Here is a 116,827-nt window from a genome sequence, read left to right on the forward strand (position 1 = left end):
CGCTGCACGTCCCTGGATAGTGGAGGGACCAAGCAAAGACATTTATCCCTTACAGCAATCTGGACAATGGGTTACCCAAAATCTCCTTGGAAGGTGAGTAGTGACTCAGAGTGGGCTCTCTACTAAAACATTCTGGGTATTAACCTGCAGTCTTGGAGGAGAGGGTCTGATTTAACTTCTTCCATTTAACTATAAACCAAACTCATTCTACTCCAATATTAAGCTGGAGCCAGGTACCATCACCATCTACTGGCCTTAGCTCTCTGTCCTACTATAATATTTTATTATTCATGTTTACTGTCTTGATGATGCAATCTTGTCACAGGGTTGCAGGTGAACCTCCTAATTGGCTGACCACCCAGAACCTTCTAGAAGGCAACTCCAAAGGTAATAGGTCTAGTCTCAGTCTTTCTCAGTGTGGTGTAGCAGAGTGGAAAATTTTGATTATTTAAGACAACGAGAAACATCCTATAGACCTTCGCTTCAGTGTGGACATATAGGGGGTCATTTACTAAGGGGCCGATTCACGTTTTCCCGACGTGTTACCCGAATATTTCCGATTTGCGCCGATTTCCCCTGAATTGCCCCGGGATTTTGGCGCACGCGATCGGATTGTGGAGCATCGGCACCGGCATGCATGCAACGGAAATCACGGAAATCGGGGGGTGTGGCCGATAGGAAAACCCGACGGATTCGGAAAAACCGCAGCATTTTAGAAAAATAGTGTTGCGGAACTTGCACTTACCTTCACTAGGAATAGGCCGATGAAGTTCAGTGCATTCCGGGGAACTTCAGCGCAGCAGCGCCACCTGGTGGACGGCGGAGGAACTGCCTTAATGAATCCCGGCCGGACCCGAATCCGCCAGAGAACGCGCCGCTGGATTGCGAATGGACCGGGTAAGTAAATCTGCCCCATAGACCTCTGTGGCCTCTGTAATGGTCTAGAGTTTTAAAATCTTCTGACATTTTGAGCATAAAAAACATTAATAACAATATTCGGCGCTGTATGACAATTGTGATGTAGTATAAGTCCCACGTAGCTTCCACCTATAGGAGTGTCATGGCACAGATGTTGCAGAATTGTGAGCTCATGGGTAATGGAGGCACTTAATGTAAATCTAATGACCAACATATGACATCTTCTACCTGGCCACTCATCCAGCAAAGACTTGTCTCTGCAGATTTAGCACATTCTTAACACAAGCATAATACAGTTCTAATGCTCCTGTAGAGATCACAGTTATAACCCCACAGTAGCCAATAAAGTCACAGCACACCCACAGTAGCCAATATAGTAACAGTGCCCCCACAGTAGCCAATATATAAACAATTCCCCCTCTGTAGCCAATGTAGTCCCCATAGTAGCCAATATAGTAACAGTGCCCCCACAGTAAACAAGAATCAAATAGTTCAATTATTTTCCACAGAAGCCAAATCATAGACCACTCCCACAGTAACCAAATGGCCCTACACACAAACCAAATCACAGTGCCCCAACAATAGCCTAAGTCACAGTGTCCCCCACAGTAGCCACTAAAGTAGCCAAATCGCAGTGTCTCCCACAGTAGCCAACAGTTACATTGCCCGACACATTAGCCACAGCAGCCAATAGTTACGTTGCTCTCCCCAGTCGCAAAATCACAGTGTCCCTCACAGTCGCAAAGTCCCAGTGTCAGCCCCCACTGTAGCCAAATCATAGTTTCCCTCACAGTATCCAAGTGACAATGCCCCCACAGTAGCCACTGTACCTCCTTGTCCCCCAGAGTAGCCAAGTAGAAGTACCCTTATAAACCCTGCTCCTCAGATAGTAGCGGTGCCCCCATATTTTATCAAAATAAACTAAATAAATTCTCACCTTACTCCTTTTCTTAGCCACCTGTGCCACCTGAAAGGGCCCATTCTCCACTGCAAATCAATACTAACTTGCAGGGAGGAGGCCCTGGCCAGACCCATGGCTGGAGTCCCACTATTCACCCCCTGATGGCGGCCCTGCTATGTCAGAGGGAGTAATCCTGAGCCATTGGCTGCCTACAACCAGTTCTACCTCTTACAGCTGTTCTGCCCCACTTCTTACAGCCTCCCTGTCAGCCCTGAGGGGTATTGTAATCAGCCAGGAGATGACCACGCAGCTAGGCCATAGAACCAAGGCTACTCCTGCGCTGTAAGTACACATTGCAGGTGCATGCGCGATCAGTGCTCTAGTCTCATGGCAGGAGGAGAGCAGCACACATGGTTTGCCCTTTTGGCAGTTCTGTCCCGGAATTTGCACAATACCTCCCAACCATCCTGGATTCAATGGGACAGACCCAGATTTTAAATTGGTGGCGGTAGGTGTGTCCCATCTACTCCATCTACATCCTTTTCCAGACCCAAATAGAACATAATCATCCTGCCTGCCAGCTTCAGAGGAGAGTGCTGCGGTGAAGGAATGGGGAAATGTATCAGATTTTTTCAAACTTACAGCAAAAAGGAAAGGGTTAAGGGGGGTCACTACAATGGGGGGGGGGGTTAAAAAAGGGATGCAGACAACAAAAAAGTAGTAATTAGTGAGGGAGCAACTTGAAGGGAGGTTAATAAGTGTGGGCAGGGTTGGCTCCAGGTTTCAGTGGGCCCCTGGGCGACAGAGCCTCAGTGGGCCCCTTTGCAGTGAACTTACGTGGCGGCATTAAAAATTCGGAAACTAAAACAGTCTCCTGTTCCCTTAAATATTCCCTAGTTTATCATTACAAACATCTCTGTCATGGTTATATTATATAAATCCCTCTCACTCTCATGGATTCCTAATGTACAGCCTTATGTACAGCAGCTCTGGGCCCTGGAACTCAGGTATGCGCAGTGCTGGCGTCGGCCCTGAGTGTGGGTTGTATTAAAGTCAACTATAGTTGGGTGGCATTATAAAAAGGGAGGCATTATAAATGGGGGACTACTAAATTGGGTATTATTAGTTGTGGGGTCTTGTCACAGGCGCTCCTGCGGCCCATGTTCTGGGTTGCAGACGCACCAGTGTGCCTCCATGTGACCCCTCAAGCCAGCAGCCACCTCACTTACCTACCCACGCTCCAGCGACGGTCTCCCCACTTCAGCGTACTGCTAATTGACGCTGGCCACATGACTACCTGTAAATGCTCAGCCTCTTCCTGTGACCCCTGCTGGATCTTTGTGCTTCTATGCCTGAGAGAAAGCTGCGTTCCATGCCCTTTGGGATTATCCCGATTTCCTGTTGTGACCTCCGTTCCTGACTTCACTCCTGTGCCGCCCGCCCTGACCTACCGCTACGTCCCCGACTCCGATCTTGTGCTGCCTGTCCTGACCTCCTGCCTGTCCCTGATCACGCTTCTGCCTCACGACTTTGCACTACGCCTTGGGCGCCACCATGGACAAAGTCGCCTCTGTGGAACGACCTGGTGGTACCACGCCACAACAAGTCCAACCTGCTTTGCGTCGGGCTCTGGTGAAAATCGTGTGCCACTTAAGACTGGTGTCGGCTTACGTCATTGTCCGTAGTGGTCCAATGGGTCCACTACCCCTGATCCTGACAGGTTTATTGGGACATTATATTTGGGGGGCATTGTACAGTGCGGATGAGGACTATCCTATGTAGGGGCCACTTTTATAATTATGCTTATAAGCCTGAAGGGCTCTGGGGGTGTTACCTCTGTGCTGTAGTTTCACAGACTTGCACCAAATAAAGGGAAACTAAAACTAGAGTAAATTACGCATGAAATAACAATTTTATTTCATCCTTTTAATACAAATCCATTAAAAAGAAAACAAAAAAAGCCAATTTATAAGCATTTTGTATGTGTCCTTACACCCTTCAGGTGAAATAGTGCAACAGCCTTTGAATCTGCAGCACTGAGGGGCTCTGGTAACATCCCCAGAGCCATTCAGGCTCTTTAGCATTATTAAAAATGTTAATTTTAGAAGGAAGGAGGCCATGGATAACAAATATAAGAAGATTCCCGCAGTCCTGGTGCCTGGATCTGTGAGTAATGTCCCTGGTTTATCAGGATGGATGTTCCCTTTAAGAATCCATTGTGATACTTTTTGGTTTAGGAGTGAACCATGGGGTTACTTAGGTTCGTTACCAGCTGGAGTGACATAACGCTGTGTGATGTAAGCACATAATAGAGAGAAGTGGGTGGCTGTAACTCGGGAGATAGCTGCGCTCACAGCGAACGCTATACAATCACGTATATAGTGGAAATACTAAAAAAAAAAATGTAATAAAACGTCTTTTCAACCCACACCGGAACACGGATCCCTTCCTGCTCCTCCAGCGCCCCACATTGTGCTCTCCCTTTCATACATAACAAAACCGAATTTTACCTAAAACAAAACCTTTTTCCTTAAACAAAAACCTTGTACGTTCCCCCGGCGCACGGCGACATCGGAGGCAGAAAGTGCGCAAACGGAGGCTGCGACATCTGTCCGGTGGCGGGAGGCTGGATGTGTGGTGTGAACGCGGCCATTGAATGTGTCTCCCGCTCCTCTCTTCATGTGGCAGCTGTAATGTATTCTTTTGTCGAGAGCCCCATCCGCGTCTTTTCTTCGTGGCGCTCGCCGCGCGTCCTGCCTTGTGTTGCAGTCACGCAGCTGTCTTTGTGGGTGGTAATTTACCTTAATGGCTCCTCTTTAAAACACAATGCAGGCTGCAGGAATATGATTGATCCAATAGAGTCGGACTTCACAACAAAAGCTATTGTCATCGGCTCCGAGCGGGCGACAGGTGACATCTACCCCCCTCCAGTCCTGGGCACCCGGGCGGATGGGTAACTAGTAAATATGTGAGGAGTATAGTCGCGTCATGTTCTGGTCCAACTAGTTACAAAGTCAAATCATCACAGATTTGTTACATTTTCAAACAATTTTTTATTGGAATAATTCCACCCCGAAATCAAAATCTGACCCCCTAAGGCTGGTTGTGCTGAAAGGAATCTGTCAGCAGGACTTACCATACAAAGCTCAAAGTAGTGTTAAGTATTGTTCCTGGGTGATGTGTAATAATGCCTTTGTGTATGTTTTTAGTAGCAGCAGGACTGTGAACACTTATAATCCAGGATTGTAGCACTGGGAAAGTGTCCTCACACTGCTGTGCTCTGTACTCTTCACCACAAGCTGTTCCAGAGCCCCTTCCCTTCTGATATGATTAAGAGCAGGTTCGTGATAGGATACCATAGCATTAATCTGATCAGGAGGGAGGAAGTGTGGGGTATATAATGGAGAAAACTAACAGTAGCGCCGTGTGAGAACAGGTCCCCCCCTTCACTTAAGCTACAATCCTGGAATATAAATTCACAAAGGAATGATCCCACGTCTCTCTAGGGACAATACCTCTTACAACATCTGCAGAGATCAAGAGCACAGCAGTGTGAGGACAATCTCCCCCCCCCCCCCCCAGTGCTTTAGGAGAATCTCTCTAGGACAATACCTTACATTGGCCGAGGAGACACAGAGCACAGCAGTGTTAGGATATGCCCCAGTGCTTTAGGAGTAGCTGCAATCCTGGAATATTAATCACTATTTCGCAGTTCTGTTGCTACTAACAGGATACACAAAGGTATGATTACACATCTCTCCAGGGACAATACCTGACACTGGCTGCAGAGAGCACAGCAGTGTGAGGAAACACACCCAGTGCTCATGGAGAAGCTACAATCCTGGAATATAAATCCATATATTACAGTCCTGCTGCTACTAACAACATACTTCACCATACACTGCCAAAGAAGAGCATATGATAGCAGAAGCTATGCCATATTTCGCCTTGATGGTAAAGTATTGACAATAAGCACAGTCCACACTATATGCCAAGCTCTTCATCAGGAAAGATTCTGGGGTCCCGTCATCTTGTCTTAAGCACCCCAAAATATTTAGGCTGTACATATTTAGGGCAGGGAAGTATTGACCATATGTTACACTTTTAAGGGTTCTATACAGTAGGAAAAACAAAAGTTGGATGGTAAAGAAGGTCAAGAAGGAAAATCTCATACATCTTCAGTCTTTGCACCACTGGGTCATACTTTGGAAATTCATATACTTGCAAAGGAGACATGTAGGCAGGGGCGTAACTACAGTGGTAGCGGCCATAGCAACCGCTATGGGGCCCACAGTGTCAGGGGGCCCCAGCATCCAACCTGACACACTAAAGGGAGGATGTGCATCATTATATCCATATTATGCTGCACTTTGTACATCATAATATGTATATAACATATATGTGATGTATATATGTTGCATTTGTGATGTGTATATGCTGTATGTGTATACGGTGTATGGCGTATGCATATAATGTATGTGTGTATATATGCTGTGTGTATATGTCACTGTATGTGTGTATATATGCTCTATATGAGTGTATAAATGTGTGATTGTAACTTGCATGTGTGAGTATACAAATATGTGTAATTTTCAAGTGGGAAGGGGGGCCCCATGCCAAAGCCTGCTATGGGGCTCTGCCACTCCTAGTTACGCCACTGCATACTTAAAGAACATCTTCCACCAGGATGAAGGATTGTAAACCAAGCACACTGACATACAGGTGCGCCCCCTCTGGCAGGATCTGATCTACTTTTTGCATCTTATGCTCTTGTTTTCATGAAAAAAAGGCTTTAAAAATGATACAAAAATTATGCAAATGAGTCTGAGGGGCAAAAGACATAATAAAACTAAAAGAAAAGTAGATCCTGACAGAGGGAGTACACATTAGCATGCATGTGTGCCTGCTTTATAATCCTTGACCCTGGTGGTAGATGTCCTTTAAATGACATCTTTAAGAGGTTGTCCAAGGTAAATGATTGTTATACTACTTGCAGGGGCTGCTTCAGGGAAAAAAGAACCTTATTTCTGTCCTAGACAGAATCTTTTGTTAGATTTTTGGTAGCTACGGACAATTTTGGACTGAGCTTACCAAATAAAATTCTACGTGCCCACCTTTCATTATCTTCCAGGAAATAGACCCTACTAGTCTCCAAATTAGGTTGTCTTCTGCTTTATCTCTGGGGTCCAGTATGGGATAGAACCTGGCCCAACGTGGGATCCTCTGATTCTACGGTGGGCCAGTCCGACACTAGGTACAGACAGCAACAAGCTGGAGTACTCTGTCTCCACAAAAATAAAATTATTACTGGGATCCACCATTCACCAGTCACATGGAAATAGGCCACAATATTTCTCAAGTCGTATAGTCTTATTTTGGTAATCTGGAGTCCATTATTGGGTTATAACCTGGGAACAGCATATGATCCTCTGATTCCCCGGTGGGCCAGTCTGACACTAGGTAAAGACGGCATCAGGCTGGAGTACTCTGTCTCCACAAAATAAAATTATTCTGAGGATCCACTATTCAACAATCACCAGAAAATAGACCATAGCAGTTCAGTATAGGGTTAGAATTGTGGTCCACCAGAGGATCCTCTGATTCCCCGGTGGGCCAGTCTGACACTAGGTAAAGAGAGCATCAGGCTGGAGTACTCTGTCTCCACAAAATAAAATTATTCTGAGGATCCACTATTCAACAATCACTAGAAAATAGACCATAGCAGTCCAGTATAGGGTTAGAATTGTGGTCCACCAGAGGATCCTCTGATTCTCCGGTGGGCAGTCCAACAGTAGGTAAAGACGGCATCAGTCTGGAGTACTCTGTCTCCACAAAATAAAATTATTCTGAGGATTCACTATTCAGCAATCACCGGAAAATAGACCATAGCGGTCCAGTATAGGGTTAGAATTGTGGTCCACCAGAGGATCCTCTGATTCTCCGGTGGGCAGTCCAACAGTAGGTAAAGACGGCATCAGTCTGGAGTACTCTGTCTCCACAAAATAAAATTATTCTGAGGATTCACTATTCAACAATCACCAGAAAATAGACCATAGCGGTCCAGTATAGGGTTAGAATTGTGGTCCACCAGAGGATCCTCTGATTCCCCGGTGGGCCAGTCTGACACTAGGTAAAGACGGCATCAGGCTGGAGTACTCTGTCTCCACAAAATAAAATTATTCTGAGGATCCACTATTCAACAATCACCAGAAAATAGACCATAGCAGTCCAGTATAGGGTTAGAATTGTGGTCCACCAGAGGATCCTCTGATTCTCCGGTGGGCAGTCCAACAGTAGGTAAAGACGGCATCAGTCTGGAGTACTCTGTCTCCACAAAATAAAATTATTCTGAGGATCCACTATTCAACAATCACCAGAAAATAGACCATAGCGGTCCAGTATAGGGTTAGAATTGTGGTCCACCAGAGGATCCTCTGATTCCCCGGTGGGGCAGTCTGACGCTGGATACAGATAACTGAGTCTCTGTAACAGGGGGAAACTTAGCCTTACTTAGACTCTGTTGGTTTAAGTAAGACTATAATTTCTGGAAAGTGTAAGAAGATCCAAAAAGATCCAGGTTTGGGGATTGGTATGTGGAACTAGTAGATATGGACCCATGGAGAAGCTCCAGAACAAATACAGGACGTGTTCTTCCCGCACAGTCGCTATGAACAGACGCGTTTCATGGCCACGGCTGCTCACAATAGATGTTCCTAACAGCGAGTCTTGTCGCACGGTAACTACTGGCATTTCAGTAATTTTCCATCTTTTTAATCCGACAACCACAATCAACATCTCACTCTCTGGCTCTTCTTCAAGGACACGCGTTCTGTAAAAGCAGTTCTGCAGGGTCACACGTATTCATCATGTAACCATCAAAGAATAAAAGATCTATATATAGATGACCGGACGGACACTATCGTCCATGAGGGGGGTTTTTCTGTGGGACTGTCATGGGTCTCAGTTTTGTTAAAGGGGAAGTCGTACTTATGTACATAATAGAGACTTAATAGAGACAATGGGGGATGTGGTCCTTACTGCAATGGTCCAGCTCAATATACAAAGATCAACTAACAATAAATAGTAACAATATCCTCCTGGAACCTGATAGTGTGTATTTCATTTTCCTATAGCTCCCCTACAGGAATACTGAAGTATTGCACTATTTACATTGAAATCAATGTGATATTGAGTCATCCAGGGTGAGGAAGTGACATTCCCTACAGCAATTGTCTACTATAACTTATAGATGACAGGGTACAGGGTACTAAAGGATATAAGAGAGTACTTGGAAATGGGTTTTCAAGACACTTCCCAAAATCCCCATTACCTTATAATAGGTTGTTACACTTGGTTGACACTACGGCATATGGAAAGCACTTTATGGGACACAAGTTATATACACTCACCGGCCACATTATTAGGTACACCTGTCCAACTGCTCGTTAACACTTAATTTCTAATCAGCCAATCACATGGCGGCAACTCAGTGCATTTAGGCATGTAGACATGGTCAAGACAATCTCCTGCAGTTCAAACCGAGCATCAGTATGGGGAAGAAAGGTGATTTGTGGCCTTTGAACGTGGCATGGTTGTTGGTGCCAGAAGGGCTGGTCTGAGTATTTCAGAAACTGCTGATCTACTGGGATTTTCTCGCACAACCATCTCTAGGGTTTACAGAGAATGGTCCGAAAAAGAAAAAACATCCAGTGAGCGGCAGTTCTGTGGGCGGAAATGCCTTGTTGATGCCAGAGGTCAGAGGAGAATGGGCAGACTGGTTCGAGCTGATAGAAAGGCAACAGTGACTCAAATCGCCACCCGTTACAACCAAGGTAGGCAGAAGAGCATCTCTGAACGCACAGTACGTCAAACATTGAGGCAGATGGGCTACAGCAGCAGAAGACCACGCTGGGTGCCACTCCTTTCAGCTAAGAACAGGAAACTGAGGCTACAATTTGCACAAGCTCATCGAAATTGGACAGTTGCCTGGTCTGATGAGTCTCGATTTCTGCTGCGACATTCGGATGGTAGGGTCAGAATTTGGCGTCAACAACATGAAAGCATGGATCCATCCTGCCTTGTATCAGCGGCTCAGGCTGGTGGTGGTGGTGTCGTGGTGTCTTTGGGCCCCTTGGTACAACGCCACAGCCTACCTGAGTATTGTTGCTGACCATGTCCATCCCTTTATGACCACAATGTACCCTGTAACATCTGATGGCTACTTTCAGCAGGATAATGCGCCATGTCATAAAGCTGGAATCATCTCAGACTGGTTTCTTGAACATGACAATGAGGTCACTGGACACAAATGGCCTCCACAGTCACCAGATCCCAATCCAATAGAGCATCTTTGGGATGTGGTGGAACGGGAGATTCGCATCATGGATGTGCAGCCGACAAATCTGCGGCAACTGTGTGATGCCATCATGTCAATATGGACCAAAATCTCTGAGGAGCTTCCAGCACCTTGTTGTATCTATGCCATGAAGAATTGAGGCAGTTCTGAAGGCAAAAGGGGGTCCAACCCGTTACTAGCATGGTGTACCTAATAAAGTGGCAGGTGAGTGTATATGGTGTAACAATAGGGTATGTTCAGTATCACACTATAGTACTAGAGGCGATGATGCTACATGTCCATGAAATAGATGGAGGGTGGGGAAGGCTCTGTATGTCCATGTAACATGTATTATCAGTTACAGCTGACAATCTACGGAATCTACAAATAACCAAATAAGAAACATCCTGTTGTGTGACTACAACCCCCCCCCCCCCATACACAGCGAACTGCCATGTCCTGTGTGTCCTGACACCTTTCTATCATAGCCAGCAGTGGTCAGGGGTCAGCATGGGCGCTCTGACCCCTCTGTGACTACACCCCCCATACACAGCGACCTGCCATGTCCTGTGTGTTGACACCTTTCTATCATAGCCAGCAGTGGTCAGGGGTCAGCATAGGCGCTCTGACCCCTCTGTGACTACACCCCCCATACACAGCGAGCTGCCATGTCCTGTGTGTCCTGACACCTTTCTATCATAGCCAGCAGTGGTCAGTGGTCAGCATGGACGTTCTGACCCCTCTGTGACTACACCCCCCCCATACACAGCGAGCTGCCATGTCCTGTGTCCTGACACCTTTCTATCATAGCCAGCAGTGGTCAGAGGTCAGCATGGGCGCTCTGACCCCTCTGTGACTACACCCCCCATACACAGCGAGCTGCCATGTCCTGTGTGTCCTGACACCTTTCTATCATATCCAGCAGTGGTCAGGGGTCAGCATGGGCGCTCTGACCTCTCTGTGACTACACCCCCCATACACAGCGAGCTGCCATGTCCTATGTGTCCTGACACCTTTCTATCATAGCCAGCAGTGGTCAGGGGTCAGCATGGGTGCTCTGACCCCTCTGTGACTACACCCCCCATACACAGGGAGCTGCCATGTCCTGTGTGTCCTGACACCTTTCTATCATAGCCAGCCATGGTCAGGGGTCAGCATGGGCGCTCTGACCCTTCTGTGACTACACCCCCATACACAGTGAGCTGCCATGTCCTGTGTGTCCTGACACCTTTCTATCATAGCCAGCAGTGGTCAGGGGTCAGCATGGGCGCTCTGACCCCTCTATGACTACACCCCCCATACACAGCGAGCTGCCATGTCCTGTGTGTCCTGACACCTTTCTATCATAGCCAGTAGTGGTCAGGGGTCAGCATGGGCGCTCTGACCTCTCTGTGACTACACCCCCATACACAGCGAGCTGCCATGTCCTGTGTGTCCTGACACCTTTCTATCATAGCCAGCAGTGGTCAGGGGTCAGCATGGGCGCTCTGACCCCTCTGTGACTACACCCCCCATACACAGCGAGCTGACATGTCCTGTGTGTCCTGACACCTTTCTATCATAGCCAGCAGTGGTCAGGGGTCAGCATGGGCACTGTGACCTCTCTGTGACTACACCCCTCATACACAGCGAGCTGCCATGTCCTGTGTGTTCTGACACCTCTCTATCATAGCCAGCAGTGGTCAGGGGTCAGCATGGGTGCTCTGACCCCTCTGTGACTACACCCCCCATACACAGGGTGCTGCCATGTCCTGTGTGTCCTGACATCTTTCTATCATTACCAGCAGTGGTCAGGGGTCAGCATGGGTGCTCTGACCCCTCTGTGACTACACCCCCCATACACAGCGAGCTGCCATGTCCTGTGTGTCCTGACACCTTTCTATCATTACCAGCAGTGGTCAGGGGTCAGCATGGGCGCTCTGACCCCTCTGTGACTACACCCCCATACACAGCGAGCTGCCATGTCCTGTGTGTCCTGACACCTTTCTATCATTACCAGCAGTGGTCAGGGGTCAGCATGGGCGCTCGGACCCCTCTATGACTACACCCCCCATACACAGCGAGCTGCCATGTCCTGTGTGTCCTGACACCTTTCTATCATTACCAGCAGTGGTCAGGGGTCAGCATGGGCGCTCTGACCCCTCTGTGACTACACCCCCATACACAGCGAGCTGCCATGTCCTGTGTGTCCTGACACCTTTCTATCATAGCCAGCAGTGGTCAGAGGTCAGCATGGGCGCTCTGACCCCTCTGTGACTACACCCCCCCATACACAGCGAGCTGCCATGTCCTGTGTGTCCTGACACCTTTCTATCATAGCCAGCAGTGGTCAGGGGTCAGCATGGGCGCTCTGACCTCTCTGTGACTACACCCCCCATACACAGCGAGCTGCCATGTCCTGTGTGTCCTGACACCTTTCTATCATAGCCAGCAGTGGTCAGGGGTCAGCATGGGCGCTCTGACCCCTCTGTGACTACACCCCCCATACACAGCGAGCTGCCATGTCCTGTGTGTCCTGACACCTTTCTATCATATCCAGCAGTGGTCAGGGGTCAGCATGGGCGCTCTGACCCCTCTGTGACTACACCCCCATACACAGCGAGCTGCCATGTCCTGTGTGTCCTGACACCTTTCTATCATAGCCAGCAGTGGTCAGCATGGGCGCTCTGACCTATCTGTGACTACACCCCCATACACAGCGAGCTGCCATGTCCTGTGTGTCCTGACACCTTTCTATCATATCCAGCAGTGGTCAGGGGTCAGCATGGGCGCTCTGACCCCTCTGTGACTACACCCCCCATACACAGCGAGCTGCCATGTACTGTGTGTCCTGACACCTTTCTATCATAGCCAGCAGTGGTCAGGGGTCAGCATGGGCGCTCTGACCTCTCTGTGACTACACCCCTCATACACAGTGAGCTGCCATGTCCTGTGTGTCCTGACACCTTTCTATCATAGCCAGCAGTGGTCAGGGGTCAGCATGGGTGCTCTGACCCCTCTGTGACTACACCCCCCATACACAGCGAGCTGCCATGTCCTGTGTGTCCTGACACCTTTCTATCATAGCCAGCAGTGGTCAGGGGTCAGTATGGGCGCTCTGACCCCTCTGTGACTACACCCCCCATACACAGCGAGCTGCCATGTCCTGTGTGTCCTGACACCTTTCTATCATAGCCAGCAGTGGTCAGGGGTCAGCATGGGCGCTCTGACCCCTCTGTGACTACACCCCCATACACAGCGAACTGCCATGTCCTGTGTGTCCTGACACCTTTCTATCATAGCCAGCAGTGGTCAGGGGTCAGCATGGGCGCTCTGACCCCTCTGTGACTACACCCCCCATACACAGCGACCTGCCATGTCCTGTGTGTTGACACCTTTCTATCATAGCCAGCAGTGTTCAGGGGTCAGCATAGGCGCTCTGACCCCTCTGTGACTACACCCCCCATACACAGCGAGCTGCCATGTCCTGTGTGTCCTGACACCTTTCTATCATAGCCAGCAGTGGTCAGTGGTCAGCATGGACGTTCTGACCCCTCTGTGACTACACCCCCCCCATACACAGCGAGCTGCCATGTCCTGTGTCCTGACACCTTTCTATCATAGCCAGCAGTGGTCAGAGGTCAGCATGGGCGCTCTGACCCCTCTGTGACTACACCCCCCATACACAGCGAGCTGCCATGTCCTGTGTGTCCTGACACCTTTCTATCATAGCCAGCAGTGGTCAGGGGTCAGCATGGGCGCTCTGACCTCTCTGTGACTACAACCCCTATACACAGCGAGCTGCCATGTCCTATGTGTCCTGACACCTTTCTATCATAGCCAGCAGTGGTCAGGGGTCAGCATGGGCGCTCTGACCCCTCTGTGACTACACCCCCATACACAGCGAGCTGCCATGTCCTGTGTCCTGACACCTTTCTATCATTACCAGCAGTGGTCAGGGGTCAGCATGGGTGCTCTGACCCCTCTGTGACTACACCCCCCATACACAGGGAGCTGCCATGTCCTGTGTGTCCTGACACCTTTCTATCATAGCCAGCCATGGTCAGGGGTCAGCATGGGCGCTCTGACCCTTCTGTGACTACACCCCCATACACAGTGAGCTGCCATGTCCTGTGTGTCCTGACACCTTTCTATCATAGCCAGCAGTGGTCAGGGGTCAGCATGGGCGCTCTGACCCCTCTATGACTACACCCCCCATACACAGCGAGCTGCCATGTCCTGTGTGTCCTGACACCTTTCTATCATAGCCAGTAGTGGTCAGGGGTCAGCATGGGCGCTCTGACCTCTCTGTGACTACACCCCCATACACAGCGAGCTGCCATGTCCTGTGTGTCCTGACACCTTTCTATCATAGCCAGCAGTGGTCAGGGGTCAGCATGGGCGCTCTGACCCCTCTGTGACTACACCCCCCATACACAGCGAGCTGACATGTCCTGTGTGTCCTGACACCTTTCTATCATAGCCAGCAGTGGTCAGGGGTCAGCATGGGCACTGTGACCTCTCTGTGACTACACCCCTCATACACAGCGAGCTGCCATGTCCTGTGTGTCCTGACACCTCTCTATCATAGCCAGCAGTGGTCAGGGGTCAGCATGGGCGCTCTGACCCCTCTGTGACTACACCCCCCATACACAGGGTGCTGCCATGTCCTGTGTGTCCTGACATCTTTCTATCATTACCAGCAGTGGTCAGGGGTCAGCATGGGTGCTCTGACCCCTCTGTGACTACACCCCCCATACACAGCGAGCTGCCATGTCCTGTGTGTCCTGACACCTTTCTATCATTACCAGCAGTGGTCAGGGGTCAGCATGGGCGCTCTGACCCCTCTGTGACTACACCCCCATACACAGCGAGCTGCCATGTGCTGGGTGTCCTGACACCTTTCTATCATTACCAGCAGTGGTCAGGGGTCAGCATGGGCGCTCTGACCCCTCTATGACTACACCCCCCATACACAGCGAGCTGCCATGTCCTGTGTGTCCTGACACCTTTCTATCATTACCAGCAGTGGTCAGGGGTCAGCATGGGTGCTCTGACCCCTCTGTGACTACACCCCCATACACAGCGAGCTGCCATGTCCTGTGTGTCCTGACACCTTTCTATCATAGCCAGCAGTGGTCAGAGGTCAGCATGGGCGCTCTGACCCCTCTGTGACTACACCCCCCCATACACAGCGAGCTGCCATGTCCTGTGTGTCCTGACACCTTTCTATCATAGCCAGCAGTGGTCAGGGGTCAGCATGGGCGCTCTGACCCCTCTGTGACTACACCCCCCATACACAGCGAGCTGCCATGTCCTGTGTGTCCTGACACCTTTCTATCATATCCAGCAGTGGTCAGGGGTCAGCATGGGCGCTCTGACCCCTCTGTGACTACACCCCCATACACAGCGAGCTGCCATGTCCTGTGTGTCCTGACACCTTTCTATCATAGCCAGCAGTGGTCAGCATGGGCGCTCTGACCTATCTGTGACTACACCCCCATACACAGCGAGCTGCCATGTCCTGTGTGTCCTGACACCTTTCTATCATAGCCAGCAGTGGTCAGGGGTCAGCATGGGCGCTCTGACCCCTCTGTGACTACACTCCCCATACACAGCGAGCTGCCATGTCCTGTGTGTCCTGACACCTTTCTATCATATCCAGCAGTGGTCAGGGGTCAGCATGGGCGCTCTGACCCCTCTGTGACTACACCCCCCATACACAGCGAGCTGCCATGTACTGTGTGTCCTGACACCTTTCTATCATAGCCAGCAGTGGTCAGGGGTCAGCATGGGCGCTCTGACCTCTCTGTGACTACACCCCTCATACACAGTGAGCTGCCATGTCCTGTGTGTCCTGACACCTTTCTATCATAGCCAGCAGTGGTCAGGGGTCAGCATGGGTGCTCTGACCCCTCTGTGACTACACCCCCCATACACAGCGAGCTGCCATGTCCTGTGTGTCCTGACACCTTTCTATCATAGCCAGCAGTGGTCAGGGGTCAGTATGGGCGCTCTGACCCCTCTGTGACTACACCCCCCATACACAGCGAGCTGCCATGTCCTGTGTGTCCTGACACCTTTCTATCATAGCCAGCAGTGGTCAGGGGTCAGCATGGGCGCTCTGACCCCTCTGTGACTACACCCCCATACACAGCGAACTGCCATGTCCTGTGTGTCCTGACACCTTTCTATCATAGCCAGCAGTGGTCAGGGGTCAGCATGGGCGCTCTGACCCCTCTGTGACTACACCCCCCATACACAGCGACCTGCCATGTCCTGTGTGTCCTGACACCTTTCTATCATAGCCAGCAGTGGTCAGGGGTCAGTATGGGCGCTCTGACCCCTCTGTGACTACACCCCCCATACACAGCGAGCTGCCATGTCCTGTGTGTCCTGACACCTTTCTATCATAGCCAGCAGTGGTCAGTGGTCAGCATGGACGTTCTGACCCCTCTGTGACTACACCCGCCCCATACACAGCGAGCTGCCATGTCCTGTGTCCTGACACCTTTCTATCATAGCCAGCAGTGGTCAGAGGTCAGCATGGGCGCTCTGACCCCTCTGTGACTACACCCCCCATACACAGCGAGCTGCCATGTCCTGTGTGTCCTGACACCTTTCTATCATAGCCAGCAGTGGTCAGGGGTCAGCATGGGCGCTCTGACCTCTCTGTGACTACAACCCCTATACACAGCGAGCTGCCATGTCCTATGTGTCCTGACACCTTTCTATCATAGCCAGCAGTGGTCAGGGGTCAGCATGGGCGCTCTGACCCCTCTGTGACTACACCCCCATACACAGCGAGCTGCCATGTCCTGTGTCCTGACACCTTTCTATCATTACCAGCAGTGGTCAGGGGTCAGCATGGGTGCTCTGACCCCTCTGTGACTACACCCCCCATACACAGGGAGCTGCCATGTCCTGTGTGTCCTGACACCTTTCTATCATAGCCAGCCATGGTCAGGGGTCAGCATGGGCGCTCTGACCCTTCTGTGACTACACCCCCATACACAGTGAGCTGCCATGTCCTGTGTGTCCTGACACCTTTCTATCATAGCCAGCAGTGGTCAGGGGTCAGCATGGGCGCTCTGACCCCTCTATGACTACACCCCCCATACACAGCGAGCTGCCATGTCCTGTGTGTCCTGACACCTTTCTATCATAGCCAGTAGTGGTCAGGGGTCAGCATGGGCGCTCTGACCTCTCTGTGACTACACCCCCATACACAGCGAGCTGCCATGTCCTGTGTGTCCTGACACCTTTCTATCATAGCCAGCAGTGGTCAGGGGTCAGCATGGGCGCTCTGACCCCTCTGTGACTACACCCCCCATACACAGCGAGCTGACATGTCCTGTGTGTCCTGACACCTTTCTATCATAGCCAGCAGTGGTCAGGGGTCAGCATGGGCACTGTGACCTCTCTGTGACTACACCCCTCATACACAGCGAGCTGCCATGTCCTGTGTGTCCTGACACCTCTCTATCATAGCCAGCAGTGGTCAGGGGTCAGCATGGGCGCTCTGACCCCTCTGTGACTACACCCCCCATACACAGGGTGCTGCCATGTCCTGTGTGTCCTGACATCTTTCTATCATTACCAGCAGTGGTCAGGGGTCAGCATGGGTGCTCTGACCCCTCTGTGACTACACCCCCCATACACAGCGAGCTGCCATGTCCTGTGTGTCCTGACACCTTTCTATCATTACCAGCAGTGGTCAGGGGTCAGCATGGGCGCTCTGACCCCTCTGTGACTACACCCCCATACACAGCGAGCTGCCATGTCCTGTGTGTCCTGACACCTTTCTATCATTACCAGCAGTGGTCAGGGGTCAGCATGGGCGCTCTGACCCCTCTATGACTACACCCCCCATACACAGCGAGCTGCCATGTCCTGTGTGTCCTGACACCTTTCTATCATTACCAGCAGTGGTCAGGGGTCAGCATGGGTGCTCTGACCCCTCTGTGACTACACCCCCATACACAGCGAGCTGCCATGTCCTGTGTGTCCTGACACCTTTCTATCATAGCCAGCAGTGGTCAGAGGTCAGCATGGGCGCTCTGACCCCTCTGTGACTACACCCCCCCATACACAGCGAGCTGCCATGTCCTGTGTGTCCTGACACCTTTCTATCATAGCCAGCAGTGGTCAGGGGTCAGCATGGGCGCTCTGACCTCTCTGTGACTACACCCCCCATACACAGCGAGCTGCCATGTCCTGTGTGTCCTGACACCTTTCTATCATAGCCAGCAGTGGTCAGGGGTCAGCATGGGCGCTCTGACCCCTCTGTGACTACACCCCCCATACACAGCGAGCTGCCATGTCCTGTGTGTCCTGACACCTTTCTATCATATCCAGCAGTGGTCAGGGGTCAGCATGGGCGCTCTGACCCCTCTGTGACTACACCCCCATACACAGCGAGCTGCCATGTCCTGTGTGTCCTGACACCTTTCTATCATAGCCAGCAGTGGTCAGCATGGGCGCTCTGACCTATCTGTGACTACAACCCCCTATACACAGCGAGCTGCCATGTCCTGTGTGTCCTGACACCTTTCTATCATAGCCAGCAGTGGTCAGGGGTCAGCATGGGCGCTCTGACCCCTCTGTGACTACACCCCCCATACACAGCGAGCTGCCATGTCCTGTGTGTCCCAACACCTTTCTATCATAGCCAGCAGTGGTCAGGGGTCAGCATGGGCGCTCTGACCCCTCTGTGACTACACCCCCCATACACAGCGAGCTGCCATGTACTGTGTGTCCTGACACCTTTCTATCATAGCCAGCAGTGGTCAGGGGTCAGCATGGGCGCTCTGACCTCTCTGTGACTACACCCCTCATACACAGCGAGCTGCCATGTCCTGTGTGTCCTGACACCTTTCTATCATAGCCAGCAGTGGTCAGGGGTCAGTATGGGCGCTCTGACCCCTCTGTGACTACACCCCCCATACACAGCGAGCTGCCATGTCCTGTGTGTCCTGACACCTTTCTATCATAGCCAGCAGTGGTCAGGGGTCAGTATGGGCGCTCTGACCACTCTGTGACTACACCCCCCATACACAGCGAGCTGCCATGTCCTGTGTGTCCTGACACCTTTCTATCATAGCCAGCAGGGGTCAGGGGTCAGCATGGGCGCTCTGACCCCTCTGTGACTACACCCCCCATACACAGCGAGCTGCCATGTCCTGTGTGTCCTGACACCTTTCTATCATAGCCAGCAGTGGTCAGGGGTCAGCATGGGCGCTCTGACCCCTCTGTGACTACACCCCCCATACACAGGGAGCTGCCATGTCCTGTGTGTCCTGACACCTTTCTATCATAGCCAGCAGTGGTCAGGGGTCAGCATGGGCGCTCTGACCCCTCTGTGACTACACCCCCCATACACAGCGAGCTGCCATGTACTGTGTGTCCTGACACCTTTCTATCATAGCCAGCAGTGGTCAGGGGTCAGCATGGGCGCTCTGACCTCTCTGTGACTACACCCCTCATACACAGCGAGCTGCCATGTCCTGTGTGTCCTGACACCTTTCTATCATAGCCAGCAGTGGTCAGGGGTCAGCATGGGCGCTCTGACCTCTCTGTGACTACACCCTCCATACACAGCGAGCTGCCATGTCCTGTGTGTCCTGACATCTTTCTATCATAGCCAGCAGTGGTCAGGGGTCAGTATGGGCTCTCTGACCCCTCTGTGACTACACCCCCCCATACACAACGAGCTGCCATGTCCTGTGTGTCCTGACACCTTTCTATCATAGCCAGCAGTGGTCAGGGGTCAGTATGGGCGCTCTGACCACTCTGTGACTACACCCCCCATACACAGCGAGCTGCCATGTCCTGTGTGTCCTGACACCTTTCTATCATAGCCAGCAGGGGTCAGGGGTCAGCATGGGCGCTCTGACCCCTCTGTGACTACACCCCCCATACACAGCGAGCTGCCATGTCCTGTGTGTCCTGACACCTTTCTATCATAGCCAGCAGTGGTCAGGGGTCAGCATGGGCGCTCTGACCCCTCTGTGACTACACCCCCCATACACAGGGAGCTGCCATGTCCTGTGTGTCCTGACACCTTTCTATCATAGCCAGCAGTGGTCAGGGGTCAGCATGGGCGCTCTGACCCCTCTGTGACTACACCCCCCATACACAGCGAGCTGCCATGTCCTGTGTGTCCTGACACCTTTCTATCATAGCCAGCAGTGGTCAGGGGTCACCATGGGCGCTCTGACCCCTCTGTGACTACACCCCCCATACACAGCGAGCTGCCATGTCCTGTGTCCTGATACCTTTTTATCATAGCCAGCAGTGGTCAGGGGTCACCATGGGCGCTCTGATCTCTCTGTGACTACACCCCCCATACACAGCGAGCTGCCATGTCCTGTGTGTCCTGACACCTTTCTATCATAGCCAGCAGTGGTCAGGGGTCAGCATGGGTGCTCTGACCCCTCTGTGACTACACCCCCCATACACAGCGAGCTGCCATGTCCTGTGTGTCCTGACACCTTTCTATCATAGCCAGCAGTGGTCAGGGGTCAGTATGGGCGCTCTGACCCCTCTGTGACTACACCCCCCATACACAGCGAGCTGCCATGTCCTGTGTGTCCTGACACCTTTCTATCATAGCCAGCAGTGGTCAGGGGTCAGCATGGGCGCTCTGACCCCTCTGTGACTACACCCCCATACACAGCGAACTGCCATGTCCTGTGTGTCCTGACACCTTTCTATCATAGCCAGCAGTGGTCAGGGGTCAGCATGGGCGCTCTGACCCCTCTGTGACTACACCCCCCATACACAGCGACCTGCCATGTCCTGTGTGTTGACACCTTTCTATCATAGCCAGCAGTGTTCAGGGGTCAGCATAGGCATTCTGACCCCTCTGTGACTACACCCCCCATACACAGCGAGCTGCCATGTCCTGTGTGTACTGACACCTTTCTATCATAGCCAGCAGTGGTCAGTGGTCAGCATGGACGTTCTGACCCCTCTGTGACTACACCCCCCCCATACACAGCGAGCTGCCATTTCCTGTGTCCTGACACCTTTCTATCATAGCCAGCAGTGGTCAGAGGTCAGCATGGGCGCTCTGACCCCTCTGTGACTACACCCCCCATACACAGTGAGCTGCCATGTCCTGTGTGTCCTGACACCTTTCTATCATAGCCAGCAGTGGTCAGGGGTCAGCATGGGCGCTCTGACCTCTCTGTGACTACAACCCCTATACACAGCGAGCTGCCATGTCCTATGTGTCCTGACACCTTTCTATCATAGCCAGCAGTGGTCAGGGGTCAGCATGGGCGCTCTGACCCCTCTGTGACTACACCCCCATACACAGCGAGCTGCCATGTCCTGTGTCCTGACACCTTTCTATCATTACCAGCAGTGGTCAGGGGTCAGCATGGGTGCTCTGACCCCTCTGTGACTACACCCCCCATACACAGGGAGCTGCCATGTCCTGTGTGTCCTGACACCTTTCTATCATAGCCAGCCATGGTCAGGGGTCAGCATGGGCGCTCTGACCCTTCTGTGACTACACCCCCATACACAGTGAGCTGCCATGTCCTGTGTGTCCTGACACCTTTCTATCATAGCCAGTAGTGGTCAGGGGTCAGCATGGGCGCTCTGACCTCTCTGTGACTACACCCCCATACACAGCGAGCTGCCATGTCCTGTGTGTCCTGACACCTTTCTATCATAGCCAGCAGTGGTCAGGGGTCAGCATGGGCGCTCTGACCCCTCTGTGACTACACCCCCCATACACAGCGAGCTGACATGTCCTGTGTGTCCTGACACCTTTCTATCATAGCCAGCAGTGGTCAGGGGTCAGCATGGGCACTGTGACCTCTCTGTGACTACACCCCTCATACACCGCGAGCTGCCATGTCCTGTGTGTCCTGACACCTCTCTATCATAGCCAGCAGTGGTCAGGGGTCAGCATGGGCGCTCTGACCCCTCTGTGACTACACCCCCCATACACAGGGTGCTGCCATGTCCTGTGTGTCCTGACATCTTTCTATCATTACCAGCAGTGGTCAGGGGTCAGCATGGGTGCTCTGACCCCTCTGTGACTACACCCCCCATACACAGCGAGCTGCCATGTCCTGTGTGTCCTGACACCTTTCTATCATTACCAGCAGTGGTCAGGGGTCAGCATGGGCGCTCTGACCCCTCTGTGACTACACCCCCATACACAGCGAGCTGCCATGTCCTGTGTGTCCTGACACCTTTCTATCATTACCAGCAGTGGTCAGGGGTCAGCATGGGCGCTCTGACCCCTCTATGACTACACCCCCCATACACAGCGAGCTGCCATGTCCTGTGTGTCCTGACACCTTTCTATCATTACCAGCAGTGGTCAGGGGTCAGCATGGGCGCTCTGACCCCTCTGTGACTACACCCCCATACACAGCGAGCTGCCATGTCCTGTGTGTCCTGACACCTTTCTATCATAGCCAGCAGTGGTCAGAGGTCAGCATGGGCGCTCTGACCCCTCTGTGACTACACCCCCCCATACACAGCGAGCTGCCATGTCCTGTGTGTCCTGACACCTTTCTATCATAGCCAGCAGTGGTCAGGGGTCAGCATGGGCGCTCTGACCTCTCTGTGACTACACCCCCCATACACAGCGAGCTGCCATGTCCTGTGTGTCCTGACACCTTTCTATCATAGCCAGCAGTGGTCAGGGGTCAGCATGGGCGCTCTGACCCCTCTGTGACTACACCCCCCATACACAGCGAGCTGCCATGTCCTGTGTGTCCTGACACCTTTCTATCATATCCAGCAGTGGTCAGGGGTCAGCATGGGCGCTCTGACCCCTCTGTGACTACACCCCCATACACAGCGAGCTGCCATGTCCTGTGTGTCCTGACACCTTTCTATCATAGCCAGCAGTGGTCAGCATGGGCGCTCTGACCTATCTGTGACTACAACCCCCTATACACAGCGAGCTGCCATGTCCTGTGTGTCCTGACACCTTTCTATCATAGCCAGCAGTGGTCAGGGGTCAGCATGGGCGCTCTGACCCCTCTGTGACTACACCCCCCATACACAGCGAGCTGCCATGTCCTGTGTGTCCCAACACCTTTCTATCATAGCCAGCAGTGGTCAGGGGTCAGCATGGGCGCTCTGACCCCTCTGTGACTACACCCCCCATACACAGCGAGCTGCCATGTACTGTGTGTCCTGACACCTTTCTATCATAGCCAGCAGTGGTCAGGGGTCAGCATGGGCGCTCTGACCTCTCTGTGACTACACCCCTCATACACAGCGAGCTGCCATGTCCTGTGTGTCCTGACACCTTTCTATCATAGCCAGCAGTGGTCAGGGGTCAGTATGGGCGCTCTGACCCCTCTGTGACTACACCCCCCATACACAGCGAGCTGCCATGTCCTGTGTGTCCTGACACCTTTCTATCATAGCCAGCAGTGGTCAGGGGTCAGTATGGGCGCTCTGACCACTCTGTGACTACACCCCCCATACACAGCGAGCTGCCATGTCCTGTGTGTCCTGACACCTTTCTATCATAGCCAGCAGGGGTCAGGGGTCAGCATGGGCGCTCTGACCCCTCTGTGACTACACCCCCCATACACAGCGAGCTGCCATGTCCTGTGTGTCCTGACACCTTTCTATCATAGCCAGCAGTGGTCAGGGGTCAGCATGGGCGCTCTGACCCCTCTGTGACTACACCCCCCATACACAGGGAGCTGCCATGTCCTGTGTGTCCTGACACCTTTCTATCATAGCCAGCAGTGGTCAGGGGTCAGCATGGGCGCTCTGACCCCTCTGTGACTACACCCCCCATACACAACGAGCTGCCATGTACTGTGTGTCCTGACACCTTTCTATCATAGCCAGCAGTGGTCAGGGGTCAGCATGGGCGCTCTGACCTCTCTGACTACACCCCTCATACACAGCGAGCTGCCATGTCCTGTGTGTCCTGACACCTTTCTATCATAGCCAGCAGTGGTCAGGGGTCAGCATGGGCGCTCTGACCTCTCTGTGACTACACCCTCCATACACAGCGAGCTGCCATGTCCTGTGTGTCCTGACATCTTTCTATCATAGCCAGCAGTGGTCAGGGGTCAGCATGGGCTCTCTGACCCCTCTGTGACTACACCCCCCCATACACAACGAGCTGCCATGTCCTGTGTGTCCTGACACCTTTCTATCATAGCCAGCAGTGGTCAGGGGTCAGTATGGGCGCTCTGACCACTCTGTGACTACACCCCCCATACACAGCGAGCTGCCATGTCCTGTGTGTCCTGACACCTTTCTATCATAGCCAGCAGGGGTCAGGGGTCAGCATGGGCGCTCTGACCCCTCTGTGACTACACCCCCCATACACAGCGAGCTGCCATGTCCTGTGTGTCCTGACACCTTTCTATCATAGCCAGCAGTGGTCAGGGGTCAGCATGGGCGCTCTGACCCCTCTGTGACTACACCCCCCATACACAGGGAGCTGCCATGTCCTGTGTGTCCTGACACCTTTCTATCATAGCCAGCAGTGGTCAGGGGTCAGCATGGGCGCTCTGACCCCTCTGTGACTACACCCCCCATACACAGCGAGCTGCCATGTCCTGTGTGTCCTGACACCTTTCTATCATAGCCAGCAGTGGTCAGGGGTCACCATGGGCGCTCTGACCCCTCTGTGACTACACCCCCCCATACACAGCGAGCTGCCATGTCCTGTGTGTCCTGACACCTTTCTATCATAGCCAGCAGTGGTCAGGGGTCAGCATGGGTGCTCTGACCTCTCTGTGACTACACCTCCCATACACAGCGAGCTGCCATGTCCTGTGTGTCCTGACACCTTTCTATCATAGCCCGCAGTGGTCAGGGGTCAGCATGGGCGCTCTGACCCCTCTGTGACTACACCCCCCATACACAGCGAGCTGCCATGTCCTGTGTGTCCTGACACCTTTCTATCATAGCCAGCAGTGGTCAGGGGTCAGCATGGGCGCTCTGACCCCTCTGTGACTACACCCCCCATACACAGCGAGCTGCCATGTCCTGTGTGTCCTGACACCTTTCTATCATAGCCAGCAGTGGTCAGGGGTCAGCATGGGCGCTCTGACCCCTCTGTGACTACACCCCCCATACACAGCGAGCTGCCATGTCCTGTGTGTCCTGACACCTTTCTATCATAGCCAGCAGTGGTCAGGGGTCAGCATGGGTGCTCTGATCTCTCTGTGACTACACCCCCCATACACAGCGAGCTGCCATGTCCTGTGTGTCCTGACACCTTTCTATCATAGCCAGCAGTGGTCAGGGGTCAGCATGGGCGCTCTGACCCCTCTGTGACTACACCCCCCATACACAGTGAGCTGCCATGTCCTGTGTGTCCTGACACCTTTCTATCATAGCCAGGACCTGCCACTATGGAGTCCTATATTACAGTTGGACAGATCCTCATCCTTTCTCATTTTTCCTGCTTCCACATCAACTTTCACTTACTGCTCATCTATCCCGTGACTTTACAAGGCACAGCGTCACCAGATAATCTCTGAGTATCCTGATCATTGTATGTACTGATGCAGCAAAGCCAGATTTGTTGTCCTGCCGTCTCCTTTGTGATTATTTGCTATTACTATACGTATAATACATCGGGATCTCATGGCAATGATGGCCATACAACCCCCTCAGCTCTGCTACACCTGATGCTGTCAGGATCACACATCTGCCGCCTATGCATTAGGTCTGGGGATCACACATCCCAGCGGTGGATAAACTGTGCGGTAAATGGCCAATCATCCTAATTTGCCCATTAGCTGCCATTCTGCTGCCTCTTCCCTACACCCGTTGTGATGTGGCGGAGGCCTCCGTTGTATGTCACAGTCTCCATTGATAAAAAAAAAATAATGACCGTCCGGGGGTCCCCCAGCGTCCCCGGAGCCGGATGTGATTGACGGCTACCTGCGAATAATCCATGCATCAAACATGCACTCGCATCATGGCTGCAAAAGAGCGTCGCACCTCGAGATCCCCGGCCCCCTCCATGGCAGCGGGCAGAGAGGTGGCACCTACTTACTGCCAGGATATGATAGGGATTAGAGCGGGGAATAGCATGAAGCCCTGTCTGCAGTGCTGGCTACAGTTTTCATTCATGCTTCTCCATCTCTCGCCCCCTCCCATCCGTTCCCTTATGGCTCCTATTCAGTAAAAAAAAAACATGTGTGGGTGGGCTCTGCGAGCCGTTCCTATCAATCAAGTCACTGATCTGAGAAGAAGCAGGGGGAATAGAAGGGAAGAAACGGAGGGGGAAGATAGCAGAGAGGTGGGTGTGTAATGGTGGGGGGGACGATGATGATGATGGTGGTGGTGGTGGGGAGGGCAGGCAGTAGGATCTCGGAGGGTGTAGTATAGGATAGAGCATCCTTTTTTCTAGCAGAGACTGCAGTCCTGATTCCTAAAGGATGAATCCCATTCCTGACATATGAGGATCGCACGGCGGATCCAGCAGAAACTTCCCATAAGGTAACGCTGATTCCTATAGGCTATTATTGTATAGAATGTATAGGAAGGGGGGGGTCGCTGGACTTAATGCATCCACTACAACCGTGTACAGATGACCCTATAATCCTCAGCTTATACCTGTGGCTTGTATCAGGCTATGAGGTTATTGCTTCCCCTATAGCGGAGGGATTATTGATCTATAGGTGACGGTTGTTTATCTCCGCTGTATATATCCACAGGCAGCTCATTGAGTATTCCCTCCACAGAGGCTCCTCCGCAGTCTTGTCTTCTGCTGCTTCATGGCTCTTCTTGCCTTCGTAGAGGTGAGATTGTGCTGCAGTTAATCCTGCGCCGTTATATTTGCTCTATGTCGCTGCCTATGGATGTGACAGCTGTATATATCATATAGGACGTTCCGTATTCTGCTACCCGGCTTTCCACAAACCCTGAAAAACGTACACATCTGCAGTGCAACATAGTTGCATTACAGGATTTACTTGTTACTTCTCTTATACTGTTGCATGTCAGTGTTTACTGTTGTTGTGGCATTTTATTAAGGAACCAGGAAGATCAGGATGGACGGGGTTATTGAAGAGGGATGAAGCGATGGAATAGACGGAGGATGCATATACACGGGGATCTATAGGTTGTGTTGACTGCTGTGACTGATTTAGGGCCTCTTGGAATATATATGCTTTGTATTCTGCATATGATGTCAGGTTAGGGTTAGTTACTTATGAAATAATGTGTCAGTGCTGCAGTATATGTGACGGGGGGATCCTAATACACAGGCAATAGCAGCGTTACTGATCCCCATATTATAATCACACATTGCTGATTCCCTCCGGGGGAAACTTTCTCCTCCATCCTCCAGATGTGCAGCTCACAAGTGCTCACTACAACCACCATCCTCCACATGTGCAGCTCACAAGTGCTCAGTATAACCTCCATCCTCCACATGTTCAGCTCACAAGTGCTCACTACAACCACCATCCTCCACATGTGCAGCTCACAAGTGCTCACTACAACCACCATCCTCCACATGTGCAGCTCACAAGTGCTCACTACAACCACCATCCTCCACATGTGCAGCTCACAAGTGCTCACTACAACCACCATCCTCCACATGTGCAGCTCACAAGTGCTCACTACAACCTCCATCCTCCACATGTGCAGCTCACAAGTGCTCACTACAACCACCATCCTCCACATGTGCAGCTCACAAGTGCTCACTACAACCACCATCCTCCACATGTGCAGCTCACAAGTGCTCACTACAACCACCATCCTCCACAGGTGCAGCTCACAAGTGCTCACTACAACCACCATCCTCCACATGTGCAGCTCGCAAGTGCTCACTACAACCACCATCCTCCACATGTGCAGCTCACAAGTGCTTACTACAACCACCATCCTCCACATGTGTAGCTTACAAGTGCTCACTACAACCTCCATCCTCCACATGTGCAGCTCACAAGTGCTCACTACAACCTCCATCCTCCACATGTGCAGCTCACAAGTGCTCAGTACAACCTCCATCATCCACATGTGCAGCTCACAAGTGCTCACTACAACCACCATCCTCCACATGTGTAGCTTACAAGTGCTCACTACAACCTCCATCCTCCACATGTGCAGCTCACAAGTGCTCACTACAACCTCCATCCTCCACATGTTCAGCTCACAAGTGTTCAGTGCAACCTCCATCCTCCACATGTGCAGCTCACAAGTGCTCAGTACAACCTCCATCCTCCACATGTTCAGCTCGCAAGTGCTCAGTACAACCTCCATCCTCCACATGTGCAGCTCACAAGTGCTCAGTACAACCTCCATCCTCCACATGTTCAGCTCTCAAGTGCTCAGTACAACCTCCATCCTCCACATGTGCAGCTCGCAAGTGCTCACTACAACCTCCATCCTCCATATGTGCAGCTCACAAGTGCTCAGTACAACCTCCATCATCCACATGTGCAGCTCACAAGTGCTCACTACAACCACCATCCTCCACATGTGTAGCTTACAAGTGCTCACTACAACCTCCATCCTCCACATGTGCAGCTCACAAGTGCTCACTACAACCTCCATCCTCCACATGTTCAGCTCACAAGTGCTCAGTACAACCTCCATCCTCCACATGTGCAGCTCACAAGTGCTCAGTACAACCTCCATCATCCTCATGTTCAGCTCACAAGTGTTCAGTACAACCTCCATCCTCCACATGTGCAGCTCACAAGTGTTCAGTACAACCTCCATCCTCCACATGTGCAGCTCACAAGTGTTCACTACAACCACCATCCTCCACATGTGCAGCTCACAAGTGCTCAGTACAACCTCCATCCTCCACATGTGCAGCTCACAAGTGTTCAGTACAACCTCCATCCTCCACATGTGCAGCTCACAAGTGTTCAGTACAACCTCCATCATCCTCATGTGCAGCTCACAAGTGCTCACTACAACCTCCATCCTCCACATGTTCAGCTCACAAGTACTCAGTACAACCTCCATCATCCTCATGTGCAGCTCACAAGTGCTCACTATAACCTCCATCCTCCACATATGCAGCTCACAAGTGCTCACTACAACCTCCATCCTCCACATGTTCAGCTCACAAGTGTTCAGTACAACCTCCATCCTCCACATGTTCAGCTCACAAGTGCTCAGTACAACCTCCATCCTCCACATGTTCAGCTCACAAGTGTTCAGTACAACCTCCATCCTCCACATGTTCAGCTCACAAGTGCTCAGTACAACCTCCATCCTCCACATGTTCAGCTCACAAGTGTTCAGTACAACCTCCATCCTCCACATGTTCAGCTCACAAGTGCTCACTATAACCTCCATCCTCCACATATGCAGCTCACAAGTGCTCACTACAACCTCCATCCTCCACATGTTCAGCTCACAAGTGTTCAGTACAACCTCCATCCTCCACATGTTCAGCTCACAAGTGCTCAGTACAACCTCCATCCTCCACATGTTCAGCTCACAAGTGCTCACTACAACCTCCATCCTCCACATGTTCAGCTCACAAGTGCTCAGTACAACCTCCATCCTCCACATGTTCAGCTCACAAGTGCTCACTACAACCACCATCATCCACATGTGCAGCTCACAAGTGCTCAGTACAACCTCCATCCTCCACATGTTCAGCTCACAAGTGCTCAGTACAACCTCCATCATCCACATGTGCAGCTCACAAGTGCTCAGTACAACCTCCATCCTCCACATGTTCAGCTCACAAGTGCTCAGTACAACCTCTATCCTCCACATGTGCAGCTCACAAGTGCTCAGTACAACCTCCATCCTCCACATGTGCAGCTCACAAGTGCTCAGTACAACCTCCATCCTCCACATGTTCAGCTCACAAGTGCTCAGTACAACCTCCATCCTCCACATGTTCAGCTCACAAGTACTCAGCACAACCACCATCCTCCACATGTGCAGCTCACAAGTGCTCAGTACAACCACCATCCTCCACATGTGCAGCTCACAAGTGCTCACTACAACCACCATCCTCCACATGTGCAGCTCACAAGTGCTCACTACAACCTCCATCCTCCACATGTGCAGCTCACAAGTGCTCAGCACATCATGCACATGTGAATACATTGGACAGCTCCTCACTCCCGCAGTCTCTACAATCCATTGTATATGTATATAGTATCAGTATCACTTCCACAGTCTCTTTGTGTAGATGGAACGGCTCAATATCAATTCAAAAGTCTCTGTACACTATCATAGTTTGGTAATTGTTCAGTATAACCTCTACAGTCTCTATACCGAATTTTACACAGGAAACTGCTGAATATCACATCTGTATTCTATTGCATTATTGTTTAAAGGAAACCTCCCAGCATCATAAACCGGGGACCCTTACTCATAGATCCAGGCACCGGGACTGTTGTATTCTACTTATATTTGTTATCCTCCTTCGTTCTAAAATCAACTTTTAAAATTACGCTAATGAGCCTGAAAGGCTCTGTGGGCATAACCTGAGCCCCTCCCTGCTGTAGCTTCACAGTCTGTTACACTGTCTCACCTATGCCCTCTGCACGTCCCCCACTGTCTACCTTATGTAATCTCCCTGCAGCAGAGGAAGTTTCAGCACACGGTAGGAGGCAGAAGTGCTCCTTGCACACAGTCACACCTGTGAGAACAACCCCAGGCTCATTAACATAAATATAAAAGTTGATTTTAGAAGGAAGGAGGCCATGGATAACAAATATAAGAAGATACCACAGTCCCGGTGCCTGGATCTATGAGTAATGTCCCTGGTTTATCAGGCTGGATTTTGATGGTAGATTTACAGATTTACTGATCACTTCCAGTCTCTATCATTCAGTGAATCCAAGTAACTGATCAGTTGTGATTGATCAAAACCTCATCCCCCTCATCTCATGTAGTGTGAATAGGTGACTGCTGAGTATCACTTCCATGACAGTGACACTTACCTGCTGTTATATCTTACTGTAAGTACGGTCCATTGTACTCTACCATTTCCTTGGTTCTATGAGAAATGAATAAGTAGAGATTTAGATACAGATTTTACTTCCAATGTTCTATATCACTAAGTAACTGACCATTGTACAGTACAACTTCCCTATGTACAACAGTAAGTATAAAGGACCACACAGAACTTCTTCCCTAAAACTATATTCTGGACAGTATCTCTAGGGTCGGATTTAGACAAAGTGGGGCCCCGGGCAAAACTAAAAGTGGGGTCACAGCCAGTAAGAGGCTCCCTTTATCCCTGCACCATATAATAACACTTTGTAGTCAGGGGCGTAACATGAGGGGGTGCAGAGGGTGCGGTTGCAACCGGGCCCAAGAGGCTTAGGGGGCCCATAAGGTCTCCCTTTCCCATATGAGAAGACAAGTACTATAAAACATGCATTATAATCAGGGACCTGGTTCAGACTTTGCATTGGGGCCCATCAGCTTCAAGTTACCCCACTGTTTGTAGTTATATACATTACTAGGTAAGTATCTGTAATATGGGAGTGTAGGAGAATCTTATAGGAGACAGATGATAGAAGATAAATATGAAAGATGATAAAGATTTATATGTAGATGATTTATAGATGCAGAAATATAAAGTTGCCAGTTTACCGCAGAGAACTGAATAATCACAAGTTTGATAAGTTGGTCCTTGTACTCTAATCCTCCCATAACGCTAAATATGTTGGTCGCCCTCTTCTGTCCTTTCTCCGTTGGTTTTTGCCTCCGGGATTATGTTTTGTGGCTTTGGGGCAGATTTACTTACCCGGTCCATTCGCGATCCAGCGGCGCGTTCTCTGCGGTGGATTCGGCTCCGGCCGGGATTCACTAAGGTAGTTCCTCCAACGTCCACCAGGTGGCGCTGCTGCGCTGAAGTCCGCTGAAATGCACTCAAGTACACCGGCCTATTCCTAGTGAAGGTAAGTGCAAGCTCTGCGACACTTTTTGTTTTTTAAATGCGGCGGTTTTTCCAAATCCGTCGGGTTTTCGTTCGGCCACACCCCCAGATTTCCGTCGCGTGCATGCCAGCGCTGATGCGCCAAAATCCGATCGCGTGCGCCAAAATCCCGGGGCAATTCAGGGGAAATTGGCGCAAATCGGAAATATTCGGGTAACACGTCGGGAAAACGCGAATCGGGCCCTGAGTAAATGACCCCCTTTGTGTCTAGTCCGGACCATAGAACTGGTTGTATGTTACAATGTATCAGTTCAAAGTATCCTGAGCCTTAAGGTTTTGTTGCAATAATAATCTAACAGGGGGAATGTCTCTCTGTATAGTGAATGATGTCATGTGACATGATAAAGACCCCTGTATTAGGTGATGGTTGGGGTCTCCTGGTCTTCTATACTGTGGCCACAGTTTCCCTTCTACGTGTCTCTGGTTCTGACCTGCTGCTTGTTGTTCCCTTCATGTTGTCACATCGGGGTCCGGGATAGCCGCTCTCCCTGTGGGGGGCAGCTCTGCGCCCGTCTAAACCGTTCTGTTTATCTCCTGTCTCAAGCAGTTTGGTTTCTTTCATGATAAACCAATCTCCAGACGTCCCAAGGGCCGAGCTCCGGGAGACGTCTCACAAACTGTGACATTTCATCCCTGATGAGGACACAAACAATTTTCGACGTGTTCATCCCGACGGCGCTGAGAGGGAGACAATTTTTTTTTTTTTAAGTATTTTATAAAGGGCCCCAATTATTGTCCCTCCAATCCCTCCAGGAAAACATCCGCAGCTTCATATGTGGAAGATTATCACAAATAATGGGAAATGTGAGGCATTGTTATGTCCAGGTCATTGCTCTTTTCACATGGGAATAATATATTTATAATCGTCACATTCTTATATCTCCTGGAATTTATTATCTGGAGTTTGCCGATGTTTCTGGGTGGATTTTAGTTGTAGGTCAACCAGGCCCCCTTTGAATGTAGTCCAGACAGGGAACAGCAATAGCTATATACTGCTCTCCAGCAATAACTATATACAGCCTCCCCAGTAATCACTGTGTACAGCGCCCAGTATTCACTATAAAGAGCCCCCCAGCAATAACTATATACAGCTCCCAGTAATCACTATATACAGCCCCCCAGCAATCACTGTATACAGCTCCCCCAGTAATCACTATATACAGTTCTCCCAGCCATCACTATATACAGCCCCCCAGTAATCACTGTGTACAGCGCCCAGTATTCACTATAAAGAGCCCCCCAGCAATAACTATATACAGCTCCCAGTAATCACTATATACAGCCCCCCAGCAATCACTATATACAGCTCCCAGTAATCACTATATACAGCCCCCCAGCAATCACTATATACAGCCCCCAGTAATCACTATATACAGTTCTCCCAGCCATCACTATATACAGCTCCCCCAGCAATCACTATATACAGCTCCCCCAACAACCACTGTATACAGCTCCTCCAGCAATCACTATATACAGCTCCCCCAGCAACCACTGTATACAGCTCCCCCAGCAATCACTATATACAGCCCCCAGTAATCACTATATACAGTTCCCCCAGCCATCACTATATACAGCTCCCCCAACAATCACTATATACAGACCCCCAGCAATCACTATATACAGCCCCCAGTAATCACTATATACAGCTCCCCCATCAATCACTATATACAGCTCCCAGCAATCACCGTATACAGCCCCCCAGCAATCACCGTACACAGCTTCCCCAGCAATCACTATATACAGCCCCCCAGTAATCACTATATACAGCTCCCCCAGCCATCACTATATACAGCTCCCCCAGCAATCACTATATACAGCCCCCCAGTAATCACTATATACAGCTCCCCCAACAACCACTGTATACAGCTCCTCCAGCAATCACTATATACAGCTCCCCCAGCAACCACTGTATACAGCTCCCCCAGCAATCACTATATACAGCCCCCAGTAATCACTATATACAGTTCCCCCAGCCATCACTATATACAGCTCCCCCAACAATCACTATATACAGCCCCCCAGCAATCACTATATACAGCCCCCAGTAATCACTATATACAGCTCCCCCATCAATCACTATATACAGCTCCCAGCAATCACCGTATACAGCCCCCCAGCAATCACCGTACACAGCTTCCCCAGCAATCACTATATACAGCCCCCCAGTAATCACTATATACAGCTCCCCCAGCCATCACTATATACAGCTCCCCCAGCAATCACTATATACAGCCCCCCAGTAATCACTATATACAGCTCCATGTGACCGCCCAAATCGCCCACATTTGGTGGGGGCCCCCTTTAATGGAAAAGTGGTGGGGGCCCCACGCGCCCCAGGTGGCCCCCCTATGATCTAGCCCTGGGGTCATCATAGTCCTGGGAATGAGGTAACTTTCATATCTATCTATTTCATATCTATCTACCAAAAAAATTAGGCAGCACTCCAGTTTCAAAAGTGAAGTCAGGAAGGGTTTAATCCAAAACCAGCGACGTATCGATTTACTCACTCGCATAGCTCTTATACATGTCTAGCCTTGGGGCAGAATAAAGTAAATTTTATTTATTAAGTAAATAAAATCAATTTCCTCAAATCCGCTGGCTCTGTCCCGACCATCAGGATGAAAAGGTTTAAGAACCTTTACGATGTTGAAACGTGATCAGTCATGGAAGTCAGTCAGGAGGTCCTAAAGCTTCTTCATGTTGCTGGTATTAGGAAGGAACAGCAGGGTGAGAGAGAGCAGTGCAGAGGCTTTTCTCTTGCAGAGATCGGGTGAAGGACTCTGTCAGCACTTCACCCAGAGTAGAGTCAAAGATCCAGCTGCACATTTTAACAATTCAGGTCTCTGGAAAGGGGAAAGTCCAGTCCCACTATAAACTGATGTTTCTTTTTTTACTTTTCATTCTTTTCACAGCAAATGACACCTGAGGTTTCGGTCCTCACATATGGACCTTCTTCAGGCACAGTTTGCAGTATATACATAGGTGGCCGCATATAGCCTTGTGCAAGAGCTTACATGATGAATCACTGCCCTAGTCGCTGCAGGAGATTCTTCATGTAAGCACCTGCACACCCCTATATGCCGCCACCTATGTATATACTGCAAACTGTGCCTGAAGAAGGTCCTTATGTGAGGGTCGAAACATCATGTGTTGTTTGCTGTGGAAACAATGAAAGGTTTTAAAAAAGTAAAATCAGTTTATAGCGTGACTGGAATCTCTAGCACTTCACTCAATCTTCCTTCCTTAAAACGAATCACGTTTTTAAAAAAAAAATTTCTTGTCCACAAAATAGGGTATCTCATAACTATCTACCTCACATTCATCTATCCATCTGAAATGTATCTATCTAACTCATTAATGTATTTATCAGTTGATCAATTTTTATTTCGTATTTCACCTATTTATCTACACTTCTTTTATATCTACCTTCAAACGTCTTCTGGCCCCTCCCATCTGCTTTAATATCCAACCAGAAGCCAGTTACTGCTCTAAGGGGAGGGGCTGTGCAGCCATTTAGTGAAGAGATCTCACACACCAGCGCAACAAGTCCAGCTACATTTCCAGAATACAAAAGCAAATATTACAATCCTGCTGGTACTAACAACATACACTAAGGTATGATTACACATCTCTCCAGGGACCATACACTGGGTGCAGTATGGTCAAAACTGCTGGTAGATTTCCTTTTCTATTATGTATCAATCTATCTGTCTATCCATCTATAGAGAGATTTTTCTTATCATATACTATAAATCCCATGATCTCTCAGCACAGCAATGCAAGACGATTCAGAGATAACCATTAAGTAAGTGGTGCAGTCTGTTTAATTACCCCTCCATACCATAATTATACAGTCAGCGGGCTGATCTACCTTTCTTATTATTATTAGTAACCGTGTAAGGATGTCCCCCCTCCCTACTTTGACCATCATACAGGAAGATCTGAAGCCTGTGATGGGTGACACATAGATCTCCATAGACTCCAGTATAGGAAGCGTGTCAGCAGAGACAGATTCACACTGCTGCTAAGCAACCGCCGCAATGTGATGTACAGAGATAGAAACAGCACGAAAAAGAATAAGCGAGGTCTGTCACATGGAAAGCCATGATGGGAAACTTTACATTTGGGTGGGGTGTCCTTTTTTAAGAGGAAAAGTAATGATATATCTATAAGTCCTGAAGCCTGAGGCTCCTGCTCCTTTTTCTGGTAATTATTAGGTTCATTGTTGTCATAGAGACTTGTGTTCATGAAGTTGATGTGTAAAAAATGGGAAAATGGTCAAGAGTAAGGATCTAAAAGGGACTGTGACATAGGGTAACTGAGGATATCCCAAAAAGTGAAGTTGATGTCGGGTGACTGTGGCCTACAGTGACTGTTTTTCACAATGTCACATTAGCAGAACTGACTGTGTGTACGTATATTTTGGGGACACTGACTGTATATACATATATTATGGGGACACTGACTGTGTGTATGTATATTATGGGGGCACAGACTGCGTGTAGGTATATTATGGGGACACTCACTGCGTGTAAGTATATTATGTGGACACTGACTGTGTGTACATATATTATGGGGACACTGACTGTGTGTACCTATATTATGGGGACACTGACTGTGTGTAGGTATATTATGGGGACAAAGATTGTGTATAAGTATATTATAGGGGCACTGACTGTGTGTATGTATATTATGGGGACACTCACTGCGTGTAGGTATATTATGTGGACACTGACTGTGTGTACATATATTATGGGGACACTGAGTGTGTGTACCTATATTATGTGGACACTGACTGTGTGTAGGTATATTATGGGGACACTTACTGCGCATGCATATATAATGGAGACACAGACTGTGTGTATGTATATTATGGGGCCACTGACTGTGTGTACATATATTATGGGGACACTAACTGTGTGTGGGTATATTATGGGGACAAAGATTGTGTATATGTATATTATAGGGGCACTGACTGTGTGTATGTATATTATGGGGACACTCACTGCGTGTAGGTATATTATGAGTACACTGACTGTGTGTACATATATTATGGGGACACTGACTGTGTGTACCTATATTATGGGGACACTGACTGTGTGTAGGTATATTATGGGGACACTTACTGCGCATGCATATATAATGGAGGCACAGACTGTGTGTATGTATATTATGGGGCCACTGACTGTGTGTACATATATTATGGGGACACTAACTGTGTGTAGGTATATTATGGGGACAAGGATTGTGTATATGTATATTATAGGGGCACTGACTGTGTGTACATATATTACAGAGAAACTGACTGTGTGTGTGTTTATTATGGGGATACTGACTGTGTGTAGGTATATTATGGGGACACTGACTGTGCATGCATATATAATTGGGGCACAGACTGTGCGTACGTATATTATGGGCCTGGAGTGTTAGAGCCTGGGCCAACCTGAGAATACTTTGGTTCTCTGGTGGTCCAGTATGATTATGGAATTATTGATTGTTCCTGAAAAGAATCTGAGAATTGACTAAGATTATATATACATATATGTGTGTGTGTTTGTGTGTGTATGTATATATATATATATACACACAAACTAAAATATGCTGGTGCCACTGACTGTAGCTTAAAGAGAACCTGTCACCAGGAATGTCAATTTTAGCAGGTGACAGGTTCCAATACCCTATGCTATGGTGATCTTAAAAATGCCTTTGTCAGCATTCTGAATCTTTTCAGTACTTTATAAAAGATTGTTTCACATTATCTGGCTCCTTGTCAGCAGGATGTGATGAGGTCCGGGGAGGGCCAGCTGCAGCCTCTTTTTGCATTCTTTCTTTACTCCCCACCCCCTCTTCCTCCCCTGTCTGTTCAATGCACATGGCAGGAAGTGGGAAGAAGGGAGCTGGATGAGTGTAGAGGAAAGGAGACTGACACATACAGGCTGCAGCTGCCTTTCCCGAGGGACTCACCACAGGCTGCTGGCAGGGAGCCAGGTAATGTGAAATAAACTTCTATAAAGTACTGAAATGATTCAAAATGTTGACAAAGGCATTTTTAAATCACCATAGCATAGGCTATTGGAACCTGTCACCAGCTGACAATGACATTCCTGGTAACACGTTTTCTTTAAGGGGATGCTTCCAATCTCAGCTATAGCGCCACCGGTTTTTCTGAGCATTACTGTAGAAACAAGGATTTCAAATAATGAAAATGACTATAGGACCAGGTGAACTTCCCCTTTAAATGTGTCTCTCTCCCTTAAATTACCATGAAATTTGAAATAAATAGTCATGTATGAATGACGCAGGGGCCTAATATATCCAGTGTTGATTTTCTTCTCCGCGGGGTCACTTTAAATTTACACTGTTGACTCATGACTTTAATGGGACCCTGCTCTAGGGCTGAGTCAGTCTCCTGTCTGTATCACAAACACTACACATGCATCGACATAAATAGACCTCCAACTCCTGTGCCAGATCCGCAGCGCGGCATCATGGGAAAATCAGGAAAAATAAGCAAATTAATATTTTTTTTTTGCCGTTTTCACAGATACAGACCTGGAAAATTCAACAGATGAATGTTCTTTGCATCCCCCTGTCCTCCTGATCTTACTCAAATATGTTTTTAAGTACAGATTTTCATCGATTTTAAGATCTCTGCTTGCTGTCAAAATCTCTGATAGCTGCACAGTAGCAAAACTGTGCTGTTGTATGTCCATCATATGATCAGGACCGTTGTGTCTTCTATCAGGGATGGACAAAGTAGAACTAGCACATAAATCCCACCAACTCTAACAATATAACACCCCCACCCCCAAATCTATCACATATTGCTGAGATAGTAACAGACAGTTCACACTGCTACAAATATTACTACAGAAGTGCCAAAAGCCACAGTGCAGCACACAATATCCCCTCAAATACCAAGCTAGAAACAGCAAATACATTGCAAAGTAGGAGAAACATCCAATGCACCACGGTGGAGCACACAACACCACCCCCAGAGAAACTCAACAACCTAGAGTAGCACAAAATACCACCCTAGAAACATCAAACACAACCATCAACCACCAAATACCAACAAAATGTCAAATAAAACAAAATAGCAGAAAATACTGTCATGGAAGCACCACATACTGCAATGAAACACAAAATACCTCTCCAGCAGCACCAGATTCTGCAGTGCAGCACAAAAAAACCACCCCAGAAGCACCAAACAACCTAGAGGGACACACAATACCACCCAAAAAAAAAAACATAAAGCAAAAGCATAAACAACATAGGATAGGACAAAATACAACCTCAAAAGGAATAGTGCAACACAAAATGCCACCCCAGAAGCACTCAACAACCTAGAGTGACATAAAATAAGATCCTAGAGACATCAAGTTCAACAGTGAAGCACCAATACCATTTCAGAAATGATCAAATAACATAGTACAGCAAAAAATACCAGTGCGAAATAACCATTCCTTTATCAGCATCTGAATATTTTAAGTACTTTATATAAGTTTATTTCACATTACCTGGCTCCCTGCCAGCAGAGTGTGATGAGTTCCGGGGAGAGGCAGCACAATACCACCCAAAAAACATAAAGTACATAAAGTACCAAACAAACACAGGACAGGACAAAAATACAACTTCAGAAGCCACAAACGTGCAGTGAATCATAGTGCAGCACAAAATGCCACCCCAGAAGCACTCAACAGCCTAGAGTGACATAAAATACGATCCTAGAAACATCAAATGCGACAGCAAAGCACCAATACCATCCCAGAAATGTCCAAATAACATAGTACAGCAAAAAAATACCATTGCATAAGAACCATTCCTTTATCAGCATCTGAATATTTTAAGTACTTTATATAAGTTTATTTCACATTACCTGGCTTCCTGCCAGCAGATGAGTCCCGGGGAGAGGCAGCACAATACCACTCAAAAAAACATAACGTTTTTTAAGTGTCCAAATAACAAAGTACAGCAAAGCACCATATACTGCAGCACAGAATACCTCTCCAGCAGCACTAAATTCCACTGTGCAGCACAAAATATCAGCCTAAAATCACCAAATACTGCAATGCATAGCACTCTGGGGATTTGTCTCCTTCAGTTACTGACATCATCATGATTCATAGCCCCAATTCCCACCTTCCTGCCACTAACATGCTCCGAAATCTTCAGTTTGTCTCATCAGGATCTTCGGCTACTGCCCTATTGCCCCTTCTTTTCTGTACTTTCCATTACATCTCTATGATCAATTGCTCCAGCTTAGGTGCACGGGCTGATGGAGTGTAAGGTAGAGTAGTCTATTACCAGTGGGATTAAGTCTAGGACTGTGGAATAAGATGCCATCCTCTGGGACTCCCCTGCACCAGTACTGGTACAGGAAGTGCTACTGATAATAACATGGGAATTGCTTTTTATGCAATTGCCTCATGTATTAGTGATATGAACCAAGACTTTTCTCTGAGACCTGTGACGCAGCATTTTCCAGAAATCCAAAACCACAAAGCTTTCTGCGAGTTCTATCAAACTGAAGTTAGAAAGGTTTCGTGGGTTGAGGTCAGAAATCTGTAAGTGCAGTGACTGAATGTAATACCAGTAATGTGTAGTCATACGTAATCCTAGTTGTCTATGCCAGGGCCGGGCTGGGGCATATAATCAGCCTTGGCATAACATACACCCTATGTCTATGCATGTGCTAGGGTACATCAATGGGGTCACATGGCAGTTACCTCTAGAGCCTGGTGGCCATGGGGCACTACAGTGCAGACAAAATACTACAGGGGCTGCCCTAAAATAGTCATGTGGACCTTATATTTCTAAAGTTAGAGTTAGTGGGGGGTCCCAGAAGTCAGACAACCTTAATGCATGTACATCATGTAAGAACTTAGCACAGGTGGTACAATGGCTACATCTCTAGATCTAGTCCTCACGGATTGCCAGGCTGTCACTTTAAAAAAACTGACCCAATGATGCCCCCCCCCTGTCATTGGCCCACTTTTATTCTCCTGTAGCCTTACCTACGGCTGCTGTTGTTCATGCAGTGATGACATATGACATTGCACTTACAACCAATCAATAGCCTCAGAGGTATATAGAGTGTCGGACTGGCCCACCATAGGATCAGAGGATCCTCTGGTGGGCCCACGCTCTAACCTAACACTGGAGCCTATAGATACATACTGTACAACCTAATTTGGAGCTCAGGAGGGTCTATTTCATGTGGGATAATGAAGGGTGGAATAATTTCATCTGGTGGGTACAAGGAACCTCAGTCCGACACTGTATAGATTACATAGAAAAATAGATTTGAGATAGATAGATGAGAGATAGTAGCCAAATACCAGTACCATCAAAATTAAAACAATATCGGCAGTGCCCACATCATACCATCATAGTACCCAAGTGTCAGTCCAGAGGTGTTACAATAGTATCACCATACCATTTCCAAATATCACTACCACTGTGTCATATTACAGTGCCATTGAAAAGTCAAAATTATATCTCCAGCGTCTAAGTAATACACCAAAGCTCCAAAGTAATAGCGCAATACAATGTCTAAAGAATATAAAAAGAACGTGTCCTAATAATACCTTCATAGTGCCCAAGTATCAACAGCAAATAAAGTCATTATCATTTCATGGTGCAAAGTACAGGCGGTCCCCTACTTAAGAACACTTGACTTACATACGACCCCTTGTTACAAACGGACCTCTGGATATTGGTAATTTATTGTACTTTAGTCCTAGGCTACAAGAACCAGCTGTAACAGTTATCACCGGTGTCTGTAATGAAGCTTTATTGTTAATCCTGGTTCTTATGACGACCCAACATTTTTAAAATCCATTTGTCACAGAGACCAAAAAAAGTTCTGGCTGTGATTACAATGATAAAATATACAGTTCCGACTTACATACAAACTCAACTTAAGAACAAACCTACAGACCCTATCTTGTACGTAACCCGGGAACTGCCTGTACTAAGTACCACCATGTTGCAAATGTAGCAGTTCTATATAATATTATCATAATGGGGCAAATTTACTTACCCGGTCATGTTGCGATCCCCGATCCGGACGGTCCAACGATTTGTGTCTCGTGCTAGCCAGCGCCGATGAGCCAAAATCCGATCACGTGCGTCAAAAACCCCTGTTAAATGCGTCGCTACTCGGAAATCGTCGGGAAACTCGACGAAAATGCGGTCCGATGAGCCCCAATGGGGCAGATTTACTTAACCGGTCCATTCGCGATCCAGCGGTGCGTTCTCTGCGGTGGATTCGGGTCTTCCGGCGATTCACTAAGGTAGTTCCTCCGACGTCCACCAGGTGTCGCTGCTGCGCTGAAGTCCGCCGAGGTGCGTCGGAGTTCACAAGCCTATTCCTGGTGAAGGTAAGCGCGTGTCCAGCGACACTTTTTTTTTTTTAAATGCAGCGTTTTTTCCGAATCTGTCAGGTTTTCGTTCGGCTATGCCCCCGATTTCCGTCGCGTGCATGCCGGCGCCGATGCGCTACAATCCGATCGCCTGCGCAAAAAACCCGGGGCAATTCAGGGAAAATAGGCGCAAATCGGAAATATTCGGGTAACAAGTCGGGAAAAACGCGAATCGGGCCCTTAGTAAATGACCCCCAATGTGTCCAAAATAACAACACTACATAATATTAACAATGTCTTAATAACACTGCTATACTGCTCAAGAAATAGCGCCATATAGTGCTCACATTTTACCACTACTTATAGTACTGTAACCTAAAAACAATTCCACATTCCCAAAAAATTGTGTTACCGTATATGGTACTTAAATAATACACCCATAGACATGCCCAGCTATAATCTCCATGTATTGGCCAAATAACACTGCCATACTGCATGGTATTTGTGATTTAGTCCTGATGGGAGTTGTAGTCCTCTAGTAGAAGAAGATAAGGTGACTGGAACGTTCACAACCATCTCAAGCTTTCATGCCGCAACGTCTTGCAGAATGCGGCGCACCCATAGACATGCCCAGCTATAATCTCCATGTATTGGCCAAATAACACTGCCATACTGCATGGTATTTGTGATTTAGTCCTGATGGGAGTTGTAGTCCTCTAGTAGAAGAAGATAAGGTGACTGGAACGTTCACAACCATCTCAAGCTTTCATGCCGCAACGTCTTGCAGAATGCGGCGCACGTGAATGTCCTTGAGGGTCCGGCCGTATTCTTGAATTACGATAATGGTTCCCTCATGTTTAATTCATAACCGTTTGGCTTATTGCTTACTCGTGCGCCGAAACCAATATGGTGACTCCTGTGAGAGGAGGATATCTCCCCCAGGATCGTGGAGGGAATTACTCTTACAGTAAAGCAACAACACTGATCATTAGAGTTAATTACAAAACGCGGTAAGGCGGGCGCGACTATTGCCAAATGACAACAACATGTTCTTAAAGGGGTTGTCAAGGATTACAAAAACATGGCTGCTTTCTACTATAACCAGCAGCACCCCTGTGGATAGGTCGTGTCTGGTATTGCAGTTTTATTGATTCATAATCTATAGTACAACGTGATTCCGATAACAAAAGGCCATGGAGCGAATTTACAAAAGTGAAACAGGCTATGTTTCCCGTAGAAACCAATCACAGCTTTCATTCTACAAGAGCTGATTTGAAATTGAAAGCTGTGCTGTGATTGGTAGCTATGAGAGCAATAAAGATACACTTGTACAAACAAGCTTGGCTGCACTTAGAAACCAATCACAGCTCAGCTTTCATCTCGTACGCTGTTCTTCAAACATGTAAGCTGGACCGTGATTGGTTACTATGGCTATGGGACAAAAAGGATAGCATAACATTAGATGTATACTGTAGACTACGTGATTACAACCATTTAACGTTTTCAGCCCGTTTTAAGATGAACAATAATTACAGCATCTAATGTCAATGTGTGAACAGATATGGAGATTTTCCCTGCTGTTAATTACTTGGTGATAAAAGTAATTTTATAGGGTGAAAACTTTATACAAGTCGCACAGTCTTCTAATGTATGCACAGAATATATCATATACTCATTATGGATGTGCAACATCCCCCCGAGGGTTTGACTTTTTGGCTTGGGGGAGGTCCAGGATTCCCCTGGTACCTGAGTGGCTGCTTGAGCGTGGCCTAGCGCTCGATTGGGTCACAACCGCTTGGTACGGGTAGAACAGGCCTCGTCCACACCGGGGAGGTGTCCGTCAGGTGGACTGCAAGAAGAGGAAGGAGATGCCACGGATGGATGGAAACAGTTCTCCCTGGGGCTCTCCCTAAGTATAGATATGAGGATCCCTGGATAGATAGTAGGGGGGTGGCCCTTGATGTTATGGCGCTTCCAGGGATCACACTGAGACAATGGATGTGAAAAATCAACTCACGGGTCCTTTATTCTCGAACAGCAACATGACAGAGGCACCAGGCAAAAGGTAGCAGGTCCCAGGTCACTGGTTGGATTGTGTTCGGTAAAAGGTGCCCACAGCCTGGTATTTGGGTAGGTTCAAGCTGGAGAGATGAGGAGCTGCTATAGCAGTGCTCCAAGGCAGGCTCTGGTAGGACTCTGGAGGCCACTTGTCTGGGCAGCAGGTTTCAGACACAACTTCTTCTCATTGGATCTAATCTCCAAAGACCAAGAACTTTCCAGCCACAAGGGGTTTAATGAACTTTTCTTGGGAGCTGACAGGTTCCTTATCCAACCTGAAACCTTCTTACAATGTGGAATAAACATGACCTATTGGTCATGAAAGTAAACAATTTCTTCTCAGGCAGAAGTACAGCAGCTGCAATACCAAACATAGACAGTAGATGGCACATACAGGTGATCAGGCTCTATAGGACAATGCAATCTAATAGGAGCAATATTTCGTGATGACATTAGGGACATAACAGATGCTGGTCATCATTGGAGTACTACAGGGGTTGATATTGGAATGGTCATAGTCCACATTTGGCTATTAAGGTTCAGTATTTTAGGGTTTACAGCCATGAGGTAGCATAGGAATAAGCATTGGAGCAGTCTTATCAGGCCCTCATCTTTTTTTTAAATCTTCACAGAATAGGATAAAAATCAAAGATATGAAGTATTTCTCAGATTTGCAAAGTGATCAACACAGATAAAAGGAATATATTATTAGTGCCAATGCCAGGAAGCTGCTGCCAAAGCAAATAAATAGTGGGATGTATCAGGAGAGGCATAGTTGGCCATGATAAGAACAATGGAACAAACTATTAGTCAGACCGTACATGGAATATTGTTTACAATAAGGATATCAAACACGTTGGAAAACAGCACAATTTATCCATGTAACCATAACACGGAGCATCCTCTATTCTTAGAGAGAAGATATTTCACCAGAATCATAGACAAGATTCTTTACTGTAAGAGCAGTGACGCTATAGAACGCTCCGCCACAAGATCTGGTGATGGTTGTAACCTTGTACGAGGGATCTAGAGTCCTAAAAATATAATATTGGAGGTTTCTAGATTTCCAGAGACAATGATACATTGTAATTCAATGTGATTAGGTAATCAATGGCTACAATCAGATCTTTAATATCTACTGTGGGTCAAAAGTTTTCAACAAAAAGTTGACAACAACCGGGAACGTTCCCTGTGATGCACAGCTATGTTATGTGCTGTCCCTGGTGCTGAACAAAAAGACATAGATGGAAATGCAAGCTAGAGGTGAAGATCCAGTTCCCGTCTATTTTTTAACTGCCTCTAGGTCCCATTCTGTAGATGAAAGAACAACAAGCCTGATAGGTTCTGAAAGATAAGATCCCTTTCTTCAATATGACATAAAACCATGTTTCTAGATACTACAGAACCAAAGATAAGGGATTCTGAACTGATCCTCCCACTTCAAGCACTAAACTTGTGAAAGAGAGGTGAGAAGAGTCATATTTGCCAGAATTTGGGGGAGATTTTTTATAGGTAAATGGGGGAGATTTCACATTAAAGAGGCAATTCTAGAAAGGACATTTCACACCCTACATAAGGGGCTGATAGTTCAGTGGGTTAAAACCAGTGACAGTTTCTCTTTAAGGTGTTTTTTTTCTCTAATATGAGAAACTTGGTATCAGTGTCGGACTGGCCCACCAGAGAATCTCGGAATCCTCTGGAGGGCCCAGCCTGTAATCCAATACTAGACCCCAGAGGTCCATCAGAAAACAACCCTGGAGGCTGCTAGGGCCTATTTCATGAGGTTTGATAAAAGGTTGGAGGGCCCCCATGGAACTAATATGCTAATTTCTGGAGAGGCTACTGGGGCGTGGAGTAGCCTCTCCATGGAGCCGAAGCAAAGGCTACTCCCCGCCCCAGTAGCCCCTGCTGTCCCTGCCTACCTGCTTGTCTGCTGCCTCACATGCTATGCGTCTCTACTTTGCATAGACACATATCTATGCAGAGCACATGCGCAGTAGCTCCGGCGTTGGACCCAACGTGGTGCGGCTGTGTGCATGTGCTCTGCGCATTGAAGGAGCTGAGGACACGCAATCAGTGAGGCAGCACACCAAGTGAAGAGCAGGGAGGCAGGGGCGTGGTATAGCTTTTGTTCCCATTCCACGGAGAGGCCACGCCCCCGTAGCCTCTCCAAAAAGGTGGAGGCTGTAGTTCAGCGTAGATAGTAGTTTAGTATTAACTAAAGATAGATTAGGGTTTATAATGTAGGTGGCAACCTACCATAAGACCTACCTTAATATGTAGATATCTGACGGTAGGTTTCCTTTAAGTTACCCCAATACAGTGAGCCAAAACTTATTTGGAGGCAGAGAGGGTCCCCTCTTCTTCCTATAGTGACACACTGTACATAGACCAGGGATACGTTAGGATGTTACCGCTGAGCAGAGGGTATTTTTGGGGCATGGCGGTGAATCATGCCACTATCACGCTGAGGGTCATGCTGTGCGCCAGTTGTGGAGCCATTATCTGTCCTACCGCCAAGAGCCTGCACAGATCTGCCAAGAGAGTCCTAACAGAAGGCTGCAAAAGACAGCTTGATCCGAGGCAGGCAGGCAGCGCCGGCTGCTGATTATACGCTGTGTATGTAAAACACACTAAATTGGGGACTGTCTTCTTTGCTGACATGAAAAACGAAATGCACTCTGTCAATCACACATGCCTATTAGATGACTAACCCGGCTCCCACACATGACGTGTAGGCTGAGAATATGCTGCCATCGCTGCGCGCTGGTTGTGCACTAAACAGATACCATCTTTTATTTACCTCATCGCCGATAAAAATACTCGCTTATGTCATGAACAGCTTTGCGGATGCATCAGAAGCCGGTGAGGAAGGTGTCACCGCGCAGGTGGGCACAGGAAGAGGGAGGTGGACACAGAGGGGCTGTAACTAGAAGTCACGTAACCTAGAGACCACTCTTACCATAATCCATACCATGTAAATTGGTGCCAATGCTGAATTTGTACCAGGTCCTCCGACTATCAAGGCTGTTATGAGATCACCATATTCTGTATCCGGGTGAATCCATTCCATGCATGGAATTGGGAAGGGTTTTTGCATTGTGTAATAGATTCTGCAAACCCAAATTATATGAAGGCTACATGCAGACATGGGTTTGCCTGTAATAGAAACACTTCAGCATTCACCATTATATAGCAATTTAATTTTGGAAGTAAATTTTGGGCTATTACAAAAAAAAAAAAAGTAAATTACCATATCTACTCGAGTATAAGCCTAGTTTTTCAGCACAAAAAAAATGTGCTGAAAACCCAAACTCAGCTTATACTCGAGTAAAAAAATATAGGGTTTTTGTGTTAAAATTAGGGGCCTCGGCTTATACTTGGGTCGGTTTATACTCAAGTATATACAGTATGTAAATGGACCTGAGGGGCTCCAGGCTCCATAGCTGTTAATTGAGCCCAGAGTCCCTCCAGCTCATTTGAATCATTTTCAAATGTGCTTGGTTTACAATCCATGATCCTGGTAGTAGATTTACTTTAAAGTCAGCTAATTACTTTGTAACTTGCTCATCGTTGTACATTGTCCGGATTACCTCATTGCACTAAAAAAAAATAATTTTTTGTTACTTTGCAGAATTCGGATCCGAGAACCTCTTTTGACCTATTTGAAGAGCATGGTGAGTGTGATGCTGATTTGTGACCTGGTATTTGCCATCTAAAAAACATTAATCCAGAAGACATTATTTTATTTAAAAATTATAGAACATATTGCAAAACTTTGGAAAAACCTTAAAAACATACAGGTATTTCTCAATTCACATCCAGAGCTGTATTTAAAATGGGAAATAGACACCATTTAAAGGGGTTGGCCAGTTTTCATTAGACATGTCTCTGCATGTATATGTAGCTGTGTATGTGCCTCCTTTCATAGCTATAACCTTTCTCTGTGCTCACCATACTGCTCTCTGTATATATATATATATATATATATATATATATATATATATATATACAGCTTCCTCTCCTCACTGATCCAGCCCATCCTCATGCGTCTCCCACTGCTCCCTGGGAAAGGGGAGGGAGCAGAATGACTCATAACTCTCCTGCTGCTGCTTCTCCTATTCATCAGGGCTCAGAGATGTAAACAAAGAATCACAGAGAGTCTGCACACAGTACGGAAGTAAGTAGTAGGACTGCTGAATCACATGATGCATATGCAGGGATTATTATAAAGGCAATAAAGGCACATGGGCAACGTATGTGGCCAACCCCTTTAACATTCACGTCATTTAAGATACTCTACATATAGTATCCATATAATATCCCCATATATTTCCTAGTAATATATAGAGAAAAAGGTCTGACCTCACCCTGTGGGGGGGGGGGGGGTCTATATCTGTGGCTCAGGTCTTGGAAGCGCTGAAACATCAGATACAAGGTGACCTTCCCAGCATCTTGGATTTCCATCATTTCATGACTTGGATGAATCGGATGTTTCCCCAGGACAGATATCGCTAGCGCTTCCTTCACAAGTGATCTTTTAGCGAAATTGCAGAGTATGTGATAATGAAGCGCATGTTCCGCAGCCGAGGTGTTACCGTAATTACTCCTTATCTGATACAATTAATGTAATGTCAGGAAATAACACAGTATTTAAGTCGCGGGTGATTCCTGTGTAAGCCTCTTCTAATTCATGATCAAGAAATGAAAGTTAAAAGGGAGCTATTTTACAAAGTAAAATTCTCTAGCATCCCCTACTTGTTCAGTGTCTGTACAGATCTTACTTATTCTGCAGAATCTGGAAAATTCCAATTTATATTAAGGACTCCACCACCAGGATATACAAGCAACAACCATAGAGAAGTTTCCATGGGTCCTATACTGGGACCATGGGCACTCTATTCAAAGGGCTACAAGCAGAATAGTGAGTGCAGCTCTGGAGTATAATACAGGATGTTACACAGGATCAGTACAGAATAAGTAATGTCATGTAAGTACACAGTGACTGCACCAGCAGCAGAATAGTGAGTGCAGCTCTGGGGTATAATACAGGATGTAACTCAGGATCAGTACAGGATAAGTAATGTCATGTATGTACACAGTGACTGCACCAGCAGCAGAATAGTGAGTGCAGCTCTGGAGTATAATACAGGATGTAACTCAGGATCAGTACAGGATAAGTAATGTCATGTATGTACACAGTGACTGCACCAGCAGCAGAATAGTGAGTGCAGCTCTGGAGTATAATACAGGATGTAACTCAGGATCAGTACAGGATAAGTAATGTCATGTATGTACACAGTGACTGCACCAGCAGCAGAATAGTGAGTGCAGCTCTGGGGTATAATACAGGATGTAACTCCGGATCAGTACAGGATAAGTAATGTCATGTATGTACACAGTGACTGCACCAGCAGCAGAATAGTGAGTGCAGCTCTGGGGTATAATACAGGATGTAACTCAGGATCAGTACAGGATAAGTAATGTCATGTATGTACACAGTGACTGCACCAGCAGCAGAATAGTGAGTACAGCTCTGGAGTATAATACAGGATGTAACTCAGGATCAGTACAGGATAAGTAATGTCATGTATGTACACAGTGACTGCACCAGCAGCAGAATAGTGAGTGCTGACCCAAGAAGACCAAGGCGCCTCAGGAGGTAAATCTAGTGTTTGTCCCCCTCCCTGTTTCCCCCGGGCGGGCAGCAGTGCCAGCCTGTCGTGTAGGCCCCGTTGCCCAGCCCAGCACGAATCCTGCAGTGGACTCGGTGCCAGGGTGCAGGGAGATTGCAAAGCCACGTTCCATCATGGCGCAGAGCACCAGCCTTGTTTGTAGTAGCAAGGATGGTGCAGGGAAGTCATCGGCCGAAAGGCCGGACAGTGAGGGCGATCCAGCAGGTCCTGGTACTGTGCGCTGCCCCCCAGTGGGAGGGTGGGTGGCCCGGTGCCAGGGGCGGTGGCTCCTGTGGGGTTAATGCCAGTGAGGCAGAGGGCACAAGTAAGATCGGGGTTGGAGCTGCCTCTTCTCAGGCTGAATCAGCTATGGAGGTGGCTCTACCCCTAGTGTCCAGTGACGCCGAGGCAACCCCAGGTTCTCCTGGCCCAGCTGGTGTGACTGATGCAGGGGTGAGGGGCAGTGTAGGGGTGGTGAATGGTGCTGGGGGGATCCTGGTGTGAGTGCTGGTCCATCTGCACCCCCAGTGGTGGCTGCTCCCATAAGGAGCTATGCGAGTGTCACCGCTGGGGCAAGTGGGGTTAACTCCTTGTCTCCTGGCTCTGGGAATAGCGTTTTGCAAATGCGTCTTCTGGAGGCTCTCAGGAGAGGGGAAAAGTCAATCACTGTAGAGGGGAGAGAGGTTGATCTGTCCTTCTGGACAGACAGGCATGGCCTGTCAGCCTTCCAAGAGCAAAGGGGGGGAGAGATTGTATGGTCTTTACCCACAACCGGGCCCGGAGCTTCCCGTAGGAATGTGATTCGTCTTCGCTGGAGGGGCAGTGACGCATGCCCACCCAGGTCAAGGGTGGTGGAGCTCCTCCTGAAGATGAACTTCAGGGCTAGTGACATCTTTGCCCTGATACATCCTTATGGTACTCCAGAGTTCGATGTCAGCTTTGTTCGGCCGGAGGGCTTAGAGCTCTTCTGGTCAAATTATGAGCTGGCAAAGAACGAGCCCGCATGGCGAGACTTTGCTGTGTAAGCAGTGTCTCGCCAAAACGCAGTCAAGAAGGTGACCGTTTTGACCCGTAACGAGTCACTTTCTTGTATGGACATCATGACTTGGCTCAGTCGTTATGGTGAGGTTGTACAGGTACCGCAGAAAAACCGCAATGAATATGGTATTTGGTCTGGGGCCTGGACCTTCATGATGAAGTTGAAGTGTTCAGGCAGCACAGTCGCCCACATTCCTTCTTCAGCCTTTCTTCGGCGAGACAGAATCCTGATTTTCTACCTGGGGCAGCCTGAGGTCTGTCACAGAGGTGGAGGAGCTGAGGGCCCTCTGAAGAAAAGTAAGAATAAGTCACCTTCTCAGTTGAGGCGGCTTGAAGACAGACAAAAAGGGAGAGAGCTGGGGAAGCCTCAGGTTGCTGGGGTGACCCTTGGTCCTTCCTCAGAGGCTGGTCTTGCTACTGAGGCCCTGAGGGATGAGGAGTTGGATGAGGAGGTCAGGAGGATGGAGCGCGAGAAAGGTGCCATGTCCTCCACGTCCTCCCATTATGAGAGTATGGATGAGGATAACAGGATTTGGCTAGAAAATAAGCGCAAGCAGAAAAAGAAAAACGTGGCCTATCTAACGTACCTAAGGAAGGGAAAACTTCCTCCCCTCTGGTTGAGCTTTCCAACCGTTTCCTCACCCTTGATGAGATCGCCTCCTCGGGCAGAGAGGCTGAGGGTGGGGTTCTGGAGGTGGCGGCGGAGCAGCCTGCAGGGGGCGCCGGGTCTCTATCCTCTGGGGATGCTGGGTCCTCAGAGTGGGAGACTGACTCAGAGTCAGGAGACAAGGACGAAGGAGAGGGTGGTCCGGGTGGGTCCTTGGGGGAAAAGAAGTTGCCCTAACTCTGGAGCAAAAAGAGAAAAGGGATCATCTTCAGAGGAGAGTCGGGGGAAGGGAAATAGTAAGAAAAAAGCCGTCTAACTCAATCACTCATGATGGCAGCACCCACTCCGTTGACACTGGCGTCTATTAATGTCGCCAGCATTAAGTCTGATGCGGCTAGATTTGCGGCCTTTTATTTTCTTGGCCGTGTTGAAGCCGACATTTTATTTTTGCAGGAGACCAGGCTGCCAGATTTGGCAGGCATTTTTAAAGCTAAGAGGGAATGGAGACACGGGCCTTGCTATTGGTCTCTTGCGGCCGAGCCGTATAGCGGAGTGGCGGTCCTTTTTACTGCACCGGTAGAATGCAGACGAGTTATTGAGTTAGAAATGGGGAGGTGCCTGATCCTGGATGTCCTCATGAAGGGACAAGAACTTTGTCTTATTAACATCTATGATCCCCAGTCCAAGTGGGACAGGAAGTGTCTGTTTATGAGGATCAAGCCCTACCTTTTTACAAGTCAGCAGGTGGTCTTTCGAGGGGACATCAATGCTGTCACGAGGCCCCAAGATAGGGGAGGTTCCAGAGACAAGCTCACTTATGATAGGTAGACCCCTCTCTTGATGTTTTGACAGAGATGATCAGGGAAGAGGAAGTCAGCCTGGCGATTGAAGGGCTCGCCCTCAAGAAATCACCGGGTCCGGATGGCTTAACATCTGGGTTTTATAAGACCTTTAAGGACGCCTTGGTTCCCCTCTTGACTGAGGTATTCAATGAGTGTCTTTCCTCGGGCGCTCTACCGAAGTCAATGAGGAGGTCTGCCCTGATCATCCTGTCAAAGGGTAAGGACCGATCTCGTGTTGAGAACTGGCGTCCCATAGCGCTTCTCAATACGGACAGAAAGGTTTTGGCAAATGTGCTGTTTAATAGGCTGGTGCAGTTTGCACCCCGGCTCCTTTCGGGGACCCAGCAATGCTCTGTTCCAGGCCGCAGTACATTTAGTGCTGTGCTTTGTGTCCGGGAGGCAGTGGAGCAGGGCAGGGCTGGTAACTGGAAGGGGTACTTGCTGTCCTTGGATCAGGCAAAAGCGTTTGATCGGGTTAACCACGAGTACCTCTGGTCTGTCCTTCTGAGGTATGGCCTGCCGGGGGAGTTTGTCAATTGGCTGAAAGTTTTGTACGCAGGGGCAGAGAGTTTCCCGCTTGTGAACGGTTGGATTGGCCGCTATTTTGAGGTCGGGTCTGGTGTTCGCCAGGGTTGTCCTCTGAGCCCACTACTGTACGTGTTCGCGATCGACCCATTCCTTAGGAGGGTTGATCGTGGGCCGTTGGTGGGAGTCGGGATGGACCAGGCTGCACCGGAAGCCACTCTAAGGGTGGTAGCGTATGCTGATGATGTCACCGTTTTTGTGTCCTCGCGAGGGGAAGTGCAATGGGTGATGTCAGAGGTTGACCGCTACTCAGAGGCTTCTGGGTCCAAGATCAACCGGGATAAGTGTGAGAGTCTCTGGCTGGGAGAGGGGGATCCAGGCTTCGATCTCCCGGACGCTCTTCCAGGGCCCCAAGACTCTGCCAGAGTTCTCGGCATCGAATTTGGCCAGGCGGATTACCCCATGCAAAACTGGGACAGCAGGCTTAAGATCGCCGCCCAGAAGGTGGACCAGTGGAAGGGTTGGTCTTTGACCCTCAGGGAATGGGTGAACCTGATTAAAACCTACCTGCTCCCATTGCTGATTTATCTGGGCAGTGTGTGCATGTTGCCAGAACCCCTCTGGACTTGGGTCTACAGTCTGTTCTTCCAACTGTTATGGGGGAATAGGCTGAACCTTATCAAGAGGGAGGTTACTTACCGCACGAGGAGACAAGGAGGGTTGTGTATGGTCAACCCTGTGGTGTTCCTAGTGAATACCTTTCTTAAGATCAATGTAGCAAACCTCTCGAAAGAGAGGGCTCCTCCGTGGGTATACTCCTGTAGGGGATGGTTTAGGCCTTTCTTCCAGGAATGGGAGACAGGAGGACAAGTGAAGGATCTTCGTACACCGCATGGGCATCTTCCGGCTTACGCAACCCCGGTTCTGAAGGTGATTCGCCGGTGGGGTCTGGGAATGTGGGAGATCAGGACCTTGTCCAGGAAACTCCTTGACAAAAGGGTTCTGTTTGCCCGTTTCCAGAAGCCTCTGGCCCTCAGGGATTGCCCAAGTCGGGATCTGGGGGTGGGTTAGGTCTTTTGAATTCTATCAGGATCCCCTTGAAGTTTTGGGACGTGACTTGGCGCTGCTTCCATGGAAAGCTGTGTGTGAGGGACAATCTGAAGTGTAGGAGCTCTGAGGAAAGGGGTTGTCCCCGGGAGGAGTGCGGTGGCCTGCTGGAGAGCATGGACCACTTCCTGCTTCAGTGCCCCTTTAACACAGAGGTGTACAACCGGGTGGGCGCTTCCATCCATTGGCCCGGGTTGGCCGGTCTCTCCTATGCGGAGTGGGCCTATGGAGCATTCAGAGGCCTGGGTGGACGGGACCGCTGCACGTTATTCCTAGTTGGCCTAGTGGTCAGGTACCACACGTGGAACGCACGGTGCTTAGTTTCAACGCAGCGTAAAATCCTCCCGGTGGATGAGGTGGTTAGGAACATTCTGGGTGACCTGGTGAAGGTGCGCTCTCTGGAGTATGAGAGGCTGGGCACGGGGAGGGCCTCTCTCCTTTGGAGGGGGTTCTCCTTTAGTGTCCCTTAGTCTGTCATCTCCGCTCCTTGTGTTGGGCTGATGCTGCACTGTAGATTTTTGTTTTGTGTCCTGAGGTTATAGTGATGTAGGGGCTTGCAGGCGCCGAACCTGGGCTTTATGTGGTTTTGATTTGTTAATGATATGTTTAATGTGTGTTAATATGTTTAATGTATTTTGTGTGCTGTAAGTTATAGTTATATAGTAGTTATAGTTCTTGTGTATATAGGTTGGTTGGTTTTGGGGTGTTGGTGTTAGGGTGTTAGGTTGGGAGGGGGGTGGACGGGACTTGGACTATACGATCCTGGGCACTGGTCTGGACTATATAATGCGAACTTTGGACGTTAGACCAGTGTCTGGGTGGGAGGGGGATGGGTGTGGGATTTAGTTAGTTATATTTTATGTTATTTCTGTTATTCCTGTTATTTCTGTTTGTCTTTTCCTGCTTAGTATTGTTTAGTTATCTATATATTATAAAAATAAAAAAAAATTAGGTGGTGGGACTGGGTGAGGGTTGTGTTTGTTCTCATGCTGAGTGTGTGGTGTGTGTGTGGCTGGGCCAGGAGGTTTTGTAAGTTTATTTTTTGTTTATATTTGTTCTTTTGTAATTATTTCGCCAGAAGTTATGGCCCTTTTATGTTTATTATTGTTATGTTTTTCACTTTTATATAAAATATAAGATTTACAGGACCAGTACAGGACGTCATGTATATACCTAGTGACTGCATTGGCGTAAGAGGAACAACTGTAACTTTATACACTAAGAAGTTGCCACTTTAACAAACATTTCCTAAATGTTGGACACCTTGTAACTTTCAGCATTTGATCTCCATGTTCCTCTCCCCCTCCCCCGGTATTATCATCTGTTCCTGGTTGTGAAGAGTCCTCATCTGTGGATAATGGAAAAGAAAACACAGCGTCCAGTGTCAACACAAGACACAAAGCCTGTGGAGTGATGGTGCGGGGACGAGCTGTGCCGGAATAAACGCAGCAAAGTATTTATGGCTTCAATTCATTTTGGAGTCCATGGAACAATAAGCAGAGAAGACGGCAAGCAGGGAGGCAATAGATTAACACCTTCCTGTGATTAGGGGCTACCTAAACCAGTAATACATGAGGGGCCTCCCCGAGGTAGTGGATTATAACATTACGGTTTGGGCGGCAGCCCGAGACCCGAGCCTTCTAGGGGGCCCATGGATGCCAAAACCACCTATCATATGTTATACTCAGAAGGACCTGTATCCATGAAATCCTTGTACATCTGTTCCTGCTCTCAGTACACAGGTACACAAGAGCCATTTCTGGACCTTTGAAGGTCCTCTAAAGGTCCTGAAACCTCAGACTGAAAGCAGCAGAAGGGACACATCCCCCAAGAATTAATTAATAAAAATACATATTTTATTATTATTTTGTTGGGGAGGGGTTTCTCTCTGCCCCATATAATTTTGCATTGGGGCGGGTGACAAATTCTCATGATTGACCTTGAGGTCAGCTGGTGGCGGGTTTGTTTCTGGTTCCTTGGGGCATCAGTCTGTTCTTATGGCATCTTACTGTACACCGATCCCTGGGGGCTCTGCCTCTCCTAGGAGCCAATCACAGTTTGCGATTGTTTGGCCTACACCAATTAGATTTGTTACCTCGTCTGTAAATTGACACTTTATGTGTTACCAAATTATACAACGTCTTCATTGCAAATAACTGAGTGTGGATCCGGAGGAGACGGGAGAAGGGATGGAGTGATTCATAGTTTCGCCCGCAGAATGACTAATTGTGCCTAATTAAATAGTATTCAGATGACTGTGGCATTACACATCCCATACATGCGGGGAGCAGCCACATTTACCTTATTCCCACACAATTTACATAATAACTTTACACTTTCTCCACATTTTGTGTTACCTACCTATACAGACAACCTCTACCAGCTACAAATATACTGGCTGTACATATATCATTATATACAGGAGATCCCTAGGTTATACCGGCTGTACATATATCATTATATACAGGAGATCCCCAGGTTATACCGGCTGTACATATATCATTATATACAGGAGATCCCCAGGTTATACCGGATGTACATATATCATTATATACAGGAGATCCCCAGGTTATACCGGCTGTACATATATCATTATATACAGGAGATCCCCAGGTTATACCGGCTGTACATATATCATTATATACAGGAGATCCCCAGGTTATACCAGCTGTACATATATCATTATATACAGGAGATCCCCAGGTTATACCGGCTGTACATATATCATTATATACAGGAGATCCCCAGGTTATACCGGCTGTACATATATCATTATATACAGGAAATCCCCAGGTTATACCGGCTGTACATATATCATTATATACAGGAGATCCCCAGGTTATACCAGCTGTACATATATCATTATATACAGGAGATCCCCAGGTTATACCGGCTGTACATATATCATTATATACAGGAGATCCCCAGGTTATACCGGCTGTACATATATCATTATATACAGGAGATCCCCAGGTTATACCGGCTGTACATATATCATTATATACAGGAGACCCCCAGGTTATACCGGCTGTACATATATCATTATATACAGGAGATCCCCAGGTTATACCGGCTGTACATATATCATTATATACAGGAGATCCCCAGGTTATACCGGCTGTACATATATCATTATATACAGGAGATCCCCAGGTTATACCGGCTGTACATATATCATTATATACAGGAGACCCCCAGGTTATACCGGCTGTACATATATCATTATATACAGGAGATCCCCAGGTTATACCGGCTGTACATATATCATTATATACAGGAGATCCCCAGGTTATACCGGCTGTACATATATCATTATATACAGGAGATCCCCAGGTTATACCAGCTGTACATATATCATTATATACAGTAGATCCCCAGGTTATACCGGCTGTACATATATCATTATATACAGGAGATCCCCAGGTTATACCGGCTGTACATATATCATTATATACAGGAGATCCCCAGGTTATACCGGCTGTACATATATCATTATATACAGGAGATCCCCAGGTTATACCGGCTGTACATATATCATTATATACAGGAGATCCCCAGGTTATACCGGCTGTACATATATCATTATATACAGGAGATCCCCAGGTTATACCGGCTGTACATATATCATTATATACAGGAGATCCCCAGGTTATACCTGCTGTACATATATCATTATATACAGGAGATCCCCAGGTTATACCGGCTGTACATATATCATTATATACAGGAGATCCCCAGGTTATACCGGCTGTACATATATCATTATATACAGGAGATCCCCAGGTTATACCGGCTGTACATATATCATTATATACAGGAGATCCCCAGGTTATACCGGCTGTACACATATCATTATATACAGGAGATCCCCAGGTTATACCGGCTGTACACATATCATTATGTACAGGAGATCCCCAGGTTATACCAGCTGTACATATATCATTATATACAGGAGATCCCCAGGTTATACCGGCTGTACATATATCATTATATACAGGAGATCCCCAGGTTATACCGGCTGTACATATATCATTATATACAGGAGATCCCTAGGTTATACCGGCTGTACATATATCATTATATACAGGAGATCCCCAGGTTATACCGGCTGTACATATATCATTATATACAGGAGATCCCCAGGTTATACCGGCTGTACATATATCATTATATACAGGAGATCCCCAGGTTATACCGGCTGTACATATATCATTATATACAGGAGATCCCCAGGTTATACCGGCTGTACATATATCATTATATACAGGAGATCCCCAGGTTATACCGGCTGTACATATATCATTATATACAGGAGATCCCCAGGTTATACCGGCTGTACATATATCATTATATACAGGAGATCCCCAGCTTATACCGGCTGTACATATATCATTATATACAGGAGATCCCCAGGTTATACCGGCTGTACATATATCATTATATACAGGAGATCCCCAGGTTATACCAGCTGTACATATATCATTATATACAGGAGATCCCCAGGTTATACCGGCTGTACATATATCATTATATACAGGAGATCCCCAGGTTATACCGGCTGTACATATATCATTATATACAGGAGATCCCCAGGTTATACCGGCTGTACATATATCATTATATACAGGAGATCCCCAGGTTATACCGACTGTACATATATCATTATATACAGGAGATCCCCAGGTTATACCGACTGTACATATATCATTATATACAGGAGATCCCCAGGTTATACCGGCTGTACATATATCATTATATACAGGAGATCCCCAGGTTATACCGGCTGTACATATATCATTATATACAGGAGATCCCCAGGTTATGCCGGCTGTACATATATCATTATATACAGGAGATCCCCAGGTTATACCAGCTGTACATATATCATTATATACAGGAGATCCCCAGGTTATACCGGCTGTACATATATCATTATATACAGGAGATCCCCAGGTTATACCAGCTGTACATATATCATTATATACAGGAGATCCCCAGGTTATACCGGCGGTACATATATCATTATATACAGGAGATCCCCAGGTTATACCAGCTGTACATATATCATTATATACAGGAGATCCCCAGGTTATACCGGCTGTACATATATCATTATATACAGGGGATCCCCAGGTTATACCAGCTATACATATATCATTATATACAGGAGATCCCCAGGTTATACCGGCTGTACATATATCATTATATACAGGAGATCCCCAGGTTATACCGGCTGTACATATATCATTATATACAGGAGATCCCTAGGTTATACCGGCTGTACATATATCATTATATACAGGAGATCCCCAGGTTATACCGGCTGTACATATATCATTATATACAGGAGATCCTCAGGTTATACCGGCTGTACATATATCATTATATACAGGAGATCCCCAGGTTATACCGGCTGTACATATATCATTATATACAGGAGATCCCCAGGTTATACCGGCTGTACATATATCATTATATACAGGAGATCCCCAGGTTATGCCGGCTGTACATATATCATTATATACAGGAGATCCCCAGGTTATACCGGCTGTACATATATCATTATATACAGGAGATCCCCAGGTTATACCAGCTGTACATATATCATTATATACAGGAGATCCCCAGGTTATACCAGCTGTACATATATCATTATATACAGGAGATCCCCAGGTTATACCGGCTGTACATATATCATTATATACAGGGGATCCCCAGGTTATACCAGCTATACATATATCATTATATACAGGAGATCCCCAGGTTATACCAGCTGTACATATATCATTATATACAGGAGATCCCCAGGTTATACCGGCTGTACATATATCATTATATACAGGAGATCCCCAGGTTATAGCAGCTGTACATATATCATTATATAGAGGAGATCCCCAGGTTATACCAGCTGTACATATATCATTATATACAGGAGATCCCCAGGTTATACCAGCTGTACATATATCAATATATACAGGAGATCCCCAGGTTATACCGGCTGTACATATATCATTATATACAGGAGATCCCCAGGTTATACCGGCTGTACATATATCATTATATACAGGAGATCCCCAGGTTATACCAGCTGTACATATATCATTATATACAGGAGATCCCCAGATTATACCGGCTGTACATATATCATTATATACAGGAGATCCCCAGGTTATACCGGCTGTACATATATCATTATACACAGGAGATCCCCAGGTTATACCGGCTGTACATATATCATTATATACAGGAGATCCCCAGGTTATACCAGCTGTACATATATCATTATATACAGGAGATCCCCAGGTTATACCGGCTGTACATATATCATTCTATACAGGAGATCCCCAGGTTATACCGGCTGTACATATATCATTATATACAGGAGATCCCCAGGTTATACCGGCTGTACATGTATCATTATATACAGGAGACCCCCAGGTTATAGCAGCTGTACATATATCATTATATACAGGAGATCCCCAGGTTATACCGGCTGTACATATATCATTATATACAGGAGATCCCCAGGTTATACCAGCTGTACATATATCATTATATACAGGAGATCCCCAGGTTATACCGGCTGTACATATATCATTATATACAGGAGATCCCCAGGTTATACCGGCTGTACATATATCATTATATACAGGAGATCCCCAGGTTATACCGGCTGTACATATATCATTATATACAGGAGATCCCCAGGTTATACTGGCTGTACATATATCATTATATACAGGAGATCCCCAGGTTATACCGGCTGTACATATATCATTATATACAGGAGATCCCCAGGTTATACCAGCTGTACATATATCATTATATACAGGAGATCCCCAGGTTATACCAGCTGTACATATATCATTATATACAGGAGATCCCCAGGTTATACCAGCTGTACATATATCATTATATACAGGAGATCCCCAGGTTATACCGGCTGTACATATATCATTATATATAGGAGATCCCCAGGTTATACCAGCTGTACATATATCATTATATACAGGAGATCCCCAGGTTATACCGGCTGTATATATATCATTATATACAGGAGATCCCCAGGTTATACCGGCTGTACATATATCATTATATACAGGAGATCCCCAGGTTATACCGGCTGTACATATATCATTATATACAGGAGATCCCCAGGTTATACCGGCTGTACATATATCATTATATACAGGAGATCCCCAGGTTATACCGGCTGTACATATATCATTATATACAGGAGATCCCCAGGTTATACCGGCTGTACATATATCATTATATACAGGAGATCCCCAGGTTATACCGGCTGTACATATATCATTATATACAGGAGATCCCCAGGTTATACCGGCTGTATATATATCATTATATACAGGAGATCCCCAGGTTATACCAGCTGTACATATATCATTATATACAGGAGATCCCCAGGTTATACCGGCTGTACATATATCATTATATATAGGAGATCCCCAGGTTATACCAGCTGTACATATATCATTATATACAGGAGATCCCCAGGTTATACCGGCTGTATATATATCATTATATACAGGAGATCCCCAGGTTATACCGGCTGTACATATATCATTATATACAGGAGATCCCCAGGTTATACCGGCTGTACATATATCATTATATACAGGAGATCCCCAGGTTATACCGGCTGTACATATATCATTATATACAGGAGATCCCCAGGTTATACCGGCTGTATATATATCATTATATACAGGAGATCCCCAGGTTATACCGGCTGTACATATATCATTATATACAGGAGATCCCCAGGTTATACCGGCTGTACATATATCATTATATACAGGAGATCCCCAGGTTATACCGGCTGTACATATATCATTATATACAGGAGATCCCCAGGTTATACCGACTGTACATATATCATTATATACAGGAGATCCCCAGGTTATACCGACTGTACATATATCATTATATACAGGAGATCCCCAGGTTATACCGGCTGTACATATATCATTATATACAGGAGATCCCCAGGTTATACCGGCTGTACATATATCATTATATACAGGAGATCCCCAGGTTATGCCGGCTGTACATATATCATTATATACAGGAGATCCCCAGGTTATACCAGCTGTACATATATCATTATATACAGGAGATCCCCAGGTTATACCGGCTGTACATATATCATTATATACAGGAGATCCCCAGGTTATACCAGCTGTACATATATCATTATATACAGGAGATCCCCAGGTTATACCGGCGGTACATATATCATTATATACAGGAGATCCCCAGGTTATACCAGCTGTACATATATCATTATATACAGGAGATCCCCAGGTTATACCGGCTGTACATATATCATTATATACAGGGGATCCCCAGGTTATACCAGCTATACATATATCATTATATACAGGAGATCCCCAGGTTATACCGGCTGTACATATATCATTATATACAGGAGATCCCCAGGTTATACCGGCTGTACATATATCATTATATACAGGAGATCCCTAGGTTATACCGGCTGTACATATATCATTATATACAGGAGATCCCCAGGTTATACCGGCTGTACATATATCATTATATACAGGAGATCCTCAGGTTATACCGGCTGTACATATATCATTATATACAGGAGATCCCCAGGTTATACCGGCTGTACATATATCATTATATACAGGAGATCCCCAGGTTATACCGGCTGTACATATATCATTATATACAGGAGATCCCCAGGTTATGCCGGCTGTACATATATCATTATATACAGGAGATCCCCAGGTTATACCGGCTGTACATATATCATTATATACAGGAGATCCCCAGGTTATACCAGCTGTACATATATCATTATATACAGGAGATCCCCAGGTTATACCAGCTGTACATATATCATTATATACAGGAGATCCCCAGGTTATACCGGCTGTACATATATCATTATATACAGGGGATCCCCAGGTTATACCAGCTATACATATATCATTATATACAGGAGATCCCCAGGTTATACCGGCTGTACATATATCATTATATACAGGAGATCCCCAGGTTATACCGGCTGTACATATATCATTATATACAGGAGATCCCCAGGTTATAGCAGCTGTACATATATCATTATATAGAGGAGATCCCCAGGTTATACCAGCTGTACATATATCATTATATACAGGAGATCCCCAGGTTATACCAGCTGTACATATATCAATATATACAGGAGATCCCCAGGTTATACCGGCTGTACATATATCATTATATACAGGAGATCCCCAGGTTATACCGGCTGTACATATATCATTATATACAGGAGATCCCCAGGTTATACCAGCTGTACATATATCATTATATACAGGAGATCCCCAGATTATACCGGCTGTACATATATCATTATATACAGGAGATCCCCAGGTTATACCGGCTGTACATATATCATTATACACAGGAGATCCCCAGGTTATACCGGCTGTACATATATCATTATATACAGGAGATCCCCAGGTTATACCAGCTGTACATATATCATTATATACAGGAGATCCCCAGGTTATACCGGCTGTACATATATCATTCTATACAGGAGATCCCCAGGTTATACCGGCTGTACATATATCATTATATACAGGAGATCCCCAGGTTATACCGGCTGTACATGTATCATTATATACAGGAGACCCCCAGGTTATAGCAGCTGTACATATATCATTATATACAGGAGATCCCCAGGTTATACCGGCTGTACATATATCATTATATACAGGAGATCCCCAGGTTATACCAGCTGTACATATATCATTATATACAGGAGATCCCCAGGTTATACCGGCTGTACATATATCATTATATACAGGAGATCCCCAGGTTATACCGGCTGTACATATATCATTATATACAGGAGATCCCCAGGTTATACCGGCTGTACATATATCATTATATACAGGAGATCCCCAGGTTATACTGGCTGTACATATATCATTATATACAGGAGATCCCCAGGTTATACCGGCTGTACATATATCATTATATACAGGAGATCCCCAGGTTATACCAGCTGTACATATATCATTATATACAGGAGATCCCCAGGTTATACCAGCTGTACATATATCATTATATACAGGAGATCCCCAGGTTATACCAGCTGTACATATATCATTATATACAGGAGATCCCCAGGTTATACCGGCTGTACATATATCATTATATATAGGAGATCCCCAGGTTATACCAGCTGTACATATATCATTATATACAGGAGATCCCCAGGTTATACCGGCTGTATATATATCATTATATACAGGAGATCCCCAGGTTATACCGGCTGTACATATATCATTATATACAGGAGATCCCCAGGTTATACCGGCTGTACATATATCATTATATACAGGAGATCCCCAGGTTATACCGGCTGTACATATATCATTATATACAGGAGATCCCCAGGTTATACCGGCTGTACATATATCATTATATACAGGAGATCCCCAGGTTATACCGGCTGTACATATATCATTATATACAGGAGATCCCCAGGTTATACCGGCTGTACATATATCATTATATACAGGAGATCCCCAGGTTATACCGGCTGTATATATATCATTATATACAGGAGATCCCCAGGTTATACCAGCTGTACATATATCATTATATACAGGAGATCCCCAGGTTATACCGGCTGTACATATATCATTATATATAGGAGATCCCCAGGTTATACCAGCTGTACATATATCATTATATACAGGAGATCCCCAGGTTATACCGGCTGTATATATATCATTATATACAGGAGATCCCCAGGTTATACCGGCTGTACATATATCATTATATACAGGAGATCCCCAGGTTATACCGGCTGTACATATATCATTATATACAGGAGATCCCCAGGTTATACCGGCTGTACATATATCATTATATACAGGAGATCCCCAGGTTATACCGGCTGTACATATATCATTATATACAGGAGATCCCCGGGTTATACCGACTGTACATATATCATTATATACAGGAGATCCCCAGGTTATACCAGCTGTATATATATCATTATATACAGGAGATCCCCAGGTTATACCAGCTGTACATATATCATTATATACAGGAGATCCCCAGGTTATACCAGCTGTATATATATCATTATATACAGGAGATCCCCAGGTTATACCGGCTGTACATATATCATTATATACAGGAGATCCCCAGGTTATACCGGCTGTACATATATCATTATATACAGGAGATCCCCAGGTTATACCGGCTGTATATATATCATTATATACAGGAGATCCCCAGGTTATACCGGCTGTATATATATATATCGGGTCGCTGTCAGTTGGCTGCGGTTCTGGTTCTCTGTAGATTTCTGCATCCTCTTCCCTTCTCAGCCCACACTATATGTTCCCGGCGCAGACTACACACATGTCCAGAATACAGATCTATACGTATGAGTCACCGCACGGAGGAGAATGAGTCCCGGCTCGGGGAGGAGGCCGCGTCTTCGCTCTGTGTGCAATTAGACAGATATGTGAGCAGCATTGCGGATGCACCGGGGATGGGGGGGAGGACGTCTATTTTAGTCCATCTCTTCCTCCTGCTGTCACCCCCAGACTCACCGAGTCCTAACACATCCGCCAATCCTACAAAATTATATGCAAAGGTGTATCTAAGCCGATCACGTGTGATACTGACTACTGAACCACAAATCCAAGCCGATCATGTGTGATACTACATACTGGGGGTCATTTACTAAGGGCCTGATTCGCGTTTTCCAAACGTGTTACCCGAATATTTCCGATTTGCGCTGATTTTCCCTGTATTGCCCTGGGATTTTGGCGCACGCGATCGGATTGTGGCGCATCGGCGCTGGCATGAACGCGACGGAAATCGGGGGGCGTGGCCGAACGAAAACCCGACGTATTCAGAAAAACCGCCGCATTTAAAAATGAAAAATGTGTCGCGGAGCTTGCACTTACCTTCACTCAACCCGGCTTGGTGTAATCCAGTGCGTTCCGATGCTCTTCAGCGCAGCAGCGACATCTGGTGGACGGCGGAGGAACTGCATTAGTGAATCCCGGCCGGACCCGAATCCAGCGCAGAGAACGCGCCGCTGGATCGCGAATGGGCCGGGTAAGTAAATCTGCCCCAATGTATCCAAGCCGATCATGTGTGATACTACATAATGTATCTAAGCCAATCATGTGTAGCTTTGCCTTCTGAGCTATGTATCTAAGCTTATCATATGTGATACTATGTAATGTATCTGCATCATCCCCACCTGGACCTAAGGATGGGGCAGATGTTAGCCCAAATCAGTAGTCACTGAAGATCAGAATCCTGGGCAGAACCTCTGTTAAAGACTTTTGGACTCATGATCTGGACTGGTTCCAGAGAACTAACCAATTAGACATCTCGTTACTCACCGGATGATTACATAAGATAAACACAATTTAAATATTTACATAAGATACATCTGCGCAGAATAATATTCCCACAATATGCACCAGGTGGCAGTAGGTTATACACAGCCTATACAAGATCACACGGGAAAGCTGGGTTACTTTCTCTAGAAAAGTTGGGTCCCTGAGCTACAGGGGGTCATTTACTAAGGGCCCCGATTCACGTTTTCCCAACGTGTTACCCGAATATTTCCGATTTGCACCGATTTTCCCTGTATTGCCCAGGGATTTTGGCGCACGCGATCGGATTGTGGCGCATCGGCGCCGGCATGCACGCAACGGAAATCGGGGGGCGTGGCTGAACGAAAACCCGACGGATTCGGAAAAACCGCCGCATTTAAAACAAAAAATCTGTTGCGGAGGTTGCACTTCCCTTCACTCAGCCCGGCTCGGTGTATTCCAGTGCGTTCTGATGCGGAGGAGGAACTACCTTAATAAATCCCGGCCGGACCCGAATCCAGCACAGAGAGCGCGCCGCTGGATCGCGAATGGACCGGGTAAGTAAATCTGCCCCATAGAGGTCACATGGGAAAGCTGGGTTACTTTCTCTGGAAAAGCTGGGTTTCTGAGTTACAGAGTACAGCAGGTTGATCAGGCCGGTGGTGTCCACCCCAACAGGATTACAAGGCAGAAGAAACAGTAATGACCCCAACTGCAGGTTATTACACATCAAAGCCTGTTATGTGTGATCCTGACCACGGATCCATGAATCTAAGCCACCAGGGAGCCACGTGTGATACTTAATTCCTGTATCTGTATACATTTATAGGGGTGACCCCAGCGCTAAACTGGGTCCACCAGGCTGTTGCTGCTCTCTGGAAGGGTTGGTAAGGGGTGGTGCACCCCAATGGGAAATATGTCTATTGAGTCAAAGTCTGCAGTTAACAGACTAAAGAAAGTTCTGTTCCCTAACAGGAAGACCCTAAGGACTGGGATTGTTCTCCTTATATACCTACAACCAGGGGAGGAGGGGTTACATTTCAGCACAAAACAATGACAAAGTGTTCTCCCATAGACTTACATGGAGTCCCCATTATATTCTATGGCGGAAAGTTTCTAAAATAGTAAACAACTTTCCAGACAGCACCTGTCACTCTAGAGGTCAGGCTGCCTGTTTTTCTTCTGCAACACAATCCACACTATAGCTATGGAAAATTACTGTCTTCTCTTTAGTTAGAGATACACAATCAGAAATGTCTCTCAATGTTCATTAACCCTTTCTACTTGACTATATAGTCATAATAACAGAATGTATATATAACAAAACACTATAGATTCAAGCAATTTAACCCTCAATTTAACTGTCTGTTTAGCTGTCTTATCTTATCCGATCATGCATGATACGGTGTGCTGAGCTGTGTATCTAATCCTATCATGTGTGATACAGTCTGCTGAGCTGTGTATCTAATCCTATCATGTGTGATACAGTCTGCTGAGCTGTGTATCTAATCCTATCATGCATGATACACTGTGCTGCGCTGTGTATCTAATCCTATCCTGTGTGATACTGACTGCTGAGCTGTGTATCTAATCCTATCATGTGTGATACAGTCTGCTGAGCTGTGTATCTAATCCTATCATGTGTGATACAGTCTGCTGAGCTGTGTATCTAATCCTATCATGCATGATACACTGTGCTGCGCTGTGTATCTAATCCTATCATGTGTGATACAGTCTGCTGAGCTGTGTATCTAATCCTACCATGTGTGATACCAGCTGCTGAGCTGTGTATCTAATCCTACCATGTGTGATACTGTCTGCTGAGCTGTGTATCTAATCCTATCCTGTGTGATACCTCCTGCTGAGCTGTGTATCTAATCCTATCATGTGTGATACAGTCTGCTGAGCTGTGTATCTAATCCTATCATGCATGATACACTGTGCTGCGCTGTGTATCTAATCCTATCATGTGTGATACAGTCTGCTGAGCTGTGTATCTAATCCTATCATGTGTGATACAGTCTGCTGAGCTGTGTATCTAATCCTATCATGCATGATACACTGTGCTGCGCTGTGTATCTAATCCTATCATGCAGGATACGGTGTGCTGAGCTGTGTATCTAATCCTATCATGTGTGATACAGTCTGCTGAGCTGTGTATCTAATCCTATCATGCATGATACACTGTGCTGCGCTGTGTATCTAATCCTATCATGTGTGATACAGTCTGCTGCACTTTGTATCTAATCTTATCATGTGTGATACCAGCTGCTGAGCTGTGTATCTAATCCTTTCATGTGCGATACAGTCTGCTGAGCTGTGTATCTAATCCAGTCATGAGTGATACGGTCCGCTGCACTGTGTATCTAATCCTATCATGTGTGATACAGTCTGCTGCACTCTGTATCTAATCTTATCATGTGTGATACCAGCTGCTGAGCTGTGTATCTAATCCTACCATGTGTGATACGGTCTTTATTACACGCCTAGGTCCATCCATGACAGCAGTCCTCCGCAGACATGGGCTCCCTGGATGACGTGGATGAGCAGCACAATCTGCAGGTGGGGATGGAGCAGTCTCCGGATGTGGAGAGAGACCCCCAGTACAGCTGGGCCGCCCTGTGGAATATACTGACCATCGGGGGGAGCATCTGTCTCCTCATCCTCTCCCAGATATTGGTAAGTCATATATACTGCACCTCCTGCTACATATTACACCCGTATAGAGGATACAACAACATTTACTACAATCATCCAGATTCTCCATGGAGTGTCTATATAGTCCATGCTGCACCCAGCACCCATTTACTGCCCAGATAATGCAAATAGCGCCCATATAATGCCCAGATAATGCATATAGTGCCCCCATATTCCCAGATAATGCATATAGCGCCCATATAATGCCTAGATAATGTATATAGCACCCATTTACTGCCCAGATAATGCATATAGCACCCATTTACTGCCCAGATAATGCATATAGTGCCCATTTACTGCCCAGATAATGCATAGAGCACCCATTTACTGCCCCGATAATGCATATAGTGCCCATTTACTGCCCAGATAATGCAAATAGCGCCCATATAATGCCCAGATAATGCATATAGTGCCCCCATATTCCCAGATAATGCATATAGCGCCCATATAATGCCTAGATAATGTATATAGCACCCATTTACTGCCCAGATAATGCATATAGCACCCATTTACTGCCCAGATAATGCATATAGTGCCCATTTACTGCCCAGATAATGCATAGAGCACCCATTTACTGCCCCGATAATGCATATAGTGCCCATTTACTGCCCAGATAATGCATATAGCACCCATTTACTGCCCAGATAATGCATATCACACCCATTTACTGCCTAGATAATGCATATAGTGCCCATTTACTGCCCAGATAATGCATAGAGCACCCATTTACTGCCCAGATAATGCATATAGCACCCATTCATTGCCCAGATATTGCATATAGTACCCATTTACTGCCTGGATAATGCATATAGTGCCCATTTACTGCCCAGATAATGCATATAGCACCCATTTACTGCCCAGATAATGCATATAGCGCCCCCTAAATGCCCAGATAATGCATATAGCGCCCATTTACTGCCCAAATAATGCATATAGCGCCCCCATAATGCCCAGATAACGCATATAGCACCCATATACTGCCCAGATAATGCACATAGTGCCCATTTACTGCCCAGATAATGCACATAGCGCCCATTTACTGCCCAGATAATGCCTATAGCGCCCATTTACTGCCCAGATAATGCCTATAGCACCCTTTTGCTGCCCAGATAATGCATATAACACCCATTTACTGCCCAGATAATGCATATAGCGGCCGTTTACTGCCCAGATAATGCATATAGCACCCATTTACTGCCCAGATAATGCATATAGCGCCCATTTAGTGCCCAGATAATGCATATAGCACCCATTTACTGCCCAGATAATGCATATAGCGCTGATTCACTGCCCAGATATTGCATATAGCACCCATTTACTGCCCAGATAATGCATATAGCACCCATTTACTGCCTGGATAATGCATATAGTGCCCATTCACTGCCCAGATAATACACATAGTGCCAATTTACTGCCCAGATAATGCATATAGCACCCATTTACTGCCCAGATTATGCATAGAGCGCCCCCATAATGCCCAGGTAATGCATATAGTGCCCATTTACGGCCCAAATAATGCATATAGCGCCCCCATAATGCCCAGATAATGCATATAGCACCCATTTACTGCCCAGATAATGCACATCGCGCCCATTTACTGCCCAGATAATGCATATAGCGCCCATTTAGTGCCCAGATAATGCATATAGCACCCATTTACTGCCCAGATAATGCATATAGCACCCATTTACTGCCCAGATAATGCAAATAGCGCCCATATAATGCCCAGATAATGCATATAGCGCTGATTCACTGCCCAGATATTGCATATAGCACCCATTTACTGCCCAGATAATGCATATAGCACCCATTTACTGCCTGGATAATGCATATAATGCCCATTCACTGCCCAGATAATGCACATAGTGCCCATTTACTGCCCAGATAATGCATATAGCACCCATTTACTGCCCAGATAATGCATATAGCGCCCCCATAATGCCCAGATAATGCATATAGCACCCATTTACTGCCCAGATAATGCACATAGCGCACCCATTTACTGCCCAGATAATGCATATAGCACCCTTTTACTGCCCAGATAATGCATATAACACCCATTTACTGCCCAGATAATGCACATAGTGGCCGTTTACTGCCCAGATAATGCATATAGCACCCTTTTACTGCCCAGATAATGCATATAACACCCATTTACTGCCCAGATAATGCACATAGTGGCCGTTTACTGCCCAGATAATGCATATAGCACCCATTTAGTGCCCAGATAATAAATATAGAGCACATTTACTGCCCAGATAATGCACATAGAGCACATTTACTATATACAGTGCCCAGATAATAGATAAAGCACCCCATTACTATATACAGTGCCCAGATAATGTACATAGCACCCACTTCCTCTATACATCACCCAGGATTTTATACTACTACCCCCATTATGCTCGCTCTTCAGGGACTTGGGTAAAATGACGGAGATGGATGCGGGAGCTTATTAACCGGACTGCACTTACTCGTGTAATTCAGTTTGTGTTGTGTAAGAATACACTAGTAGCAGCGGCCTGGGAGAGTATCCCTAATATAATAGCGGGGACGGATTGCAAACCTTATCATCCTCCAGATGGATCCGAAATGAGATTTTCATACAGACCATCTGGAGCCTGCAAGCCGTCCCCAGGATCCAAATATGATCAGCCCCTGAGTCATAGACTGTGATTAATGCTATCCATGTGGAGGCGCCCACCTTGTGTCCGAGGTAACACGCTCCGCCGGTCACCCACATTTACCCTAAATGCCATATTGTAACCTCAAATATTAGGATAATAAAAATAATCAGAGGAACACAAGGGGGAACCACTGCCTTCATATATCATACACTTACCTCTGTGCCCCCCACAACAAATGACTTCCCCTTAGTGGACCAACATACTACAATACCCCCCCCCCCCCCAGTGTCCAACATACTGTAATGTGCCCCCTTGTGGTTGGATACCCCCTTCCTATGCCCTGCCCACTGTATACTGCCCCCTTACTGGGGCGGCACACTTATATCTGACTCCTTTACCCCAATCCCCCATTGAGAGTTTTCTCTAGTAACCCTAATACTTAACCACCCCCCATTCCTCGGCAGAAGCTCTGCAGCTGGTCTCAGCGGCTCTGACATCATCATGTTGCGCCTACTAACCTCAGCAACCACAGCACTTTACAGCAGTGTTGGGCATGTATCTATGCATCGGGTACTTCAGGCGGCACAATGTGGGCATTTTCTTATGTAGGTTAAACTGTAGGATTATTTCAATAATAACTCCATTATTTATATAGTGCACAGATAATATTCTGCAGCGTTACACAGAGTTTGCCAAGACCCCAGTGCTGCAAGGCTGTAGTGCTAACCACTGAGCCACCGTGCTGCCCCTAAATGGGAGCAAAGTGTGGAAAATTGGCCTGCGTTTTCTAAAATTGGTGGCATTGCAAAAAACAAGTTGTCACACAAAAAACAAGCAACAAACTTCAACAAAGAAATATACATATATTTATATATATAACACAATATACATAAATATATATTTTGATTTAATTTAAAAAAAAAAATATTTTTTAAAAATAATGAATCCTTTATTAAAAAATAATAATAATTTTATTATGTTTGGACCCTAATACTTGATGCCATAAGGAGAGATTTAGCTTGTTTTTTTTATTGTATTTGTCAACACTAAAGGCATAACAGATATTACTCAACTTTAAAAAGTTCCAGAAGAAGGAGGAGGGGCTGCAGCAGCACAGAGTATTACTGAGAAGGGATGGAGAATGGTACAGACTCGTCAGCAGCACAGAGTATTACAGAGAAGGGATGGAGAATGGTACAGACTGGTCAGCAGCACAGAGTATTACAGAGAAGGGATGGAGAATGGTACAGACTGGTCAGCAGCACAGAGTATTACAGAGAAGGGAAGGAGGATGGTACAGACTGCTCAGCAGCACAGAGTATTACAGAGAAGGGATGGAGAATGGTACAGACTGGTCAGCAGCGCAGAGTATATTACATAGAAGGGATGGAGGATGGTACAGACTGCTCAGCAGCACAGAGTATTACAGAGAAGGGATGGAGAATGGTACAGACTGCTCTGCAGCACAGAGTATTACAGAGAAGGGATGGAGAATGGTACAGACTGCTCAGCAGCACAGAGTATTACAGAGAAGGGATGGAGAATGGTACAGACTGGTCAGCAGCGCAGAGTATATTACATAGAAGGGATGGAGGATGGTACAGACTGCTCAGCAGCACAGAGTATTACAGAGAAGGGATGGAGGATGGTACAGACTGCTCAGCAGCACAGAGTATTACAGAGAAGGGATGGAGAATGGTACAGACTGCTCAGCAGCACAGAGTATTACAGAGAAGGGATGGAGAATGGTACAGACTGCTCAGCAGCACAGAGTATTACAGAGAAGGGATGGAGAATGGTACAGACTGCTCAGCAGCACAGAGTATTACAGAGAAGGGATAGAGAATGGTACAGACTGCTCAGCAGCACAGAGTATTACAGAGAAGGGATGGAGAATGGTACAGACTGCTCAGCAGCACAGAGTATTACAGAGAAGGGATGGAGAATGGTACAGACTGCTCAGCAGCACAGAGTATTACAGAGAAGGGATGGAGAATGGTACAGACTGCTCAGCAGCACAGAGTATTACAGAGAAGGGATGGAGAATGGTAAAGACTGCTCAGCAGCACAGAGTATTACAGAGAAGGGATGGAGAATGGTACAGACTGCTCAGCAGCACAGAGTATTACAGAGAAGAGATGGAGAATGGTACAGACTGCTCAGCAGCACAGAGTATTACAGAGAAGGGATGGAGAATGCCACAGACTGCTCAGCAGCACAGAGTATTACAGAGAAGGGATGGAGGATGGTACAGACTGCTAAGCAGCACAGAGTATTACAGAGAAGGGATGGAGAATGGTACAGACTGCTCAGCAGCACAGAGTATTACAGAGAAGGGATGGAGAATGGTACAGACTGCTCAGCAGCACAGAGTATTACAGAGAAGGGATGGAGAATGGTACAGACTGCTCAGCAGCACAGAGTATTACAGAGAAGGGATGGAGAATGGTACAGACTGCTCAGCAGCACAGAGTATTACAGAGAAGGGATGGAGAATGGTAAAGACTGCTCAGCAGCACAGAGTATTACAGAGAAGGGATGGAGAATGGTACAGACTGCTCAGCAGCACAGAGTATTACAGAGAAGGGATGGAGAATGGTACAGACTGCTCAGCAGCACAGAGTATTACAGAGAAGGGATGGAGAATGCCACAGACTGGTCAGCAGCACAGAGTATTACAGAGAAGGGATGGAGGATGGTACAGACTGCTCAGCAGCACAGAGTATTACAGAGAAGGGATGGAGAATGGTACAGACTGCTCAGCAGCACAGAGTATTACAGAGAAGGGATGGAGAATGCCACAGACTGGTCAGCAGCACAGAGTATTACAGAGAAGGGATGGAGAATGTCACAGACTGGTCAGCAGCACAGAGTATTAAAGAGAAGGGATGGAGGATGGTACAGACTGCTCAGCAGCACAGAGTATTACAGAGAAGGGATGGAGAATGGTACAGACTGCTCAGCAGCACAGAGTATTACAGAGAAGGGATGGAGAATGGTAAAGACTGCTCAGCAGCACAGAGTATTACAGAGAAGGGATGGAGAATGGTACAGACTGCTCAGCATCACAGAGTATTACAGAGAAGGGATGGAGAATGGTACAGACTACTCAGCAGCACAGAGTATTACAGAGAAGGGATGGACAATGGTACAGACTGCTCAGCAGCACAGAGTATTACAGAGAAGGGATGGACAATGGTACAGACTGCTCAGCAGCACAGGGTATTACAGAGAAGGAATGGAGAATGGTACAGACTGCTCAGCAGCACAGAGTATTACAGAGAAGGGATGGAAAATTCCACAGACTGCTCAGCAGCACAGAGTATTACAGAGAAGGTATGGAGAATGGTACAGACTGCTCAGCAGCACAGAGTATTACAGAGAAGGGATGGAGGATGGTACAGACTGCTCAGCAGCACAGAGTATTACAGAGAAGGGATGGAGAATGGTACAGACTGCTCAGCAGCACAGAGTATTACAGAGAAGGGATGGAGAATGGTACAGACTGCTCAGCAGCACAGAGTATTATAGAGAAGGGATGGAGAATGGTACAGACTGCTCAGCAGCACAGAGTATTACAAAGAAGGGATGGAGAATGGTACAGACTGCTCAGCAGCACATAGTATTGCAGAGAAGGCATCGAGAATGGTAAGACTGTTCTGCAGCACAGAGTATTACAAAGAAGGGATGGAGAATGGTACAGACTGCTCAGCAGCACATAGTATTACAGAAAAGGGATAGAGAATGGTACAGACTGTTCAGCAGCACAGAGTATTACAGAGAAGGGATGGAGAATGGTACAGACTGCTCAGCAGCACAGAGTATTACAGAGAAGGGATGGAGAATGGTACAGACTGCTCAGCAGCACAGAGTATTACAGAAAAGGGATAGAGAATGGTACAGACTGTTCAGCAGCACAGAGTATTACAGAGAAGGGATGGAGAATGGTACAGACTGCTCAGCAGCACAGAGTATTACAGAGAAGGGATGGAGAATGGTACAGACTGCTCAGCAGCACAGAGTATTACAGAGAAGGGATGGAGAATGGTACAGACTGCTCAGCAGCACAGAGTATTACAGAGAAGGGATGGAGAATGGTACAGACTGCTCAGCAGCACAGAGTATTACAGAGAAGGGATGGAGAATGCCACAGACTGGTCAGCAGCACAGACTATTACAGAGAAGGGATGGAGGATGGTACAGACTGCTCAGCAGCACAGAGTATTACAGAGAAGGGATGGAGAATGGTACAGACTGCTCAGCAGCACAGAGTATTACAGAGAAGGGATGGAGAATGCCACAGACTGGTCAGCAGCACAGAGTATTACAGAGAAGGGATGGAGAATGTCACAGACTGGTCAGCAGCACAGAGTATTACAGAGAAGGGATGGAGGATGGTACAGACTGCTCAGCAGCACAGAGTATTACAGAGAAGGGATGGAGAATGGTACAGACTGCTCAGCAGCACAGAGTATTACAGAGAAGGGATGGAGAATGGTAAAGACTGCTCAGCAGCACAGAGTATTACAGAGAAGGGATGGAGAATGGTACAGACTGCTCAGCATCACAGAGTATTACAGAGAAGGGATGGAGAATGGTACAGACTACTCAGCAGCACAGAGTATTACAGAGAAGGGATGGACAATGGTACAGACTGCTCAGCAGCACAGAGTATTACAGAGAAGGGATGGACAATGGTACAGACTGCTCAGCAGCACAGGGTATTACAGAGAAGGAATGGAGAATGGTACAGACTGCTCAGCAGCACAGAGTATTACAGAGAAGGGATGGAAAATTCCACAGACTGCTCAGCAGCACAGAGTATTACAGAGAAGGTATGGAGAATGGTACAGACTGCTCAGCAGCACAGAGTATTACAGAGAAGGGATGGAGGATGGTACAGACTGCTCAGCAGCACAGAGTATTACAGAGAAGGGATGGAGAATGGTACAGACTGCTCAGCAGCACAGAGTATTACAGAGAAGGGATGGAGAATGGTACAGACTGCTCAGCAGCACAGAGTATTATAGAGAAGGGATGGAGAATGGTACAGACTGCTCAGCAGCACAGAGTATTACAAAGAAGGGATGGAGAATGGTACAGACTGCTCAGCAGCACATAGTATTGCAGAGAAGGCATCGAGAATGGTAAGACTGTTCTGCAGCACAGAGTATTACAAAGAAGGGATGGAGAATGGTACAGACTGCTCAGCAGCACATAGTATTATAGAGAAGGCATGGAGAATGGTAAGACTGTTCTGCAGCACAGAGTATTACAGAGAAGGGATGGAGAATGGTACAGACTGCTCAGCAGCACAGATATTACAGAGAAGGAATGGAGAATGGTACAGACTGCTCAGCAGCATAGAGTATTACAGAGAAGGGATGGAGAATGGTACAGACTGCTCAGCAGCACAGAGTATTACAGAGAAGGGATGGAGAATGGTACAGACTGCTCAGCAGCACAGAGTATTACAGAGAAGGGATAGAGAATGGTACAGACTGTTCAGCAGCACAGAGTATTACAGAGAAGGGATGGAGAATGGTAAAGACTGCTCAGCAGCACAGAGTATTACAGAGAAGGGATGGAGAATGGTACAGACTGCTCAGCAGCACAGAGTATTACAGAGAAGGGATGGAGAATGGTACAGACTGCTCAGCAGCACAGAGTATTATAGAGAAGGGATGGAGAATGGTACAGACTGCTCAGCAGCACAGAGTATTACAAAGAAGGGATGGAGAATGGTACAGACTGCTCAGCAGCACATAGTATTGCAGAGAAGGCATCGAGAATGGTAAGACTGTTCTGCAGCACAGAGTATTACAAAGAAGGGATGGAGAATGGTACAGACTGCTCAGCAGCACATAGTATTATAGAGAAGGCATGGAGAATGGTAAGACTGTTCTGCAGCACAGAGTATTACAGAGAAGGGATGGAGAATGGTACAGACTGCTCAGCAGCACAGATATTACAGAGAAGGAATGGAGAATGGTACAGACTGCTCAGCAGCATAGAGTATTACAGAGAAGGGATGGAGAATGGTACAGACTGCTCAGCAGCACAGAGTATTACAGAGAAGGGATGGAGAATGGTACAGACTGCTCAGCAGCACAGAGTATTATAGAGAAGGGATGGAGAATGGTACAGACTGCTCAGCAGCACAGAGTATTACAAAGAAGGGATGGAGAATGGTACAGACTGCTCAGCAGCACATAGTATTGCAGAGAAGGCATCGAGAATGGTAAGACTGTTCTGCAGCACAGAGTATTACAAAGAAGGGATGGAGAATGGTACAGACTGCTCAGCAGCACATAGTATTATAGAGAAGGCATGGAGAATGGTAAGACTGTTCTGCAGCACAGAGTATTACAGAGAAGGGATGGAGAATGGTACAGACTGCTCAGCAGCACAGATATTACAGAGAAGGAATGGAGAATGGTACAGACTGCTCAGCAGCATAGAGTATTACAGAGAAGGGATGGAGAATGGTACAGACTGCTCAGCAGCACAGAGTATTACAGAGAAGGGATGGAGAATGGTACAGACTGCTCAGCAGCACAGAGTATTACAGAGAAGGGATAGAGAATGGTACAGACTGTTCAGCAGCACAGAGTATTACAGAGAAGGGATGGAGAATGGTACAGACTGCTCAGCAGCACAGAGTATTACAGAGAAGGGATGGAGAATGGTACAGACTGCTCAGCAGCACAGAGTATTACAGAGAAGGGATGGAGAATGGTACAGACTGCTCAGCAGCACAGAGTATTACAGAGAAGGGATGGAGAATGGTACAGACTGCTCAGCAGCACAGAGTATTACAGAGAAGGGATGGAGAATGCCACAGACTGGTCAGCAGCACAGACTATTACAGAGAAGGGATGGAGGATGGTACAGACTGCTCAGCAGCACAGAGTATTACAGAGAAGGGATGGAGAATGGTACAGACTGCTCAGCAGCACAGAGTATTACAGAGAAGGGATGGAGAATGCCACAGACTGGTCAGCAGCACAGAGTATTACAGAGAAGGGATGGAGAATGTCACAGACTGGTCAGCAGCACAGAGTATTACAGAGAAGGGATGGAGGATGGTACAGACTGCTCAGCAGCACAGAGTATTACAGAGAAGGGATGGAGAATGGTACAGACTGCTCAGCAGCACAGAGTATTACAGAGAAGGGATGGAGAATGGTAAAGACTGCTCAGCAGCACAGAGTATTACAGAGAAGGGATGGAGAATGGTACAGACTGCTCAGCATCACAGAGTATTACAGAGAAGGGATGGAGAATGGTACAGACTACTCAGCAGCACAGAGTATTACAGAGAAGGGATGGACAATGGTACAGACTGCTCAGCAGCACAGAGTATTACAGAGAAGGGATGGACAATGGTACAGACTGCTCAGCAGCACAGGGTATTACAGAGAAGGAATGGAGAATGGTACAGACTGCTCAGCAGCACAGAGTATTACAGAGAAGGGATGGAAAATTCCACAGACTGCTCAGCAGCACAGAGTATTACAGAGAAGGTATGGAGAATGGTACAGACTGCTCAGCAGCACAGAGTATTACAGAGAAGGGATGGAGGATGGTACAGACTGCTCAGCAGCACAGAGTATTACAGAGAAGGGATGGAGAATGGTACAGACTGCTCAGCAGCACAGAGTATTACAGAGAAGGGATGGAGAATGGTACAGACTGCTCAGCAGCACAGAGTATTACAGAGAAGGGATGGAGAATGGTACAGACTGCTCAGCAGCACAGAGTATTATAGAGAAGGGATGGAGAATGGTACAGACTGCTCAGCAGCACAGAGTATTACAAAGAAGGGATGGAGAATGGTACAGACTGCTCAGCAGCACATAGTATTGCAGAGAAGGCATCGAGAATGGTAAGACTGTTCTGCAGCACAGAGTATTACAAAGAAGGGATGGAGAATGGTACAGACTGCTCAGCAGCACATAGTATTATAGAGAAGGCATGGAGAATGGTAAGACTGTTCTGCAGCACAGAGTATTACAGAGAAGGGATGGAGAATGGTACAGACTGCTCAGCAGCACAGATATTACAGAGAAGGAATGGAGAATGGTACAGACTGCTCAGCAGCATAGAGTATTACAGAGAAGGGATGGAGAATGGTACAGACTGCTCAGCAGCACAGAGTATTACAGAGAAGGGATAGAGAATGGTACAGACTGTTCAGCAGCACAGAGTATTACAGAGAAGGGATGGAGAATGGTAAAGACTGCTCAGCAGCACAGAGTATTACAGAGAAGGGATGGAGAATGGTACAGACTGCTCAGCAGCACAGAGTATTACAGAGAAGGGATGGAGAATGGTACAGACTGCTCAGCAGCACAGAGTATTATAGAGAAGGGATGGAGAATGGTACAGACTGCTCAGCAGCACAGAGTATTACAAAGAAGGGATGGAGAATGGTACAGACTGCTCAGCAGCACATAGTATTGCAGAGAAGGCATCGAGAATGGTAAGACTGTTCTGCAGCACAGAGTATTACAAAGAAGGGATGGAGAATGGTACAGACTGCTCAGCAGCACATAGTATTATAGAGAAGGCATGGAGAATGGTAAGACTGTTCTGCAGCACAGAGTATTACAGAGAAGGGATGGAGAATGGTACAGACTGCTCAGCAGCACAGATATTACAGAGAAGGAATGGAGAATGGTACAGACTGCTCAGCAGCATAGAGTATTACAGAGAAGGGATGGAGAATGGTACAGACTGCTCAGCAGCACAGAGTATTACAGAGAAGGGATGGAGAATGGTACAGACTGCTCAGCAGCACAGAGTATTATAGAGAAGGGATGGAGAATGGTACAGACTGCTCAGCAGCACAGAGTATTACAAAGAAGGGATGGAGAATGGTACAGACTGCTCAGCAGCACATAGTATTGCAGAGAAGGCATCGAGAATGGTAAGACTGTTCTGCAGCACAGAGTATTACAAAGAAGGGATGGAGAATGGTACAGACTGCTCAGCAGCACATAGTATTATAGAGAAGGCATGGAGAATGGTAAGACTGTTCTGCAGCACAGAGTATTACAGAGAAGGGATGGAGAATGGTACAGACTGCTCAGCAGCACAGATATTACAGAGAAGGAATGGAGAATGGTACAGACTGCTCAGCAGCACAGGGTATTACAGAGAAGGAATGGAGAATGGTACAGACTGCTCAGCAGCACAGAGTATTACAGAGAAGGGATGGAAAATTCCACAGACTGCTCAGCAGCACAGAGTATTACAGAGAAGGTATGGAGAATGGTACAGACTGCTCAGCAGCACAGAGTATTACAGAGAAGGGATGGAGGATGGTACAGACTGCTCAGCAGCACAGAGTATTACAGAGAAGGGATGGAGAATGGTACAGACTGCTCAGCAGCACAGAGTATTACAGAGAAGGGATGGAGAATGGTACAGACTGCTCAGCAGCACAGAGTATTACAGAGAAGGGATGGAGAATGGTACAGACTGCTCAGCAGCACAGAGTATTATAGAGAAGGGATGGAGAATGGTACAGACTGCTCAGCAGCACAGAGTATTACAAAGAAGGGATGGAGAATGGTACAGACTGCTCAGCAGCACATAGTATTGCAGAGAAGGCATCGAGAATGGTAAGACTGTTCTGCAGCACAGAGTATTACAAAGAAGGGATGGAGAATGGTACAGACTGCTCAGCAGCACATAGTATTATAGAGAAGGCATGGAGAATGGTAAGACTGTTCTGCAGCACAGAGTATTACAGAGAAGGGATGGAGAATGGTACAGACTGCTCAGCAGCACAGATATTACAGAGAAGGAATGGAGAATGGTACAGACTGCTCAGCAGCATAGAGTATTACAGAGAAGGGATGGAGAATGGTACAGACTGCTCAGCAGCACAGAGTATTACAGAGAAGGGATAGAGAATGGTACAGACTGTTCAGCAGCACAGAGTATTACAGAGAAGGGATGGAGAATGGTAAAGACTGCTCAGCAGCACAGAGTATTACAGAGAAGGGATGGAGAATGGTACAGACTGCTCAGCAGCACAGAGTATTACAGAGAAGGGATGGAGAATGGTACAGACTGCTCAGCAGCACAGAGTATTATAGAGAAGGGATGGAGAATGGTACAGACTGCTCAGCAGCACAGAGTATTACAAAGAAGGGATGGAGAATGGTACAGACTGCTCAGCAGCACATAGTATTGCAGAGAAGGCATCGAGAATGGTAAGACTGTTCTGCAGCACAGAGTATTACAAAGAAGGGATGGAGAATGGTACAGACTGCTCAGCAGCACATAGTATTATAGAGAAGGCATGGAGAATGGTAAGACTGTTCTGCAGCACAGAGTATTACAGAGAAGGGATGGAGAATGGTACAGACTGCTCAGCAGCACAGATATTACAGAGAAGGAATGGAGAATGGTACAGACTGCTCAGCAGCATAGAGTATTACAGAGAAGGGATGGAGAATGGTACAGACTGCTCAGCAGCACAGAGTATTACAGAGAAGGGATGGAGAATGGTACAGACTGCTCAGCAGCACAGAGTATTATAGAGAAGGGATGGAGAATGGTACAGACTGCTCAGCAGCACAGAGTATTACAAAGAAGGGATGGAGAATGGTACAGACTGCTCAGCAGCACATAGTATTGCAGAGAAGGCATCGAGAATGGTAAGACTGTTCTGCAGCACAGAGTATTACAAAGAAGGGATGGAGAATGGTACAGACTGCTCAGCAGCACATAGTATTATAGAGAAGGCATGGAGAATGGTAAGACTGTTCTGCAGCACAGAGTATTACAGAGAAGGGATGGAGAATGGTACAGACTGCTCAGCAGCACAGATATTACAGAGAAGGAATGGAGAATGGTACAGACTGCTCAGCAGCATAGAGTATTACAGAGAAGGGATGGAGAATGGTACAGACTGCTCAGCAGCACAGAGTATTACAGAGAAGGGATGGAGAATGGTACAGACTGCTCAGCAGCACAGAGTATTACAGAGAAGGGATAGAGAATGGTACAGACTGTTCAGCAGCACAGAGTATTACAGAGAAGGGATGGAGAATGGTAAAGACTGCTCAGCAGCACAGAGTATTACAGAGAAGGGATGGAGAATGGTACAGACTGCTCAGCAGCACAGAGTATTACAGAGAAGGGATGGAGGATGGTACAGACTGCTCAGCAGCACAGAGTATTACAGAGAAGGGATGGAGAATGGTACAGACTGCTCAGCAGCACAGAGTATTACAGAGAAGGGATAGAGAATGGTACAGACTGCTCAGCAGCACAGAGTACTACAGAGAAGGGATGGAGGATGTTACAGACTGCTCAGCAGTACAGAGTATTACAGAGGAGGAATGGAGAATAGTACAGACTGCTCAGCAGCACAGAGTATTACAGAGGAGGAATGGAGAATAGTACAGACTGCTCTCCAGGAATGGAGAATAGTAAAATCTCTTGTAAAATCTCTTGTAGGATTTAACCACTTTGCAGAGTGGACTCTGGACAGTGGAGATGCCCGGCTCCGTGTTGGCGATTCTCTTCCTTGTCCTGGCACTGGTTGGCACCATGGTACGTATTAGGAAGGCTTAGAGGGTATCATTTCTGGTCACATTCACACACAGCAGTTTTCTTGCAGCAATTTCTGCAACTCTCCTATTGATTCCCTCAGCAGAGAGGTAAAGCAGATGAGAAGTGGATACAGGGTTCTGTAGTTTGATACAATGGGGCTCATTTACTAAGGGTCCGAATTGCGCATTTCCGTCGGGTTCCCAAAATTTTTCAGTTTGGTGCCGAATTCCGCCGGTATTTTGGCGCACGCGATTCGGGGGCGTGGCCGTCGCACGACCCCGACGGATTCTGAAAAAACGCGGAATTTTAAAAGTGATTTGTGTCGCAAGATCAAGCACTTACATGCACCAGGAAGAAGCAGGTGAACTCCGGCGGACCTCGGCGCAGCAGTGACACCTGCAGGATATCGGGGGCAAGCTTTGTGAATGCCGGCAGACCTGAATCCTCGTCAGAGAACGTGCCGCTGGATCGCGACTGGACCGGGTAAGTAAATTGTATCACTTACCATTGTATCACTCTGGAGCATTACAATTGTATCCACTTCAACCTTAAAGGGGTTTTCCAAAATGATAAAAAACTGGTTTCTGGTGCTTAAAGCGAACATGTCAGCACCCCCATTCCTAAGCCCACCAACAGCCTGTTATTACAGTGTGTATTACGCAAGCCCAGGAGGTCCTTCCATCATATTTCTATGTGCAAGCACTCCTGAAAAAATCCTCTTTTATTCAAATGTCAAGGAGGTCGGGCAGCTGGTCCAGGCAGTCATGCAGCCCTGCCTCCTGAACGCCGTATGCTCTGCCCACTCCAAGTATTATGAGTGTCAGTCCTTCCTCTGAATACTCGCCCTTCATTATCCTCCACTGGTGAGATATTGTGGATTTGAGATCACAGGCGCAAAGCACATGCCCAATATCTCGGCATTGAAGGAGATGATGGGCATTTGGAGACGGGGCTGACACACATGATACTTGGAGGGAGCATACGGTGGTCAGGAGGCAGGGCTGACACACATGATACTTGGAGGGAGCATACGGTGGTCAGGAGGCAGGGCTGACACACATGATACTTGGAGGGAGCATACGGTGGTCAGGAGGCAGGGCTGGCACGCATGATACTTGGAGGGAGCATATGGTGGTCAGGAGGTGGGGCTGACACGCATGATACTTGGAGGGAGGATATGGTGGTCAGGTGGCAGGGCTGACATGCATGATACTTGGAGGGAGGATATGGTGGTCAGAAGGTGGGGCTGACATGCATGATACTTGGAGGGAGGATATGGTGGTCAGAAGGTGGGGCTGACATGCATGATACTTGGAGGGAGCATATGGTGGTCAGGAGGTGGGGATGACACGCATGATACTTGGAGGGATGATATGGTGGTCAGGAGGCGGGGCTGGCATGCATGATACTTGGAGGGAGGATATGATGGTCAGGAGGTGGGGCTGGCATGCATGATACTTGGAGGGATGATATGGTGGTCAGGAGGCGGGGCTGGCATGCATGATACTTGGAGGGAGGATATGATGGTCAGGAGGCGGGGCTGGCATGCATGATACTTGGAGGGAGGATATGATGGTCAGGAGGTGGGGCTGGCATGCATGATACTTGGAGGGAGCATACGGGGGTCAAGAGTCAGGGCTGGCACGTATGATACTTGGAGGGAGCATACCGTGGTCAAGAGGCAGGGCTGACACGCATGATACTTGGAGGGAGCATACCGTGGTCAAGAGGTAGGGCTGACACGCATGATACTTGGAGGAAGCGGGCAGGGCTGGCACGCATGATAATTGGAGGGAGCCTATGGTGGTCAGGAGGCGCGTCTGGCACGCAAGATACTTGGAGGGAGCATACGGCTCTCAGGAGGCAGGGCTGTCATGCATGATACTTGGAGGGAGCATACGGTGGTCAGGATTTGGGGCTGGCACACATGATACTTGGAGGGAGCATACGGTGGTCAGGAGGCGGGGCTGGCACGCATGATACTTGGAGGGAGCATACGGTGGTCAGGAGGCGGGGCTGGCACACATGATACTTGGAGGGAGCATACGGCTCTCAGGAGGCGGGGCTGTCATGCATGATACTTGGAGGAAGTATACAGTGTGCAGGATGCAGGGCTGGCACGCATGATACTTGGAGGGAGCATACGGCTCTCAGGAGGCGGGGCTGCATGACTGCCTGGAGCAGCAGCCCAACCTCCTTGGCTGCGTTTTACATTAGAATAAAAGAGGATTTCTGAGGAGTGCTGGCACGTAGAAATATGATGGAAGAACCTCCGGGGGACATGCATAATAAATAACAAGGGGCTGTTGGTGGTTAGGGGGGGTAAAGTGCTGACAGGTCCCTTTCAGATTCCATTCGATCAATGTTGATATTAGGTGAATTGGGGGAGATTTATCATGCACTTGCACCAGTGTACAATGATACCACATCCTGGCGCCAAGGCTGTCTATGTCAGTTACTGCCTGGTGAATAGGGATATTGCCTTTGCATGTATAAAGGAGCATTCTCATCCACTGACAACAAGCAGAGATATTGTAAATAGTAAAAACTACAATACAAAAAATATTTGTAATATGGATTAAAACCCTTTTGAATAAGCAAACCTCCTGTATGAGGTTTAGTGTGTTTACAGCTGCCGGGGCTGGAGACAAGGACACGCCGGGCTCTGCGGAGACATTTGCATGTTTTCCTCTGCACTGGAACAATAGGGCTTGATGCCGCTGCTGCTGCTGCTGCGTGATGTTCCAGAGCGCTGCCTCTTTCCACATTGTTCCACTGCAGAGCTTTCAGAAAATGGAATAAAAGTCAGAGCCTACAAGGCTGAACAGGGAGCACAATAGGACGGTGTGCTCACAGCAGAGCGCCACAGCATCACCTCCCCGTACAGGGGGGACACAACTAATCTGCTCCCCCACCTCTAATTCCCAGATATGGTATCTCAGATCTCACACTGAGCCAGTTCTGTCGGAGGATAGACGTCAATCCGTAAGCCGCCAACCCTCCTTCACCTACTCAGAATGGACCGATGACAAAGTGGAGGAATTCCTGGATCTGGACCCTGTGCCGGACACCCCGGTCTTTGACTGTCTGATGGACATCAGAGGGGACACAGATATAGGAACTCTGTCCGTGAAACCTGTGGGGCTGCAGGAAAGGTGATGATTTTTGAAAGGGCAATGTTCCAGAGCTGTACTCACTATTCTGCTGCTGGTGCAGTCACTGCTTACATACATGACATTACTTATCCTGTACTGATCCTGAGTTACATCCTGTATTATACTCCAGAGCTGCACTCACTATTCTGCTGCTGGTGCAGTCACTGTGTACATACATGACATTACTTATCCTGTACTGATCCTGAATTACATCCTGTATTATACCCCAGAGCTGCACTCACTATTCTGCTGCTGGTGCAGTCACTGTGTATATACATGACATTACTTATCCAGTACTGATCCTGAGTTACATCCTGTATTATACCCCAGAGCTGCACTCACTATTCTGCTGCTGGTGCAGTCACTGTGTACATACATGACATTACTTATCCTGTACTGATCCTGAGTTACATCCTGTATTATACCCCAGAGCTGCACTCACTATTCTGCTGCTGGTGCAGTCACTGTGTACATACATGACATTACTTATCCTGTACTGATCCTGAGTTACATCCTGTATTATACCCCAGAGCTGCACTCACTATTCTGCCGCTGGTGCAGTCACTGTGTACATACATGACATTACTTATCCTGTACTGATCCTGAGTTACATCCTGTATTATACCCCAGAGCTGCACTCACTATTCTGCTGCTGGTGCAGTCACTGTGTACATACATGACATTACTTATCCTGTACTGATCCTGAGTTACATCCTGTATTATACTCCAGAGCTGCACTCACTATTCTGCTGCTGGTGCAGTCACTGCTTACATACATGACATTACTTTTCCTGTACTGATCCTGAGTTACACCCTGTATTATACTCCAGAGCTGCACTCACTATTCTGCTGCTGGTGCAGTCACTGTGCACATACATGACATTACTTATCCTGTACTGATCCTGAGTTACATCCTGTATTATACTCCAGAGCTGCACTCACTATTCTGCTGCTGGTGCAGTCACTGTGTACATACATGACATTACTTATCCTGTACTGATCCTGAGTTACATCCTGTATTATACTCCAGAGCTGCACTCACTATTCTGCTGCTGGTGCAGTCACTGTGTACATACATGACATTACTTATCCTGTACTGATCCTGAGTTACATCCTGTATTATACTCCAGAGCTGCACTCACTATTCTCCTGCTGGTGCAGTCACTGTGTACATACATGACATTACTTTTTATATATGTACTTACTTTTTATAGTATGTACTTATTGACATCATAAGCAGAATAGTAAGTGCAGCTTTGCAGTATAGTGACATATCGGCAGAATATTGAGGTAAAATCTCTCTCTTTCTACAGGAGGGGCTCCAATGTGTCTCTGACTCTGGACATGTGTACTCCGGGGTGCACTGAGCCCTATGGTCACATCATGTCTCCAAGAGAACAGTCCACTCAGGAATATCTTCAAACCGCCAGCAATGTCCTGACCCCAGAAGAACTTCATGAGAAAGCCCTGGATTCTTTTGAACTTCAGAAAGAATTCTTTGTAAGTTGTCGGATGTTTATGACCAATATGTGGGATACAATATATAGATACCTTGTCTAAGCACCCACTAGCACCCGGTACATATTCCCCTTAATCCTCGTAAAGGTATTCTAAGTTCTTTGGAAATCTCACATTTCCGATACTTTGTTTTTATTATTTTCTAGGAAATCCCAATGAACTTTGTTGATCCAAAAGAATATGAAATCCTGGGCTTAGTGCGGAAAAACAGATACAAAACTATCCTCCCAAGTGAGTGCTGGGGCCAATAATGGGTTAATTGGATCTTCATAGATACCTGTGATTTGAAGGGTATATATACACTCACCGGCCACTTTATTAGGTACACCTGTCCAACTGCTCGCTAACACTTAATTTCTAATCAGCCAATCACATGGCGGCAACTCAGTGCATTTAGGCATGTAGACATGGTCAAGACAATCTCCTGCAGTTCAAACCGAGCATCAGTATGGGGAAGAAAGGTGATTTGTGGCCTTTGAACGTGGCATGGTTGTTGGTGCCAGAAGGGCTGGTCTGAGTATTTCAGAAACTGCTGATCTACTGGGATTTTCACGCACAACCATCTCTAGGGTTTACAGAGAATGGTCAGAAAAAGAAAAAACATCCAGTGAGCGGCAGTTCTGTGGGCGGAAATGCCTTGTTGATGCCAGAGGTCAGAGGAGAATGGGCAGACTGGTTTGAGCTGATAGAAAGGCAACAGTGACTCAAATCGCCACCCGTTACAACCAAGGTAGGCAGAAGACCATCTCTGAACGCACAGTTCGTCGAACTTTGAGGCAGATGGGCTACAGCAGCAGAAGACCACACCGGGTGCCACTCCTTTCAGCTAAGAACAGGAAACTGAGGCTACAATTTGCACAAGCTCATCGAAATTGGACAGTAGAAGATTGGAAAAATGTTGCCTGGTCTGATGAGTCTCAATTTCTGCTGCGACATTCGGATGGTAGGGTCAGAATTTGGCGTCAACAACATGAAAGCATGGATCCATCCTGCCTTGTATCAGCGGCTCAGGCTGGTGGTGGTGGTGTCATGGATCCATCCTGCCTTGTATCAGCGGTTCAGGCTGGTGGTGGTGGTGTCATGGTGTGGGCAATATTTTCTTGGCACTCTTTGGGCCCCCTGGTACCAATTGACCATCGTTGCAACGCCACAGCCTACCTGAGTATTGTTGCTGACCATGTCCATCCCTTTATGAGCACAATGTCCCCTGTAACATCTGATGGCTACTTTCAGCAGGATAATGCGCCATGTCATAAAGCTGGAATCATCTCAGACTGGTTTCTTGAACATGACAATGAGGTCACTGGACACAAATGGCCTCCACAGTCACCAGATCTCAATCCAATAGAGCATCTTTGGGATGTGGTGGAACGGGAGATTCGCATCATGGATGTGCAGCCGACAAATCTGCGGCAACTGTGTGATGCCATCATGTCAATATGGACCAAAATCTCTGAGGAGCTTCCAGCACCTTGTTGTATCTATGCCACGAAGAATTGAGGCAGTTCTGAAGGCAAAAGGGGGTCCAACCCGTTACTAGCATGGTGTACCTAATAAAGTGGCCGGTGAGTGTATATATATACAGATATATATATATATCTATATATATATATATATATATATATATATATATATATATATATATATATATATATATATACCCTTTTACCTATGAGCCTTTGCAGCTAGAACAAGTGTTTTTGATAAATGACCTCCACATATCAGGTGGATCCCTGATGGAGCAGAAGGCGCAGAGAAAGCTCCATTGTTTCTGTATTATAGGTATTAAAGGTAACAGCTGCTCATCACTGCCCTCTGCCAGCAGTAGGGGGAATTACACTGGAGCGAAAATTTCTATACTATATATAGGGACTAGATCTTATATACAAGGGCTATTATAACTCACATCTTTCTGTATTTTGCAGACCCTCATAGCAGAGTGTGCCTTACGTCACCAGACCAGGAGGACGACCCTCTGAGTTCTTATATAAACGCTAACTATATACGGGTGAGCAGCGGCGGGCATTGTGCTATCTGAGAGGAGCGGGGGTCTTCATCTTTTAGAAATAAGATTGGTACCTGGCATAGATCTCTCTTACATGAATATGGCATAAGGGCACATCTACACAATGCCCACATACAAAGCCCACCCCAGTGCCCCCCAACAATTATACTTACATCTACACAATGCCAACATACAAAGCCCACCCCAGAGCCCCCGAACAATTATACTTACATCTACACAATGCCAACATACAAAGCCCATCCCAGAGCCCCCCAACAACTATACTTACATCTACACAATGCCAACATACAAAGCCCACCCCAGAGCCCCCGAACAACTATACTTACATCTACACAATGCCCACATACAAAGCCCACCCCAGAGCCCCCGAACAACTATACTTACATCTACACAATGCCAACATACAAAGCCCACCCCAGAGCCCCCCAACAACTATACTTACATCTACACAATGCCAACATACAAAGCCCACCCCAGAGCCCCCCAACAATTATACTTACATCTACACAATGCCAACATACAAAGCCCACCCCAGAGCCCCCCAACAACTATACTTACATCTACACAATGCCAACATACAAAGCCCACCCCAGCGCCCCCCAACAACTATACTTACATCTACACAATGCCAACATACAAAGCCCACCCCAGAGCCCCCCAACAATTATACTTACATCTACACAATGCCAACATACAAAGCCCACCCCAGAGCCCCCCAACAACTATACTTACATCTACACAATGCCAACATACAAAGCCCACCCCAGCGCCCCCCAACAACTATACTTACATCTACACAATGCCAACATACAAAGCCCACCCCAGTGCCCCCCAACGATTATACTTACATCTACACAATGCCAACATACAAAGCCCACCCCAGAGCCCCCCAACAACTATACTTACATCTACACAATGCCAACATACAAAGCCCACCCCAGCGCCCCCCAACAACTATACTTACATCTACACAATGCCAACATACAAAGCCCACCCCAGAGCCCCCGAACAACTATACTTACATCTACACAATGCCAACATACAAAGCCCACCCCAGAGCCCCCCAACAACTATACTTACATCTACACAATGCCAACATACAAAGCCCACCCCAGAGCCCCCGAACAACTATACTTACATCTACACAATGCCAACATACAAAGCCCACCCCAGTGCCCCCCAACAATTATACTTAGATCTACACAATGCCCACATACAAAGCCCACCCCAGAGCCCCCCAACAACTATACTTACATCTACACAATGCCAACATACAAAGCCCACCCCAGTGCCCCCCAACAACTATACTTACATCTACACAATGCCAACATACAAAGCCCACCCCAGAGCCCCCGAACAACTATACTTACACCCACACAATGCCAACATACAAAGCCCACCCCAGAGCCCCCCAACAATTATAATTACAATCACAACATCAACATACAAATCTAGTCCCAGTTCCCCCATAACAATTATACTTACAGTCATAGTGGCCATGTAATGGAGCCAGGCTCAATGGCCATGTAACCGTTGTACTGAGAGCTACTGTGCCCACATAACAGAAACAGCTCCAGTGCCCCCATAACAGTTACAATCACTATTCCCATATAGAACCAGCCCCCGTGCCCCCACAACAATTACACCATCCAGTGTGCCCATATAATGGAACCAACCCCAGTGCCCCAATGGTAACATAGACACTATAACTACAGCCACGGTGCCCACATAGAGCCAGACACAGTGTCCCCTCGATAGTTATACCCACAGCCAATGCGCCTACATAGTAAAGTCCGGGCCACAATGACTCCGCAGCAGTGGCAGATAAGGTTGTGTCTTATCTTTCTGTGCCCCCATGGGCCCAATAACACAGTGGCCCCACTACAAAACCAGCACCACACAACCAGAGTCCCTCCATAACTGCTCCGGGTCACATATCACCCAGTGATGTATACACACAGATAGCAGCTTGGCACCCATTACCATCCTGCCCGCATCTCGCCCTCACTCTGCTCTGTGTCACAGGGTTACGGAGAAGAAGAAAAAGTTTACATCGCAACTCAGGGACCGACCGTCAACACCGTAGGGGATTTCTGGAAGATGGTCTGGCAACAGCATTCACCTATCATAGTCATGATCACCAACATTGAGGAGGTCAACGAGGTGAGTGGCGTCCAGGTCATTGTGAGATCTGGTGAGAACAGAGTTAGTAGAAGAACGCCACAAGCTATGTAGTGACCGATAAGTGTTACTGAAGCCCTGCTCCTATTTATGTGATTAGTAACTGCATTTACCCAACCTCACCACTACACAGAGAATGGTGCTGTACTCCTAATCCAGTCCTCCTAGAATAGTGGGATGACTCTGCTGTCCCAGTCCTCCTAGAGCAGTGGGATGACCCAATCCACCTAGAACAGTGGGATGACCCAGTCCTCCTAGAGCAGTGGTATGACTCTGCTGACCCAGTCCTCCTAGAGCAGTGGGATGACTCTGCTGACCCAGTCCTCCTAGAGTAGTGGGATGACTCTACTGATCCAGTCCTCCTAGAGCAGTGGGATGACTCTACTGACCAAGTCCTCCTAGAGCAGTGGGATGACTCTGCTGACCCAGCCCTCCTAGAGCAGTGGGGTGACTCTGCCGACCCAGTCTTCCTAGAGAAGTGGGATGACTCTGCTGTCCCAGTCCTCCTAGAGCAGTGGGATGACTCTGCTGTACCAGTTCTCCTAGAGCAGTGGGATTGATCTACTTACCCAGTCCTCCTAGAGCAGTGGGATGACTCTATTGGCCCAGTCTTCCTAGAGCACTGGGATGACTCTACTGACCCAGTCCCCCTAGAGCAGTGGGTTGACTCTACTGACCCAGTCCTCCTAGAGCAGTGGGATGACTCTATTGGCCCAGTCTTCCTAGAGCACTGGGATGACTCTGCTGACCCAGTCCTCCTAGAGCAGTAGGATGATCCTACTAGCCCAGTCCTCCTAGAGCAGTGGGATTGCTCTACTGACCCAGTCCTCCTTAAGCAGTGAGATGACTCTGCTGGCCCAGTCCTCCTAGAGCAGTGGGATGACCCAGTCCTCCTAGAGCAGTGAGATAACCCAGTCCTCCTAGAGCAGTGAGATAACCCAGTCCTCCTAGAGCAGTGAGATAACCCAGTCCTCCTAGAGCAGTGGTCTGTATTCAATTTGAGATACATAGTCCGTCGTCTATAAATTGATGGGTCATAAGGAAAACATTTTGCTTGGTGCCCCTTTATGTTCCCATTATTGGAATTTCTTTCATCCCACTTCCGGAGATTTGTCTGTTATTACATTATGTGATGTGTATATCTCTACATAGAAATGCACAGAGTACTGGCCAGAGAAACATGGCGTCTACGAGGGGATAGAGGTGACCGTGAACCACATCATCCAGGAGGATGACTACGTGTTGAGACTCATGACTCTTAAGGTAGGAAAAGTCAAGTCTGGACTTAGAAATGTGTTGGTAAAATTGAAAAACTGAATAACTGTTGAGTTTTCTATAAAAAAATGTATTTCACCAAAGAAAAGATATTTTGTGGGTGACCTTCAACATAATTCTGCTTCCATGTTCGTTGACTTTTTGGGCCACATTCCAGTGCGGAGAGGAGGAGAGATGTCTGAAGCATTTTTGGTACACTTCGTGGCCAGATCAGAAGACCCCGGATCAAGCTCCGGCTCTCCTAAAGCTGGTGGAAGATGTGGAGGAAACCAGGAAAAAGGCCGTGGATGATAACGGCCCTATAATTGTACACTGCAGGTGAGCCACAGAGAATACATGGTAAGATCTGGTACCATGGATGAAGATTCTCCTACCTTGTAATGATCTCCCAATTGGATTCCAAATTTGATTGTCTGCGTTGATATTGGCCAACGAGGTCTTGCTCTGTATTCTTCTCTTCTGTTCTTCTGTGTCTTGCAGTGCAGGGATTGGGAGAACCGGCTGTTTCATCGCCACCACAATTCTGTGTAAACAGCTGAAGAATGAGGGGATGGTGGATATTTTGAAGACCACCAGCCAGTTGAGGTTAGACAGGTAAGACAATGGCCAAATGTTGACCAATTCCCCAAAGGTTACTGCATTTTGATATAGGATTTGGTGGTGGTGATGCTAAGTTAGGTTTGGACGAGATTGTCCACCCCCCGATCAGGAGAAAGAAGTGAAGTGGTGTCTTCATCCTTGTTCCTTCTTTACATGGACAGTATATCTCCAGGATGTCCTCTTTCCTCTTAAATTCTTCACGTTGGGTTAGTAGTTCATCTTTGTCTCTTTCGAGTCTGATAGTTTCTTCCATTGCGTTGGGTCTTCTTCTAATATGTCCAGAATATGTTAATGCTTCAGTCTTGGGTCTTTCATGGAAGGTCACGATATGGATGAGGGTTTCTTAGGTTTTATGGACAGACCAGAGGATTTATAAGACATCACTGTATCAGTATGGCTGTATACCCCCATAGGCAGGATGTACAGTATATAGTCTGCACATTTCCCACTAGTGATTCATTGCCAATGTACAAGCATTGGAGATAGAAATGAATCATTGGTTACACTTATAGCTGCGAAACAGACTGATCTATTTTTGGGCATTAAAGATCGAGCCAAGGAAATAGCAATTAATGCAACTCGACTGAAATGTCTCCCAATGTTCCTGTAATTTCTTCCCACAATAATCATCATGCAGAAAGGTCTAGAGTCAGGGGTGCAAATAAGATCTTCCCGCAATAAATGGATGTAAGTGAACAGGAGAGAGTCCATAGACTGATGGAGTCTCCAGGAAGTAACGGAATACTGACCCTCCTTATAGTCATAGGAGTAGTAGGGGGCTACATAGTATTTCCATAGTATCCTGCCATATCTGGGCAGTTTGCTTCTGGTGCTAAGTCCCTTCACTGAATGCTGAAAATTAGATGACTCTACTGACCGAGTTCTCCTAGACCAAGAACTCCTAGAGCAGTGTGATGACTCTGCTGACCAAGTCCTCCTAGAGCAGTGTGATGACTCTGCTGACCAAGTCCTCCTAGAGTAGTGTGATGACTCTACTGATCCAGTCCTCCTAGAGCAGTGCGATGACTCTACTGACCCAGTACTCCTTGAGCAGTGAGATGATCCTGCTGACCCAGTCCTAGAGCAGTGGAATGACTCTGTTGACCCAGCCCTCCTAAAGCAGTGGGTTGACTCTGCTGTCCCAGTCCTCCTAGAGCAGTGGGATGACTGTGCTGACCCAGTCCTCCTAGAGCAGTGGGATGACTGTGCTGTCCCAGTCCTCCTAGAGCAGTGGGATGACTGTGCTGACCCAGTCCTCCTAGAGCAGTGGGATGACTGTGCTGACCCAGTCCTGCTAGAGCAGTGGGATGACTCTGCTGACCCAGTCCTCCTAGAGCAGTGGGATGACTCTGCTGACCCAGTCCTCCTAGAGCAGTGGGATGACTATGCTGACCCAGTCCTCCTAGAGCAGTGGGGTGACTCTACTGGCCAGTCCTCCTAGAGCAGTGGGATGACTATGCTGACCCAGTCCTCCTAGAGCAGTGGGATGAATCTGCTGACCCAGTCCTCCTAGAGCAGTGGGATGACTCTACTGGCACAGTCCTCCTAGAGCAGTGGGATGACTATGCTGACCCAGTCCTCCTAGAGCAGTGGGATGACTCTACTGACCCAGTCCTCCTAGAGCAGTGGGATGACTCTACTGGCCCAGTCCTCCTAGAGCAGTAGGATGACTGTGCTTACCCAGTCCTCCTAGAGCAGTGGGATGACTATGCTGACCCAGTCCTCCCAGAGCAGTGGGGTGACTCTACTGGCCCAGTCCTCCTAGAGCAGTGGGATGAATCTGCTGACCCAGTCCTCCTAGAGCAGTGGGATGACTCTACTGATCCAGTCTTCCTAGAGCAGTGGGATGACTCTACTGGCCCAGTCCTCCTAGAGCAGTGGGATGACTCTGCTGACCCAGTCCTTCTAGAGCAGTGGGATGACTCTGCTGACCCAGTCCTTCTAGAGCAGTGGGATGACTCTGCTGACCCAGTCCTGCTAGAGCAGTGGGATGACTCTACTGGCCCAGTCCTCCTAGAGCAGTGGGATGACTCTACTGGCCCAGTCCCCCTAGACCAATGGGATGACTCTGCTGACCCAGTCCTCCTAGAGCAGTGGGATGACTCTACTGGCCCAGTCCTCCTAGAGCAGTGGAATGACTCTGCTGACCCAGTCCTCCTAGAGCAGTGGGATGACTCTACTGGCCCAGTCCTCCTAGAGCAGTGGGATGACTCTGCTGACCTAGTCCTCCTAGAGCAGTGGGATGACTCTGCTGACCCAGTCCTCCTAGAGCAGTGGGATGACTATGCTGACCCAGTCCTCCTAGAGCAGTGTGATGACCCTGCTGACAAAGTCCTCCTAGAGCAGTGGAATGACTCTGCTGACCCAGCCCTCCTAGAGCAGTGGGATGACTCTACTGACCCAGTCCTCCTAGAGCAGTGGGATGACTCTACTGACCCAGTCCTCCTAGAGCAGTGTGATGACCCTGCTGACCCAGTCCTCCTGGAGCAGTGGAATGACTCTGCTGACCCAGCCCTCCTAGAGCAGTGGGATGACCCTGCTGACAAAGTCCTCCTAGTGCAGTTTGATGACTCTGCTGACCTAGTCCTCCTAGAGCAGTGAGATGACTCTGCTGACCCAGTCCACCTAGAGCAGTGGGATGACTCTGCTGACCCAGTCCTCCTAGAGCAGTGGGATGACTCTGCTGACCCAGTCCTCCTAGAGCAGTGGGATGACCCTGCTGACAAAGTCCTCCTAGTGCAGTGGGATGACTCTGCTGACCTAGTCCTCCTAGAGCAGTGGGATAACTCTGCTGACCCAGTCCTCCTAGAGCAGTGGGATGACTCTACTGACCCAGTCCTCCTAGAGCAGTGTGATGACCCTGCTGACAAAGTCCTCCTAGAGCAGTGGAATGACTCTGCTGACCCAGCCCTTCTAGAGCAGTGGGATGACTCTGCTGGCCCAGTCCTCCTAGAGCAGTGGGATGACTCTACTGACCCAGTCCTCCTAGAGCAGTGGGATGACTCTACTGACCCAGTCCTCCTAGAGCAGTGTGATGACCCTGCTGACCCAGTCCTCCTAGAGCAGTGGGATGACCCTGCTGACCCAGCCCTCCTAGAGCAGTGGGATGACCCTGCTGACAAAGTCCTCATAGAGCAGTGGGATGACTCTGCTGACCCAGTCCTCCTAGAGCAGTGGGATGACCCTGCTGACAAAGTCCTCATAGAGCAGTGGGATGACTCTGCTGACCCAGTCCTCTTAGAGCAGTGGGATGACTCTACTGATCAACTTTTTTTTTTAGAAAATCAATAAAAATGTATAAATCTAATAATCTTAAGTCTATCTTATTTTTGTAGGGGAGGAATGATCCAGACCAGTGAGCAGTACCAGTTCGTCCACCATGTACTGAGCTTATTTGTCAAACAGAATCCCTGCTCTGTAGAGGAATAGACACGGGGGTCAATATGGGGCGGAGGGGGGTCTCTCTGAACCAAGACGGAAGAGGCTTCACTTACAGGACGCCCTTCATCAGGGAGACACGATTCCTCTCTTTCCGGCGAATCAATGGGATTTTTCATGATGTAAGGATTACGGACCTGACTTACCCCAAAAATGGGACGATCCTTCACGAAAAACAAAACAACAACACTAAAAAAAACTAAAAAAAAACAAAAACATTTGACAGAATCTGTACATAGAAGCCGTCGCATTGGTTTGTAAGGAGATTATTATATGAAGACAATGACATCTGTGTTTTTAAGTTTTACTATTTTTCTGGGGGTGAGACTAATAAAATCGCTTCTGACGTCACGCAGAATCCCGTAAAAAAAAACGTGTTGATGCCGACAAGTAATTTTTTTGCCTTTTTTCTGAACTGTTTTTACATTTTTACCTACCGGATACTGTGTCACAAGACTCACAGACGCGTCGGGGGGGGGGGGAAACCTCTGTGCGGGAAAAAAAAAATCCAATAGTTTCATACAGTGTTACGCTTAATACCTCATCTTGTAGACAAACATATAGCGGGAATTGGGGGTGGGGAGGGGCGGGGCTAATACGGCTCCGTATAGAGGTGCGCCTTTTACCCCTCAAGTGCCAGAGCGGTGTTTAAAGCAGTTTATATTATACTTTAGGTTGTTTAATGGAATATTTTTATAAGCTTTTTCATTTGTTGGTGGGTTGTGGGCGGAAACATCTAAGAAGAAAATATATTGTCACAGTTTAAAGGGATCTGACCAAACAATGTGTTGAGTATTGTCCCCGGAGAGATGTGTTTTCAGACCTCTGTGTATGTTGTTAGTAGCAGCAGTACTGTGATATATGGATTTATATTCCAGGATTGTAGCTGCTCCAAAATGCACTGGGGGCATGTCCTCACACTGCTGTGCTCTGTGCATTGAACTGCAGCCAGTGGTATGTATGGTCCCTGGAGAGATGTTTAATCATACCATTGTTTTAGTAGCTTAGCTGCAGGACTGTGAAATATGGATTTATATTCCAAAAATGTAGCTTCTTCAAGTGCAATGGTGCTTAATCTCACACTGCTGTGCTCTGGGCTCTCTGCCTTGAACTGCAGCCATTGTTAGGTACTGTGTGTCCTCACACTGCTGAGCTCTCTGTGGCAAACTTCTGTAGTATTCAACCAGAAGCTTGCTACAGATTTCAATCAGAAGAGAGGGGAGTAGCTGTGAAGCAGGTCAATGCCAAGAAATGAGGGCACAGCAGTGTGACAACACGCTACAAGCTACAATCCTGGAATATAAATCTAATGAACAGTCCTGCTGCTACTAAGAACATAAAAAAAACACATGATACACAGCTCTCTAGACACAAAACCTAAAACCGGTTACAGAGATCTCAGAGCACAAAAGTGTGAGGAGACGACGCCAGTCCATTTAAGACAGAGGTACAATCCTGGATTATAAATCCATATTTTTATAGTCCTGCTGCTACTAACAACATGAAGAAATGTATAATACACAAGTCTCCTGGGCCAATAACAAGGCAACACGGGGATCCCTTTAATCAGTTTATCACTGGGGATTAGAGGACCCCTTTAACGTGGATCTAAATGCACATAGCAATAGACGGCAAGGTCATGTAGTAAAACATAGTTGGGGTCCACTTCCTCAGAGTCACCCCAAATGTGTCTACTTCCAGTAGATGCCCCCAAATGTAACAGTATGTATCTCTGCTTACACAGGGCTATGTACCAAAGGGGGCGCCATTGTACTAAAGGGGTGCCCCGGATCACCTGTATCATCATGAAAGGGGTCACAGGGAGGGGAAATGGGGGAAATGAGGGTATTTGGGTAGGTGTGGGGGTTACTAGTGGTAAATACCAGCAGCTGAGGGGGGGGGGGCAAGGACACACCAACCCCAAAGGTCATCAATATGCATCATACGCCATAGAACGCCCGCTCACTCGCTGGTAGGAGAGGTCCGAGGAGACGGAGGGCAGATGGCATCACAGGACATAGCAACACGGTCAGAACTTTATTTTTGGAAGACAAAAACTTTTGCAAAAGTTAACACCCCATGTCTACAGCGGAAGAGATTAACACTGCAGGGTCAGACTACACAGGGTTTTGTTTGTAGCCTGTTACCATGGAGACACGTGGGGCTGTATATGAGCTGTAGGTTTCCATTTGATTACTATTACCATGTATACTAATGTATGTTACATCTACACTAAAACTCCTCACACCCCTAACATCCCCAGCGCTGACATTTATAATACATCACGTCTAATAACAGAAAATATAACATATGGTCACTGGATAATAGAGGTGTATTATGTCAGTATATTACCAAAAAGTACACACCCATCATGTAAGTCCCTACACATCAATCCCCAGAACTACTCCAGGCTAATTGTATAGAGATTACAGGTTATAGTAGTTATATTCCTGTACATAGGGGGCAGTATTATAGTAGTTATATTCTTGTACATAGGGGGCAGTATTATAGTAGTTATATTCTTGTACATAGGGGGCAGTATTATAGTAGTTATATTCTTGTACATAGGGGGCAGTATTATAGTAGTTATATTCTTGTACATAGGGGACAGTATTATAGTAGTTATATCCTTGTACATAGGGGCAGTATTATAGTAGTTGTATTCCTGTACATAGGGGACAGTATTATAGTAGTTATATTCCTGTACATAGGGGGCAGTATTATAGTAGTTATATTCCTGTACATAGGGGGCAGTATTATAGTAGTTATATTCTTGTACATAGGGGGCAGTATTATAGTAGTTGTATTCTTGTACATAGGGGGCAGTATTATAGTAGGTATATTCTTGTACATAGGGAGCAGTATTATAGTAGTTATATTCTTCTACATAGGGGGCAGTATTATAGTAGTTATATTCCTGTACATAGGGAGCAGTATTATAGTAGTTATATTCTTCTACATAGGGGGCAGTATTATAGTAGTTATATTCTTCTACATAGGGGGCAGTATTATAGTAGTTATATTCCTGTACATAGGGAGCAGTATTATAGTAGTTACATTCCTGTACATAGGGGGCAGTATTATAGTAGTTATATTCTTGTACATAGGGGGCAGTATTATAGTAGTTATATTCTTGTACATAGGGGGCAGTATTATGGTAGTTATATTCTTGTACATAGGGGGCAGTATTATAGTAGTTATATTCTTGTACATAGGGGGCAGTATTATAGTAGTTATATTCTTGTACATAGGGGGCAGTATTATAGTAGTTATATTCTTGTACATAGGGGGCAGTATTATAGTAGTTATATTCTTGTACATAGGAGCAGTATTATAGTAGTTATATTCCTGTACATAGGGGGCAGTATTATAGTAGTTGTATTCCTGTACATAGGGGACAGTATTATAGTAGTTATATTCTTGTACATAGGGGCAGTATTATAGTAGTTATATTCTTGTACATAGGGGGCAGTATTATAGTAGTTGTATTCCTGTACATAGGGGACAGTATTATAGTAGTTATATTCCTGTACATAGGGGGCAGTATTATAGTAGTTATATTCTTGTACAAAGGGGGCAGTATTATAGTAGTTATATTCTTGTACATAGGGGGCAGTATTATAGTAGTTATATTCTTCTACATAGGGGGCAGTATTATAGTAGTTGTATTCTTGTACATAGGGGGCAGTATTATAGTAGGTATATTCTTGTACATAGGGAGCAGTATTATAGTAGTTATATTCTTCTACATAGGGGGCAGTATTATAGTAGTTATATTCCTGTACATAGGGAGCAGTATTATAGTAGTTATATTCTTCTACATAGGGGGCAGTATTATAGTAGTTATATTCTTCTACATAGGGGGCAGTATTATAGTAGTTATATTCCTGTACATAGGGAGCAGTATTATAGTAGTTACATTCCTGTACATAGGGGGCAGTATTATAGTAGTTATATTCTTGTACATAGGGGGCAGTATTATAGTAGTTATATTCTTGTACATAGGGGGCAGTATTATGGTAGTTATATTCTTGTACATAGGGGGCAGTATTATAGTAGTTATATTCTTGTACATAGGGGGCAGTATTATAGTAGTTATATTCTTGTACATAGGGGGCAGTATTATAGTAGTTATATTATTGTACATAGGGGGCAGTATTATAGTAGTTATATTCCTGTACATAGGGGCAGTATTATAGTAGTTATATTCTTGTACATAGGGGGCAGTATTATAGTAGTTATATTCCTGTACATAGGTGGCAGTATTATAGTAGTTATATTCCTGTACATAGGTGGCAGTATTATAGTAGTTATATTCCTGTACATAGGTGGCAGTATTATAGTAGTTATATTCCTGTACATAGGGGCAGTATTATAGTAGTTATATTCTTGTACATAGGGGGCAGTATTATAGTAGTTATATTCCTGTACATAGGGAGCAGTATTTTAGTAGTTATATTCTTGTACATAGGGGCAGTATTATAGTAGTTATATTCTTGTACATAGGGGGCAGTATTATAGTAGTTATATTCCTGTACATAGGGGGCAGTATTATAGTAGTTATATTCTTGTACATAGGGGGCAGTATTATAGTAGTTATATTCCTGTACATAGGGGGCAGTATTATAGTAGTTATATTCCTGTACATAGGGGGCAGTATTATAGTAGTTATATTCTTGTACATAGGGGGCAGTATTATAGTAGTTATATTCTTGTACATAGGGGGCAGTATTATAGGAGTTATATTCTTGTACATAGGGGGCAGTATTATCGTAGTTATATTCTTGTACATAGGGGGCAATATTATTGTAGTAATATGCTTGTACATAGGGGGCAGTATTATAGTAGTTATATTCTTGTACATATGGGACAGTATTATAGTAGTTATATTCTTGTACATAGGGGGCAGTATTATAGTGGTTATAGTCTTGTACATAGGGGCAGTATTATAGTAGATATATTCTTGTACATAGGGGGGCAGTATTATAGTAGTTATATTCTTGTACATAGAGGGCAGTATTATAGTAGTTATATTCTTGTACATAGGGGGCAATATAATAGTAGTAATATTCTTGTACATAGGGGGCAGTATTATAGTAGTTATATTCTTGTACGTATGGGACAGTATTATAGTAGTTATATTCTTGTACATAGGGGGCAGTATTATAGTAGTTATAGTCTTGTACATAGGGGGCAGTATTATAGTAGATATATTCTTGTACATAGGGGGCCAGTATTATAGTAGTTATATTCTTGTACATAGGGGGCAGTGTTATAGTAGTTATATTCTTGTACATAGGGGGCAGTATTATAGTAGTTATATTCTTGTACATAGGGGCAGTATTATAGTAGTTATATTCTTCTACATAGGGGGCAGTATTATACTAGTTATATTCTTCTACATAGGGGGCAGTATTATACTAGTTATATGCTTCTACATAGGGGGCAGTATTATAGTAGTTAGATTCTTGTACATAGGGGGCAGTATTATAGTAGTTATATTCCTGTCCATAGGGAGGCAGTATTATAGTAGTTATATTCTTGTACATAGGGGGCAGTATTATAGTAGTTATATTCTTGTACATAGGGGGCAGTATTATAGTAGTTATATTCTTCTACATAGGGGGCAGCATTATAGTAGTTATATTCTTCTACATAGGGGGCAGTATTATAGTAGTTAGATTCTTGTACATAGGGGGCAGTATTATAGTAGTTATATTCCTGTACATAGGGGGCAGTATTATAGTAGTTATATTCTTGTACATAGGGGGCAGTATTATAGTAGTTATATTTTTGTACATAGGGGGCAGTATTATAGTAGTTATATTCTTGTACATAGGGGGCAGTATTATAGTAGTTATATTCTTGTACATAGGGGGCAGTATTATAGTAGTTATATTCTTGTATATAGGGGGCAGTATTATAGTAGTTATATTCCTGTACATAGGGGGCAGTATTAAAGTAGTTATATTCCTGTACATAGGGGGCAGTATTATAGTAGTTGTATTCCTGTACATAGGGGGGCAGTATGATAGTAGTTATATTCTTGTACATAGGGGGCAGTATTATAGTAGTTATATTCTTGTACATAGGGGGCAGTATTATAGTAGTTATATTCGTGTACATAGGGACAGTATTATAGTAGTTATATTCTTGTACATAGGGGACAGTATTATAGTAGTTATATTCTTGTACATAGGGGGCAGTATTATAGTAGTTATATTCTTGTACATAGGGGCAGTATTATAGTAGTTATATTCTTGTACATAGGGGGCAGTTTTATAGTAGTTATATTCTTGTACATAGGGACAGTATTATAGTAGTTATATTCTTGTACATAGGGGACAGTATTATAGTAGTTATATTCTTGTACATAGGGGACAGTATTATAGTAGTTATATTCTTGTACATAGGGGCAGTATTATAGTAGTTATATTCTTGTACATAGGGGACAGTATTATAGTAGTTATATTCTTGTACATAGGGGGCAGTATTATAGTAGTTATATTCTTGTACATAGGGACAGTATTATAGTAGTTATATTCTTGTACATAGGGGACAGTATTATAGTAGTTATATTCTTGTACATAGGGGGCAGTATTATAGTAGTTATATTCTTGTACATAGGGGCAGTATTATAGTAGTTATATTCTTGTACATAGGGGGCAGTTTTATAGTAGTTATATTCTTGTACATAGGGACAGTATTATAGTAGTTATATTCTTGTACATAGGGGACAGTATTATAGTAGTTATATTCTTGTACATAGGGGACAGTATTATAGTAGTTATATTCTTGTACATAGGGGCAGTATTATAGTAGTTATATTCTTGTACATAGGGGACAGTATTATAGTAGTTATATTCTTGTACATAGGGGGCAGTATTATAGTAGTTATATTCTTGTACATAGGGGACAGTATTATAGTAGTTATATTCCTGTACATAGGATGCAGTATTATAGTAGTTATATTCTTGTACATAGGGGCAGTATTATAGAAATTATAAAGTTTACATTGGTTACATTATCAGTTTTATTTTGGTACAAAATGGTAGTATTTTTTAAGTTATGTTCTTATACAGAGAAGAGCAGTATTATAGTTATTGTTTTGTTTATAGGGGCAGTATTATATGAAGGTTAGCATTAAGTAAAGGTGAAATCCTTACTCCACCTCATCCATGATGGGGAGACACTCACAAGATATGGAAATTAGTTCATTAAATTACACATACATGAATAGTCTTGGAAAACCTTAAAACCTCTGTAGTTTAATCTTGCAATTTTATTTACACACAACAGTAAGAATCACCATTATATAAACCTCTATTATTCACTTCTATTTATTCATCTATAACCTTTATGGTACATAAGCCCTTACGAACACAATAGAGCAGTGAATCTATTATAATAGCAATGTAAAGATTCTCCCCCAAGGTTAAGGGTTTTGCCTGCCTAGTTATGGAGTTATCATAAAATTCCGAGTAATTGCAGCAGCCCCCACTAGCTGAAACTCCCTACATACATTAATACAGCTGTCATTGACTTCAATGGAATAAGCTCCCTCTAGTGGTGACCAGAGGCAGCAACAATTTTAGAATTTATCTCTCAGTCTATAAAGGGGATTTAGAGCAATAACTTTAAGCCAAATACAATTTTTCCAATTGGAAAATTGCAAATCACCCTTCAGCCCTGGCCATAGGGGTTGTGTATGATAAATCTGGCGGTCCCTCCCCCCCCCCCCATCCCCTAACCTCTAGTGACCCGGATGTTTTAGTACAAGTCCTTCCATGTGCATCAGATACTAGGACACTATGATTGTTCCGTCATCACCTCCAATAAGATGTGTATGTAAATAGCGGTGACCTTTCCTGCCAAATCCGATATCACTGGCAGCAGATGGGGTTTATAATTAAAATAATAATAATTCAGATATGATCTACAGCATAGCACGGGCATTTTTAGCATTTTTATGAATGTGATAGATCTATCACCTGAGATGTTTCCACTGTCATTTATATTGCTGTAAACAGATGTGGTTTTTGCATCAAATAAAGGCAGATTTCCGAAATCCTGTATTTTTCTGTATCTGTTTCTCCTTCTGTCCAGCGTGAGATTTTACGTGTGGTTGATGGAGCCACTTTCATCATACATGGAAAGCAAATTAAAAAAATAAAGTTAAATGAAAAACCTTTATTTCTGTCTGCAATGGAAGTAACCAGATTCTGGCAAGATGTCATTTCAATAAACTACCACTAGAGGGCGAACTGTCCTGCTGAATTACTAGGAGAAGCAATATGCAGTCACACTGCTCTCTAGTGGCGATTTTTCATTATTGCAATATCAATAACCAAAAGTGGTAGTGGTTGACATGAGTCACAGTTCTACCAAATATTTTCCAAATTTTTATCAATTTAGCTGGGTTTTACCATTTATGCCGTCAGTGCTAACTACTTTCCAGGATTAGGAAAACATGGCTGCGTTCTATCAGGGACAGCACCACCCCTGTCCATAGGGTTAGTCTGATATTGTGCTACAACTCCATTGATGCGAAGTTAGATAGAGCCGCAATACCACATACAGCCTGTGGTTATATGTGGCACTGTTTATGGAGGAAAGCAGCCATATTATCAATTTAAACCAGATCCAGACCAAGCCTGGCGGCCCAAATCATTCTGTACATGGTAGGTATGAGATGGGGGGTTTTCCAAGGCGATCCAATTTTTCCCTGATTCTTTTTTGCAACAAGTTTGGAATTTGTTTGATGTTTAATATTTCTTCCGTGAGCGCAGCCTACCACTAGAGGGAGCCCCAATACTGAAGCCGTGGTCTCACAATACAGAATTTTTAGCTAGGAGGAAGTTCACATCCTTCAGTTATTTCGTTCAGTTATTTTGAGCCCAAACCAGATGTGGCGGAAACATGGGCTAAACCTAAATTCTGTGCTGCATGTGGGGAGCTATAGAATGGCACCCACTCCACCCCATGCAGTAGAAATATAACAGTTTTTATAAGGTGACTGTGCCCCTGATGCTGCCCCCTGCTTTGCTGTAGGGCTTGCTGCCTGAGGCAAGAGGCTCAACCTGCCTCATTGCTGGCGCACCCCTGGGGGGAATACACAGAACACGTGCAAGTCTTTCCAGTAACTATATAGAGGTAAGGTAATGGAAAGACTGGCACCTGTTGTGTGTGTTAGACCACTGCTGCTATTGGGAATGGGAACTGGCCCTTGGTAAAGTTTTCTAATTCTATAAAATAGTAAAAGGCTGACACCAGCTCTGACACACGTGCAGTTTCCAGCCAGGTTTTTGGCTTATCACACGCTGATATATAGCTTTGTAATATATTAGGTGTAATTAAAGTTTATGTTGAGGTCCTTCCCCTTGTGCAGAACCCATCCTCTTTAAGGCTCTTCCCTTTGCCGTGGCCCTCTCCCTATAAAGACTCCTCCCTTTACTATGATGCTCCTTTTATTAAGAGCCCATCCCTTATAAAAGTCCCTCCCCTTATTTAGTCCCCTCCCCTTATTAAGGCTCCTACTCTTGTTGAGGGCCCTCCGCTTATGAATGCTCCTCCTTAGGATCCTCCCATTATTAAGGCTCCTCTCATTATTGAGGCCCCTTTTCCTTATTAAGGCTCCTCCCCTTATTGAGGCACCTCCCTTTATTAAGGCTCCTCCTCTTATTTCGGCCCATCCTCTTAATAAGACGCCTACCTTTATTGAGGATCCCTCGTTTTATTGTGACCCTCCCCATATTAAGGCTCCTCCCATTATCTTGACCTCCCCTAATTAAGGGCTCCTTCATTATTACGGCTGCAATTTATATTCTGTGCCTCACTGTGGTTTAGTTTTTGTAGTTTATTCTCCTTCTGTTCTTGACATATTGATACAATAGCTGCAGTGTAAAGCATGGTGGACAGAGCAGCATCATGTGTATTTCATACTACATCAGACTCCAATAATCACTGCTTCTTAGCTGAGGTCATTGCTTATAGTTGTACAGTGACAAACCCCTTTAAACAGAAACTCTAATAATTTACCTTTATACAAATCAATAGCTCTTGTGATGAAGAAAAACTTTGCTTATTATCTTCATTACCGATGCGCAGCAGTTTCTTTGCTATCCTCCTCAGGTCAGCCTGTCCCTACAGTAGCTGTCTCCTCTCTCTGTTCACACAATAAACTAGATGGATTCTAACTGCTGGAGGGAAGGGGCTGCTGCTCCCTGATCTTTCCGAAGAAAGGGTAAGGTCATGTGATGCTCTCTGTGTAGCTAGCAGGAGAGCTGACTTTGTGCAGGTCTGTTGATGCAGACGTTTCTAAACCGAATAGTGAAGCACAAGATCTCCCTGTTCCCTATCAGTCCCTTCATCCAAATCTGTGAGTCTGCAGAACTTTTTTTGTCTCTCTCTGTACCTCAAGTTATGTCATAGCCTCTTCACTCTTGCCCCCCCCCCCCCCCCCATTCTTCAGACACTATCTACACAGCTGGGAAGCTGTTAAAGGATAATTGATATTGTTTGTGTAATGAAAAGTTATAAAATTTTCCAATATACTTTCAGTATCAATTTCTCAGGGTTTTTTAGATCTCTGCTTGCTGTGATTCTATAGGAAGCTTCATTGTTTACTTCCTCTGAATAGAAATCTGTTCATGGTTAAATGATGTCACACAGGTGCACAAGCCGTTCTTATTACAGAGATTTATCAGAGCTGTGTGAGAATAACAGCTCTTGCTCCTGCGAGTCCATCACAAGACCACAAAAAGATTTCTATCGACTGGAAGTAAACATAGACGCTTTCTATAGCAAGAAAGCAAGCAGAGATCTAAACAACCATTAGGAATTGATACTGAAAGTATATTGTAAAATTGTATAACTTTTCATTACACAAACCATATCAATTATTTGCTTATACAGCACAGACTATATACTTCAGGTAACTATTTCACTGCTAGTTGCTACTACTTATTCCATGCTCCATGTGATGAAAGCTACCAGGCTTTCCTATATATATCCTGTATATGCACACTATGCAGAGCTCAGTAGATTTACTTGTAGGAATTTTACTAGCGTTGCTAAATTTCGTCAATTGCTCCTCACTGGAGTTAATTTATGAGAGAACACAAGGTATCATGGGAAGTGAGGGCATCTAAAAAACGACTCAGCTTCAAGGAAGATACAGTAAAAGTTTAGTCTCCACCCACCTCACTGCTGCTGATGGATTTCTAACAAGTAAATTCAGAACAGAAAATGCCATAACTGGAAAGAAAAGTGTGTGTGGCTTAATATGGACATCATTCTGTTTGAAAGGGGAAATCAGATTTGGCAATTTTGTAAAAAATATTATGAATATAATAATAGTATTAACATGCAGAGAGGGCAGACATCAAGCCCGTCCTGCGAGATGACATCAGTAACGCAAATGTGGAGTCCCTATGGGTGGAGATAAGAGGAGGGAAAAAGAATAATAAAATATTACTAGGGGTCTGTTATAAGGCTCCAAATATAATGGAGGCAGCAGAGGAAATGCTGATAAGTGAAATGGATGCGGCTTCAAAGCATGGTGAAGTACTTATCATGGGGGACTTCAATTACCCAGATATTGACTGGGGGGCAGAAACCTGCAGGTCCTTCAAAGGTAGCAGGTTCTTGTCAACAACAAAAGACAATTACCTGTCGCAACTAGTCCTGGAGCCAACAAGAGGGGGGGCACTGCTGGACCTTATCCTTACCAACAGACCTGATAGGATATCAAAACTACAGGTTGGGGGGAACCTGGGGAATAGTGATCATAATATCATTGATTTTGTATTACGCTTTACTAAGAGCGTTAGTGAAGGGGCAACCAACACTCTAAACTTCAGGAGGGCAAATTTTCAGCAACTAAGGGAAGACCTTAAAGGCATAGACTGGGATAATGCTCTCAAGGACAAAAGCCCCCCCCAAAAATGGGACTTTTTCTCATATATTCTGAAAAAGTCCTGTGAGAAACACATACCTTATGGGAAAAAGCATAAAAGGAACAAGAAAAACCCTATGTGGCTAACTAGTCTTGTAAGGAAAGCAATAAGCGAGAAAGATAAAGCATTTAAGGTGCTAAAACGTGAAGGTAGTGATGAGGCATTACAGGATTATAGAGAGAAAAATAAATCCTGTAAAAAGCAGATAAAGGCCGCAAAAATAGAGACTGAGAGAAATATTGCCAGGGAGAGCAAAAATAATCCCAAATTATTTTTCAAGTATATAAATGATAAGAAACTAAAAACAGAGAGTGTGGGTCCCCTTAGAAATAACATGGGGGTCATGGTGGAAGGAGATGAAGAAAGGGCCAATCTACTGAATGTCGCCTTCTCAACTGTCTTTACCCAGGAAAATCCCCTGGTGGAAGACACAATGAGGAATAATGTTAATTCTTTTTATAATGTCAACAGTTTAACCCAGGAAGAGGTACGGCGCCGCCTCGCAACCACTAAGATAGATAAATCACCGGGGCCAGATGGCATACACCCCCGGGTTCTGCATGAATTATGTACCGTGATAGACAGACCGTTATTTTTAATATTTGAAGATTCACTGAGGACTGGTTATGTTCCACAGGAATGGCACATAGCAAATGTGGTACCAATATACAAAAAAGGATCAAATAGCGATCCTGGAAACTACAGACCCGTAAGTCTAACTGCGGTGGTGGGGAAAATATTTGATTGGTTTATTAGAGATGCTATCCTGGAGTATCTCACTGTGCACAACCTTATAACCCAGCGTCAGCATGGGTTTATGAGAGATCGGTCCTGTCAGACTAATCTGATTGGTTTCTATGAGGAGGTAAGTTCAAGACTGGATCTGGGGGACGCTGTGGATGTTGTATATCTGGACTTCTCAAAGGCATTTGACACCGTGCCACATAAAAGGTTGGTATACAAAATGAGACTGCTGGGAATAGGAGAAAATCTGTGTATCTGGGTAAGTAATTGGCTTAGTGATAGAAAACAGAGGGTGGTCATTAATGGCACATTCTCAGATTGGGTTGATGTTACCAGTGGAGTGCCACAGGGGTCAGTATTGGGGCCACTTCTTTTTAATATTTTTATTAATGACCTTGTAGTGGGTTTACACAGTCAAGTTTCAATATTTGCAGATGATACTAAGCTGTGTAAAGTAATAAATACTGAGGTCGATAGTTTAGCATTACAGAGGGATTTGTGGAAGCTTGAGGGGTGGGCAGAGAAATGGTTGATGAGGTTTAATGTAGATAAATGTAAAGTTATGCACTTGGGCCATGGAAACAAGTATAATTATGTTCTAAACGGTCAATTACTTAGTAAAACTGAAGCTGAAAAGGACTTGGGCGTATTGGTGGATGGTAAACTTAATTTTAGTGACCAGAGCCAGGCGGCTGCTGCTAAAGCAAATAAAATAATGGGATGTATCAAGAGAGGAATAGATTCTCATGATAAAGACATAGTTTTGCCCTTATACAAATCCCTGGTCAGACCACACATGGAATATTGTGTACAGTTTTGGGCACCAGTATATAAAAAGGATATAGTAGAGCTGGAACGGGTGCAAAGGAGAGCAACCAGGATTATTAGGGGAATGGGGGGATTAGAATACACTGACAGATTACAAAATTTGGGATTATTCAGTTTAGAAAAAAGACGACTGAGGGGAGACCTCATTACAATGTACAAATACCTGAACGGACAGTACAAGGATCTCTCCAAAGATCTTTTTATACCTAGGCCTGTGACCAGAACAAGGGGGCATCCTCTACGCCTAGAGGAGAGGCGATTCTACCATCACCATAGACAAAGGTTCTTTACTGTACGAGCAGTGAGACTATGGAACTCTCTGCCGCAGGAGGTTGTTATGGCGGACTCTATGTACATGTTCAAGAGAGGCCTGGATGACTTTCTGGAGAGAAAAAATATCACGGGTTATGGGGATAAAACATTTATTTAATTCTTGAAGGTTGGACTTGATGGACTTGCGTCTCCTTCCAGCCTTATATACTATGATACTATGATACTATGATCACAGTGCAGAGATCAAATTCTGCTTTCAAACAGACAGCGAAGAATAGATCTCCAAAAAAAACAAGCCACAATTCACACACCATCTGCGCGACACCCACTTGTGCCGACGTGCGACAGCTGCACAGAAGAGACGCCGCTCGCTACGCAGACTCCCGGTGAGTTCATACAGATTTCATTATTAATGCAATGTTGCTCCGAATGTGGGGAAAAAAACGCAGGGTGGGTGAGGGAAGCAGCTGGATTTTAATGTATACAGTATTTGAAATTGTCATTTTTTTTAGCATTTTATAGATTGGCTGAAGAGAAAAGCATTGAGTTTGGTCAAGGATTTAACCTCTTAAAGGGGTATTCCAGGAATTACTATTGATGGCCTATCCTAAGGCCAGTTGGTTGATTTCCCCAGACTATAGCGCCATCTGCTTCCAACTTACTGCTCTCTGTGGTGTGGGGGGGGGGGGGCGGATATCTGTCACCCATCAACCAACTATTGATGGCATAGTAATAGCGTTTCTTGGAAAACCCCTTAAAGGGATTGTTTAGGACTTTAAAAACATGGCTGCTTTTTCCATAAACAGTGCTACCCCGTCGACAGGTTGTTTTTTTTATATCTGGATTCTGACAGCCACATAAAAAACGGTTTTGTAAGATGATGGGGCACATTTACTTACCTCCTCCTGTCGCGATCCCTGATCCGGACGGTCCGATAAATATGAAGTCTGGCGCGATTAACCAACATCATGCGCCTGAGATCCTGCACCTGTCGCTTCCACTGGTGAGGTCCACCGGAGTTCACCTTCTTCTACCCGCGCGTTCTCCAAATCCGACGGATGGGACCCCCCCCCCCCCCCAATTTGTGTCGCGTGTAAGCCAGTGCTGATGCACCAAAATCCTATCGCGCGCGCCAAAAGCCCCTGCGGCGCTAAGCGGATATCGTCAGGAAACCTGACAAAAATGCGCTCAGGGACCCTTAGTAAATGAGCCCCATTGTGTTTAATAATAGCACAATCCTGAGGTATACATGTAACATTTGAGGAGAGGGGTGAAAACAAAACTCCAATGTTGTTTTTGATTGTAAGTCATTCACCATGCCATAAAAATTACATACTAGCATTATTCATCATCACGATACGATCACAGTGATACCAAATTTATTTAATATTCTATTTATAGCAATCTTGTACTATAAAAATATTATAAGTAAGAGTACAAAGATGGCAGGCCTGGAGGTCTTCGCTAGGCCCCGGCTGCCATGGAAACCACTGCCTCTGTCTGACCACTTACATGCCATAGCTCCTGAGTTGTACATTTATGCCCATTCACTTTGGGTTTGTGACCAGAAATAAAAGTGACAGAATCTATTAGCTGGGAAGATATTAGAGCAGCATGTGCAAAAACAGGCCCAAAGCCTGAGGCTGCAGTACTGGAAACCTTGGATTCAATTTAAAATTCTCCTAAATTTCCATATTTTACCTCAGATTACCATATATAGGGTGACAATATGGATGTATATGTTACATGTATACTTTGGAAAGAGAAGGAAGATAATTCCATTTGATTGTAGAATCTGACTACACAGGGTCTGTTTGTAGTCTGTTACCATGGAGCTGTAAGAACTAAACAGAACAATTCACATTTCATTGTGCCAGAGCAGAAGCCTTCATGCCCTTTAAGAAAACTAAATTCCTGTGTGTAGATAGGAGCTTAGTGTATGTTCCGCTAACAGTCACTCGTTGATAACAGAAACCATTTTGGACTGCGCAATTCTATGCTTATCTCTGTGATTCAAGGACGCGCTGAGCGCTGCCAACAATCCCAAATATATTTCAGGGTCACAGCGGGCACACAGCATACAAGACACTCATGGGTGAAATTACGCAACCCCCCCGATTGTCCTGCTGTGTCCTAACTGCTGAATTCCATTATAGACTATTTTCATATTCAGCAGTTCATGATCCCAAAGAAGTTGTCACCCAGCTTTTCTAGATTCCTGAATGTCAGTTAACTTAAAGTAATTACAGGAGTGGGAAAAATCAGTGGGTAGAAGCGATGACACAGAAAGTTGAAGTGTGATGTCATCATAAACGACTCGCTTCAGCCAATCAGAAAGCAGGAATCTTTATTAGATATTTCGCGTTGATATATCACATTCACAAGTTCACGTCCGGCAGGTAAAACATCAGTAACATTGCATTGCCATTGCTCTATTTTCTATCATTTCCATATAAAACAGGATTGCCCTGCATGTTCCTGATCCCCACAATTTCCCAATGCCCTGTAAGATGATCCCTATGTTAGCATGGGGCATACTGCACCCCCATATAATGTTGTAAACTCGCTCTGCCTGGAACGTCAAGATTCTATCATTACAACAGATGTATAAGATGTTTCTCCAAGAAACAGCGCCACACATGGTCATAGGCTGTGTCTGGTACTGCAGTCGTTCTTGCCAGTATCACAGGATCATTTATTTGGGTCCGGGATTTGTATTCATTTACAATATTTGGTTATATTTATTTAGATTTGTGTGTAGTTTAAGGGACCTGGTTATTATTTTCTGCTCTGGGGTCTGTATCATTTTATGAGAAGGGGATGTGGTCTGGGGTCTATTGTTATTTAGAGCTTCTGTGCTAGTTTAAGGGTCTGGTCAGGGATCTGTATTTTCTCTGTATTTGTTTAGTAGGGTTTTGGTTTGGATCTGTATTTACTTATACAAGTCATATTTTAGGTAATTAAAGGGGTTCTCCGGAGGCGGAAAAACATGGCTGCAGTCTTCCAAAAACAGCGCCTCACCTGACCATGGGTAGTGTGTGGTATTGCAACTAAGCTCCATTCATTTCTATACAGCTGAGCTGCAGTACTGGCAGTAACCATGGTCAGGTGTGGCGCTGTTTTTGGAAGACTGCAGCCATGTTTTTCCACCTCCTGAGAACCCCTTTAAGTGTTGATTGTGTGTTTGTTGTAGTATTTAGGATATTTGGGACCAATATTATGGGCTACGGGAGTCTAATTTTGAGGTCTGTATTCATTTGGGGGGGGGGGGTGTTTGGACTGAAGTCAAAATTAATTGAGGGGTTTGGTATCTGGATAATTTTAGAAAGTTTACTTCTTGTGATTTCTAGCAAGACTTAAACCACATGAAATCACTAAAATACTGCTGACCGCCCACCGACATGAGTGGGGCTGTTTCTGGAAAAGGGCAGCCATATTTTCCTCTCCTCACAACAACTCTTAGCACATTGCTAGAAAACAGTGGTGGCGGCCATTTTGAGGCTTGTGACAATAATCAGCATGGGGACACTAGTGAGGTATAACGTAGCTCAAACCTCAGCAGTATCACTGGTCTCTGGGTGATGTTATATGCTGGATAGCGATTAGGTCTCAATCTTCACAGTTTAACGTCTCAAAAGAGGTTTTAACCCATAGACAGGGCGATTATGACAATCTGCGTTTACTCAAGATGGCTGCCACAAGTAGAATCAAAATCCATAATACGTGATTTCAAAGATAAAAAGTTTAATTTGTGCCACATATTTCACAATAATTTGACATTTTTTTTGTGGTACTTGGCAACCATTTTAGATTATCAGCGGTAAGAAATAGACTCCTCCTACTGCCTGATGCAAATGAAGCCCCCCCCCCCCCCCAAGATCAATAACGGTCATTACCAATTGGAAAAAAACATATATACATTTTTATTCTTCCAAATATTTCTGTGTTGTGGGCAAAAAAAAAATAGAATAAAATATTTTAAAGCGACCCATCCCCGGTATTATGTATGTATGACATCTAATGTAGTACTAAAGAGCCAATCAGAGGACTTGACACATAAGCACCTCCCCTCTGAGAGCCTTCCTAGCCATTCGGAAGTGCCCATTGAGGTCACATGACACTTTCTAAAATTCCTAACTTATTTCTGAGGCGATGCAGGTTGGACACGACTCCATAGACCCTTTAATTTAGGTCTGACAAAGTCACCTTACAGATGTCCAAAACTAAAGTGATTATGTAACGACCCACTGGAGAATCCCACTAATCTTTTCCTCCTGCCTGAGTATGAGGAACCTAAAATAAGTCTGTGCAGCATGTAAAGGCAGTATACTGTATAGTAGATAGAACTTTCTGTCACCACTTGCATGGACGCAAACTCAGACAGGAAGTTGAGTGGTTGCTAGGAAACCTGAATTTTTCCTGAAGAAGGGAAAAGGGGTGGGAACTGTGACACCTGGACAAAGTATAAGGGATTTATATATCCACAACAAACAAATATATATATATATATATGACTGTACGTGCTAGATATCAGCTAATTGTAGTGCGTGCAAGAGCACTTGAGGGCGTGTCCTCACACTGCTGTGCTCTTAGCTCTCTGCACTGAACGACTGTGGTCGTGTACAGGCCTCGGGGTCTTCAGAGGCTGAAAAAATCTCTTGGACACTAGGGCCCTAGTATATATTTTGAAGCCTGGAAGCCTCGAATCAACCCAGGGACTACAGATTAGTGGGAAATTACCTGAGGTACAGTATGGAGGCTTAAGAGAGGATGAAGAGGGTAAATAAGGGGAGAGCGGGAATAAGACCCTATGTGCAGTTAATGTAGAACATCCCCCCCCCGCGCGCGTCAGTAGTAAAGTCCATCAGCTGTTAGTGTAACCGAGTACTATGGGGTAATCTAATCAGACACCAGGACACAGCGTCTCCCCGCCCTACGCTCCTTAGTCAGGGGATTTATAGCGGCTTTTTATAGCTTATTTCTGCACCTAGTGAAACCTTAATATCCAGTTTACGGAGCGTCTCCCACCCGTGCCGCCGTCAGGAACATTCTAGTGTCCCTCCTGAAGAGCACAATCGCTAAAACGCACCTCATCCAGGCCTGAGCCCTGTCCTCCATCATAAAGTACATATTTAACAGAGAGTCCTGAAATTTCCAGATATAGCCCAAATTTTTTTGTAAGAATTGTGGGAAAAAAATTAAAAAATATCATGCAATTCCACGGGAAGTCATGAAGTCACATGACACCCAGCAGGGCAACAGCGGCGCGCCACACGATTTTACCGC

At 46.1% G+C, this 116,827-nt stretch overlaps 1 protein-coding gene across 2 annotated transcripts; it reads left to right on the forward strand.

The window, feature by feature from the left end:
* The first annotated feature begins 26,375 nt into the window (after window positions 1-26,375).
* PTPN5 (protein tyrosine phosphatase non-receptor type 5) lies at window positions 26,376-98,214 on the forward strand. 2 transcript variants are annotated; one of them, XM_072118953.1, is made up of 13 exons: window positions 26,376-26,394; window positions 48,088-48,130; window positions 69,139-69,327; window positions 83,451-83,546; window positions 86,475-86,701; window positions 88,015-88,201; window positions 88,366-88,450; window positions 90,145-90,227; window positions 92,271-92,408; window positions 93,579-93,689; window positions 93,859-94,019; window positions 94,182-94,295; window positions 97,637-98,214. In XM_072118953.1, exons 3-13 carry the CDS (start codon window positions 69,169-69,171, stop codon window positions 97,728-97,730), a joined length of 1,455 nt encoding a protein of 484 aa, XP_071975054.1. In that variant the 5' UTR covers window positions 26,376-26,394; window positions 48,088-48,130; window positions 69,139-69,168; the 3' UTR covers window positions 97,731-98,214. The 2 variants fall into 2 exon arrangements, with proteins under 2 accessions (XP_071975054.1, XP_071975053.1); XM_072118952.1 differs by lacking the exon at window positions 26,376-26,394 and adding an exon at window positions 26,440-26,594.
* Window positions 98,215-116,827: the final 18,613 nt, after the last annotated feature.

This window comes from Engystomops pustulosus, chromosome 7 (genome assembly GCF_040894005.1).
Source record: "Engystomops pustulosus chromosome 7, aEngPut4.maternal, whole genome shotgun sequence".
Lineage (NCBI taxonomy): Eukaryota > Metazoa > Chordata > Amphibia > Anura > Leptodactylidae > Engystomops > Engystomops pustulosus.

Coding starts and splice junctions, on each gene's coding strand:
- PTPN5 (XM_072118953.1), top strand. CDS start 69,169: ATGGGCTCCCTGGATGACGTGGATGAGCAGCACAATCTGCAGGTGGGG. Junction 86,702..88,014: donor CCTGTGGGGCTGCAGGAAAG/GTGATGATTTTT, acceptor CTCTTTCTACAG/GAGGGGCTCCAATGTGTCTC. Junction 92,409..93,578: donor ACATTGAGGAGGTCAACGAG/GTGAGTGGCGTC, acceptor ATCTCTACATAG/AAATGCACAGAGTACTGGCC.